The sequence below is a fragment of the Rhea pennata genome, chromosome 7 (assembly GCF_028389875.1).
Source record: "Rhea pennata isolate bPtePen1 chromosome 7, bPtePen1.pri, whole genome shotgun sequence".
NCBI classification, from domain to species: Eukaryota; Metazoa; Chordata; class Aves; order Rheiformes; family Rheidae; genus Rhea; species Rhea pennata.
This window is the reverse complement of record NC_084669.1, coordinates 18,249,790-18,393,968: the sequence shown is the minus strand read 5'-3', so window position 1 is coordinate 18,393,968 and position 144,179 is coordinate 18,249,790. Positions and strand designations below refer to the sequence as shown.

General features: G+C 37.3%; 4 protein-coding genes across 10 annotated transcripts; 1 reads left to right on the top strand and 3 right to left on the bottom strand.

The window, feature by feature from the left end:
* Nucleotides 1–15,289: 15,289 nt before the first annotated feature.
* On the bottom strand, nucleotides 15,290–20,893 carry SLC35G1 (solute carrier family 35 member G1; the record flags this gene model as incomplete). The annotated part of the gene is made up of 3 exons (XM_062580434.1): nucleotides 15,290–16,049; nucleotides 16,586–16,766; nucleotides 20,656–20,893. Coding segments are annotated over 3 exons (1,179 nt in total), but the record flags the coding sequence as incomplete, so codon positions are not given.
* An 18,648-nt stretch (nucleotides 20,894–39,541) lies between these two features.
* Nucleotides 39,542–73,886, bottom strand: LGI1 (leucine rich glioma inactivated 1). Of its 4 annotated transcripts, XM_062579863.1 has the most exons (10): nucleotides 73,627–73,643; nucleotides 54,138–54,290; nucleotides 51,909–52,358; nucleotides 51,458–51,529; nucleotides 47,319–47,390; nucleotides 47,144–47,215; nucleotides 42,873–42,944; nucleotides 41,346–41,515; nucleotides 40,758–40,922; nucleotides 39,542–40,673 (listed from the first exon to the last, which is right to left on the bottom strand). In XM_062579863.1, exons 3-10 carry the CDS (start codon nucleotides 52,097–52,099, stop codon nucleotides 39,856–39,858), a joined length of 1,632 nt encoding a protein of 543 aa, XP_062435847.1. In that variant the 5' UTR covers nucleotides 52,100–52,358; nucleotides 54,138–54,290; nucleotides 73,627–73,643; the 3' UTR covers nucleotides 39,542–39,855. The 4 variants fall into 4 exon arrangements, with proteins under 4 accessions (XP_062435847.1, XP_062435848.1, XP_062435850.1 ...); XM_062579864.1 differs by lacking the exons at nucleotides 54,138–54,290; nucleotides 73,627–73,643 and adding an exon at nucleotides 73,870–73,886 and having other exon boundaries at nucleotides 51,909–52,332; XM_062579866.1 differs by lacking the exons at nucleotides 51,909–52,358; nucleotides 54,138–54,290 and having other exon boundaries at nucleotides 73,627–73,691.
* A 208-nt stretch (nucleotides 73,887–74,094) lies between these two features.
* LOC134142912 (protein FRA10AC1) lies at nucleotides 74,095–100,758 on the top strand. Its single transcript, XM_062580479.1, has 14 exons — nucleotides 74,095–74,181; nucleotides 77,823–77,899; nucleotides 79,893–79,985; nucleotides 80,067–80,112; nucleotides 82,139–82,215; nucleotides 82,906–82,989; nucleotides 83,468–83,552; nucleotides 89,261–89,306; nucleotides 93,894–94,007; nucleotides 95,022–95,064; nucleotides 96,488–96,612; nucleotides 97,204–97,242; nucleotides 98,584–98,668; nucleotides 99,148–100,758. Exons 1-14 carry the CDS (start codon nucleotides 74,149–74,151, stop codon nucleotides 99,188–99,190), a joined length of 990 nt encoding a protein of 329 aa, XP_062436463.1. The 5' UTR covers nucleotides 74,095–74,148; the 3' UTR covers nucleotides 99,191–100,758.
* A 1,439-nt stretch (nucleotides 100,759–102,197) lies between these two features.
* Nucleotides 102,198–132,876, bottom strand: PDE6C (phosphodiesterase 6C). Of its 4 annotated transcripts, none has more exons than XM_062580139.1 (22): nucleotides 132,397–132,876; nucleotides 121,124–121,276; nucleotides 120,921–121,010; nucleotides 120,537–120,677; nucleotides 119,927–120,001; nucleotides 119,766–119,830; nucleotides 119,595–119,661; nucleotides 118,645–118,692; nucleotides 118,297–118,446; nucleotides 117,498–117,641; nucleotides 117,336–117,404; nucleotides 114,145–114,291; nucleotides 113,665–113,772; nucleotides 113,452–113,561; nucleotides 110,615–110,702; nucleotides 109,042–109,142; nucleotides 107,879–107,986; nucleotides 107,540–107,603; nucleotides 106,417–106,491; nucleotides 106,192–106,275; nucleotides 105,081–105,234; nucleotides 102,198–102,268 (listed from the first exon to the last, which is right to left on the bottom strand). In XM_062580139.1, exons 1-22 carry the CDS (start codon nucleotides 132,874–132,876, stop codon nucleotides 102,198–102,200), a joined length of 2,592 nt encoding a protein of 863 aa, XP_062436123.1. The 4 variants fall into 4 exon arrangements, with proteins under 4 accessions (XP_062436123.1, XP_062436124.1, XP_062436125.1 ...); XM_062580140.1 differs by having other exon boundaries at nucleotides 102,198–102,256; XM_062580141.1 differs by lacking the exon at nucleotides 102,198–102,268 and adding an exon at nucleotides 102,951–102,970.
* Nucleotides 132,877–144,179: the final 11,303 nt, after the last annotated feature.

Here is a 144,179-nt window from a genome sequence, read left to right as displayed (position 1 = left end):
GGTAAACTAAAGCAATATGAGTTTACTTAGGCGATTTTCCCAAAATTACAGAGAAAAAGTAACTAGAGTGTTGGGATCAGAACTGTACAATACCTGAATTTTTCCTATGCTCAGTGTGAACACTGATGGCTTGCCTAAAATCTGCATTGTAATATATAAACATTTTTTCTTTAATCATTGTACTTTATAATAATATTTTAAAACAATTTAACAGATTACATAAAACACTTAAAATGTGTTTTTAATTTTAAAAAAAATGTATAGCCAAAAGGTTTTTCCTCAGGCTTTCCTCCAAAATTCACCCTTCAGCTAGGACTAAAGAAAAGCACACACACGCACGCGAAGAAAAATCCTAAAAGAAAATTAGAAACACATGAAAATAAGGGCAGATAATATTTTCTCAACCGCATTCTGGTTCCAGTATAGCAAAAATTTCAGTGATTTTTCTAATGAATACAGACTTTTGAGGGGGAAGGAACACATAGGCCTTATCTATAACTAATTCCTTTCTTCCTTTAGACCAATTACCATTCTGCTCAGGTATAGCTACAAGATACATGACCTGCTGTGTCAGAGCCAACTCAGCTCTTTCTCAGCAGAATTATTTCAATCACAAGAGGATTCTACCCTATGAGAAGTTTTTATGGACAGACAAGTCTCAGCTATGACAACAACAGTCATAGTGAAGGCATGATTTTGAAACTATTTTATTGTAAATTGCTAAACCAGTAATATCAGTACCATTTCCATATCGATTCAAAATAATAAACACAAAGAAAACAAAATACTTGAGTTGCAGACTTGTCTTTTTTTTTACTATTATTAACACTGTACTGGAAGTTTCTAATCAAGCCTGTTATTTTACAAGTGTTCTAGTGGCCTTGTAGCTATATTAAAGATTTCATGCCACTTTACATGATGTGAAGTTTTATTTACCCATCTGATTATTATGGATCACAGCAGCAGTCCTGGGAGTGATTCTAAAAATCTAATGAACATGCTCAAAGACTTTTTGATATTTAAATTAGGAAGAAATAAGTAACTGCTGAAAAAGACTAATAAGCTTTTTTTTTTTTTTTTTAAAAAAAAAAAAAAAAAAAAAAAAGACCTTAGCTGCTTGGCTTTCAAATCATTAGTGCAGTTGCCAGTCTTTGGAAGGAATACCAATGTTTTTGAGGTAAGTTTTAAAGAATAATGTTGCTTTCAGATATCAATAGAAAATTTCTGATAAGAGTATTTATAAGTATGAAATCATTGCATTATGGCTTTAATTCTTTTCTTGTTCAGACAGGTTTTAATCTGATAAATTTCCTATTTCAGTGAAGTAACTCTTGATAAGAACCAAGTTAAAGAAAGCCTTTTATGCCTCAGTTGTATTATCATTTAACTTAGATGCATTTTTAGTATTAATTTTTACTACACCATTATTCCTTGAAAGTTTTGAAAGTTAGAAAACATATTTGAATACAAGTTCTTAAAACTTTGGAAGAATAATTTTTATTTACTTCACTCTACAGTTCAGGGTGTATTGCAAACTATGAAGGTCAAACAAAAATAATAAAGGTATTACACTATAATTTTCTGTTAAATCTCCCTGACAACAGAAGACAGAATATATTTGTCTATTAATGAATGATGATTTGGGGTCGAGAATAGTACATAAAAATTAATGATAGTAAAGTGGCAAGTGACACCACACATAAAGAAATGGTGACATTCCAGATCAAATTATAGAGCCATCTATGAAAATCTTGAGTATTGAGAAAACACCTTAATTACTTGATCAAGTTCCCAAACAGTTTCAGATTTAAAGTTCCTCAAATGGACATTAAAATCTTTTATAAATTAAAAATTATAGCATTTGTTGTTTCTTGAATAAAATTACATGATGCAACCTGGAAGGAATGCTATCCTGAGTTGCTGAACAATATAGCCTGATTTAGCTGAGCTAATTAGACGTATCTATCTTTATATAATCTCACTAAGTGTGAAGGATCACATTTTGAACAGCATTTTATTTTTAGTCTGTTTCTCCTAATCTACATTTTCAAAAAAGCTTTATCAAAGGTTGTGCTGCTATCATCTCTATAGCCTTTACTTTGAAGGCAAAACTATTATTTTACTCAGGGCTTCACTTCATCAGCAAACCAAGAAATGAGCTGACTGTTAGCCCTCTGTCATCTCTGCAAACAGGCAGCCAGGACAATGCGTTCATATAATAAATTATAAATCTTGTGTTGTCTTCAGTGCCTATGTCTGAACGATGGCCAGTCGGCAGGGCCAGTTCACAGTATACAGTTCCTTTTACTGGCAACCTGTGGCCAAATTCAAGAACCAACAGAAGACTTGGTTTAGGTAACCAACCAGAACGATTAATGCCGTGAGAAAATTAAAGAAAAATTTTGTATATTTTTCTTGTCATATATCTGAAAAGTCTAGGTGCCAGCATGATGGGCATATTATAAAGCACGTAGTTACAAACTACGTTAGTATTTTTGTTCTTAACATTAAGATGCTTCATTCTAGATGAGTCACAATATATTCTACATAAAAGAAAAAGTTTATCTCAAAATCTTGCAATATTTTCCTGTGAAATTTGGCAAAAGATGTTCCCTTACATAGATATATGTATGTACTTTTATTTATTAAAAACGTGAAGAGGGGAAGGGAATCCCCTAAAGTTCTCTCTTTTTTTTTTTTTTTTTTTTTTGCCTTTCCAATGGACTGCTGTTCTTTCATATCTTAATTCTGATATTTGCTATTAATATAATTTGTTACTTGTGCTACAGAAACACTTCTAACTACATTCAAATAAGACCATTTAACTTATACATACACAAAGTTTAATATTCACAGATTTTTGTCCTCAAAATGTTCTTAAAGGTTATGACTATAGGTGAAACATCATCAGCTCAAGGCTAATCTTTAATAAGTTTCTAGTGATTGAAATAGTTAATAATGAACCCACTTGCTAATATTACACAATCTTAGCATCAAAACCATGAGATTTTAGATGTCTACAATACCCATCCTTTTTTAAAACAATACCAAAATGAAAGTACCTTTTTCAGAAACTTACATGTTTTGAAGTGCTAACATGGTTATTACTTGGTTCTTCCCAGACTGCTTAAGAGTCTAATCTTATTAAAAAAAAAACAACAAAAAACCCACAAGCATCTCTAAGTTACTTCCAGTTTTCTAATAAAAACTGAAGTTGCTGGAATTACTAACATATAAAGACTGTAGAATGGAGCAAAGTCTTGTATAAAATGAAGATATATACAACTCAACTAAAAGTTTGTCTCATTCTGAAATTAAATATTTAGCTAGTCCTTTTTAGAGTCTGTTCTAATAGCAAAACAGGAATGTAAAATTTTATGTATAAAGTCTAAAGGTAAATGAGCTATCTTTTATATAAGCTTTTATTATATCATTTATATGAATTTATAAATAGAGTTTAAATAACTGGCAGCTTTTACTGCTCAGTCTAGTAAAAACACATCTTAAAAACACACTGAATCCAGAGTCTCTGAACATCTTCATCATGTGTTTGTTCATGTTCGCTATATTCTCCTACCCTGCGTAAGTAGTTGCAAGACAACAACTGCATTTACTTTTGGAAAACGAATGTCTCCAGGACCCCAAAATCAGTCTGCACACAAAACTTTAATAAGTGCTTAAGTGCTTTTAGGAATCACTACTCTAGAAAAGAGATACTTACTACCACAGAGATTTATATAACTGAACAAAAGAGGGTTAGAACAGGAAAAAGGAAGCAGGTTAACAAAGTGAGTAGTTAGTGATTAAATTTAAAGAAGAATTCAAAGTCTAAGAGCCATCAAGCAGGCAAATTAATCTTAAGTCTCCATTGGGCAATTTGTGATCTACATCTTACAAGAAGTTAGGCCAGGAGAAGGCAAGGTCTCATGTCACATCATACAGAGGCAAATTCATCCTTATCATCCTTGCATTTTTGAATCCCTCAGTTCTATTGCATATAGATAGCTTCCAAATGGAAAGCATAATTTAGACATTGTTCACAAAACCAAGGTGGGTTTTATTATACAACAGAGTGTTTATTTAAAAAAGAAAGCATGCCCTCCCGTGTGTCTTTTTCAAATCTAGTTCTCAAATGAGAACTTAACACTACTCTCTGTTTTTCTCATTAAAAGCTATTGAACTGAGGTAGATTCCAGTATACATTTAAACTGGTAGCTTCTTGCAATCCAGCAAAAATAAATTTGAATCAATTTCATTAAGAAAACATATGATTGGACTACACCCGATATTCCAATTAGTAATCAATTATTTTCACCATCTTTGGTAAGCATTTGCTAGTGCATATGAATTCTGGAGACATAACCAAAGTTTTTTTTTTACACTACTTCAACATTTAATACTTTCAAAAAGACCGCAAGAAGAAAATTCTGCTAAGTGATATGTTGAAAGACCTACCTTGTCCAATGTTGAAAGACTGCATTCTGTAATTTTAAATTTAAAAGCAATCCACCGTTCAGATTAAGCTTCTTTATAGTTCTGTTAATAACATGACATCAGCTGTTGCTATCACTGTGCTCTTGTGTCTGGTGTTTCTCATACTAGCAGCAGCCTTTGACTGATACATTAACTCAACATTATTTCTTTGATAGCTAGGAACATAAAAGATGTATGTGAAAACCTATTCGTTGTCCATGTAGTTTTGCTATTCAGTGCTTGATGATTCCTCCTTCTTTTTAGAAGTGATGACAATAGAGAATGAAAATACAGAATGTATTGCTCTAAGCAGTAGATTTATGAAAGAGAGAAACAGGTCCGTTACCTCCCCAGATTATTCAGAAAGAAGGTCATGAATAGTAATTCACACCTTTTCTGCAATTCTAATGTAGCATTCCGCTAATGAATTAATTGGTAGAAAAATAAAGTGAAAAACATCTTTTAGTACTGTAATAGCATCCACAATTTCCTGGTAAGCACTTCAATGCTTTATTTACTTATTTTTATAGATTTCAATTTTTATACTTAATTTTTATAATTTGTTCTTTGCTTATAAAATTAAAAAAGACATGAACTTTGCACTATCTAGGATATCTTTCTCCCTCCAAAAGGAACATTATTAAATTTACTGTAATTTCTAAATATGTATTTCACAATCGTGAACTTTTACTACTAAATATTTAAAAAGCCCTTCTACTTGCATTGTCACATCAATGCATAAAATTTTGTATCTAGTCCTGAACAGTTTTGCATAATCTTAAATAGAACAGATCTTTAGTAAAGCATTCTTTCTTTTATAATAAAAACAAAACAAAGTATACTTCAGCTTCTGTTTTAACATGCCAGTTGAGATTCCTTGCAGTAATTCCTTCCACATCTGCTCTGCAGCTTTCAGCTTTATAAAAGCAACATCTCCCAATTTCCTTTCATCAAAATATCCATATGCTGTATTTTAGGGACATGTTGTTATATTTTAACACAGAGGCACCGATTATAACTTGGATCATATGCTAAGGTTAAGAAAACAAATACATGTGGTTATTAGGCATCTAATACCGAAAATGCCAAACCAATCAGAGAAAAATTCCTCCAAGTGTGATATCAAAATAAGCACACCTGAAATTTTCACCAAAATTGTAAAAATAAAATGAAGATGTAAACAAACCCCTGAAAACCAACAGATTCTAGTGACCTAAGATCATATGTAGTCCAGATTATTGCATTAAGAATGTTGTTATAGAATCAAATTGTTTCAGAAAGATATGGGAAGGGCTAAATAATTTGTTCACAATACAAAACATTAGCCTTTAGAAGATTTTATAGTGTTGGTTAGCCCCTTTAATTTAGCATGTGTAAGTTGCTAGTGTGTTGTAAAGCTGAGTTTCAAGTGAATAGTTCATAAAACAGGAGTGTTTGCAGGGACAGGGAGTACAAGATGCATGATTTCAATCATATTAGTCTTCATTATGTGAAGCTCATTCAGGATTAGAAGAGTTTTGCAGTGTCCTGACCAATCTGCCATGCTGTTTTCCTTTTTTGTGCCATCACTGACTCTTCTACAGACATAATACACCTTCCCTTTGAGGTGCAAGTAAAGTGACTATCCTCACTTGCACATCTAACAGAAGGCAGTAAGTACAACTGAGAAACTGTATGTGGCCAGCATTCTTTATACAAGATTGTACATAAGCATTGTATGATTAATACAAAAGTTAGGGGGCCTAAAAATATCAATTAGTCTCAAGAGAACTAGACACTGCTTAAAAAAAGATCCAGCTTATTCTTTCTTGCTTCTGCCTAGAAGTTCCTAGTGCACTGAGAACATTTACACAGGAGAAAGTAAATGTGAAGAATGTTTTTTTAAAAATTAATTATCTGCCTGTAGAGAGGAAATCTGTCCTCTCACAAAAATGGAATCAGTAAAGACTACAAATAAATGCTTTAAATCCTGAAATGAAGCTCTAAATATCCCATAAAAGGAGATGAAAGGTAAATTAGAAAAACATGTTACAAAATGTCTGTGGACACTACAAAACTTGGAAAGAAAACAGTGTCTTTAAAAAAATACAGAAGAGCTGAATCAAATTGCCAAGTATACTCCTCTTGAGGAAAACAGTACATAACAGTTTGTTGATCTAAACTTTGTCATCTAGAATGTTACCGTTTAATATAAAATAGCATCCATTACCTAGAAACTAGCGTTTCCTGGTTTCAAGACAAACATAAAAAAATTTGTAGGTTTAACACTGGTTCTCCTATTTTCTTCATTCTAATCCTGGGATAAGAGTTGTAAGCTGAAGTGAGCAACACTGTCAAGGGTATTCTCATATAATCAGAGAACAGAATGTTCTTTCTCTTCCTTAAATCTGTATGCACCCTGTCTGTGTGAATGCATCAGGAGACAGTGTCTTGCTAGAGAGAATTTGCCAATGAAAGACCAATCATTTTCCCCACACATGCTTTTCCTTTCCCTTTTCTTCCCTCCTTTCAAGTGAGCATGAGACACACAAGGCTATTCAATAGAACTGGGAAAAGCAAAATGATTTATGATAGAAGTTTTCATTAAAATTTGCCAGTTCCACTCATGAAGGAAATACAGTTTCTATGATATAAAATACAGTATCTATAAATTCTAAAGTCTGCACAGTAGAGAATCTATTTCACACCTTCCCTCCTTAAAAATACAAGGAGGCTGTATGAGGACTGATCACATCATAAACTGGAAATGGCTACCTTTTTTTTTTTTTTTTTTTTTTAGTACAGAATGGGAACTAATAAATTGCAGGGGAAATACAACTTTGATTCTGGCAAGCAAGGCAGAATAGCGAGATGAGTAACACAAGGAGAGAATTCTTCTGGGCTAGAAAGACTACCTTGCTATTTGTAGTCCTCCCAGAGGAGATTTCAGATTATGATGTTTTTCTTTAGCATTCTTCATCTTTAATAATGGAGAAGAACATTTTGCCATATGGCAAGAGCGAAAAGCATTGGCTATCAGTGCTCTCATATGGCTATTCTATGTCACTACTGCAAATAAGAGAAGGTAAAGCCTTATTCATATTATATAAAGATGTTTAATGAATAATTTAACTCATCTAAGGGATTGGCTGCCACAAAATACTTCTGGTAAAGTGAAAAAATAAAATCAGGATTAATTTTTTAAAATATCCTGATCACAGCCTGATAGACGCTGAACAGTTTTTATGATAAAACAAACATATTTGTCTAAAAAAAAGAAAAAGAGAACATATAAAATGCATATTAATGTATCTCATTCACAGTGCACTTTATATGAAAGGGAATTGCAACATAGCCTTTCCAAGCAATATTAAACAGATTTTTACTCTACTTCAATGTTTCTTAGCTTCTCAAAACTTTCCAGTATTTCTTATAAAACAGAGTCACACTTACTTAGTGCCAGCTAACACCAGCAAAAACCTTCCAGCTAACTTTCCAGTGAAAAACAGGCTGACAAAGTATCTAGCTCTCAGTATTTAAACATATCACCTCCCTCTCCCTACTATTTCCCACCCTTTAATTAAATTGAAGTTGAAACAGTTGTTCCCAAACTCTACTCTCCTTCAAGCCTGTGACTTCTGTGCTCAAAATCTTACTAAGTTTTCCATTTTTAGCTGGTTGGACTGAACAGACTCTCTTCCTGCACACCTGGCCCTGTCTGTACCCTTAAGCTATGGTGACCAGATCAACACTGCTACTGAAAAACCCTGGCATTAGAAACATTTGGCAATACTACCCTAGGGATTAGAGGCTAGAAGATCTACAGACACTGCCTGAGCACCAGCACCTAAGTAACACGCTCAAGAACTATTTAGACCTCCCCCCAAAAATTATAGCAGAACAGTCACTACACCTGTAACCCCCTTGACTTGAACAGGAGAAAAACAGGAGGCAGTAGTTACACGCTCATCAACTGCTCAGCCAGCACATGTACCCTATTTCTGTACAAAATTACAAGTGACTATTATCCTAAATTCATCCTAACTTGTCACAAACTACTCCAAAGAATTTCAAAAGATACTGCCTTTTTTTTAGAATACTTAGGACATATACTAGATATACAGACAGGATAGTGTTCAGCAAAATCATTACTAATGATGATACGCTGATTATATTACAACCTCCCTTCCAAACCCACTGAAGTTCATATGCAGATGGCAGGTCCCCTTCCCACTTCAACTGCATGTTTTGGGGCAAAACACAGCTTACAGAATTTCAGAGAACAGTGTCAAAATCCTCCTGTACTCATGTGAAATACAAGTGTTTTATTTTGAATGAAACAGAGTGCTGGTTGTAGATTAAAACATGAGAGAATGGAAAGCTTTGATTAGGATTTTAGTAAGTAGCTGAAAAGGACAAGCCCCGTATAGCCATGTAAGTGCTTTGATAGCATTTGGACTCTATTTAAACTTAGATATTTATATAATGCTGTATACACATTTGTATTGAAACTTGTCTAAAACTGCATTTTGAATTTTAACTTTACACAATGAGAAAACAGCCCCACCTACTGACAGAACAGCCACACTACAAAGTAGGAATTACAGTTTAAAGTCAGTTTGTTGTACTCACCGACATGAAAACATGAGAATGTCTTCTTTCTGCTGATCTGTTATACATCCCCAGAATCACTTTACACCAGCAGGCCTAAATCCAGTTTCTAGTCTTCCCTTTACTCAATAGGTAAGCTCAGATGACAAAGTAATTTCTCATTTTCAGACTCCTTTTCAGAATTTACTGCCACTTGACAGGATAAAATAGTGAGAAAATTTATTCCTTATTGTCAGAATATAAAATTCAATACAAAGTTAACTGATGACTCAAAAGAATCAATAGAAACCTATTAGAATGTTTAATCTGCAGATTATAGCTCTTGTATTGCCTCCAATTTGGAGGAGGCTAAGAATATTTTATTAAGGCAGTAATGATCAGTGTGAAGTACCCTCTAAATATTTTGTAACTTTGTTGAAGTTTGTTTTCCCAGTAGAAGCTGCGATATTGTTTTTCCTTTGAAAGGTTTTATATTTGCTTTATTTCGAGTGAGTAAGCATAGATCTACAATCTTGTTCTAAGAATCTTAATATTTATAATATCCACAGCCACCTATTCAGTATGTCACTAGCAGTCTGTAAGTAAGGAAGATTGTTGCCTATCCAAGTATCTATTTTCCCTTTCCTTTAACAGTTATTAAATCTCTATTATCCATAGCCACCTATTCAGTATGTCACTAGCAGTCTGTAAGTAAGGTTGTTGCCTATCCAAGTATATATTTTCCCTTTCCTTTAACAGTTACTAAATTTCTATCCTTATTATAAAGGGACTTTTTTTTAATAAAAATTCCAAAGAAACTATGGAAGAACTTTCCCAAGGGAAAGTTGTGAAGATTCTCCACAGAAATCCTTCACAATTAATTAGTTTTCTCCTGCCTGTCACAGCCCGAAAAACAGATGGCATCAAGTCAGCCTATGGTAAGTTAATTTGGGGGCATGTAAGGTAAAGAGGAGAGTAGTATGTAGACAGACTAACACTTCTAGTAACTCCCTATTATGTAACTAGTCTTCCCTCATTTTGTTTTCCTCTATAGTACCAAGTAAAGTTGCACATAAGTAAAGATTCATTATAAGCACGAATCTCTCAAGCAGGCTAACTCCCTTGCCTGTTTCGCTACCTCCTGGGTCTTACAAAGCCAGACAAAACAGCGGTCTGGGGAGAGGAGCACTTTTATAATGCTAATATAAACTACAGTCTTTCTGTGACATGTATCAAAGTGATGGTGGTTTTGCAAACAAGATAATCAATCTTTCTTCTGCTCTTTCTCTTTGATGAGAAGTTAATTGAATTGTTGAAGCAACTAGGTAATGAGAAGCACTGGGACAAGCCAAGAATCACCGTGTTGCATAAGCAAGACTACTCAAACCAAGACCATTCTCCTTGAGATGAAACATGGAAAGAAAAGACAAAACAAACAAACAAACAAAAAATCAAACTGCCACTTGGAAACAGGAAAGTTTAACTTTACTGACCTGTCAATGTGATACAGGTTTTCCAGTTAAGGCACTGCTGCATTGAGAAGGCTAATTGAGCTTCTTGCTGTCTTAAGCTTGTTGCAACGTATAAGAAGTGATATGATATATTAAAGAGTACCATAATTGGAGGCATATGCTCATATTTAACAGGGACTATGCTTGGTTAACAGTTCTTTCATAAAGCTTTTACAATCATTACATTCAAGTATGTTCTACTAATCAATGAAAAAAAGAAAACACAAAGATTAATTCTTCAGGTTCTTTTTATTATCAATTGTGAATATAAGCCTCTTATGAAAATATTCTTAACATTTCAAGATATAAGAATTGTCTATAAAAATATAATACTACGTAACAAAGCCAGTAATGCTACAAAACATATCATTCAACATATGTTCAACAATATAAAGGACATAATAAAAATCCTTTATTTAATGCTGAGGGTATCTTTACCCCATTTTTGTCATATAATAGCTCACATAACATATGAGATTACTCATTCTGATGCACAGAAGTGTTATCACCAACAATTTACAGAACTCTACGTTCTGTCGCAAGGTTACCTGCATCTGCAGGAATATGACGTTACAACATTCTTTTGAATAGGCAGTTACAATCAGAAAAACATTCCCTTGGTAACTGCAATGTCCTGCTGAAGTCAGTGTTACACATCTGCTGTTGGCATTACCGATCCTGAACACGTCTATGATCAGAGATCATACTTCTGTTACTCTCATGGGATCGATGCCAAGGGGCAGTCAGATTCTTCCCGACTACTGCCAGTTTGCAAAGGAACTTCTAAGGATGCTGCCCCTTTACAAGTTAGCTTTCCTCCAAGAGACACCTCCGGAACAAAGCTCATTAAGGAAAAAAAATGACGGGGAAGAGGTCTATATGATAAATAAAGGTATTAAAACCCATCTTGTCGTTAACAATTACACAAATACCCATCTTAAAAACACCTCTGGAACTGGGAAAGATCCCAGTTTAAGGTTTCAGGAAAAAAAATACAGCTTGAATTTGATATTTCACCAATGCTCTTATGCCGAGGTCACTCCCTTTCTGGTGTTAAGAGAAATGTAAGAAATCCATTTTAATTACATTGACTGCCTTGATCTACACAATGAGCTTCTTGAATTCCTAGTACAGGTGTATTTAGAGAGCTTTTAGAGCAGATTTTGACAATAAACTTAACCTAAAAGTAATTGGCTGCTGCACAGTGACAGTATATAGCTTTTTCAGCTTTACATAAAGGATTCAAGTACATAAGGCTTTAAGGCTACAAAGTCCTAATGAAGACGCAACAGCTAATCAGTGTTTTGCATAGTTTAAAAAAAAAAAAAAAAAAAGCTTAAATTGACACATCAACAACAATTAAATCTTTTTACCCTAGATTTATGGACAAAACAAACAATAATTATTTATTACTCTTTCTATTCAAGGCATATTGATATCAATATGTTGAAATTCAAGAGGAACATAAATAACTTCATAGCAATTGCAATGCAACAATATTCTGTAATACCACATGGAAAAATTTAGAAAATGAAAGTACATTAATCAAACTTTAAAATACTATAATCATCACTAGAGGACAATAGAGATGATGAACACTAATAATATGTTTGTGACTCAAAACTTAGAAAAAATAACATTTGAGACCCTGAGAATTTGTTATAAAACAAAAAAAGCTTTCAAAAGTAAGAATCAGAGGGAAAAATAAAAGGTATAAAGTTTTAGAATCATCACCTAGAAAAAAAAAATTCAAGGTTCAGCCAGTTTCACTTCGTAAACCCTGGGGGAAAAAGTGCAATTATCCTACTGGGAACTGCAGCAAAATATTTTCAATTACTATAAAATAGTATTTTTGGTAATTATGTTTTTGTGTAATGCAGAGTAAAATCTTAAAGGCTTTCAAGAAAAACTTAGTTTTCAATTTTTAAAGTTAAAATTAATTGATTGTCTTCTCAAATGTAGATTGAGGCCGTTAAAAAAAAGAAAAACTTAGGATTTAAATCTACACTTGCAAAATAACCTGGAAAAGCAAGTTCCAGAGGTCATGCTTTATGAAGAGAACATATGACTACAGAACCACTAATTAAAGCCCATCATTCTCACACTTAAGCAACTCTCTGAAAGATATTTTAAAGTCAGAAAAATGCTCCAAAAATACCATTCTACAACACAGGAACTTGTTTAGATAGTTACTTTAAGAACATATTAAATGTTCATATCTCATCTGAGATGCACTTGCTCAGCTCTTTATAGAGCTGAATATGAGAATACCTATGGAAACAGTTTCCTTTTCAAACAGATGCAAAAAACCTCCAGATTTATTCTGCTTTTCTCTCCATAAAGACAAAATTTTGAGACGGTTTAGGAACAGCAAAAGAGAATAACTAGATGGAGCCTCAGACAGCCATCTACATTAGGATGAAGCAAAAAAAATTTTTAAGTTTCCAATTTCAGCACCAAGTTATTGGTTTCAGGTCTGCTTACTTTTTGCACTTGCATACATATCTAGTGCCAAAAAAAGTCCTTTTTTCCATAGTCTGTATTTTTGTAAGTGTAAGCAAGACTTATAACCATTGCAATCATATGTGACTTAGATTTTTTCAACAAAAACTTGCACATTATTTTTATTTCGTACTGATGGAACAGCATCCATAAATTATAATTTTAATTATTATCTAATTCCCCTTCTTAATACTTTGACACTGTCATCAAGCTCAGGTTACTCTGTTTTTGCTACCTCCAAGAGTCATAGAAAAAGGTTTTTTAGCTAGATCAGCTCCTAGGACCAGCTCACCACATAATCAGACAAGCACTAGCACAAGGGGATGGACCAAGACCAGCTAACAAGCCAAATAAACATCAATATGACCTGCTGTGGGACTGTACCTTTATATGAGTGTCAGTTCAAACACAGTCATATTAAACTTGGGCAGAAGCAGTAAATAATGTGTCCTTCCCTCTCCTGGGAGCTGTTGCTCAATGCAAGAATGACTGAGCAATAGAAGAAACAGTCCCAGTTTACAACACCAAGAATTAATAGAAACAGGTGCCAAGCTGGAATTTCAGTATTACACTGCGCTGCAAAGAGATGTGGAAGCAGTTTCAAATCATTCTGGACCATGCTGGGAATAGCTGAACATCAGCTTTGAGGAGAAGCAGAGAATGGACAGCTATAGACAGGAACTGCTTCTGTCACAGAAACATAACCTGTTTGTGTCCCTAAACCAACATTGTGAATCTACATACATTTAAAAACAGAATCTTGCACAAAAACAGCTCCTACCATCTAGATGCATCTCAAAGCACTATACAGGTTCCAATCCTTCAGGAATCAACTACACTAGATCTACCCTGTTGGTGGGTTGCAGTGCTTACTGGCAAAAGAAGTTATGTGACTAGACATCTGTAAATCAAAATAATAGGTATTTTCTTTTCCAAAATCATCAGAAGTAGCGTATGAAGTATGGAGAATATGACATTACGCTCCTTTAAGAAAGTACTGGAGCAAGTGTAAATGACTAAAGAGAACCTCATGATACAAAGTAAAGGGCCAAATTAAGATACAAGTTAAATCATTCTTTAAACACTACTGAGATAAGACCCAAAAGTATGGAAGAATCCACTCGGGAAAATTACCCCACACGACACTGAAAATACATTCCTCCTCAAACATGAGGGGAACATCAACAGCAGGACTCAGTTTTTCCTTAGTGTTTGTTGTTATTAAGATACAGTCTATCAAAATAAGAAACCATGCAAGAGGCTAGCTGCAGATTTAGCAGCAGCAGCAGAAGTGGGGCTGAAGCTGCAAACTAGCCCCACCTGATATAGTGTGCATGCCTCCATATCATGAGTCAGGTATGCCTAACTCCGCTCTCCCATTCTTTAGTCTCTCTACTATAACCTTGGCTAACTCAGAATTTCCATGAAAATGCAATTAGTCTGGGCTCTCCAGTACATTCTCAGGAAACAGGATGGTTTACAATAAAGCATTTACCTAAGTAAGGTCAAGAGAACTTAAACTTGGTCTCATAAAGAAATTTTTGTACGAAAACTTTGAACAAAGCAGTCATAAGCAGCATTTAAATTAATTTATATTAAATAATTTAAAAAATCTTTTGCATAGACTAAAGAAGAGTGCAGCTACAGTGTAACATACCATAAGGAACAGCTAATTTACAAGTGGTATACAAATAACTACTGTCCCTCATCACCAAGACTGTAGCAACCAAAGAAACATTTACTGGGAACATTACATTACAGCAATGATAAGCTTTATCTGTCCTACAAAAGTTGAATGTTTATTGGGCTGTAATTCTTTACTGTAGTCTAATTTTTTTGGTACTGCAATCCCCCTGGAAATCAAGCACAGAATACCAGAATAGCCTGTTAGACCTTGATTCCCACTTCTCAGGAGACGGGGTTTAAGTGGAAAAATCAGAACGATTAAAAATTAAAGGAAAATAAAACTGTCTGCCCAATAACTATCATCCACTTTAGATGGGAGGCAAGCAACTTTTAAAGAAATTCCTGTTTCTCATACTTGCATGTCTAAATAAGAGACAAAAAGGTATATACCCAATCAGCTGTCTAGACAACTTTGATTTTGCTTTAAAAAGAAAAAAAAAATCAACTTTTATTGGGATAAACTGGATACTGTAATTTGATAAATGAAGTATTTTAAATACTGTGTTTCTCAAGATTTATGTTTCTGTAATGAAATAGTGTCTGAATTATTAGATTTCATTTTCTTTAGCTTTTTTCGAGCTTTGTTGCCACTTACGAATGGCAGTTCCAGAACTGCTAGCTATTACACAAAGGGCACCACCCACAGTCCACCAAGTTGGTAAGTGATTAAGAAAAAGAATCTGTAAAATGAAAGCAAACACCACATCCATCGTTTTCATTATGGCAACAGGTCCAGCCTTCTCTATCTGTAATGCTTTTGTGAGAAATATCTGACCCCCTAACCCTAGAACAGCTATTAATATTAGAAGAACTCTATCTTTACCACAATGTGGTAAACTCCATTCGTTCGTAAGAGACAATGTTATAACACATCCAGTTAAACCAATTACTGCATAATACCAAATGGATAAAAAATAATGCACAGATTTTCCCACCTTTCGTAGTATAACAAAAGTCAAAGCTGCAGATACTGCACTTGCAATTGCTGCTATAGTTCCTTTAAGATGATCTGTGTAATCTCCTTCAATCCCTGTAACGCTCGACCCAAAAAGAAATGGTGGTCTGGCAATAAGGACCACTCCAGCGATTGCAAAGAGGGTAAACAGAAGATCCCAAATACTGTATTTCTCTTTGAGAAAGATCCAAGCCAGCAATGATGTGAAAACAGGACTGCTAAAAGTTAGAACAGTGACATCAGCTAGAGGCATTACTTGGAAAGCATAGTAGAGAAGAACCATTGCACTAGAGCCAAAGAATCCTCGGAAGAAAAGAAAGATTCTTTTACCTTTTGGTCCCAAAAACCCTGTTCTGAAAATTGAGAGAAGAAGGGGGGGAAAAAAAAGACACATTAATGTCACCATCTTGCTTATTTTGTGATCAACATTCAATTACATTTAACTGCATAGACTTTCAAAATAAGAAACTTTCCATTTCACATGTCAAAATATTTCAAACTGTCTGATCACACAGACCTTTCATTCCCATAATCCTCAATCACGTTCAAAGTCATTCTTCTAGGCATTAGATTTGTGCTTGCAAAATAACCGAAGAATATATACAAATTACATTTTTTAAAAGAACAACACTCCATGAAAGATCAATACATCTGATATAATCCCTGTTGACTCTGAACTGTGGAAGTTCTAAAGATTTTCAGTTTGCTGAATTGTACTGAGAAACTATCAACTAGTCTAGTCAGATAGTAGATGCTGCTCCAAAACAATGCAATTTATTCAATTAAAGTCTGAATTAATATTGCAATGTGATTTGAATTCCAATCTGAGTGATAATTCTGGATATATTTTTATGAAATAACTCATAATTCAAACATTTGCTATACTTACTTGTAGTATATTAAACCAGGAAGAACAAATGCCATTTGGAAAACACATCGAAATGCACTCACTTCCACAGCATGCACATCTTCTATTTTTTTTAGAAGTAAAGCGGTCACCGAGAAAAAGAAGGCAGACAGTACAGTATAAAACAGACCAAGTCCTGGACAGGTGGCTTTCTTCTTTGTTCCTGCAACAGAAGAAAAAAAGCCCTCCAGTTAATAATGACCTATCTACCTACCTACCAGATTTCTCAGATGGCTTCATCTACCGTAGTGCTTTAAGAATTTATAGCTATTTTCAGGGTAGAGGAAGAGGAAAGTAAAAAACTAAACGCAAATACTATATTTATCAGATATACCTTAAGAATACGTTTCATTGACTGTCACTGGTCTCCTTTTTTTCCCCCTTAAACAGGAGATAAAACTAAAATCAAACACTTCTGATGCAAAATTATCCCCCACACTTCTCAGTTCTACAACAGTTAGTAGGCTTTACTTCTTGGAGTCATCACACACTCGTCTGAGAGATTCACTAATAAGATGTGTTATATCAATTTGCTTACCACCCAAGGACCAGTACATATAACTGACTGCAAAAAAGGGTCCATGAAATAATTATGAAACACTGAAACTTATTGTCTGGAAATCATTTGATTATTTAGCAAGACAAAGTTCCTAAGCAACAATTTAGTTCCCTTTCTCCTGTGGGTGCACATATACACAAATTTGTAAAAACAGTGAAAGCACCTCACATTAGCTTTAAGATAAACATCAGGTATAACAAAACACCCTAAATTTCACCTGGGCTAAACAAGTTTTATGAAACATTTTTATCTTGCTCTAAGAATATAAATACCTTCTTCTAATGAGCATCAAAAAATCTTCTGATTGAAAATCTAGTAAGTGCTTAGTTTTTAAAACATCATTTACTTGCTCTAAAGCACTGATACTCCTAAAAGTTCCATGAAGACCTACATTTCCCCTTAGTTTACACTCATCTATCAGACTCTCTTCCTGAGGTCAGTTCCTAAGCTTCCTCATGCCCTCAGGCACTCTTCAGTGACATACCCTTCCTAGTTCCACCCATCTTTTCCACCCTCAACTATGAAAAAATGAAAGCACAGAGGGTGAACTGTTGCTGACCTCACCACTGTCTCCAAAGAAAGCAGTCTTTTTAAGAACTTCCCTGCTGAAGATTAATAGTATTTTCACTCAAACTAGAGGGGAACACCATAGAAAACAGAACCCACCTGAGGAGCAGAGCAGGCTACTACCTCACCATCTTTTTTTTTTCCTGCATGCATAAAATACTGGGGGTTACTCTTTCTTCTACTACACCCTCTAAAGACAGGAGCAAGAACTCCATGTTCCTGAAGCAGTGTTTTGATAAAAGATGCCTCATGTTACACTGTGTGGGAGCCAGTGAGCTTTACAGATCCTCTACAGCATAATCAGCGGGGCACTGCTCAGAGTTGCTTAGCAACTCAATACGGTTTTGAGGCAGGGTGTTTTTTTTTTGTTGTTTTTTTTTTTTTTTTTTTTTTTTAATTAACAAACCTTGTCACAGCCTTTTTGATCCTCCCAGAGATCAGCATTTAAGGCTGAGAAATTGCTTCTTGCTATCTTAGAGCTGAGACAGTGGGTTGGTCCTTGTGTCACACTGGTTCCAGCTTTATTTGTTCTGAACACAGTAGGCTTAACTGCAACCTGAATTTAAAGTTTCTAGAAGGCAAAATAGTTTCAGAACTCCTACTGCTGAAAATGAATGGAAATTTCTACTAGATAGAAATATTTCTATTTAGCAACAGCCACTTACCTACAAGCAACTATTAAAATTGCCCCTAACCAGCACTGGTCTGGGACATCTACCAAGTGTGAAACATAGTGGACTTAAAAAGAAAGAAATACAACATCAATAATGTCTCTAATATTAAATCAAGAGGAATCAGAGTGGCCTATAAGTGAAAGGGGAAATTCAAACACAGGCTGGCTTATGGAAGAACACTGAACAAACAGAACTATTAAGTTTTATTTCAGCCATGATAGCATGTCTGATTGGCTTCCTTCTGCAGTAATCTAAATAACACAAGTGTTGAAATGGAAAAAATTAATCAAATTAAATCAAACTAAGCTAAAAGGATGTTACACCCAGAGGCTTCGTATTTGAAGGAACAAAAAAAAAATGCACTCATACTTTTGTAAACTACCTAATATATCAAGCATATCAGAAAAACTATCTTGTAACACTAGAATTTAAGCCATCAACATCTCATATTGCCAAAGCACATACTCCTTTTAAAAGCACGTATTTCCTTTTAAAAATAAAATGGTACAAGTTCTTCCACCAAAAACAAGAATTACAGTTCAAGAATACTTATTTCAAAGTATATATTAAGAAAAAGTTAGGTTAAGATAACATTCTCACCCAGCTAAGCATTAAGCCTCCAAACTAACCCATTACCATCAAGATGCTTAAAAACTTATGTTTTTGGTATTTAAAAAACAAAGCAGAACTACAGTCTAAAAATAAAAAAAGTCGAAGTACACAGTCTTTCATGACTGGCTACTAGATTTGAGGAAAAAGAAGTATTTCCACAGATCTTTGATTTTCCGAATTTATTATCTGGCCACCTCTATATATAAGGTTTTCAATCTTACATCTCTTAAGTCCTAGTCAAATACATCCTACTGCCCCGCCATGTGTAAATCCTTTTTATCTGCATTTTAATATCATGTTCTCCTATGAAGAGTTTTTATACTTAAAATATAAATACATTGGGAAAAAAGAAAACTAACACTTCTCATGTGCATGAAACTTGAGAAGAGTAGCAGAGGCAGAAGGGTACTGCATATGGGGAAAGAGGTCAGTGAGGTAATTCTCCCAAACCTTCAAGAAAGCCAGGAAAAAGTCATTTGTTCTTAACACCTTAAGAAGCACACCAGGGTGTGGATGAAGTAACTATGGTCATGTGGTCAAGACGTGGGCATGATTTATACAGCGTAGCCACTGACTCAACTAACATTTAGCCAAGCAGACTGCTAAAAATAAATAAATAAAAATAATAGAGGTGAATACCCGCAAATTCCACAGGGTTTCAAATACTGCTGGGTTTTTTTTTTTCCAAGCTTTGACTCAAAAGTGATACTAGTGCTCTTTACCAGTGAAATTAACACTCTCTTTTGGGCTCTCTACAGGTCACTTATTTACCAAAAACTGCTATGTTTTTTTCCATTCTCTGCTGAAGTATCAATTATATTCCATATTTACATGAGAAACACATTTTCAATAAGTTCAGTTAAAATTTTAAAATTTTGCATTTTACAGTACTTCAGAGCACAACTTCGAAAGTCAAGTATTTTCAGAGCACATCAATTAAAGTCACATTAAGCTTATGCAAACACATGGCAGCATACTTCTCTGTAAGTTAATAGCCTCACCAATTCAAAATAATCAAGTGTCAGGGTGAAACACGCAGATTAAGACTGCAGAGTATGCTCACACAGAGGTAAGAAAAAATTACCACGGAAGTCACACGTGGGGTATACGGCGTCCCACCACCCCCTACTGTCAGCACGCTGCTGCCACCCCTCTCAGAAAGCACCGAGCGCCGCGGGAGCGGCTCGCAGCGCTCGGCCCTTCCCCGGGGCGCCGGCGTTTTTCCCCAGCGACGGAAGCGAGCAGGAAGCCGCAAAAGCCCCGGGAAAACCCCCAGCCGCAGGCCGGCGGAGGTCCTGCCTGCAGCTCGCCGGCGCGCTGGGCGAGGCGGCGGCAGGAGGCGATCCGCACGGGCGAGGCCCAGCGCCCTGGCACGGACGCCGCGGGTCTCCCCCCCGCGGCAGGTGCGGCGAGCCGCCACCCCGGGACGGCCGCAGCCTGCCGCGGGCAGCCCAGGTGCCTGGCGCCCCCTGCGGCAGCGCGGCTGCGCTCCGTGCCCGTCACCGCGTGCGAGGAGCGCGGGTGCCTTCGGGGCCGCTTCCTCTTCCTCCGCCCCGCCGGCAATGTCACCCCGGGGGCGGGGAGCCCCAGCCGGGAGGGCACTGCCTCCCTGCCCCCCTTGCCAAACTCCCCCTCCTCACCGGGTGCGTTGCAGCAGCGCGGCCAGGACAAACCCGAGCAGCAGCCACAAACGCGGGTTTCCTCAGCGCCCGCCGCCTCCACGCCGGGCGCCGAGCACAGCTGCAGCTGCCCCGGCTCCGCATCGTCCTCTTGGCTCAGCGGCACCTCCGGCTTCTTCCCGCCGGCAGCCGAGACGGCGGCGGCAGCAGCCTCGCCGCGCTGACACAGCACCATGAGGACGCGCGGCTGCGTGCGATGTTACCGGCTCCTCGCAGCCGGCGGGCACCTGGCTTCCTGCGCATGCGGCGCCGCCGCCCCGCGCCGCCCGGCTCCCTCCCCTCGCCCGAGGCGGGCACAGCAGCGCGCCACGCCGCGGCGTGAAAGCCCCCGAGCCGGGGCAGCGATTGTAAATAGCTGCGGGGTTTCCGCTTTTCGCCCCCTTGCAGATACCTGCCCGAAAGCCGGGCAGGAGCCAAAGGCCCCCGCTGGGGGCAGGGCAGAGCGCCCTGACAGCTCCACCGCGGCGCCCTCTCGGGGCGCGCTGCCTCCCGCGCTCCCTGTGAGGGGCGCAGCGTGGCCGGCCGCTGCCGCCTCCCCAGGGAGCCCTGCTGGAGACCGGGGTCTGCGGAGCACCAGGTGCCGGCGAGACTTAGCGCGCCTCGGGAGGGGGAGCTCCCATCTCACGGGCGAGGCGAGAAGCGGCAGCGGGAGGAGCGGAGCCGCAGGGCCCCGCCCCGCGACGTGACCGTTGGGGCCGGCCGTTGCCGCCGGGGGGGGGGGGGGGCGCGCGGCTCGGCGGCCCTGCGAGGTGTCGGGTGGCGCCGCCCACGGGCTGCCGCTGATAGAGGAGCGGGCCGAGGCCGTGCGCTGGCGAAGAAATGAAACTGTGGAAAAGGATGACGGAAAGTTGTTTTAGGGGCGTTTTTGCGTCTTCTGAGCAACTGAATAAAAGCACGTAGTAACTTCTGTGCGTTAGTGAAATCTCAAGGTAGTGGGTCATCCTGCTTGTCATGGGGCGCTTGTGCACTGATGTCTAACCGAGCTAATCGAGCTTTTATTACAGTTTTTCTATGCTCTGTATGTCACAGTGTGAAATCCTCCTAATCCAATCTCTACACTGATTTAAATAGCTCGGCTTTCTTTTCAGTGGGCTCATTAAAATGTAATTGTCATGTCACTGAACAATAACATCTTCTGTACCTGCATCAGCCGCGTTTGTGGAGGTCAAAATGGGGATGCAGCGGAGATCTGCTGGGCAATTTATTGCTCCTACAGACATATGAAAATACCTTAAAGAATTGTCAGTAGGGTAGGAAAATCATTTAACTGCTTTCTTGTGGTAATCTGTTTTAAAAAACAATGCGGCCTATATGTTTAGGCAGGAGAATCAGGAAGTGGAGCTGGCCAGAAGAAATACGAAGCAGAGCAGCTCCAATTCTTTATCTACCAAAAAGTAAAGAGAGAAAGAACCAGAATAAATTGTTATCCGTAATTAAAGTAGGGAGGGATTTCATCCAAATAAAAGATTTAGTTTTTATCTGCAAAAATAATTTTTTTATTATTTCTTTATTGTAGTACAATACAAAAACAGTACCAAATAGTAAGTATAAGTTACTTCACACAAATTATTTCAAGCTTCTCCTCAAGCTGCTTCTTACTGGCTATTTCAAATTTTTTTTGTCTCTCATTTAGCACATTTTATAATCTGCGTTAACCCACCAGAGGCTTTAAGTATTCCGTTATCTAGGAGCTAGCAGCTGGTTGGTATGACCAGAGTTCTTTCACAGATAACTCTTAACTATAAAAGTTACATGTTATATTATTAAAAAAGAGAAAAATAAGAAATCCAATTAAAAATGCGTTAAAATCAGACTTTTAAAATGTTTATATTATCTAAGCTCCTCTTGCTGTAAACAAGAAAATAAGTGATCAGCTGCTGCATTAGATGCAATCTACTTTATTACAGTTCCTCAGTACAGTTCAGTACAAAGCCAGCTATACCAAATCAGCCTGCTGAGGAGCTGTGACAGCAGTTGCATATCCCACAAAGGTGAAAATCAGGCCAGCAAAGTTTCCCAAACAAACATCCTTGATTAAGAAGAGGCAGTTACTTTTGTGTAATGTACTTACCTGTTAGTCAGAGTTTGGTTTAGTACAGAGAAGGAAGTGCAAACACACATGAAAACACACTGCTTTCCCAAGAAGCTTATACTTCTTTGTAGCTCCCCCAGGCAGCCTTTATAGGTCACTGTCTTATGAATCACCAGCAGCAATTTAAAACTATCCTTCCCCAGATGTTCTAACAAAAGACAGCAGTGGAAATGCTGCTTCTCATCAGTCTTCCTGTGGACAGCAATCTCTCTGTCCTCTGGGAGGAAGATTTGGCACAAAATCCCTGGCCGGGGAGTGTGAACCAGACCTACATAAGGCAAGTGCCTGCAAAAGGGCCTGCCTCTGTAGTCATTAAGTAGGTTACCTCTATAGCCAGGGACAGCAGAAGCAGCCAGTTTACTGCTTCTGAGGCAGATGAGTAAATAAGAACAGAGCAAATATTTTTTATTCATAGTACAGACAATCACAGTACAAAATATAACGAGTTCTTATGGTTTCTGACCCCAAATATATATATATATATTTTTGAAATGCCACAATACCAAATTGTGCCCTATGGAAAGAGGTTGAAAGAGACACTGTAGCCTTTCCCCCTACATCTGTCTTTAAACAGGAACATCTAAGGGCAGTGTTTGTTTATGCCAAGATATATAAAGTGTTCTGTTTGCTCTTGGTCAAACTGCCAGTAGAACTGCCAGACTTGTCTCAGCTTGAAAGCTTCCAAGTTCTATTTGCAAAGTACAACTCTCTTTTTCTGAATAAGGAGAGCACTTCCAAAATGACAGAACAGCTGAGGCTGCCCAAACTAATGGTAGACAAATGTAATTTGTAGTCAGGCTGTACTGGATAGGAAAATTAAGTAGCTGTATAAATGTGACAAGTTAATTTTTTATGCAGCCCTTTCAAGTGCAGATTGAGCCTTGTATATGTAATACAGTTCTGAGAACTAGTTGTCCCTTTTTCTCAGCACATTGCTAGCTTTGTCACAAAAATCTTAAAGTATTGTGTTTAGTTCTTTAAAGTAGATGTTGATGGATGTGCAGAACTGAGTTACCATCCTCAGCTACTCAACTCCAACTACAAGAGTAAGCTTCTCCTGTAGCATCTTTCCTTGTGCAAAATCCACAAGAAAAAGATTTAGTAAACTTGGACAATTTGACCAAATACTCTGACCAATAGTGCTCCCATATACAAAATACAATTGCAACAGCAGCTAGCATGGGCTTGTTGATCTAAATTGTTTTTCATAATATCATAAACACAGAGGGAGCCACTTTCTCCTCCACAATCTCCTTTCCACACAGAGAGTTTTCTCAGGTTGCTCTTTTCAAAGGAGGAAGATTCTCATTCTCAGCTAGAATTTAGGCAGACATTTCTTGTCATCATAAATCCCAAGAACAAGTCAGTGTTACATCTCAGGTTGATATATAGCCCTGACAGGTACTTAGTCTGTAGAGAATCTTCTCAGAAGTACGATAATGAATCATCTGGGCTGGGTCTGGGTGCCTCGTGGGTGATCTTCTGGTGTTCAATTCCTACCTCTCTGCCTGCACATGCTGTTTCAAACTCCTCAGAGCAGCTTTTCAGAGACTGTAACAGAAAAAGACACAAATGACAAAGCAATTACATGAGTTTCATGGAGAACCGTGGGAGTTTTTTATGAGATTATAAGAACTTTATCCTCTATTACATTATTTCTTTTATCTAATGCTGAAGTATCTTAATAAGCTTTTTGAAACACCAATGTCTCTCAAAGGTTTAGTGAGAACTATAAAATGTGAACCCAGGGAGCACTGGAACTGAACTAGCTCTTCTTTACCTCAGGTAGGGGCAGCACTGTCTCTGCATAGCACCGGATAAAAAGATGGCAGGCTGCATTTCTGGTATTGCACACAGAGCACTGCTAGTTATGTGTATCCCGGTTTGATCTTAGCAAAGCTGCATCAGCACAGTTATGTTCTGTTAGGGCTCTAAAAATAGGGAGAGATTTGAATCAAAGCAGAAACTTGTATTGATGGTTTTTATGCTATGAAAATGCTACTACTGTAAAACCACTTTTAAGATCTTAATTTGGAATTTAAGTTGTCTGACAATAAATTCATTAAAACTAATATTGACCAGCACAAATAAAGTAACACAATAAATAGTAACCTTACATTTGTTTCTTTCCTTCTGAAAAGGTTTAACAACAAAAATAGATAAGAATTACTGTATCAGCTCCTGAAATGCATCCAACTCTTAAGTGCTTTGTAATAACCATTACCTCTGCACAGGAATGCTATAAAACAGATTATTATTGCAGAACCAAGGAAGTCCATTGCCCAGGTCATTCATTCAAACTTACAGTCAACCCAAAGTTGTTCGGCAATCACAGAATAGCTGATGTTGAAAGGCACCTCTGGAGATTGTATAGCCCACCCCTCACCCGTGCTTAAAGCAGGGCCAGCTAGAGCAGGTTGTTCAGGCCTAGGTACAGTCAGGTTTTGAGTATCACTATGAATGCAGACTCCATAACCTTTCTGGTAACCTGTTCCACTGTTCAATCACCCTCACAGCAAAGAGAAGTTTTATCTTATGCTTAAATGGAATTTCTTGTATTTAAATTTATGCCCATAGGCCTTTCTTTCTGTCACTGGATACAACTAAGAGTCTCACTCCATCTTCTTTACATCAGATATTTATACACACTGATTAGATTCTGCCCCCCCCAAACCAGCCTTCTCTTCTCCAGGCTGAATAGTCCCGGCTCTCTCAGCCTCTCCTTGTGTGACAGATGCTCTAACCCCTTCATGATCTTAGTGGCACTTGCTGGACTCGCTCCAGAATATCCATGCCTTTCTTGAACTGGGGAGCCCAGAACTGGACTCAGCACTCCAGATGTGTCTCACTAGTGCTGAATAGAGGGGAAGGGTCACTTCTCTAATCCTGCTACTAACGATCTTCCTAATGCAGCCCAGCGTTATCGCTGGCCTTCTTTGCCACAAGGGCACATTGCTGGCTCGTGTTCAACTTGTTGTCCACCAGGACCCCACGGCCTTTTCAGCAAAGCTGCTTTCCATCCAATTGTCCTCCAGCCTGTACTGGTGCATGATATTATTCCTCTGGAGGTGCAGGACTTTGCCCTTCCCTTTGCTGAATTTCATGAGACTTCTGTCAGCCCATTTCTCCAGAGAGACTCCAAGGTTCCTCTGAATGGTAGCACAAGTATCTGGCATATCAATTCCTCTTCCCATTTTTTTTATCATCTTCAAACTTTCTGAGGGAGCACATCTAAGTCATTAATGAAGATGCTAAAACAGTATGGGACCCATATGGACTCCTGGGTTACACCCCTGGTGGCTGCCCTCTGGCTGGACTTTGTGAAGCTGATCCTAACCCACATAACCCACATACTACATACAGTACTCAAATGCTGTAGATAAGCTTGCTTTCACATACTTCATTGGACAATCCTTTAGGCTTGCCTTGATCAACAGCTACTAACCAACCATATGTAGTGTTAGTATTTATATATTTACAGAAAATATGTGAATAAGAATATATGCTTATTTAAACATATATACTTTATTATAGATATTTTTTTCTAGGAAAGACGGACCCCAGCTTGCCAGGCAGTGATTACAAAAAAATAATTTCATTTACAATGGATTAACAGTTTGTTTGTAGTTAAGTACACAGGTGATCTTTAAAAAAATCGGTTTACTGTTTTATCGGGAAAGGGCTCTACCTTGCCACACCTAAGTAATGTCTAGGTTTCTAAAGTTAGGTATGGAGGTTAAGGCTTGCTCAGAGTATTGCTCAAATTGACCTCAGATTGAGTTATGAATCATAAGAAAATCTTGGGGGGGGGCTGTCCTGAATCTGCACAGAAGCCCAGGGAGCATTTGAGGATAGGAGTTTAAATATATGCCCAAACCAACATCCTCTCAAAGCGAAGCCAACAAGAAGCTGGCTTTGATGTCGCCTGATTTTACAACATATTTGTTCCAGGACTCTGTCAGTCTTCTCCATCTAGGGTTTTGTGTGGCCTTTGGAGGCTTGATAATCCTCAAAACCATGGGACTGTTGTGTTTTGGAAACTATTTGCAAGGCTCTTTTTTACACTTTTTTTTTGGGGGGGGGAGGGAGGGAGGCAGGCTCTTTCCAGGGATAAGCATGTATTTTTCTTTATATAGTCCTTAGGGAGAGGCCTTAATTCGCAATCCTGTCTTCCTTGGCCACCTTTCCATTGCCTACATGACTCCTAAACCATAAAAGGCTTTCTTTTTGCTTCTATTCAGTCCTCAATCCCTTGTCACACTGTACTATGTTCCTGTATGCTGTTGAACTCCCTTAGTATCCTTCTGGCCTCCTGAAGGATATCCCAGTGGCTCCCCCAGAGTCCATGCTTTTGATCAAATGCCTCCGAGATGAGAGATACCCACAGAGCGAGCCCTGGTTATGCTTTGGCCCCTGTGCTTTAGCAGAAACAGTTGGGATTTGCTTGTTCTCTGCAGCCGTTTGGACAGGCCAAGACATTTGGGTTATGTCTTGCCATATATACATCCAAGTATAGGCTCAGATAGGCATAGGAGAAAAAAAGGGAAACTACAAGACCGAAGGCCTGGTCTAGTGTTTCACTGTAGATGCATAAAGGTATAATTTGGGCAAGGTCCCTTGGGTGGGCAAAGACAAAGATTACAGTGTAGGTCTGGGTACACTGCTGTTGAGTTCAGGCTGAGCTGATGAGTTTGGGATAGTCCTGCTGGGAATGCCATGCGGGCACGTGGCGTAGGCACTGCCTGGAAAGCGTGCAGTGGGCAGTGTGGCTGAATTCAGGACATAGTGAAGGTGCTCTTAGAGCTGCCAAGTGGATGTAGACAAGGTGATTCATCTTAGTGGTCTCTCACTGGACTGTCGCCAGACAGTCACTTCCCTTGCAAGTAGCCTTGCTCCAGGGAAGATGTGGTCCATACAAGCTGTTGTTGCTCTGTGACACTTCCAGTGCACTTTTCAGCATCTATTATGTCCCCCTGAAGTGTGAGAAGAGACCCATCACACTGGTTTTGAGCTTAGCTATTGCGGGAAAGGTGAATGATACTCAGCTTTGCCATCTTCACAGAATTGCGGCCGCATGTATGCAAACATGACTGCTGTATACACACTGAATCTTGTGCCAAAGAGTATTGCCGTTTCATTTCTCCTGAGGTGGTGGTAGTACTGAATAGTATTATAATAATTGGAGATAGGGTAGAACATTACAGTAAGAGGGAGTCCCATGATTACAGTAAATATAATGGAGAGATCCTGGGGTTCTGTTTTAACTGCCTTTTGCAGAATGCACTATTAGCTGTTACTGTTCAGGAGACTGAATACATTGAGACAGGTACATTTAAGTCAGAAGTAAGGAGTCTGTTTAGCCAAAAACTTCTTTTATGATTTTCAAAATGAAAGATTTTTCTTTTTTTTACTCCTGAAGAACTGAAGAAATAATTAATAAACAGGAAAATACACAATTTTTACTCCTATAGCAGTTAGCCTGCTTTCGAGGCAGTGTTGAAGCTGTGCTGCTTGTCTGACTTTGATCATGTAAAGGTCATACGGCATTGCCTGTATCCTCTGATGAATTAAATACAGTGCTTACTAAGTAGTCAAGTTTCTCTAGCTAGTATTCATGGGAAGATAATATAAAAATACAAGAAAGAAAACGCTAAGCATACAGTGTTTAGTGCACATGAAAAGTTATTTGCAGAATGCACTATTAGCAGTTGCTGTTCAGGAGACTGAATGCAATGAGACAAGAAGTACACTTAAATCAGAAGGAGACTATTTAGCCAAAAACTTCTTTTATGGTTTTCAAAATGAAACATTTTTCTTTTTTTACCCCTGAAGAACTGAAGAAATAATTAATAAACAGGAAAATACTCAAATTTTACTCATTAATTTCTGGGGAATCTATGCAAATCTAGGTGGTGGTATTTAAATTTAAAATATTGTGTCATTTTCTTTTTTCTTTAAACACATGTAAAAGGCATGACTGAAAAAAGTTGCTATTCCAGTATTTCATGGTCAGCAAAAATCTCTTCCTTCAATCTCAAAATAAAAAAGATATTTGATTCTTCCTCATTCTTTCTTTAATTATCTTTTTTTGTACCCTGAAGAATACACCCAGCCAAGCAAACCAACAGAGTGAACTTTAGTAGCTCACTGTGAAACAAGAAAATGAACTGCAGTGCTGTTTTTATTGACCATAATTTTTTATACTAAATGCATGTAATTTTTTATACTTGAGGAACATAGATTTAGTATTACCCAGAAATACTCATCACTCCTTTTCCAGTTATTTATTAGTCATTCAAGGGGCCAAGAACTTGCAACCTTGGAACGTTCCCTTTCCCTCCCTGTCCTCTCTGATCTGGCCTCTCAGGGCTATTGCTAGGAAGGCAAACATGAGATTAGCTATAAAACCATAAACTTCTTTTCCCTTTCAATTACTCTTTACTCACACAGGGTAAAACCATCCAGGGCATACAGAAATGTATAGTGGGCTAAAAGAGAGGGGGGGGGGGGGGAAAGGAGAGGGAAAAAGAACAAGGAATCAAGAAAAAAAAAACATTGATGGTATGTAATCTGTGTAAGAGATTACACAGGCAGCATGTCTGTGTGCGTTCCCTGGTAGGTACTTCTGGAGTGTTTGAAAAGGACCACTGCTAATCTGAGAAAACAGTCTAATAAGCAAATAGTCAGTGATTAGGGAAAAACGAGCAGGAACAACACTTCCCATTAGCACAACTGCATTTAACTGGAAGAACTAACTGCAGACAAACATGGTATTTGGATTTAGTGCTGGGTAAGCAATAACTCCCCCCCCCAACCCGTAAAATACCCTGATCAAGAGCCAACTGAATCATTTCAAATGTTATAAATCTCATGAAGAGGGAAAAAAGTAGCTTCTTTTTTGGTTAATTTAAAGCATTTTGTTAGGCTCAAAATTAAATATTTCCTTTAATTTAGGAGGTACAAAAATATTTCTATATCTGATTTCACCTTTAACCCCTTTTTATTCATTTTTTTTGCCAAACATAGAGTTGAAAACTTTTTTTTAACTGAAAACAGTAAAAGTAAACAGTTTGACATTTCTGAAGTGAAATGCTCTGTTTTGGAAATATCTAAATTTAACATTTTGACATTTTCAGCCTCCAGCATCTTGTAAATTTAAAACTGTTTCCCAAATCCATCCCAACTTCTGGAACTTTCAAAAAAGCCATTTTTGGCAATTTTGATAACTTTAAATATTTGGGTTTTTTTCCGAGTGCTCTTTTGGAGGAGCTCTTGGAAATTGCCTAGGAATTCTGCCTATTACTTTGTGTAAATTGCCACTTAGGTGCAGCAGTGGTTATTATATCAGTTTGTTCAGTGTGACTGCTGCAACCAAAGTCCTTGGAAGAGGGAAGGGCAGATGTTCTCTGAACTCTGGGTATCGGAAGCAGCAGTAGGTAGCAGGTATCTGTTACCACGCTGCAAAATGCTTGAGCAGAAATAATGTAATTAAATACATCCTCTTTCTAAATTATTGTTTCTGAGAATTATTAGTAAACAAAGGATATTCTTTCTTCTTCACAGCAGTCGGTATTGTGTTGGAAATAATAAGGGTAACTAAAAAATGAATTGCATGATTTTAAAGTTGATGGTGATTTTCCAGATTTATTTTCTGACAGGCAGTACGGTACCTAAGTGTTAGCAGAATTTCAGGTGTTTTGGGTCACTGAGTGTTAGGAGCTCACAAGGAGGAGTAGAGGGGAATGGAAATTGCTCAGAATTGCTTCTGATCCTTTTGGCTTGTTTTTGTTATCTTCTACATTGGCATTTGTCTGTTAAAAGAAGACATTTTATTCAATTATGTTTTTTTCACTGTCACCTTAGCTGCTCTTGTTCAGCAACAGGAAGGACTAAAAGTATATTTTACCTTTGAGGAAGGAGAGGGAACGGTTTCAATCAGCTGCATTTCTTGCGCTGTCAAAGTGTATTTCCTATTCTGTAAGTGTCTGCCTGGGGCTGCTCTGCAGGGCAGAAACAAGGAAACTTTCTCAATTGCATCTGTTATGAATTATTAAGCATTAATTTATATGCTTCACTCAAAGGAAATTATTCTTTTTTGGCTTTTATTTTTCTCCAGAAAAATATAATTGCGTGCAGTGTTCAATGTTACCCTGTCACAGGTGATGGATCAGTATTAGCATGTTGGGATTTTATCACACATATCTAATTGCATTAAAAAATACTAACCCAGTTCAGCCAGTGCACCTCTCGTCTTGTTCTGACGTGCTAGTGCAATATCTGCTCCTCTCGATTTACTTGCACTAGTGTGTTCAAAGTGGGATGATCTGAAATGTGACTCTTAACAAGTGTTGTGGAAGCAAACCATTGCAACATTGGTTTTAAATTCTCTTCCATTTATTAATATTGGAGTCACAGATATTGGAGGGGTCTTTTTGTTTTCATTTCTTTAAAATAAAGTCACTACTCTTTTATTGCCTCCAGGAGCTGCATTCAGAACAGCAGTCTCTCTGTTACTCATATGAAAAAAAATGCAGGTTTCATGCATGCAGAAGGTACCTGGTTCCAGGGAGTTTTGCTCTCCAAGAGAGGAAGCATTCCTGAAGGCAGGAAGCATCATTTCTTTTCCTTCCTTGCTGGAAGCTCAGAGGGTATCCTGGGAAAATGCTGTGCTCTATTGCCCATACTCTTTTTTTACAAGTGTCACTTCTGGCCAAGAGAGTAGGATGCTGGATCAGATGGACCTTGGTCTAACCTAAATGACACGTTTATGTCCTTGTAACCCCGGCTAGCTCCAGTGCTGCTAACCATGCTGGTAGGGCAGCCCCTCAGGACTGGGCTGAGCAAGGTTTTGCAGGGCGTGCTGAGCTCTGCAATCTGTTTTTGGCTCCCCAGCACATGACCATGAAGTGAGCTTGGGGATGATGACACATCCCCACGCATGAGTTTCACAAGAAACTCCTGACTTCCTCTGAAGTATTAACAAAACAGGGAATGTTCTGAAATGAAGGAGCCGGTTTCCCCGTGGCCATGCCGTTTCCTTGGCTTCGAGAGGAGTGCCGGAGGACAGTAGGTGGCTGTGCATCCCGGCAACGGGCATGTGGAGCCGTGCAGGGAGCTTGTCCCCTCGCTGCAGGGGCAGCCGTGGGCTCCCGTCCCTGGGGCCACCACAGGGCAGGGTCCGGAGCTGCTCTCAGACACTGAAACAAAACTCTACGACTTACTGGCTGAAGACAGTTCCAGTTATACACAGTGATATCACCATAATATAGTTGATGCCAAATGCACTTTACAATTCAGGTAATTGAATTAACTCATTTTCATTTTTTTTCCCAAAGATTTTCAACTTTACTTACTTACAGTTATGCATACTGTTAGACAACAATAACCACCCCAATAGTAGGATTTTCTGAGAAGCAATTCAAATTAGCTTTCTTTTTTCTTCTTCTTAGATCCTTTGGTAGTGTCTCTCAAAATAACTTTACGGAAATTCAGAAATAACAAGTTGTAATTCTGGAACAAACATTCATTTCCTATTTGGTTCAAACTAATACAATGTGATTATCTTTCTCCTGTTAGAGTTTGATGTATTCCAGAGCTCTCTATAGAAAGGCAGAGCTTTCCTACTGGCTGCTGTACCACATCCTTTCCTTAATTTCAGCCTTGAAGTGAGTCTACGTTGAAGATGTTACAGTTATCTTAAACAATGCTTAAGAAAAAATTGAGATAAGGATTAAGGCTGGATTAATGCCAGCTCATATGGGTTATTTAAAAGCAGTGAGATTTTTTTTTATTGGTGTTTGCAGTTTATAATCCAAGTAACTGGTACCTTCAAACAGGTAACATTAAAATGATTTTATCCATTCATTAATTTCTATATATCAGAAAACTTAGACATTTTCAGGTGCAATTAAACTTTCTGAAAACAGATTTTCCTGACCCCAAACAATTGTTTCTGTTTCAGCTTTGTCCTTTTTCTTCATTTATGTTTGCCCACCAGATCAACGTATCTGCCAGTGTTTTCCCTTAATGGAGAATATCACTGTATTATTGTATACGGAAGAGAAAAGGGAGCAGGATGAGGCTTTCAGACTTCACTGCTGCTTGGAAAGTTACTGGGTTTCCGTTTACTTATTTTTTTAGTTTTCCCAAAATTGGTGAACCGCTCGTGTGTTCTAGAAATTATTCACACAGAAGACAATGTTGTTACCTGGTCAGTTATCAAGTATTCAGTTGATGATAAGTTATTTCTACCGTTCTACAATACAACTCTTAACAGTAGAATCAGAAGGGCTGGAAGGGGCCTCTGGAGATCATCTAGTCCAACGCCCTTGCTCAGCAGGGTCACCTCGAGCATGGTAGACAGGGTTGCATCCAGGCGGGCCTTGAAGATCTCCTGAGAAGGAGACTCCACAACCTCTCTGGGCAGCCTGTGCCAGGGCTCCGTCACTCTCACAGGGAAGAAATTCCCCCTCACGGTCAGGTGGAACTGCCTGTGCTTCAATTTCTGCCCGTTGCCTCTTGTCCTGTCACACGGGACAACTGAAAAGCGTTTGTCCCCGTAACTGTATAAAAAGTGTATAAAAAGAGTTCAGTTCTTCCCAAGGGACACTATGTCTGTCAAGACTTACATAGCTAAAACCAGACAAAGTTGTGCAATTACATTTTCAAGCATTTGCAAATAGTTTGCCAAAATTTTCTAACTGTTGGCATCCTTCAAACATATGTTTCTGATATCTCCCAGATTTTCCAGTGTTTCTGTTTTTAATAGTATAAATACTCTTGAAAGCTTGTGTGCTCAGTTCCTGATCTGGTAAATATAATTCCTATGTACATACTATATATTTTATTTTGAGAATCTCAGCAGCAAAGATAAGCTGATTTCTGAGCAATGTATCTCAAGGATTGTATATAGGAAATGTTGCGCTGAAGCAAACTCATTACGCAGCTGCTTGGCTACCCTTTTTTCAAATGGCTACAGCCAGATACTTCTGACAAAAGTGCAAAGAACCTCCTCCTCCCTATTAACTAGAAATTATTTTAAGAGCTAAAAAATGAGAATCAAAAATGTTATGTAATTTGTCCACTTAACTGTTTTTTCTGAATGTCATGTACTTGTTCTCAACAACTGCCTATTGCAATGAATGTCACAGTTTAATTTTGCGTGGGAAAGTATTTTCTTTTAAGGCTTGGTGTTTGCCAGAGTCAGATGCCATCTTGTTCTTGTACTGAGCCAGAGAGAACAAGATCTCCAATAACCTTTTCTTATGCTACAGGTTATTTTATATTTGTCCTCAGATCCCCTCTCTATCTCCCTTTTAAGCTAAATACAGTTCCAGTATTTTCACTCTTTCATTTTCTGATTATTTTTCCACTTCTTTGGTGAGTTTTACATTTCTCTGAGTCCCTAATAATTCTGCAGAGTGTTTTTGAGATGGAGAGGACAGTGCTATATACAGTGTCTTAGATAAGGCAACAGCACTGGTTTGCCGTAACATATAGTGTTGCATTCTCCGTACTGTTCTGTATGTGGTATCATGCTGTTTGCTTTTTGCTATAGCTGTTACTTGAGTTGTTCACAGCTATGTCAAGTTCTCTTTACTTAGGGCTAATTTAAAACCTTATGAGCATTTCTTTCCTGTATATTTTGCATTTATGAACCCTAAATTCCACTTGTCGGCCTGTCCCACTTGCTTAGTTATCTACTCTCTTCTGAAATTTTATACTTCTGTTTTCAATTATCATTTCAGATATTTGACCATGTATAAATGCAGTCTTACTGGTCTGAAACTCCCTTCATAGTCCCAGGAACTTTTTTTAAAAACAGAACCAATCTTTGTTATTTGCAGCTCTTTTGCACATAAATGATTTTTACTGCAGGATATTCTGTATAGCTCTGTTAGTAGATCAGCTGTTTATCCTTGAGCTCCATCAGCGTTCTTGGATATTCACCATCTGGGCAGGTTGACAACTTGTTAACATGCTGCTGTCGCTATCCAGGTTTTCAAACAGGAAGTGAGAATGGGTCAGAAAGTCCTTTTTCAATTGATATAATTCAATATGGGACATAAACTAAGGTTGAATTAAAATTAAAAATTGATTGGATGAATGGGAGATTGCGGTAGTAACATACAGAAAACCATCATCCACTTCAGTTTATTTGGAGAACAAATAAAAGATTGTGTTAGTACAAATATGCATACTTGGGATCAAATTACTCTCTGTCATAACAAATTTGAGGACAGAAGTGTTACATTAGCATAACTAATTGGAGAAATTCAGAGTCTCCAAGTACCAATATAGCAACGCTTGTCCATAGCACACTGGGAGTTCTTTGGAGTCCCACTTCATTTTGGGAAAACTCCCGCGCAGCGGGTTGGTGCCTGAGCACTTTGATACAGCGAACCCTAAACAGCAACGTGCCAGTAACACCAGCCCTTAGAAGCCAGAGTGACATGCGACGAAGAAAGCAATGTTAGCACAAAGTCAGGCCCTGTGCAGTAGCTCGGTTCTGTCATACTGAACTTTCCAAGACCCTCACACGTATGGGTTAGTTCCTGACCACAGAAACACGTTTAGTTAGCCATTGTAATCAATAAAAGCTTAAATCACAGCTTTACTATCATGTTCAGGTCTACAGATGTGTACAATGTATGTGCCAAAACCAGACGGAGAGCGTGCTAGACACCTGGGGACACAAGAGCCGAGTGAATTACAGCTGTGTTTGGTTTGGGACTTCCCTTCTGCTGACATGGTGCATGGAGGCCAGCAGCAGCTCACAGCCCCCCGGGCCTCCGGCGAGGAGCACAGCGCCTGCTACCGAGGCCCAGCCAGGTAGGAGGAAAAGGGTCTGTCACAAGTTGAGATCGTGGATGGAGCAGGATAAGTTCATGCATCTCTTGCTGTATTTTGCAAGAACTGGGTGATTGTGTGGACTTTGAGGGATCTTCAAGGAGGAGGAACGTTATGTGTCCAATGATCAGGAAAATATTTCCTTGAAATGGAAGAATCCAGGACTCTCTTGACACTCAGTGTGGATTTAGATTCTGCCCCTAGTTTTAACATTTTGAGCATGCTGGTTTCTCCAATTTTTCTTGATGCTGTTATCAGTAATGTTCATCAACAGTCTAAGGACTGTTTGTTATTTATATAGTTTATATATTCTTTATTTTCCATTGCATAGTAATACAATATATCGTAATGATCACATACATAAATAACAGTGTTAAACTGATGCTTAGCTTCCCACTAGAACATACCAAAACATACCACACATATTGTTAACTCTGCTAATAATTATTTCCCATCCTGAATTGTACTTTGAAGGCTGATACCAACCAAATATTTAAAAAAATGAATATAAAAGAATTCAGAAAAGTTGTAATAAAAATGCAACACGAAACAGAGTTCACCATATAATGCAATTTATCCCTATTTTTGTTTATTTTTTACTTTACAGAAACAAGATTTTTCTTTAGTGAATATATGTGGAAAGAGTGCATTTTGGATTATTTTTAGATGAAAATAAGTAGAAAGAGAGAGACCTGCAAATCCTAGACATTACATCAAACAACGAAGAAAGCTACACACAGTGTTCTGAATGTATTCTCTATATTACTTCCAGAGCAGAGAAGTGTATATTCTTTTATATTCATAGTCTGTTAAAAATTAAGTAGCTGTAGGAATACAACACAATTCCATTAACAATTGTTTCTGTCTTAAACATTAAAATGACTAAGCAGTATCAAGGATCAGCAGTATCCATTAATAACATTCAATATCCATAGTACTTTTAGTACTTCACATACTGTGTCAGTCATAAACAAAATTATTAGGGAGCTTAGAAAATCCATTACAACCAGAGATTACAACTAGTCAGCCTCAAGTAACAGTGTGCTGAAAGAAGTGGATTTTAAATTTTTCTTTTAAATGTGTAAATATATATATGATAAAAACTCCTATTCTAGTTTTTGCCTGGGACTTCCATTGATACCAGAAGGAATTCCGAGCAAAGAATGATATTGCATATGGCCTTATACCCAAAGGGGTTGTTAAAATGCCCAGTCTCTAAAATTAGGAAGAAACAACACAGGGAGTTACCTGAAGAGCCTTTACTCTCGTCTACATTAAGGATTGTTTGACTATCATGAGTTCTGTTCTAAAAATATCCTAGTTTCTTATGTAGTGCAATGAAATGCTACATTCGTACAATAATAAACTGATGTCCCTGTGAAACTCAGGCTGACATAAATTGACTATAGAAAGTGATTTTCCAAGGAGAAAAGATTTAGATTCAGCATTTTATACTGACTAGTTGGCCTTTCCAAAAACTACATAGAAATAAAGAATTTCCCAAAGTATTAGTGCCTGACTAGTGCCTGAAGGAACAGCCAAACTGATAACGCAGTTGCATACTTCAGTAGATTAACTCAAAAGACTAATCCCATACCACCCAAACTGTATCACAGCTAGTTTTACAGATACTGTGAATTGCAAATTCTAGTGAATTACACCCTTGCAGGCTTTTTTAGCTCTCCTTTTAAACCTAAGAGTAACAGTGAATTCCTGTAACTCAGAAAAAAGTTTAACGCAGGATAACAATTACAACGCTATAGCAGAGGAGATGGAGCTGCTGGCTCTGAAGTACAATGCCATGAAACATAACCTTCTGGAGGTAAGATTGTGAAGCAATATATTGGGGTGTAGTGTTTGAAAGATGCTGCATTTTAATAAATGTGGGTAATATATTAGCAAAAGTTACCCAACTCCACTTAAACTCAGGCCTGTGTCCCTAGTATATCCATAATGAGAAGGATACATATCCTTTATTTATATATTTTGATAGAAAATGCAGGCAGGCAAGTATAATGGGAGAAATCAGATCAAAATCAGTGTACATAATTTGATAGGATCTTGAATAAATGACTAAAACAAAACACAAGATGAAGTAGAAGACACTGCATGATGTACTGGTAGATCAGTTCATGATCTTCTATTTCATGTTTTTGCCATGTAAACTGGATTGAAGAAGAGATGGACAAATTGAGTTGGCAATCACAGTGGCGCAGCCAACATTCAGAAATGCCAGAAGAGATTAGTTGGAGTCATTTGGGGGTTGAAATCACACTGATATAAAAGCTAAAATTTACAAAGGAAACCTGTCAAGCTAATGATCATTTACCAAGATGATCTTTGGACAAATTGTTTGTTAAGAAAAATATCTGGAGGCCATTTTATCTCTAGTCACACTATAAGTTCTATATGGAATAGCTAGCTAAGTCAAATACTGAACAGAGCATAGGCAGCTGTGGAGAAAAAGGCACTAAAAATTAACATTTCCAGTGCATCCTAACTTATTAGAATAGCATTGTTCACATGGGGTGTTTTTTCTTATTTTTAAAATCAAATATAATGTAAAAAACTATATTCTTTACTATAGAGGCATACTATTTAGGATTAGCTTCTTAAAATATATATTACCTGTCACCTTTCTTAATGATGCTTTTGTGCTGCAATCAGAGATGCTCTCAGCAACACTAATAGACAAAAGAAAAATAAGTAAGACTGAAACTGCTCTGCTGTTTGGGGACTTCTGTGAATACAGGGGGCCCCAGCCACCTAGCTTGCAGGATCAGCTTGTGTGATTAGCTAAGACACTCACAGAATGAAAAGACTTTTTTGCCAATCAAAATCTTCCTACTGTGGATGTTAGAAATGCATATAAACATATACGGTATTCATGTGTGTAATTTAAAGATAGCATTGAAGGACAAGGTTTGATAACCTCCTGACAGAGGAAGTGCATAGGTGTCTAAAATCCATCTATGCTCTCTTCCTGAGCTGCACCAAATGATCTTCAGCAGCAAGTGTTGGTGTCTCAAGAGTGATACACTATATATATGTAAAAAGAGACTATTTTAACTTTGAGTTTTATGACAGATTTTCATGCCAAACTCAGAACTGCTGTAACTTAACAGATATAGGTAGCTTCCGTGGAGTTGCATATGCTACACCAGCTGAATTTGTCCTGCCACATTTAAAATTCCTTGAATTTCGAGAGTATCTATTACTGAACATCACTGCAGGATAATGGAAAAAATGACTTAACATTCAATAGCCACATTCAGAAGAATGGAGAAATTCAATGAAGATTAAATAATTGCACTTACAGTGGAAAGGCTTGACAGAGATACAAAGAATTCATGCAGGTGGTGTGTAACAGTTCAGCTATAGAAATGATGCTAGCTGAAACAAGCTATGCTTCTAGCTTTTAGCACAGTAATGGCCCAAGTGTCATACCAGACATTTGTTTTATGCAGCTTCAGCATGAGGTGGAGAAAGGCCTTTCTATCAGCTTTTATTCTGTTAATTCCTCCACAAATTTTTTAAAAAATACCAAGCACTTCCAACATCATACAAAAAAAGCCCCATCCTACAAGCAGATCTATATAACTGAACCCTTTTACTGGCTGGTGTCCTGTTTAAACCAGTGAAGCACCACCTAAATGCAACAATCTGTCCAGGTGATTGTTTATAGGACTGGCATTAAATGCTGTATTTTTTTTGAGAACTTCTGATTACATGTAAAAAACACCTGATCTTCAATATTGTGCATCTTCCATGCAGTACAACATTGCAATATGCCTGTTTGGGTTTATTTTATATGTGTATAATATATACACAAATAAAAAATATCATCTGCAAATAATATTTGGAATGTGAAAGACACAAAATGTAAACATTTTATTTGGCAGTTGTTTCAAACAGGTGAATAAATAAATGGAAAAGTACATCTTAATATTCTTTATAGCAACAGATGCAGTTGCACACATATTTACATATTGTGGATGCAAAGAACAGTTAATTTAATTTCTTTTTGTTAAAAAATGCAACTTCCAACACCACTAGACTTGACAATTAAAGATGAAGATACTAGTAATACTTTGTTCTAGCAATCTCAACTTTTTAAAGGCATTCATTTGGAAGTAAGATAAGAGAGTCATCATGCACTTAGTTCATTTTGTCCACTTATGGTAGAAAGTCTGATGTAATCAATCTCAGAATTATGAGTGTCATGCGCTTAAGTCAACTATAACATGTTTATAAATCAATGTAGTTCCCTTAAAACTTGAAGCAAAGAGAAAATCTCGTTTATCGATGGAGACATGTATGAAAGATCTTGGTGCCTGTATGTTTAATTCTTGAAACTTCACAAATTTTGCTTTTTCAGCATCCCAATAATAGACTTGAGTGAAAGAATAATCACTTCCAAGAATGGCATATTGATAATTACTTATCTGAAGCGGTTGGAATACCATTGACCCTCGAGATGGCATCCTTTGTAAATCCAGGAATGCTGAACCACCCCATTTCATTACTTTAGAGTCCCCAATAAATCTTGTTAAACAAATGTATACATCCTCTTTCACTTTGAAATGTTTCACTGCATATGCATCTTCCATATCTTGGATATCAAAACGCTTAACAAATTCATTTGTTCCTTTGTTCCATTGATATATTACAGGTCTTTGGGAACTACTTGACAGAATTAAATGTGGTTTGCCGGATATTTCAAGATACTCCACATCAGTATCTCTGTACCAGGCATGCAGAGACTGATGGGAATAAAATCCATTCCCATTCCATTTGTAAACAGTGGTGAAACCAGCTTTTGAACTGTCTGCAACAACAAAATACCAGTCTTCAGCAATCCTGAAAGTTTCAATGTCATTGGGTTTTCGGATTTTAAGAATTTCAATATCTTGAATTTTTATAAACTTATTAGCAAAAATATCTCTTTTATATATGTGGGAGCCTCCAAACAGCTGCGCGACAATGACATACAGCTGACTCTCAATAACTATAGGTTTACACACAACAGTTGAAGTACCTATAAAAAGAAAAATAAAAGACATGGTTAGCACCACTTGCTGGATCTTGTATCATAATGTTATTTGGCAAGCACTGTTCATACCTGTAATGTTGTCATAATTCCTGAACATCACTTCTACATGGTCCCATTCAAGAAAAATGCATTTTCCAGTAAAAGGCTGGGCAATAACCACATGCTCATCATTCATGTATGAAAAAGTGTCTACTGACAGAGATTGATATGGCAGGGACTGATAAACTTCAAATTCTGCAAAAGCGCACACACACACAACATATGATAATTGCAGAGATACTTTCCCTACTGTACTGAAAGAGCATCTACTTAACAGATACCAATCTACTACAAATTACATTATGTAATCACTAGTCAAATTTTCATATTGGTAAAGGAGCACTACAACCTGTTTTTCATTCTTGCTCACTTAAAGAGGTACCATTTAATGTCCCAGTTCTTGAAATCCACGTATAATATATTAAAGTTTGAGTACAAGCTGTAAGAACCCACTCCCAAATCATTGCTGTGTCAGACTTGCACCTACACAGAATTCATACTGATTTTAGCGAAAGGTCCATCTGATAGGCAGCCTTATTGCAAAAATGGACCCTACATTAAAAAAATAGATAGCTTTGATTTTAATTTAACAAGATTAAATAATTTGAAGCACATTACCTGTAATAATGCAATCAAATTCTTTTGGAGAGAGGGTATTGATTTTGCGCTTCTTATATTCTGGTGGGCTTTCACAGTAAATGTCTTCAACAGTTGCATTGGTGCTACCAAGCCATTCCACTAACCACTTCAGTTTGCAGTCACAATTAAATGCATTGCCTCTAAGATCCCTACAAAAAATAAATCATGTATTCAAAATATGGGGTTAGCTGTTGTATTTCTCCTTGCAGGACAACAACAAACTGGGCTCTTGTTAAATATGTGCCCTCTTGCTTTTTCATAATTGATACTTTCCTGGCTTAATTTGTCTTGACCATCAGAGATCCTACCATTAGTTAAGTCTACATACCAGAACCTAAACTGATTTAATTCCCTTAAGGGAATCAAAGAGAATGTAATTTGATAATCAGTAGGAAATTTCTGTTTACAGGTATACAAAGTCACAGAAATTGATTGCTGCATATTTGGGGAGGTGGTTTCTTTTAGCTAAGCTTTTCTCATTAGAATTAGATAACAAAACAGCAATTAATGTAAACTGTCAGCCAGTCAGTCAGTATTTGCTGTCTCCTTTAGGAGACAGCCTTTAAGGTTTTAGGGGACACAAGCAAAGGAGTTCTGTTAAGACTTTTACAGTTGCCTTCCGTCACATTTCAGAAAGCATGTACAGGAATAGGGAAGTGCCAGGACCCGACTGTGTGCCCAGCTGCCCGGGATCAGTCATGCCAAGCAATGCTAGTGGATACACTGGCCATCTCCCCAACCTCCTCCCGCAGCTCTGCGCTGTGAATTCAGCCCATCATGCTCATACAGGGAGCAGAGGGAGGATGTTCTGCACCTACCACACCATGGCAGGTGAACCAGAAACTGGTATCTTGTAAACAGGCCATATTTCAGTGAAACAACTGTAGGATTTATCTGTTAATCTATTTTTTTTTACTCTTATTTAAGTCATATATTTAAACAAGTTCATGCTTTGGGATGGTTGCAATTAGATTTAGTATCAGATGTGGTACTTATTAGGACACTTAAACTTTTGTGATAAAAAATAGCCTTCCCAGAAATATTTGGACATCAGAAATGTTACTTCCATGAAATATCTCCCCCCATCCCTCATATCATGCTCTCTCATGCATTTCCAAGGATGTTTCTTTCTTTTTTATTAAGTCTTAACAAACATGCAGATCTCTTACATAATTATTAACAATATTACTTATCTTTGTAACTAGTGAAATATTGCAAAACTAAAACAAATATGATTGACATTAGACAAGAATCAAGACTATATTTGCTTCTATAACCTCTACTCAGCACTAAGGAGGTCATATTACTGGCTGTTGGCTTGAATTGGCTATTGGTTCTCTAAAGATGTCTCTTTTGTATTTTTTGGTATAATTAATAATTTAAGAACTGAAGGTTAACAAAAATACAAAGCCAAAATATTTTGCAGTCTGTTCCAGTCATGAAAAGGGAATAGCCTGTTTTCTTTTCTAATTAGTGTTTGATAATAAGAAATCAATGATTTCTTACACATTTGTTAAAGAATCCAAGCCTTTGAAGATGTCTTTTGGAAGCGTTTGGAGATTATTATTTGCGAGACTCCTGTAAAAAAAGATACTTCAGTATCAGTGCTAGGTTATCAAATTACACATTTATGCGAGGTGTAATACTGAGTTTAGCTGGTTCTTTTGTTCATAAAATAAAGAACCCTAGTTTCCTCCAGTACTCAGTTCTAGAAGACTGCTTCAAGAATAGCTCATTTACTTTGTGACTCTTTCTTCCACTAAAATATCATGCCTCCTCCTGCTTTCTCGACTCTTCAGCAGCCTTATAGCATTTACAATATTTCACTTAGCGAGGTAAAAAGTGCAGTCACCTCTGGTGTTTTGCCAACACCATTATTTTAAAACAATTAGTGATGATTGGATCTACTAATGTTTTCTGTATGAGACACCAATGTGTAGCATTCGTATTACCGCAATCTTCTGTTTTCTTTTCTCTCTGCTGGAAGCAAAATCTTAGTACTGGGTTTCATTCTATTGATCTTAGGCTTCTTTAGCTCCTAGTTTTTGCAAATATGCAGGAATAGACAAGAAATTGCTGACCAGCATGAACTTCTTTGCTAGAATGTGCATGAGCATGTGTATGTGTAACCAGCAAAAACAGTTCTTAGTTCTCCATTTTTAAATATTAAGAAAACAATCTTAAACTCAACAAGTATTCCAGCTAGTAAGAATGAGGAGGAGATGTCAGCAGGCTTTAAACAAAATTAAAAAAATTATTAAATTTCATTCAGGAATGTCTTTGTAAGTCCACCAAAGATCCTGGGCTCTCCTAGATGTCACAGAGGACATTACGGGAAAAGAATAATGCTACAGGGTATAGTTTAGGCCTCCTTTGATTAACAAAATTATTTATTATTGATAAGAAGAAATGAAAATGGGACTAAATCCTCCTCATGTAAGATCCCAGTTAGCTAGTAAGACTTAAAAACTTCCATTTTTACTTGTAAACACAAAGTGTACTTAACTACAATTTCTCTACCCAAGTTAAACCACTTAGGCATATACTTAAATTCAAAAACAATTACAGACGTACTGAAGCCAGTGAGTCTACTGCATCATTTAAAATTAAGTACTCTTTGCCTTATCAGGAATAATATATTTGGGATTCCTTTATTCTATTCTTATTTCACTGCTTTCTATGTACATCTGAGTACAACATTGCTTGGTATATGTATCATGCGCTTCACTTACGCTCCATTTTACACACAAGAGCAATTCTCTAAAAGTCAGCTAAACTCAGGTGAACAAAGCTAAGCAGATTTGCAAGCATGGATAGCTTCCTCCACCTATACATTCTTTATGATCTGGTTTATATCAAACTGAAAGGGATGACAGACTTGGAAGTGCCAGTGGTTCACCACTTCCATGGGAATCTAGTTGAAAGATACATTTATGCAAGGTCTATATATTTGCCAATTTTTGAATTAAAATCTTGCATTTTGTGTTCCATGTAAAAAGCATACATATATGTTAGAAAACATACTGCCAGGTCTCAGTGGTGCTCTGCCTGTTATCTGCTTGATAATTATTAAGAGTAAAGGCTGTGTCAAACATGCAGTTATACTTATGGACATATATTTTGCAACCCTAAAAGAAATGCATAGAAATTATTTCCTAACCTAAATGTAACATTTTTACATTAAATTAGTAAATTAGCAGAAAAATGCAATTGTTATTTTTTTTCTTTAATCTAATCTAAATAGCAAATTAATTGTGTCACATAACAATAAATACTAAATGGCTCTACTTTATAATGACCAACGTAATTATCAAAATTAATTGCATAATAAAACTACAAATGTTTGACTAGTTCACTGCATTGCAAAAGTTATGTTGCAAGAAGGAAGTGAACAGACTAAATAGAACAAAGTTCATATTCTCCTCTAACTTTACGGAACACATTATTATGCTTATTTACTATGATTCTTTTTAATCTATTTTAATGGATCAATAGTACTCTCCTGTTTCTCAAATGAGAAACGCCTCAGGAGGCTAAATGATTATTCTTAATTTGTATGTACAATCTGTCCCAAAGGGTGGGGAGCAGTTCTGCAAAGAGATTATCTAGTCACAGTCTGTTGTTTATGGACGTGCTTTTGCAGTTATTTTGTCTGAAAAATTCTCATTGTCCTCATGAATAGCCCTCCATGTGCAATAGCACCACAGTGCAAAAATCTATCTCCCCAAAATGTGTGTGCAACTGCATGCAAACCATAATGGCTTCTCCAATGTGATTCTATCTTTTGCATACTTTTTCTCTTACGAAACTGTTGAAGCATCCGCAGAAACCAACATAGCAGTCAAGACAAGATGTTACTCTTGGACTGCATGCTCGGTGGAGAATCAACTGTATCTTCCTCTGTGTTACAAAAGCAATTTGCTCACTGGCAGTAACAGCTACTAAATAAATAAATGGATATAATAAATAATGTACTGGAACCTTCTGTGAATATAAAGCTATTCATGTACACAAATATTTTGAAGATAAGGTCTCAGTACCCAACCTTATCCTATTATCTCCCTTTTCTAACAATACTATAATTATGCCAATAACATAATTATACCTATAATATGGATTTTTATAGGATGTGCACAACCAGTTTATATATCTTTTTCTCTCTCTTCCCTCTTTCCTCTTTGTCAGTCCTAGAGGCTTCCTATGAGTAACCTTATATATGTGAATAGTCACGGTAAACTCAGTTTCAGCCAGCTGAGAGGAAACAAAGAAAAGGAACAGTAAAACATTTTATGGAACAGTTATTAAGTGGTGCAAGATTTGGTGAACTGCAGTTCAACTGTTATACTTACGCATTAACTATTTAAAATTGAATCTGTGCTGTCTCCTGTGTCTAGATTTATTAAAGAAACAGCTAAATGATCCTGTTTCAAAACCCTCATGGAGGTTATTATGTTAAAGCAAAAAGGTCAGGATCCACTCCCCTGCCCATGACAAATACCCCAAGATATATGCCTGCAAATGCAAATGCTCAGAGCTGGGTATAAATCCATGTCAGGCACACCCCAAACGATTTAGCCTATGTATAGGAAGTGCATTATATAACCTAGCCTCCTTCTCTTACAGTATTTTTGTGTTTTTAGTGTTGTTTTAGAGTGTATATTGTATTTTTAATAAATTTACCAGTTGTTAGGATAAAATTGTTGAAACACAGACTTAACACAGAGACTGAAGCCTGTTTAAAAACTCCCTGGCTAGACCAGATCTTGAAGATGCTACTCTTGTGTTTGCAGTTAAATGTTACAGATCTTCATTGCCTGTGTGCATTTCACCTACTGAGCTCAGCGGGCGAGATGCCTCTGCTAAGCCGTGCATGGGAAGCGTTGTTTCTAACAGCCACGTTAGCACAGAGAGCTCCTGTGGTTAATTTAGCCTCCCCGCTACTGCAGCGAGGGGCCCGCGGCGTGTCCGAGGGTCTGGCCGTGTTTCTGCGGAGCCGAAAGGCTGCGCAGCGGCACGGGCAGTGCTAAGCGGGCCCTGGTGTTGGTGCTCGGGGGAAGTCACAGACGCCGGTCGTGGAGGTCTGTGCTCGCTGGTGCACGGGAGAGGACAGAGGCGGTGCAGGGCTCTGATGCTGATTCTCCTGAAGTCTGATGGCTGATTCTGCCATAAAGCTAGGCAGAAGAATTGGATCGGTAAGTTATAATAAACAGAGCGTTGGTGAAAAATTCTCGTATTTAAAATCACTAAGTGCAGGAATTTTCAAACTTGAGAGGGTTAGATTCTGCTGGATATGGGCAGTGGTTGAGGAGGACACAGCTACAGACGGTGGTAGCTGGTCCCAGCAATGGCAGTGATACACTCCTGGATCCACGCTAGACTATGATGTACTGGGGAGGAGACACACTTCCATCCTCAGCTCTCACCTTTTTCCTTGCCCAGTCCCAATCGGGGTCTCAAACCCATTCCCTCGCTCTCCTGTCTCACCTCATCAGTGCTGGCTTCCTGACCCATCCTGCTTTCTCCCCACTCCTCCATGCTCTGAGCAGGGAGCTATTGCCACACACTGCTTGCAAGCTGTTTAGGAACCATCCTTCTATACCTACCACTCTTTGGAAGACTTTGGTGGAGATACAGAGATTAACATTCAGATTAAATGAATATTAATATTTCTCAAACAAATGTGAATAGTGATATAGCAAAATGCTAAGTTAAACACTACAGTGGTTCAGTTACTATATTACATATACCAAGTAATATATTCAATCACTTTTACTTACAGGTGAATTAAAGATTTCAGTCCTCTGAAAGTATTTCTTGAAATTGACTTAATGCTGTTGTTCTCTATGAACCTGTAATGGGTCGTAAAGTCATTCTGGTCAAAGCAATGCCTGGAACTTGGAAGCCCACCCACTCTATTCAATAATGCCAGGAAATATCATTTTGTCCACTCACAAATATTCTAGATGAGGAAGGCCCATGAAAGCATCATCACTAATAACATCAAAAGTGTTTGATGTAAACAACCTGGGTAAAGAGATGCAAAACAAAACACCATTAAGTTATCAGCATGCTCAGTAAATGGTCCAGCAAGCTAGCATAGGCCAAACTTCTATTGACTGGTTTTATAGTTTTGTTTGTGTAAGCACTATAGGATCATAAGGATGCAAAACACTGCTGATACATTGCACCTTCAGTGTGTTGCAAATGGAAGATTTCCTAAGGACCCAACAACTCATTGCTTTGCAGACTGGGGACACCTGATAAAATTCCACTGACTTCTGTGGGATATAACTGTAGGTTTATCATGCCTTTAAAACAGCAGGATTGCACAAGAGTCAGTGAAGACAGACTCGACTGACAGTGAAATGTTCAAGCACCACAGAAGCCTAGACTGTGCTGAAGACCACTTACATTTGACAACAGCATAGGGCAACTATCCAGCTTGTTAAGCAGACATCAGGTTGAATTTGTACAGCTGGCAGGTAGGATAAACTATTAACCTACGAGTTATACTTGTGAGCTTATATGACCTGAGGGTACTGAAAAGATACTGAGAAAAAATGGAAAATCTCTTAACATCATTTAGTCAGTGTTCAAACCAGAACTATTTTTAAGACCATACTTTACCTACTGGAGATAGCTCTTAGTGTGCACATACATTTTTCATCTGTCTAGCTGTAAAAATACCAGCGACATGTTTAATTTTACGTAATCTTGTAACCATTAAAAATGGACTAGCGCTGATTTTCCCAGCCTTACTTATGATTCAGCCATGCTTGCATTTGTCCACTTGAATTCAGCTCCGGCTCACCACACCCTTAATATGGCGAGGCATTGCCAAGCTAGGCAAACTTGACTTTCCCCAGTGGAACAATAGATGCACAGATATATTTTATTCAGTTGGGCCTGATGGATACATAGACTTACACTACAATGTCCTTAGGCATTCAGGAATTCAAGATTTCAAAATATGAATGAATACACTTACTGAGTTAATCTCTTCTTTTGAAGTTTGCATTAAAAATAAATTCCACTTGATTTATTTTCTTGCTCGGTTATTGCGAACCACACTTTTTGTGTTTAAAATGTGTTCCTGTATCTTTTCAAAGATATAAGCAGGAAAGTCTTCCTCTTTGTCAGAAACAACAAATACTTCTCTTTCTCAGAGAAAATAAGTATTTCTGTAAAAACTCTGGACCACAAGACACTGCTGTCTTCAATTAATTTTACTTTTTTGATGAAGTTTTGCTGGGCAATTTTTATTTTTCTGCACTCTACCCTCATTGTAATTTAAAGAATAGGGTAGTATCTCTTTAACCAACACAGCAGTTTAAATAGTATAGTAGTTCCAGAGATCACCAGGCGTATAGCATAGGTCTTGCACTTAGTGAGCTTGTTTGCCTCCCATTTCGCACCCTCTCCCCCTTGCTCTGACGGCTGTATCACATTTATTTGATGCGCAGAGTAGGTTTTCTCCCACTCGGTGACCTCAATGGCCAGGTTTGCTCCATCTGTGATCCGCCAACTGGCTAATTCTGGGTCGGGAATAGAGGCTTGAGGTGCTGCCCTGCTGCTAGGGACTGCATGGCTTAGCAGGAACCGTGTGCTGTTAGGCAGTACAAATCCCAGTGCCACAATTACCTCCCCTCTTAAGTGTTTTCAGGTCACCGGTTTACAAGGCCCCCCTCAGCACATTGGATGATACACAGAGTTACATGTATTGGAGATGAAGGCAGGGAGATTTTGTCTACATTTTGTGAACACTGCTGCTTGGCACTTCACTGTATTTTTGTAGGTCGTTCATATTTTTGTTGTCACTTGAAGAGCACAAAACATACCATCCCTCAAAGAAGAAGGGCTCTCCTGTCCTGAATACTCTGTGCTAGTCTCTTGCACGGAGTGAAATGGGACTTCTGAATAGTGTTTAGCACAGTGAGATCGCGATTTTTCTACAGATCATTGCCAGTACTACAGTAAAAATCATATTAAATAATAATAGAGGCAGATACAGTCCACACTCAGAAATACACTGGAAATAGCAAGTTAACATTTGGACCTTAAAAATGTAATGCTGGAGACTATTACAGAAAAAATATGGATAGGCTGCTAAATCTTGCTATTGGCTAAAGTAAACCTACCAATAGAGTTATAACCGTGCCAAGTTAAAACTTAGTTTAATTTTTAATTACCCTGAGTTTTGCATACATATTCTTATTTTGCTTACTCTGTCTTCTTCCAAATGTGGGTCCGTCCGTGTCCCCCCCCCCCCCCCCCCCCGCTTACAAACTGGAGCGCTGGCCCCAGAGATACAATCCTATTTCTATGTGCTGTATTTGAAGAGAGCTCATTTGTCTTAGATCAGCAGCCTGACACTTTCCAAAGATGGCAAGCAGCTCAGCTACCATGTTAGAAATATATCTGGAAAAGTATTCAGCAATATTTTTAGAAATGCTAGGTAGCAGAAGCAAGTAATCTGTGGATTGTTTGGACCATTTCAACATATCACTTGTGAAAGCTCATCATGGAACAAGACCTGCTTTTCTGGGGTTGGAGCTTTTGTTGCAGCATTTTATTAACAGCAGCTTAGATCGTGCACTTCAGTGAAGTGAAAGGCAGACCATGCAAATAATTAGTTACCAAAATGCCAAAAGCCATTGTCAGAGACTAAGACCCCACTGTGCTGGGCACTAGATAAACTCAAAATAAAAAGAATGTGTCTGTTCTACTCCACCCTACCCCATCCAGCCTGCCCTAGCAGTGGGCTTGCTAAGCGTAGGTGGCATATCGTAGCCAAGAGCGATGGTTATGATGTCCTACTCGCTCTCTTCAGATACAAGCACAGTACATATGCTGCCATGTCTTTTCTCTTTCCTTTGAAAGGCACACAGCAGGAATTAAGTGCGCTTTGTCCCTTCCATGGTTTGTGACTACCTGGGAAAATCTTCTCAGGAATAAAGCACAACAGAAAAGCATTTAGGTTTCCATAGTAACTACATTTACCTATTTATCCTGTATCCAAAATTGTACAGTATGTCTGCACCTCCTTATCAGCTCCACTTGAGGTAGCAGAGTACAGCTAGGGTCAGGGCTTCAGCTATTGGTGCACCTACGGTTTAATGTGACAGCCGTAGGGCTCCGCTATAGCAACATTACGCTTCTGAGCAAATCGAGGGTGCATGTGAAGTCAGTCTGGGACAGATGTCTAATTTTGATTTTGATCATATCAGGGAGTCTTTCTTGCCAGATTTCTGAGACAAATCTGGATGTGTTTCAGCCTGGTAGCACATCCACTATAAACAGTTCAAGTTACACCCCCTCTACCTTTGTATAGCTAGCAATTATATAATCATATGCCCACATTTCTAGAAAGCCTGTGAACTGGTAAAAATCTGATATAAAAATGAATCTAAATTTAAACATGCAAAAATATTCTCATCTTGGGTATACCTCATCACAATATTTGATTCTGAAATAACTGCTTAAAATTATTATTGAATTAAAATTTTCTTTACTTTTGTGTATTTTCATAGAACACAATAAAACAAATAGGGTCAAACCCAGACCCTGTCCAGACAAAACTTCCGCTGAAGTGACTAAACTTCCATAGAAGTCAATGGTAATTTTACACGAAAAAGGACTGCAGGACCTGTCCCACTGAAATTAAGGGCCTGACCTGAGAGGTTCTGAGGTTGTATTCAGTGAGAGTGCAAACAGGCAGCATTTGATTGGGATCAGGCCTAGGACTGCAGAAAAGAAACTGGAATAGTTGTTGCAATGCTCAGATCCATACTGTAATATTAATTAAAGTATAATAAAGATAGCACATGTTCTGTCACAGAAAGCTTCAGGAGGTCATCATTCAAAGTAGCATTGACAACAAATATCCTTGCAAAATACTAAGTAAGTACATAGAGGCTGAAAAAATTAAGCATGCACTATCATTCAAATTACTTAAAACTCTTGTATGTTGTCATCTAATGAATATTCTCTTGCTATTTCTTATAAAATGAATACTGAGACCCTTTCTATAGTATTTATGGACACATTTACATTTCACAACAAAAATATATATATATATAAATATTTCTCACAGAAGCTGCAGAGATGGTGTGAGCAAAAAACTCCCTTCTGGGATTTTAGTAAAAGCAGATCTCACAAAGGATCTGGAAAGAAGAAAAAAACAACCTTATGTTAATGTAGTCTCATACACTCATGGTTATAATACTGATCTGGGCATCACAGAGAAATTTATTTACATAAGTACTGCAAATGAAAAAGAAAAAAGAAAAATGTTACAGGTTTCATGTAGTATAGAAAAAGGTTTAAAATGGTATGTGTGCACACACAGAGACAGACAGACAGATGAAAGAGATGTAAAAATCAGGATTCAAGGATGCAGCACAATTTTAACACATTAGCTGATGATTCTGAATGCTGGAGGTACTCCCTGCAGCAAGCATCTTTCAGTATGCACTGAAAACACCACACATCCGAGTTCATTTTAAATCATAAATTAAATAACCAAATGCTTACAGCCCTTACAGTGAGATAACATCAGGCGGAACGCTGCGAGGAATAGATCTGGCATTTTCACATAAAGCATTATCTTTGGTACAAGTACACCAGGCAGGACATTTTGGCTTCACTGGCTTCTTCCCTTCAGTCAGCAAAAGCACAAATAAAAGGCATAAGAAATAAGCAATTCTTCTAAAGGGTCTGCTGGCATTTCCCATTCTTTTGATCTGCTCTCGTTCCAGCCAGTTGAAAGAATATCCCAAAACATGAACAGGGGTTCTTTATTCAGCCATTGGATGTCTTTCCATAAGTCCAGGTCAGTATTTGTCTCTGCTTTCCCAACCCTTTTCTTTCTCTTTCACTCTGTTTTTGTAGACAGAAACCTGCAGCTGATCTGTATGTTTCCACTCACTCAGGCAACGTACTGCTCAGAGAAGAGACCTGCGAGGTGCTGTAAGATGGGGAAAATCCAACCAGCTGAAGGGAGGGAAAAAAAGAAAAAAAAAAAAGAAAAGAAAAAAAAAGAAAAAAGACTTGCATCACCACAAAAACACTGAGCACAACACAGCATTAGATTGCAAAGTGATGTAACTGAGAAATACACTGCTTTCTGTTTTCACAGGGAGGCCCTTTCCCTGTTACCAAAAATAGTACAGCATTATGTTTTGCTGGTGGGTGGGTGAGTGGGTGTGGGGTGGAGTATACGTGCGCGTGTGGGGAGAAATCAGTCATCTTTTACTGGATCCCTACAACCTCCTGAACCTCTGAGAATTGTGCTTTCCATACTGCAAGCAGCAGCAGAACTAAAGCCAGTATCTCCTGGAAAATGAATCGGGGGAAACCATCAAAAGCATTGCTGCAAAAGCTGTTAGATTAATTTTTATCCTTAGCCCTTATTGCACATATTTGTACCACTGAAAAATAAGCTGCCACACACGGAAAATATTACAATGTATGAGAGAATGCCTACAACTGTCATTCCTAAACAAAATATTTTGTCATGCAAAATAGCCTTCAAACTGCAATTTTAAGGAAAAAAACCCACTTATTTGGTGCATGTTTTCTGAGCTTGTTAAATAAAGTGGATCAAGCACTGTTCAGAACGGATGATACTAATTAAAAAATTCAAGTTCAAAAATTTATTTGCTTGGAGACTGGTTAGATCATTTTACATGAAAGAAAATGTTATTTAAACACTAGCTATATTACAGCTACAGTTAAGAATGGACCTTATTTGAAAAATGACAGGACAGGGACAAATCTTGATGGCAATAATGAGTCCTTACAACACTGCTGGAGGCTGCAACTGGGAGTAGCACTGGGTGCAAATGCTCTAAGTCGCAGTCCTCACCCTGAAGTCTTTACAGTAAACTGTATCAAATATTTTATAGGCACTTATAAAAGATAAGCAGCACCAAAGTGTTACAACATAAAGAATGGTAAGACAAAACTAATGAATGCCACCTAGCTGGAAATCCGTACAGGATATATATACATATATTTGATATAAGGTTCCCATTAGAAGAGTTTTGCAAACTTTAATAGGTCTTAACGCCTCCTCAGTGAGAGCGACAGCATTATACAAGCATCAACCTGATGGTACAGAAAGTTTAACGCTGTTTGTGTCTTTCTTCCTCAAAAGCGGTCCCAACAAAGCCCTAGCACATACCCAGACATGTGTGCCCAGCAGGAATTTCAGATACTACATGTGGAAGATGACGAAGAGGGACAGCAGCCTGCAAAACTGCAAGAAATTTGGTGTATGGATGCTGGGGAGGCCCCCACTGACAGTGCATCCTCGCGCGGCCTGCGGCTGAACTCCGTCTCGCCGGGGCGGAGAGGCGGCTCGGCACCCACCGAGCTCACGCCAAGCGGTGGGAACCGCGTCGTCCGAGGCGCTCGCGGTGCCTGGGAAGGTGCCCAAAGCTTTCGGAGGCTCTGCTGGGAGACGAGCCCAGCGCTCGGCATCAGCCCTGCGCCCTCCACGCACCCGGCCGGGGGCGAAAAGGCAGCTCTCGCCTCCGCAGAGCTCTCTCGCTCTCTCCAGGCTTTCGTTTTTTTAGAAAAAGCTCTTTATTAACTCGAGCGCGGGGCCCACGTTTTTGCTCCTGAGAAAATCTTCCGTGTCAGCTGCCTCTCCTGAAGCAGGGCTGACTTCGGCCAGGAGCGACGCGGAGCCGCTGTAACGCGGAGCCCCTCCACCCGCTAGAAGCAAACGGCACAGGATTACGGTAACCGAAGCACTGAAATCATTACCAGGCAAACGGTGCTGCCTTCCCATGGGCACGAAGGTTGCTCCTTGCTCTGGGAACGAGGTAAGGGCGGTACTGAGACGGCGGCGGGCCCGGCGGCGCTCGCCCTTCCCGCCTCGGGAGCTGGCCCCTCCGGGACGTCGCGCGGCGCAGACCTCTGCTGAGGTGAGGACAGCAAATTCGCTAAGGTTTTCGCTGCGAGAGAAAAGGCCTGCTGCTGCTTGTTTGTTTTCTTCTGGCAAAGCTACCCATTGCCATGGCAATACTTTGCCATTGATGGTGAAACCCCGTGTCTCAGTTTTTAAGCTCATTCACTGAAATCCACCATCAATTACCTAGGCATTTCTTTTTAGTTTATACTCCAGCAACACTGTGTACCTCCTGGAAACTTTGCGCCCTAGCAGTTTTTCAGTAACAAAAGCACATTCTGCAGCAGAACAGTAACCTGATTCTAATTTTATCCATGCAGAAAACTGCCTGAAAGTTAGTTTTCTATTCCAAACTACAATCCAAAACAACTATTTTTTCCCCCAAATTGCAGGTATTATGAATATTTACAACAGTTCTTGAAGACAGAGGCATAAATTACATTCTCCAGGCTCCTTTTATGCCCAGCTCAATACCTTAGTTCTTGCCATGACATAGATTAAAATCAAATTGGTTGATGGGTTTTCAGCGGCATCCGCGCTCGCGAGCCATTGCAGCGTTTGGCTTCCCCTTTTCCTGTGCCATCGCCGCTTGTTTTCTGGCTCAACAGAACAGGCAATTGCCTGCTGTGCCCACATCGGAGGGCCTGCTTCCAGGGCCTTGCTGGCTCGTTTTCTTTTTTGCTCGTGTTTCAGGTCCTGATAAGGCACAACATGAGTCAAAATTCAATTCCCTGTTTTCGGCGAGGCTTGAAGGATAGATGGAGGCGCTGTGGTTTGCTGTATTAGACAGACTTCTCGTTATTTGACGATTCAATTGAAATATCTTCACCTTGCAGTGCAATGGAGGTGCTTGCTGGCAGACGTGTCTCAGTATGGGCAGTGATAAGCTTGTACTGTGCTTCTGGCTCCCGGTATTAGCTCTAATTTGGCTTTGGCAAGGTATTAGTTAGCTAAAGCCAGCAGATCCTTTTTGGTAGAATTAGATATAGCGATACAGACATTACATGCATTTATTTTCAAGCAAATCATCCTTAAAACTAACTCAGTTTTCTCAGCTGTGACTGCTAATTCTGAATTACACTGTGTTCATTTCGTGTTGTGCTCTACTACCACTACTGCTCGGTGGCTACTGTAGCCTGGCAACACGGAGGACTGCAGTAATCTCTGTTCTCTACAACCTCTCAAGGCTTAACTACTAACTCCTACCAGTAGGTTTTCTTTTAGCATTTGCTCTACACTTTCCTTTACTTACCAGCTTGGCAGAGATGTCTACCAGTTACTTGTTTTCTTTTTCTCTTTTATTTTAGCTGCTTTCTTTTAGCTAAATCAGGTCTGAGAGGAAGCCCTCAAAAACAAAAAAACATGGAACGAGGCCAGTCTACTCCTTGGAGACATGACCCTGCTTGTCACAGTTTTTTTTCTTTTTAAAGCTCTTCTGGTGTGGGGAATCTTTGTAATTTTTACCCTCTTCTTTAATAGCTGAGAATTATTCAGCATTGCACTAAGCACAGCAGATTTTATTATTTCTTATACTTTCTTAATCAGCTATGATATTTACCCTTTTTAATTTTGACTAGAGACAAGCAAGCAATTCTTAGTAAATAATTATTTCCCACCTATTCTCTCTTTATGGCAGGAATCAAACAGCTGATTTCATCAAAGGTATCCAAATTGTTTGCTGAAAACTTCTGAAAATAATAAAACACCTAATAACAAGTTTGATGCAGGTATATGACATCCAAAGCTGCTTTAGCTAGTTGTCATAAGTAGTACTATTCACCACCTAGTACTACTCCTGTTTTCAGACCAGACTTAGCACAACTTTTGCAGCTTGGTTTCTAGTGCAAACAAATGCATTTACTATTATTATTTACTAAAAATATATTTTTAGCAAATATTCCTGAATATATGGTTAAAATATGAATACTTCTATGAGTAAACCTGTTTGCTAAATTCTTTGAGGAAAGTAAACACAAAAGGTCAGTACATAGATCCAAAAATTATTTTAAAATATATTTAATACATTTTTGAGGGATAAATTCTACTCCACTAACTATTCACATTAGTCCAATATGTTTTCATTACCAACATATGGCAAAGTTTTAATAAGCTTCCTGTGGTTTCATGCTGACTACATTTCCCTTTGCATATATGTATGCTACTACAGTTGTCATTTATTTCATCCTGCTCTTGTAAAACTCTGTTGTCTTTTCTGTGTTCAGTATGAGGTGCCGGCACATATGTGGCCTAATCCAAAATCGACTGAAGCTGATGGCTGGACTTCAGTAAAATTTACCATGCTTTGTGTTAGGCCTGTATTTTACCACACAGAGGTACAACAGTCAAAATCACACCCCAAAAATTCAGGAGTCTTCTAACAAACAGAATATTTTCACTGATACATTTGGATACTGTATTTGGAGCACAAGGATTTAGAGATCACAGACTCCTACAAATGTTTCATGACTCTTTTTACTCTGAGTGCCACCCTTTTCACAAATTCTGCAGCAAATGACAAATTTAAAGCAGCTGAGACTAATACTGCGCTTTCAGTAAACAAAACTAAGTCTTGAATTCTAAATAGTTGTGAAAAGACTATGCTTCCTGGTGGATCTGGCACCATGATCCTTTGCCAGGAAGAGGCCTTCTGCAGGTTAAATATAATAAAACTTGAAATGCCTTTACAACAGCTCATAGAACAGAACAGCTTGAGAATTATTAGAGAGATGCCTAGAACTTTTTATTTGGACAGGTCTTCTAACCTACTTTGTCATGTCCCATCCACAAGAGCGATTACAGATATCCTTCTTTATTATGCCATGAGAGTTTCATTAAATGTAGAACAATGAGGCCAATCTCTGTGTCAAAAGGCTGAGAAAACTGCTACTGTAATTGCTGCCAACTTTAAAGGAAAGAAAACCTCTGAGGGTGGCCTCCTCTCCCTTGCATAAAGTAGCCAGTTCACAGTTCACCATGGAGTTACATCAACATACAACTAATGCACCTCTAAAGAGAATCAGCTCTTAACAAAATTATATAATGATGCAGAATACGGGTAAGTGTACAGGTAGCTCCGTTTACTGGCTTAGGCATACAATAGTTTGACAGATGACAAAAAAAAAACACATCAGGAGAGAAGCACTGTAATCTGAATTATCATTCTTTAAGAAAAACAGATGTGCAATGTGTTTCATCCAAACAGAAGCTAGGCAAAATTCATCCATGCGTAGGTTTTGCTTTTTACAACTAAGGACATATTGACACTCTATTTTCAATTGCAGGTTTTTAAATAGTAGAGAATATTACAAACTACCTCAGATGAGACTCAAAAGCAATAGGATTTCTACTCCCTGTAGTTTCTGAAAGGCTTACAGCATCATTCAGGTTGGAAGGGACCAGGGAAGCAATCTAGGCCATCTAGAGGTAAATGACAGTGACAAAGGCTAAGAAGCTAGATATGAAGTATCTAAAATGTAGTCTTTTGATATTATATGATTTTTAAACCAAAAACACTTATTTTGAAGGATATAATCTATAATCTGTGTACAGCTGATACTGATAGTACTGCTAACGTTACATATATTTTTAAACATTCTGCTGGATGATTGTTCATGCTGGTCTGACCATCTTCCAGGCCAGGCCATAACATGCTATATGCTGCCATAGCAATAGCTTTATTTTATGTAAGTAAAGGAAAAGAACAGAGCTTACTATCAGACAGAAAAATCCAGTAACCATCCTTCAGGTCAGACATGATCATGACCTCAATTACTCCTGGATTAGCTCTTCAGTATGAGAAAGACCACACAAATCCTCTTGATCCTCTTATGTTTTCCACCTTCCACTTCCAGTTTCCGTACAGGCTGTCATTCTTGTGCCTCAGTATGGAACTGGATTCCAGTATAAATCCTAGAGCTGGGATTCCTCAGCTCTTCCCTAGCTCGCAGCTTCCATTTTCCAGCACACTGGGACCAGTTGTTTTCTCAGGTTTTTAAGAGGCTCATAAGCTCAGTTACAAAAACTAACTGCCTTTCTCCAGACCCATACAATGATTCCTACTCCATTTCTGTTGTCTGTGCTTTGCCTCAAAAATGCTGACAATGGATATCTAGAGATAGGGGAAAAATGAAAACAGCAAACAACAAACACACAAGCTCAAAAGCAAAAAAAAAAAAAAAAAAAAAAAAAAAAAAGCACAATTCAAGGATATGTGAAGCTGTGTTACTTCATCGTAATGGGAAACGGTCTTGTGACTTTCAAAGAAAATGTTTTGCAAGTCTTTTCAGGAAAAGCAAATAAAAGTGACATGATGATAACTAGAATGCAGCCCTGTGTTACACTTTTGTTAATGTGAACATTCCTCCCTTGCTCCCTCTTCCATGGCCTCCTGGTTCTGCCTTCACTACACAGTTCAATATTGCTGTTTCTATCTCTAATGCTGATCTCTAAACTGGATCAATGAAATTGTAAAAGAACAAAACCTAAATAAAACTCCAAACAAATCAAAATCTTGACAAACTAAACCAGGAATTGATAGGGCTAGAATGTGCAGTTGGGGATGGGAAAGGACAAGGATTTTGGCTTTGCTGTCAAAGAAAATGTATAGGGAGACACATATTTGAGGGGCACTTTCCTGTGACACCTAATCAGCTCCAAGTACAAGCTATCACCAAAACGGGCAGTTCTATTTCCCACATCTTGCTTAACTCTAATCAAGTAGTTTCTTAGTGCTTCTGTGAGCTGGCTGTTTTCCTAAGGTGATGCAATACTAGTATTTTTGTAAGCAGGTTAGTTTTCTATTAGATCAGCAAGCTGAATTGGGTCACCTTGCAGTAACATGATCACCAGACCTGATGCACAAGGAAGAGGGATTTTGGACCATCCCTTCTGGCAACACCTTGAAAAAGATTCGGCGCCATGAGGAACTGCACCTTCAAAGCTCATCTCACAGCCACCTCATGCGGAAAGCATCAGCCAAGAGGCTGCAGGCTCTTGCTGCTTCCTCTGCATCGCTACTGCAGCTCACTTTCCTGTCCTGGGAATAAGCTCCGGGAGGTAAACTGGCAGAAAACTCCTTGAACCACAATGAGTGCAAAAAGTTTTCTGAAGGGTGAACTGGCTCCCAGTGGAGTCCAGTGGTGATGTTCAGCAGGGAGAGATGGAAACCCCAGCTGGGCCAAAGGGGAAGAAAGGGCCATACCCTTTGGAAAGCTGTTAGCTATGTGAGTGAGATAGCTCCAACCTGGTAAACCAGACTGAGTTGCTAGTTGCAACCTCAGGACAAAGGTGTACTCCCACCTCAGCTGTCCTACCATAAGAGGCACCTTTAAACCTAGGGTGAAATAGCTAGCTGGTAATCAGATACACAGTTTGATAACTGAAAAAAGGCCAGATCTGCTAGAAAGTTTGTTAAGCTCCTGGAAACCACATCCAATCTGGCATGACCCTGGACAATGTATTGGTTTTCCAATGAAACAAGAAGCACTATTAATTTACTCAGGCTGGGGTTCCACAGAGTCTTCTCTATATATTATTTTTCATCTACAACTGTTTCTAGTGTTAGGATGGAAACAAGTGATGGGGGACAGGAACTACTAGACTGGTGTTGACTGCTGAGAGGTGTCTGTGGAACTGTGCCTCATTTTTGCAAACATAAAACTCACTGTAAAATAGCATCATGCCGGGATAATGTTCACAAATATTTAAATTGTGACATTTCAGTCAAGACCAAGCAGGACAAAATATGAACTTCATAAAATGCCTTAGTATTTAGATAGTCTTGTTTAAGTTACCCTCTAGCTAGAGGACAGACCCTCAGGAGGCTTATACTAACAGACACTTGGTAATTTTGATTGTCAGTCTGCCAGCCCTTCTGCTAACTATTCATGAATTTAGCAGTTGTTTATAGGAGGTATCTTTCATGCCTCCAGCAAAAATACAGAGCAATTGAAAATTCAGTCCAGTAAGAACCTCATATCGCAAACAGTAAGTCCAAAATTCCCTAGCACGATCAAGTGCTTTCCACAGACCTAGAACACCTAGCACTGTCATTGTAGCTAACCGCCATTTAATTGGCAGCAAGAAAAGTCTATAATACATTTCTTCATGGAAAAAAAAATTGAGCTCCTCCAGTTTGCCAAGATGCTAATTAAAAACAGACGGCATGTTATAAAATCCTTTCCTTGACATGTGCTATTTTACATTGACCTTCTATATTTTTTTCACGTCATTGAGTCCCTGCAACATTATTTCAACCTTTATACATTTGTATTGAATTTTATCATTTTGCAGACAAACTAACTTAAATATTATTTATTTAAATGTAAATATGAAATGTATTTGTTACATGGCAGAGGTAATTGGCTTCTAAGGAGAGAATCTTTAGTCATTAAAAACAAAAGGTTTCTGACTAAGCCCTGAATAATTCACAATGAAAGAAATCTTAGCCCCACTGAAGTCACTCAAATAGTTCAAGTAAAAGCCTTGTTGGAGTGCCACTGGTATAATAAATTACATTCGGAGAAGGATATGGCTCATCAAACACATATTCCTGTTTCATGATTGCTAATCAAAATGCTGGGATTTGGACTAGGACTGATGGACTTTAAGGGATCATTGCTGACAGCTCCACAAGTGTATTTTATTGCATTTATTGTTCTTAACACTTTAAGAAATTTGGAGAAATGCCTTATTTCCTTAAAAATTAATCCCTTTTACCCTTAGCAAAGATTAGATCTGCCAGAAACCCCACCCCACCAGATGAGTGGACGTATTCTTACTGTACAAAGCCCAACACAAATTCTACATAAAACATGATACAGCACCGACACGAATTCCGCTGTCCCTCTTCCTTACAAAACCATCCCCTCTAGAGGAGAATTCAGAGAGCTGATGACGTCTATCACATCTCTCTCAGTTTATGTGCCAACACGCTATTACTCAGTACAGCTTTAGGAAAGGATTTGCTCCTTTGGCTGTTTGGCTCTCTCCCTCTGCAGTGGCGGACCAAAACCAACACAATATCCTATCTAAGAACTGGCAATAATATTTAATGCAATTTTCATTCTCTAGCAGCAGGGAGATGCATGTTTTAGTTATGATTGCTCAGAAGCTAGGGGATTTTCCTATCTTGAGTATGATAATAGTTAAGACTTTCAGATTTTGGACTTGCAATGCTTCTTATGTATCACTTTTCTAAAATAATAATTCAAATTCCATACAGACAACTTTTTTTTGCTATTAGGCATCCATAAGTTTCCACTGTTGCTGCCCTTGTGATTTAGGCAAAGACTCATTAAACTGGAGAGCCTAACTCCCAGTCTCAACATAATATATCAGTGAGAATAACCTCTTTTATGAAGCAATACAGCTCCCCAGTTAAACCAATGACACATACTCCTGATTAAACAAAGGCATACATGGCTTTTTCCTAAGCATTTTTTGAAGCAAATGGATGAATATATGAAAGAAAGAGAGAAGAATGAAAAAAACAGAATTCACAGAGAGAGCAGTAGAAACATCAGAGAGCGCCTGGATGGGCATTGGAAGTAAGGTCCTGAGAAAAGCCTCTAGAGGGAACTTCTTAGAGCTGCAAATGGTCTCCTGCTATTTGACTTGCTCTTCAGTCAGAGAAATGAACGCTATACATTCCTTGTAAATAAAAACTGAATCAAAGATACCTGATTACATGAACAATTTACCTTCCTAAACAAAACGATCTGAAAGACAGATAACCACTCAGATTATCTGCAATAGTAGAAGTAGCAATAATGCTCTATTACATGTTTCTGATACTTCTGCCTCCCCTTCTGGGAGGCAGACTTCCCTTTATACCTTTATAAATAAATATATATGTATATATATGTATTTTTTTAGAGAGAGAGCGAGAGAGTGAAAGAGAGAGAGAGAGAGAAAGAGGGAGAGAGAGGGAGAGAGATATATATAGTTTCCATTCATAGGCTAGCACCACAACCGCTTATTCATTCCTCTCATGCTTTACCTGCTGCATTTCAAGGCTGCCCTGATGCTAAAAATAGCTTCACATATCGCAGGAGGGTTGCTATAGATTCAGAATGCGTGATGTTAGGAAGACAGCTAAACCCCTGCTTGTGGAGGACAGAGATCCACGCGGATGCGGCCCCGGGGCAGCTGTAGTACTATGTGACACCTGGGCTGTGATGCCCTTTCTGAAGGATTCTCAGGCTCCAACACGGGGGTATTTATGTTGCTCTAAGACTGCACTGAACTGCAAACCTGAAACAAAAATTGTGGATGTGGCCACAAGTTTGAGCCTTTGTTTTTTAAACTTTAATGTTAGATCACTGTACCACAATACCTTCCCGTATTAGTAGCCCACTAGCTTATCTTTGGCTGTGAAAGCAGTTTAACATTTTGTTGTAAGGACATATTTTTCTGGAGACATTGATGTCTCAAAGCAGGAAAATATAAAAATCCTTCCAATGGTTGTTCTTACTGTAGAGCTGAAAGGATAACTCATTGAGTGTTCAATTACCAGCAATGTTCATTGACAGCAGTGAAACTACATCTAAAAATTGCATTACGATCAGTTGGTCTGGACTTCTGGCAGTGTGTCCTCTGACACTGCTGACAAAGCTAATGGCAATTTTGGAAGTTACCTGCCTGTCACAAAGTAATGGATAATGTGAATGAATATATGCTTACATATAACTTTCCAACTAATATACTGCCTAAAACAGCAAAATGTGCTAGAGATAAGTATCATTTGATTTTTAAGGTTATCAAATCTGTTTTCATAATCTGTCTGCCAAAAACGTTTTGGAATTACAGGAAAGATTTTATTTTGCCAACATTGACAATATGGAAATTTCGAGGACTGTCTTTAAAACATAGTTATCTCTGTCCTCTATGGTTAGAAGCATCTTAAAATATTTTCCAACTTTTAGAAATTACTTTCATAAATTAGAATATCACAGGTTGCATCCTTTCAGGATAATGAAGATTAGATTAATGGAGATAAGAGCATCTGAGTAAGACTTGCTTCCAAGTAAGGACAGTCTGAGCTTGAATTTCATGGGAAAATACGTTGGTTGAAGGGTAAATTGCAAAAATGAATGGATGGCAAAATATAGCTCATTAAAGTAACTGCTACCAGAAACATGGCAAAACAAAAAACTGAAATGAGTTTCATTCCACAGTATACATAAGCTCCCAAATATCAGGTTAATTTCTGTATACTGAATACCTTAAGCTTACTCAGTTACTTTCATCTTCTCCAAAATTAGCTGATTTTTAGAAAATTACAATGAAAAGTAGAGACTTAATAGAAAACTGTTTGTATGAAAAAGATGATGTAATGAGAAATTCATTACTGTGCATGCATGCTTCCGGAGTCCTGTATAAGGAACTGATTTAATGTTTTCTCTCTAGATACAAATTCTCCTGATTTTTAAAATTTATGGATTTATGGATGTATTATGCCTAAGTTAAATGAGGTAATCAGAAGAATATTTTCCTTTTGTGAACAGACTCCGATTATCAAAATGTGCTGAATACTGAGTCTGTTAAGGCTGGGGTTCAAAAAAGTGAAAACGGTGGCACGGATTGACTAAAACAAGATTGCATTAAATATATTAAAACTGATGGTAATACAACTTTAAATAACACACTGCAACTTTTAAGGACTGTATGTCTGAGGACAGCGTAATGTAGATTTGAGAGACAATTCCATTATACGCTAAAGGAAATGGTGTTTCACTTAAATCCCACTTAAAGTCTTGACCCTTATCTTTCATGTGGTTATCTTTTATTTCTATTCAAGAGAGGCAGTCATCTAGATATGTAACTTAACATTTTAATATACTGCTTGCAAATTGAATGTGGTTTCAGCAAGTAGCAGATTCTCCCCGAAGCCTGAATATTTCTTTTTTCCTACTATAGACACTTTCCTCAGCAATTTTGTGAGTCTGTAATTTTTACTCTTAAAGTTGTGGATCTTGTGCAACTCTCTGTTGCTGGCTATAAAGAATGCAATTTGATATTTTTAATTAAGTTAGACTAATTGTTCTCATTTAGGGTAGTTATCTTTCCCTTTCCACTTAGGTGCCATAGAATGAATAGTGTCCTAGAAATACTTTCTATTATCCTAGATAATATTCCAGTATTTTATGTCTGAGTGACTTTTGTCATTAAATAACCCCAAATTGTATTTAATTTGAAATATAACCCCTATTATTTCCAAAATCTGGCAATACTCCTACTAACATAAGATCAGTTCTAGCCTAATGGATAGTATTAAATGAGGGCCCACAGTATAAGTGTGTTTGTAAAAAAGTGAAAAAAGAAATGTTTACTGATTCACTCCACTCCACTGCACTGAGCAGCCTCTTTATATCCCTGTGTCCTTCAGTTTCCAGGGGACGGTCAGCTACTGATAACTTCAACATGATACTCCGAGCCTCTAAACACTGTTACTGTACTACTTTACCATTTAAATTTTTACTGTTTTTTTTTTACTGCTACTCTTAGAATTACTCTTGGAATAACTGACTGAAATCCTAAGTGGAATAATGACTGATTCTGTCATCATTATGCCTTATTATGCTCTTACACATGTATGATTCCAAAGACTTGACCATCCCATGGTATATTGCCCATGGTTTCTGCTATGAAATATTTTAATATTTTCTTAAGACAATCGGCAGAAAACATTGTGATGAACATGCCTGACCAGCTGCATAGTACAGGCTGCAGAACTGACCTTTTCGATTCCTGGATTAAGACCTCAACTTTTGCTTAAGCTAAGGCACAACACATCTCGGAAAACAGAGGTGTTATCTGGAACAAATGCACATACAGGAATGAGACCTTATTTCTCTATTACATTCTATCTTAGACTGCAGAATCTGAGGCACCGTATCTTTTCAAGGTTTTTTATAGCACTAGGTGCACTATCAGTGTACCAGCTTAAGAAACAAATGGCATACATATTGACTTGCTACTACTGAGAAGACACTGATCTGTCACTCATCTGTTTATATATCATAGAATCATAGAATCAGTAAGGTTGGAAGGGACCTCTGGAGATCATCTAGTCCAAACCCCCTGCTCAGTAGGGTCACCTAGGCATGGTAGACAGGGTTGCATCCAGGCAGGCCTTGAAGATCTCCTGAGAAGGAGACTCCACAACCTCTCTGGGCAGCCTGTGCCAGGGCTCCATCACTCTCACAGGGAAGAAATTCCCCCTCACGTTCAGGCGGAACTGCCTGTGCTTCAATTTCTGCCCGTTGCCTCTTGTCCTGTCACACGGGACAACTGAAAAGAGTTTGTCCCCGTCCCCTTGACACCCTTCCTTCAGGTACTTGTACACATTGATAAGATCCCCCCCTCAGGCTTCTCTTCCCCAGGCTAAACAGGCCCAGCTCTCGCAGCCATTCCTTGTAGGGCAGGTGCTCCAGCCCTCTGATCATCTTTGTAGCCCTATGTTGGACTCTCTCCAGTAGCTCCATGTGTCTCTTGTCCTGGGGAGCCCAGAACTGGACATAGCACTCAAGATGAGGCCTCAGCAGGGCTGAGCAGAGGGGCAGGATCACCTCCCTCGACCTGCTGGCAACACTCTTCACAAGGCACCCCAGGAGACCATTGGCCTTCTTGGCCACAAAGGCACATTGCTGGTCATGGTCAATCTGCCATCCACCAGCACTCCCAGGTCTTTCTCTGCAGAGCTGCTCTCCAGCAGGTCAGCCCCTAGCTTGTACTGGTGCCTAGGGTTATTTTTCCCTAGGTGTAGGACTCTGCACTTGCCCTTGTTGAACCTCATGAAGTTTCTCCCCGCCCAGCTCTCCAGCCTGTCCAGGTCTCTCTGTATGGCAGCACAGCCCTCTGATGTGTCAGCCACTCCTTCCAGCTTGGTATCATCAGCAAACTTGCTGAGGAGGCACTCCGTCCCCTCATCCAGGTCATTGATGAAAAAGTTGAACAGGATGGGACCCAGTACTGAGCCCTGGGAGATGCCACTAGCCACAGGCCTCCAACTAGACTCCACGCCACTGATGACAACCCTCTGAGCTCTGCCTTTCAGCCAGTTCTCAATCCACTTCACTGTCCACTCATCTAACCCACACTTCCAGAGCTTCTCTAGGAGGATGTTATGGGAGACAGTGTCAAAAGCCTTGCTGAAGTCAAGGTACACAACGTACAATGCTCTCCCCTCATTTACCCAGCCAGTCATTCCATCATAGAAGGCTATCAGGTTGGTTAAGCAGGATTTCCCCATGCTGGCTACTCCTGATCACCTTCTTCTCTTCCGTGTCTGGAGATAACATCCAGAATGAGCTGTTCCATCACCTTTCCAGGGATGGAGATGAGGCTGACTGGCCTGCAGTTGCCTGGGTCCTCCTTCTCACCCTTCTTGAAGACTGGAGTGACACTGGCTTTCTTCCAGTCCTCAGGCACCTCTCCAGTTCTCCAGGACCTTTCAAAGATGATGGAGAGCGGCCTTGCAACAACATCCGCCAGCTCCCTCAGTACCCGTGGGTGCATCCCATCCGGGCCCATAGATTTGTGGATGTCTAGCCTGCCCAGAAGGTCTCTAATCCTGTCCTCCTCAATCAAAGGAAAGTCTTCCCTTCTCTGGACTTTCTCCCTCATGTCCAGGCTTCAGGATTCCTGTGGGCTGCCCTTAGCAGTGAAGACTGAAGCAAAGAAGGAATTCAGTAATTCTGCCTTCGCTGTATCCCGTCACCAGGCCCCCGTCCCATTCAGTAGCAGGCCCACATTTTCCCTAGCCCTCCTCTTGCTGCTGATGTATTTGAAGAAGCCCTTCCTATTGTCCTTGACATCCTGTGCCAGACTCAATTCCAAGTCCATATATATATTAAAGTCTTTAGATTCCATACATTCAACAGTAAATGATTTCTACCTTCCCTCAATTTTCATTTTAAGTAAATTATTAATAAATAAATACATAGTAGACAATGCACAAAATTGCGTATGTATCAAGAGACAAGGGAATAGATATATTTTTCACTATGATTTAAACATGCAATGGGCTGTAACCTTGCTCACATACTCATTTTACTTTCACAAAAGAAGTCTAGCAGGATACAATACAATTTAAAGAGAATAAATACTACAGTTACAGTGCTTGAGTTTTTTATATATTCCACCTCACCTTATTTTCCTTGTCTCTGTGCTAATTATGTTCTTTCATTTTTCCCTATTATATAACAACTCTGATATCAAACTGGAAAAGTAGATTTACTCTTCTCTTGGATTTATGTATGCAAATACCATCAGCCATTTCCACCTAACAGATTTAGACATAAAACTAGGATTAAGCATTCTTTGCTTTCTTAGGAAAATGTTCATACCTTGTGGATTTTAAGCATAATGCACTTCTAAAATCTTCTCAAATGAAAACTGGAACACTCTGGAGGGGCTACTTTCTGTATTCCACTGATTTCAATGCAGACTGATAAAACAAAGAAAAACTATTTTGTGCACATTGATAATTATATTTTAATTAAATTCTTGACAGCTTAAAACCATGACACTTGTTTATGCATGCCTTCATGTGTGCGTAATCTTTTAGTGGATTTTGTTCCAAGCATAGCTGCCAGACTGCAAGCTCTAGAGACCAAAATCACTTGCCACACAACAAATATGGCACAGACCATGGGAATTAAAGGACAACAGACAATATTCTACATCTTTAAATCTTTAGAATCTGTTGAATCTTTAGAATCTACCTCTTTAAATCTTTAGAAGACTTACTAGCTAAAATTCTTTACTTTTTTGCTGAAAAATATTGTAGCAATAATAGGGTAGGTTACTTCCAATAATTATTTTTGATGAAAGTCTGCTTTATTATTTCCATAGCTGAATCAGTTAGTCCTTATAGGGGTATACTGGCACTATTTATGGTATAAATATTAACAAGGACTGGCAGCCTAGTTTATTTTAACAATTTTTCTTGGTTCTGGAAAGTTCCCAAAACTTTTAGGATCCAGGTTATTGCTAGGAATGTTCCTTAAGTGCCACTGAATGAATGAATGAATGAGACAATCTGGTTTTCAAGATATTATGTTTAAAATTCTTACACAACTCTATATTCATAGTCAAGAAATCTCAAATAAATATTCGAAATTAAGACAGTCATAATTCTTAACATTTATGTGATTCATTAGCATATTAACAGGATAAGTAACACTACCATCAAAAAATATGCTGAGCATGATTTCAACTATCATCCAAAAGAATGAAGATTAAGGTTGTTACTCTGCCAACAACAACAAAAAATATATTTTGTGAATTGTGCTTGAAGTTGAGGTGTCTTAGCTCCATCAAAGTAAGTGGAGCTAATAGATTAATTCAGTTTAGGCCATATTTTTTAGAATGTGGTCTAAACTGGGATTCTATCTACCAAATCGACCAGCTAAGAATGACAGTGCAGATTGCTCATATTTTGCTTCTTAAAGATTTTCAGAGCAACTGAAAGTTCAGCTCCATTTTTAAAAAAAGTCTTTTATTTTTTGTCCTAATAGCTTAACATGGAACTTGAAATGTGGACAATTCTCTTCTTGAGTTTCGCATTACTGGTCACAAAACTAGTTCCCAAACTGTGGTCTGTAAGACCAAAGTTAAGTGCTCTGTAGCTGGCCACTGGAACCATTGCCTTCAGACAAAAGTCTGAAAGTGCATTAGCCCATAAGTAACTGTGATGTTTTGCAGTGATTTTTTACTCTAAATGCACAGGAGCCTGGAATAATGAAAGTATATGGGTCTGATTCTACTTTACATAACCTAAAATACCATCATTTTGCAGCCCTGCCTTTAGTTACACAAAACTGGGGCCAGATTTTCACAGGAACCAAGTTTGCCAAATTGTTTATCATTTTTGAACGGGTAGTGTTCTAAAAATCTGTCCCTATTTGGTGTTTTTGACATTGGTCTCCAATGGTGTTACCCAGGAATAACTGAGAGGAAAATTGGAATTTAGGAAATTTAATACTCTTGTAATAGGATTAGATATCATGTTATTATCACTGGTCTATCCTACTGATAAATAGAAGGCAATATAAATTATTTTGGTCACTTATGCAAGGATGTGGGATTCTCAAAGACAGAGAAAAACTTACAAACTGATGCCATTTTTTCAAAGACACTTTCCTAACAATAATTAGAAATGGTAACTGCAATTCCAAAATAGCATAAAATAGTACAGATATTATTGAAATAATGGATACAGTAGGAGGTTGTCTATGATTTTTTTGGTAACATCCTACATAGGAAAATTACTTTAATTGAGTAAATTACTTTATCAGCCAAACAAATAAGACTGCATTTGCCTTTCATCACAGCAACATTGACATCTAGTGGCTAGTTAAACTCCAGGTTTGATATCCTTTCCATGGCAAAGCACGGAACGTCACATTTCCTGAATTTGAAAGACAAAATAAATACGCTTTTCAACAGCCTGTTCTCTTTGCATAGTCCCTAGACAATCACTGAATTACAGTAGTCTTCAATAACTAGCTTGTGTGGGTTTATTCATGGGAAGGGGTGAGCATGAGCCATCACTCCTGAGCACAGCCCCTGATTTCCCTGACTCTCAGGAAGTCTGAGGGCTTCTTGTTATAGATGTCATAGAACTGGTAAGGTTGGAAGGAGAGATCATCTAGTCCAACCCTCAAACAAGTGGCCCATATGGGGATTGACCCACAACCTTGGTATTATTAACAGCATGCTCTAACCAACTGAGCTAAACCTCAGGAACAATTCTGCATCACCCCTGAGGATTTACTTTGCTCAGGGCTTGCTGGCAGGTGCAATTCATCTCTAAAACTGTGCACAGGTACATCTAAAAGAAGAACTACTACACTTACTGAGCATCATTTTACCAGCTTATATGAACTTACATTTTTAATTCTATTTGCTTTTATACTAATTATTAGTGAACTTGAAGGGGGGGGATGACAAATCAGGAAAATGACAGACCACAGGAGACTGTTATTCCTATGAGGATTTGAAAATAGATTCGGCAACCTACGTAATAGACATGTTGGATACAGGAAGGTGCCAAAATCAATTTATGTTAGGAAGTCTAGTTTCTTCATTTTTCAACAAAATACTGGCTTAATGGAGAAAGAGGAAAGAATAGACATAATAAATCTCAATTTTAGTAAGACTTTTGATGGTTCCATATTACTTTCTCATAATCAAATTTGAATGTAGTCTTAGATGCACTCCACAAACAAGTGTGATAATGGCTATAGTTGGCATTGGCCACCTTGCTCTCATTCTCCATACTGGTAGTAACTATCTTTCCTGGCCTGCTGGTAGGATCTGCTTCATTAAAGATCAGTGGGAATAACAAAGATCTAATTTTTTAACTGGCTAACCAGTTAGTCAGAGGCTACTGAATTAAACAATTTTACCAGCAGATCTGAGGAGAAAATAATGTCCTCCAGGAAAGCTGAGGTAATCATCCTTTCCATCTAAATACTGATGAGAGCTAAACAGCTGTGTTTAGTGTATCTTAAAAAAATTTAAAGAGAAACCTAGAAGTCTGAAGGCAATCAAGAAAAATAAAAAGAGAGTTATCAAAAATATAACCTATACCAAAATATACCAAAAGGTTGAAGTACTTAGATTCCTTTAGCCTCAAAAAGAGAAAACTTTGGGCATATGTCTTTCAGTATTGAAAGATTTGGTATGAAAAGGATGATTGATTCTTGTCTTCTGCATCAGTTTAGGGCATTAAGACAATGTCTCAAGTAGCAACACAGATTTATCTTACATATTGGGGGAAAAAAACCTTTATTATCTAAAAGGGTAATAGATTAAGCTATTCATGCTGCAAAATCTCCTATATTGGAGGCTTCTAGGAACAACTCAGTAAGTCAGGTACAGTCTTTTAAACTCTGCAGCTCTATGATTTAATACCTTCTTTAGGTGCATATGCATTGATAAAAGTGCCCTTCATAAAAATAAGGAGCATAAATTGAATAGTTTGCTTAAGTAATATATACCATTTCTCCTAAATGGTAAGAAAGGTCAGAGGTCTGTCCTCAGCACCGTAACGCCCATCACAGATGTTAAAATCGTCTCTCCAGCTCAAACAACACGAGTCAGTAAGTATACATAAATCTCTTGACGTCAGCAGACTTGTCATTGATTTAATGAATTTGAATGACTAAGAAGTGGCAAATTCAATCAAATAAATATGGCAATTTTTGTCTAGTTCTTTGCTTATTGAGTCTAACTCAGTGGTCTGCATAATATGGTTCGCGATTACATGGAAGACTGGAAGAAAAGAGAGTAGTAAATCTAGAAGCTGACAAACTCTTAGGAGTATTTCAGAATCATGGGCTTTACCTTGTATTATTAAGAATATTCCTTCTTTCCAAAACTTTCTCTGAAATTGTTATACATAGTCATCAGAAAATGGGATGATTGAAGTTACATAAAGAATGTGTCAATGACTTGAAAACAAAAAGAAAACATTTACTTCTTGAAGGCTTTAAAATTATGCCTGACTCAGGCTTTCTGGATACACTGGCTCTCAAAGTTGGCCCATTTTTAGATTTAGGGCAGCAGTAAAGGGAAAACTACAATGACTGTTAGTGTCCTTTGTGGGCCATGAAGTTCAGGGCTACTGTCATCTAAGAGTATAGTTTCACATTACTGCTAAGCCGATCTAATGGAGCGCTGCTGCTGAATGAAGAGCCCTTGTTTCCCACCTTCCCTTCCCTCTCCTGCTGTCTTAGCCCTTCCTTCTTTTTTTTGGCACTAGCACTGGTACTCATCGGATTGAAGAAGCTAGAACAGCAGACAAATAAATTCTGCAGCTGATCAGCAATGGTCAGATGAGCATTCATGCCAAATCAGAAGGAGGAATGCCCTTTTCAGCTGCAGTGAACCCATAGACTGGCTCACCTGTAGTAAAAAATGGGACTCATAAAGTTTGGTTACACAGTCATTGCAATCCAACTGCATAGATCCCCGCTCCCCCAAAGGGGCGATGCCAACCTCACCTCCTTTTTTCCCCAGAGCCACGTGAGACCCAGATGAGATAACCGCCCTTCTTCATATCAGAGCATACTGATCATGGATTAAACTATGGACATCTTCCCACAGGATAAAGTTATAATCCATATACTAAGGGCTAAGCACAGGTCTAGTTTCAACTTCCAGTTTACTTAGGCGGCCATTTCTAATCCATTTAGATAGCTATAGCATACTGTAACCTTTTTACACAAAGTAGTCAAGCTTGGGATATTTTCAAGCAGTACGGGCAGACACCAGAAAAAGCATAACATAGTAAGATGAAGTTATCTAGCTGTTATTCTTAGAAAACACTTTTTATAAAATAACTCAAGCATCTAAAACAGTTGCTAAATTTGGACTCGCTGACGAATTTTCTTCTCTCCTGGAAAGCTTTTTTCCTAAATGTGTTCTGTAGCCACAGCACACTGATGAGAGATTCCAGAACTGTAAATCTTCTACCTTTTCCCACTTTTCTTCAAAGTGCATAATCAATGATATGTTGGCCCAGTTTCCAGAATCATGTCAGGATTCATTCACACTAAAACAGTCTGCTATTTCCGTAAGAGAGGAACAACAGAAAGATGCTTGCTATTACGGTTTCTTGGGTATACATTATTTATTTTGAGATATTTAAATTATTAATTAGGATAATTCCATTTTTTGCAACACAGAGCCTGTGCCCTTTAGAAGAAATGGGCCACTTGCAATGGGACTTCCAACAGAATACTGTACACGCTCAAGGAAGCGTGCTGGAACACAACTCCTTTCCTCGGAAAGGAATCCGGCGTCACCGTTACATCCCCTCAGAGCTGTAGTAACAGGGCGACGGACACACCTCATGCCGCAACCTCCCACCAGGGGAGGTCGAGAGAAAGAACACTTTTGTTCTTAAAAATAACATTCGGTAGCCAGGATAAGGAGGTAGGCTGTCTGCTAAGGTGTGTGACAGTCTCCCTACGTAACAGCAACTAGCTATACGACTTATATCTTTAATAACAAAGCAGTAGTACTCTAATTTTGAACATTTCCTGTACTACGTGTGTCTTCGGTTTAAAGCTCCACAAAACTTTAGAAACTCTGATGTGTTCCAGAAGAAAATACGTATGACGGATTAGGCATTTTTGCCCTCAGGAGTCAAAGCGGCGGCGGGGGCATGGCGCGCCCCAAAGCCCGAGGCGCAGCAGCATCGCCTCCGCGGCACCTGAGGCGCGACCGCGGGCGGCTGCCGCCTCGCCCGCCACCGCGGCGGGCAGCGGCTCCTGAAACTCCTTTCCCACCCCCGCCCCCTCTCCGCGGGGCTCCCCCGCAATCCCCCACCTGCGGCCGGTCCTTCCTTCTCCTGCGAGAGGCGGGATCGCGGGCGGCGGCACCGCTCAGGCACCTCCGCGCCGGTGCGACACGCGGCACCGCGCGCTAACGCGACCGCCGCCGCGCTCGGCCTGCGGCGGAGGGACGAGAGCGGCCGCGTCCCGCTCCGCGCCGCCACCGCCGCCGCCAGGGGCGAGCAGGCACCGTCTCCGGCCGCCGCCGCCCCCCGCGGGCCTCCCTGCTGCGTCCTACCTTCCCCGAGGCGGAGACCGGCCGCAAGCGGCGTCTCGCGCCGGGCCGGGAGCCTCCCCGCGCCCCCTGAGCGCCTTTCCCCTCCCCTCGGCTCCCGGCTCGCCCTCCCCCGCCCGCCGCCGGGCTCCCCGCCGCTCTGCCCGGCTCCCCGCGGCCGCGCAGGCAGCGCCCGCCGCGTTCGCGCTCCGCCTCCGCGCCGCGTTTCCGGCAGCGCCTGCCGGGAGCAGGCCGCGGAGCCGCGCCCGCCGCCGCCGCCGGGCCCCGTCCGCCGCCGCCGCCATGGTGCCGAACCAGCTGCTGCTCTCCGCGGCGGTGAGTCGCGCCGGGGAGCAGGGCAGGGAAGGCGGGAGCGGGGCGGCAGGGCCCGCGCCGGCCTCCCCCCGCGGCCGGGCCCGGGCAGCGAGCAGCGGGCGGCGCCCCGGCGCCGAGCGGCGCCCGGGCCGCCGCCATCTCCGGCCGCGGCCGGAGTCGCTCTGCAAGGGGTGACTGAGCAGCGCAGGCCATTTTCAGTGGGAGCTTTCTCCTCGTTTTAGACCTTTAATAAAACAGAAGGGGTTATTTTTTCTTTTTCCCCCCTCTTCTTTGTTGGGGATGTTAACAACTGTAATTCGTAATTCCTTTTCACAAGGAGCAGCAAGTTTAAGACTAATTGAACTTAACTGTGAAGTTTTGTTCCCCAGGTGGTGCTTACAAACTCCTTGTGAGGCCTCGGGTGTGACTTTGGGGTGGGAAGAGTATTTCGCACTGAAGTGTGCTAACCTGACTGCATCGCGCCCTTCCTTTTGGCTCCCGAAGCCCCAGGCTTTGTACCTGCCTGTGCTCTACTACAGTTAAATATTATGTATATTTTACGTGTCTTGGATATTTTTTCTTTTTTGGTAGGAAAGGGGAGAAATCAGTCTGGAGTAAGCTTCACAACACTAAGCATGTGTCTAGTTACACTGTCAAAAAAAAAAAAGCTACATTCACACATGGATGCGATCCTCTGATGGATAAGGAGTTCATTTTTTCTGTCTTACCTACAGTCAGCTCCTCTTGGTACCATCATGAGGCATTAGTTGAGCAGTTGTTTAGTCACAGTCCGTGAGTGCCTTCCAACAGTACTGGAACTGCTCATGTAAAAGCCCAGTTCAAGTGCAGTGTTTGCTTGCTCTGCTATTGCTTCTGCAGGAGGAGTGGTCTGCAAGGATCAGGACCTCTGTGGAGGGCTTCTTCTTTCTTCCTTCCTTCCCTTTTTTTTTTTTTTTTTTTTCCCTTCTCCAATCCTGAATGTGTTTTTGGGCTGTAGATCTGGAGGAATGCCTGAAGCTGTGGGGATTCTCCTGTCAAAAGAGCAGCCTCTCAGGACTGCTCAGTGTTTAGCCATACCTGCCCTTACATTTATAGTTACAGCTTTCCAAAAGGCAGTCATCAGCTCCTGAGAGCCTCTCACAGTATGCATCTGTTGGAGTGGCTTTCTTTTCACCGTTTTTTTTTAATTTGTTCCTAGAGAACTTAAACTATACCATTTGGGAGCTCATTACTGAACATATCTACTTCTTCCCTGGGGCTGATCATCCATGAGCAATCACTTCAGAAAAACCTCCCTCTTTTTATTCAAGATTTCCTCTGCTGATTCTTTCATCTGTCTCATGTTGACTTTTGTACATGTTATGTCAGTGAGGACTTTCCCCCTTTTTTTCAGTGTAAAGGAAGCACTCAGTGTTCAGCTGAGAAGCATTATTTTTGCTATTTAAAATGTTTCTTGGATTACTATGATATTCTTAAGATTCAGAAGCCAAGCATAAAAATACTTGCTGCATGTATATTTCATCAACCTCATAATGTATTCAGCTTGTTATAGAGATCACATAAGATTCATTAACAAAAATAGTGACAGATTTGCCGTTAGAAATACCTTAACTATGAAACCTGCTTCTGAAGTGTGGATAAACATGAGACTGTGCTGGAAAAACATAAGCACCATTGCTGCTCTTTTGGCAGTGCATGAGACCCACTTACGCCAGATCACTGCAGACATCTGCAGCACTTTTCTTTTTTTGACTGTTCTGATTGCTTTTATGAGTCTCTTGAAAAACAGAAAACATAAAGGCAAATTAGAAATATTTGCTTTGCTTTTGTTCAAATATATATTTCTATGAGAGCTGTGTCAACTTCGTGTCTGTCTTCAGGAGAGTTCAAGTAAAGAGCAGGATATTATTAAAGCAAGAAAAAAAGATAAAATGTCCTACAAATAAAAAGAATTAAAAATCATTCTTTGAGCATCAGAGAGGAAAAAAGTGTTTTACATAGTCTCTATGATGCACAAAAATTGTTGATGTCACTAGAGGACCTTTGCATCCAGAAGAGAAACCTCATCAAAATTGTCCATAAGAGATGCATCTTTTTTGTTTTTCAGCTACTATAGTTAGACTGTTGTAGCATTGTTTTTTTTCTGCTCTTATACAACCCTAAACTCCGAAATTAATTTTAGATGTACTCTGTCCAAAGCTTAATCTTGGAAGTAGCTTAGAAGTTAGTGGAAATGATGCCTTTTTGCTTTCTTTCAGATGCTGCTGTTTTTGTTGCTGTATTGTAGTAGCATGTAAATGCCTGTGCAAACAAAGTCGCAACAAAGAAGTTGCAGATTGGTAGAAGAGCTTTGATTTCATTATTTGATTGTCCTATATGTCTATTAGAAACCTCTTTTTCACTTTCAGGAGAAAGTTGGCAGATTTTTTCTCTTTTTTTGTCCAAGGAGGAATATGATTATAAGAAATGTACAAATAAACAACACTGAATAAAATACATTGGCTTCTAATCCATTTTATTTTCTTGCCCACAGCAGGAATTACCAAGATAATTACAGAGTATGTGCCAAATCATTCCACATGCAGATATGTAATAACCAACCCTCTCTTGTTAGCTCTAATTATGTTCGAGTTATGTAAATGCTTTTTTGGTGTCAGTGCCAGTTTAAGCATTCCTAGCTCTAATTGTTCTCCCCCTGTGCTATCCCTCCAGTTGGCTGACATAGCTGGGTTTGGGACTGTGGGTGAACTGTATCAGGGAACTTATCTGGTTAAAATAATTATCTTTGGGTAGGATCGTTTGTAACCTGGGTCAGTTGTTTGATCTGATTCACCTATAGTTTCTCAAATCTTTGCAGCTGAGCAAGGACGGTGTAGAGGTAGGAGGAAGGGTGAGGAAATCAGTTTACTTTAGTCACTACTACTGAAAGAACTGGACATAAAGCAGTGCTCTGAGAAACAGAGATAATAGATCGGGACTTCAACCAGTGCTTGATAATTTGATAACATTAAGATAGGCAATATTTTGTGTTTCTATGTATTCATTAGCTTGACATTGTAGTCCAAAAGCATGTGGAATAAAAGATTTATTTCTTGGTGTGAATGTTCTTTGCAAAAATAGTGCTGGTTAAACTTTATGTTTTTCCAGGAATCTTTTTGTTTTGTATTTTAATTATCATGTCAACCAACTTTCCAACTACCAATGTAATGATCTACAACGTTGTGCCACGGCCCACAAAACCTTTTTCTCTGTTTTGTTTGTTTTTAATGTGGGTACATCATTTGCTGTCTTCCAGCCCTCTGAAAGAACAGCTCTTAGGGGAAAATACTCACCTTTTTCCTGTACGAGGGGGATTGTTTGAAAAGAAGGGGTAAAGATGTTTATCCATCTATCAGTTATCTGTATTTACATGAAGATTAAATATGGGACTATCTGCATATAAATTATAAAGTGGGTTTTTTTGACTTATGAAGTCTATAAGAAACCATGGTTCTTTTTCCCTATGTTGGAAAATACTCTGCATGGTCCATTGTGTTTGGTTTGGACATGAGAGAATATTTGTGCTCACTAGCTCTCTTGCTAGTGAGAGATGCACAGTACTGATTTCTAGTTAAGTTTTGTCTAGCAAGTGTATTGATTGCATTATCTGTTACTGTCTTCAGGTACATGGCCATGGTGACTATGATTCTGATTTTAGTGATGAGGAAAATGGAGAAAAGTCTGTGCAAAAGACTAGAAGGTAATGTAACACAGAATCAACGCTTTGCATTATGTATTCCATGCCAAGGGCCTATAGTGTAGAAGATTATACCAAATGTGTTAAGTCTAGTGTTGTGAAAAGATTTATGAAAAATGAACCTATTTGCTTCCTGCATCTCCTTATGTCAGATTTACCAGGGCACATCTCCAAGGGGTAACTGAGAAGGATCAGTTCTGCCGTGTCCATCTGATGTCCCTTATGCTTTTCAGTTCACATGGCCGACTACTACATTTTTCCAAGCATTAGCATCAGCTGCTGGGGTTTGTCTGCTCTGTTCACTTTGCTCTAATCTGTCAGGAGATATGGAACTGCTAAGAGAGAGAAAAGAAAAAAAGGCCGCATGGCAACAGGCTTTTATGCAGAAATAAAACACCTGCTTGAAAGAAATGAAGAACTGTTTGTTTATTATTTGATTTATGAAGAGACCTGGGAATTGTATTGGTGAAGTTGTACTCAATCCTTAAAATGTAACTGCACATCTTTTATTTGAGACTGTCTTTACCAATTATTTTGGCGATTCGCACAATTAGTGGCCTTTTTTGGTCATCTGATCACATTCTTCTTATTAAGATTTTTTTAATGCATGTATTTTTTTGGCACTACTGCCTTTGCCATTCTGTACACAATACCAAACACTTCATGTAACACATCTATTTTTCCTTAACTTTTTTTTTTTCATTCTTGCTTTATTATTGGATTTTATTCAGGAAGGCTCTCTGGAAAGTTCCTAGGATACTTACATAATTTCCTCTGTAGTGGGATTGAAAGAATAGAGTTTGCAGTGTCTGAATGCATTATGGGGCAAAATCTTCCGTGTTACAGTTGCTGGGATGATGGAAAGCATTGTGCTATTCAATTTATCTTATAAATATAGTTGTTCTGCATTAAAACAGTGAAGATTTTTGTTCAGCTTTAGTTTGCAAATGCCATTACACATTTTAGTATTTCACTTCCTAGGAGGAAAAGGAACCTATTTCTAGATTGCTATTAACCATCAGGAGCCTTTCAAAATAGCATCTTTACTCTTGTTTTGGCACACTACTACTAATTCCCTATAGGACTCTGAGTTGGTTCACTGCATAGGTATATATCCTTTTTTTTGGCAATATGGGGATACTTATTTTCATTTTAAGGAAAGCGATAGTCTTCAGTCTTCTGCATATTGCTCTTTTTCAGAGTTTCCTTATGGGAATTTTGTTCCTACTGATCCTTTTGAGCATACTTCGTGCTAGTATCCCATATTCCATAAATTAAAATACAAATTCCCTGGCTTGCTTTATATAAGTTTCTGACTTCCTTTCTTTGTGTCAGCTAGTAATTATGGAAAGCTCTTCTTCACCTCTGATGATGACTGAAGCTGACTAAATATACCTCTGGCTAGTTAAGGTGCATTACTTTGTATTTAACTTTTCATTAATATGTCAATTTCTGGAAGTATTTTTAGCTGCCAAGTGACAAATACAGTTCACAAGACAGTATTTAAATGAGTTTTAAATTACAGTTCTTGTGACTACCCTAAGAGAAGCAACTTTGGTTAATGAGGTGTCAAGACATTATCATGAAAAGATGGGATATGATTACTAATATTCACTCCTCTTTTTAAGAACGTACTGTCCTTCCTTTTTCGACTTGGCTATGCAGCCTAGATTTGCAGGTGGCTTTAAAGGTAGAGTGAAATGAAGAAAATTTCAGTGTGGTTATAGAGTAATAATGTTCATAGAAATCAAGAAGTGCTACTATAGGCATTTTTCTCTAAATGCTAACTGTAAGCAGGTGCCTTTCTGGATTTGTCATGCAAATGAAGTAAATTCTAACCTGATGTTGATTTTGAGGCTTAGTTTTATTCACATAAAAACTAGTGATGTAACAGTTACTGCTATTCAAGTTAGTGCAAAGTTTGGTGTACAGAACTTGTATTACTTATGAAGAATTCTTGACTAACTTAATTCTCCCTTTTTCCCCCTACCTTCAGTATAAAAGAAGATGACCTTCTGATAAAGCCATTCCAAAAAGCAAAACAAAACAATGTGGCTCACAGACAAGTTGCAGCTGAAGAATGGGATAGGTATCTTTTATTATTGCTCTGTGAGATTTTCTTTCCATAATGTGAAGACAGCTTTTGTTCTAACATATTTGTCATTAACAGGGAAGAAGCAAGAAAAAGACGATTTCATTTGATAGCTATGGATGCTGTATCCTTTTATTTCATTTTTCTTCAAGTTTGAAATTGGAGAGACAGGTTTTCCACAGCGGAATATTTCTATGGAATCTTTACTATTTATGGAAGCTTTACTTCATATTTCTGAATATCATGAATTGAATTTCATTATCACAGAAATTTACAGTGTAGCATCAAAGACTGAGTAGTTATTCAGACTAGCTTGTTTGCTACTGATATCTACCTAGTAGAGGCATTTCCAAACTCCTCCTGTATACTCAGTTGTCTTGTTCTGGACTAAGTTACTATACAGTGCACTTTGCTTAGATTGGCACGAAGAGGCCTTTGCCTTTTCATTTGAGTGTACATAGAATATGATTTTATATAAGGCTGTTGCTATCTTCAGAAAAATAAATTTATACTTGAAATACGGAAATGCATTAGTTCAAAAGACTATTTGAAACAGCATTATCTCCAATAATACCTTCTACAGGTGCTCTACTGTAAGCCTGTATTGTATCATATATAGTTTTATTTTTCTTTTTGAATTTCTTAATTGTATTTCATCTGTCATTTGTAGTTATTTTTTAACCACTGCTTCACTTAGTTCACAGAATTTCTCCTTTTATTTAGTTTTCACCTATTTTCACTTTGTAAACTAAGTGTATCCAAATTATTGACCGTTTCTTGTTTGTTTAAACAGCTGTTCTTCAGCAGTAAAAGTTACTAAACATAGTAAAGAATAAATTAAATATGGAAAGAGTCACTTTAACTGGAAATTCAAGTAAGCAGGAAGTAGCTTCTTATAATCAGCATTTGAATTTGGTCAGCAGCTAGATATACCTTATCGTGCCTGTAAAGGGGACATGTCTTAAGCAATCTGACTGTGGTTGTAGACGATCGTTAGCCACACAGAAAAGCCCATATATTCTGGAGTTACTGTAGAACTTACTGTATAGAGTCTTTTTTGTGAGTTTCTGCTAATGTTTTTGAGTGGTTCCTCTTTAAGACTTTTACGGTTATGGTATTTAATAACTCCAATGGCAGTACAAAATAGTATGCTGCATTAAATGTGTTTAATTGAGCTAGTTATACCTTCTGGGCTTGTTTCATGATTGTCTGTTATGTTCCTTCTGTTTGTGGTGGGAAAAAAAAAGAAAGTACATACTGAGGTTAAATTAACTTTTTTTTTAGTTTTCTTTGGAAAATAATTTCTCAATAAAATTATTCTAATTCATGTCAAAATAGTAGGCTGATAAAAATTACTTCGTATTCACACTGATGTAGTAGTTGCCTGGATATGTCTCAGGAGATAATGTATTTCCTGTTTTGTTGTTTCATAGACAACATACAAGTTAATTGAAAATGTTGTTAAATCATCACATGTATCTGATATTTTGATATATGAAGTTGCTTATTTTCCAAACAGAGTTATATATCTTTCCTCCTATTATGGTACCAAATGTATTTCAAATCATGTCTCTGAGGCCAAAGTGTTCTTAGAAAAGCATTATTTGTTTTCCTATGATTTTCAGGTCCAAACTAAAGCAGATAACTTCTATTTTTATATTAATACTAAAAATTAATAAATTATTTGATTTTGGTAGCCTGTTTTATAATACAACTGCTTTATAATACAGAAATACAAAATTGTTTTAAACCTGAACTTGAAATAGTACTAAGAAGCACTATTCCAAATTACAGCAGAAGAATTGAGCTCAGCTTCTATGTGTATGCTTATGGAGCATCTTTAAAGAAAGAAGATTATAAATGTCTGACAAGTGAATGAGATTTTAAAGATTAAGTTGCCTTGAATTCTTATATTTGGAATGCAATCTTTATAAAAGGTTATAAAGTGAAAATTGTTAATTAATACCTTTCTTTCTGGAAATTACTAAACCGTTTTTGAGAAAGCTTCTTTCTGTAATTTATTTATTTAATTATTTTTTATTTATTTTTATAGCTATAAACATGATTTTTTATTATTCTCTTAGTTTTAAATTATTGGTAAAATAAAAGAAAATAAGCACTGAAACTGAATCCTTAATTACTTTATTCAGTATGAAAGACATAAAAAGTTTGTGAATGACTACATTTTGTACTATGGTGGCAAAAGAGAAGATTTCCAGCGTTCCAGGTAAGAACCATTAACAAGCTTCCCTTCACTGCTCCCAAACCTCCCTTTTATGGTATAGCTGTTAAATATATGCTGTAATTTAAGGGTTTTTTGTTTAAAAAATTAATGCTTTTCATCACTAGGAGTAACTGTAGTAATTGTAAGTAAATATCAAAAATACAAAATTGTTAACAGTCTTGTTTCATTTTTCACCATTATTTTTATATAAGAACTTGTTGAGAGATGAATTTTTCTCCTTTTGTTACATAAAAGGAAAGATGACAGGTGAACATTAGTTTTTAGGAAGGTACATTGAGAAATTTCTGGCAGTACCTTGAAAATATCAGTCTGGAATAATTGTGAAATGTGCAGAATTACTATTCATTGTCCAGAATAACAATCTCCTTCAGAACACTACATAACTGCCTCCTAACGTAACTGTTTTCTTAAAAAGTATTTTCAGACAGGATCAAGTCAGCCATGGTTTCAGGGCTATTTGCCACTGTTTTTTTTTTTTTTTTTTTTTGTCATTTGGGGAAAAAGTATGCCAAGCTGTAATATATTCTTGAATAGTTTTTATTCAATAGCAATATATTCTGTTATGCAGTGAGCTGGAGATAACAGCTATGAAATAGGGTTTTGCCAAATTATTATGTGACTGACTTTTCATTTTAATATTATATAGTACTAAAAAAAAGTGTTCTTTTATAGAGCAAATGACAAGACAGATCTTGATGTTATAAGAGAAAACCATAGATTCCTGTGGAAAGAAGATGATGAAGTAGACATGAATTGGTAACTAGAACTTTTATAAGATGTATTATTTTTAGGTTACTTTGTACTAAATTTGTGGTATCCCTGTTAAGAATTACTATGCATTCTTAGTGTTCATTCTTTGATCTTTAGCATTTTAAAGTGAAAGACCTTTAGGATGTACAGTAATACCACTCAGTGGTAAAATTGATTGGTGACAGGAAGAGCTAACAAATATTTGTGCAGTCCCTGAGAGTCAAATGACTGTTCTGAAAACTGTGAAGGAAAAATAGTTTGAAAAAATATAGTTTATTTTGTGGTGTAGATATACCTCAGAAATATTTTCTGATTTTATGGTAATTGCTCCTTAGCTCACTGAGTGTATTTCTGTTGCATTTCTAGCTCTGCGACCTGTGTTCTTCAGATGGAACAATACGTCCTTGTCTTGCTAGTGCTATTGAAGTGTAAAATGAATTGTATTGTGTTCTGTATTTAATAAAAATAATGCCTTTTGTTACAGGGAGAAGAGGCTTGCAAAGAAGTATTATGATAAATTATTCAAAGAATACTGTATAGCAGATCTTAGTAGATACAAAGAGAATAAGGTACAATTCAATATTGTAAATCACTTGTCCTGTTTAAGCAGACATTTACTTTAAAATTGCCTTCCTATGATAGAGTATTGTGAAACCAGACTGTTAGTAACTCCTCCCCTAGTAAGAGAGTTGTGAGAAACTGTAAAGTTATTTAATAAGCAGTAGTAAGTTTGAATCCAGGCATTGTCACTGTCCCAAAAATGTGCTTGCGTGGGAATATAAATGTTTCTCTCTGATGGTGTTTTATGAAAAGGTATATTGTGTACAAGAAAGGCATAAAATGTTGAGAGATTAGGGAGGGGGGGGCTAGAGAGATTTGGCTACAGATGAATCCTAAGAAAAACCTGAGAATGTTGCCTTTTTAAAAAGAAAAAGTCTAAAAAGAATTTGTACTTGAATGCTCACTGAAAATACTTTGGAAATGCATGCTCAGAAGCAGTGTCTCATGCTGGTTGTTCTTTTCTGTTTGTGGAAATATGATTTTTATGTTCTTTGTAAGTAAGTAGAATTTATTAAGAGAAACAGCAAGATTTTACAACCAATTTTTCTTCCTGACTGGAACAACCTTTATTTTTTCCAAGGTTTTGACTGGCTAACCTCTTAGTCAAAATGAGTGGGTCAATTTTGTACTGTGATTTTTTGCAAAGAATATTGCTGAATGCAAGCATGGATTAGTATTTTGTTACCACATAGTAACAAAGGAGCCCTACAAACAATGTCTATATAAAGCACTTTGAGACTATTTATAGTACTGAAAATGATATTGATTGGTAAATATTTGCAGGGACTGAGCTTAAACTCTGATATTAGGTGGAAAAGATGTCAACCTTCTAAAGAAAATTAAAAAGTAAAATGCTTAAGATGTATTCCTCCCCTTTTTTTGGAGTGATTTTATTTTCCTAGAATTATTTCATATCCCTCAATCCTTTCCCCCCTTCAAAAAATAACTGAATTTCCCTTGAGTTTACTTACAGATTTTGTTTCTTTCATTACTGTGCCAAGTTTCCATATGTTTGCTATCTTTGGTGGGAAACTGTTCTGTCCCAGTTTCCTATTTTTTCCTTTCTTGTGTGAACAGTATTCCCGTTCAGACTTAAATGCGGCTGTCCTAGCTTTGTGAGGTCACTCTGAATTTCTGTTAATGCTAGTAAGAGTGAGTTTTGTTATCTCTATTTTTTTAATTTCTATTTCAGCAGAACTCTGATGTGTCTTGTAATTTGTTTTCTTACATCAGGTGATGCTTTCTGTCCTCATATATGATATGACCATGTAAGAGTCCTTTCTCCAAGTCTTTGTTATTGATTTATCCGTGCCCACTTTTGGCAGAGAAAGATGGAAGTCAGAAATGGGTTGTTAATCAGTTCCCATTCACACCAATAAGATGCAGTCTGTGCTTTCAGGTTTATTCTCCTTTGATTCTTTTTTCTGTATTTCCAGAAACTGGAAATGGGATATCTTTAGCCCCACATGCCTTCTGTTTTGCAGTGCTGGTGTTAAAAGAGGTGTAGGGTGGGTAACAAGATTCTCAGCCTTTCATGTGGTAGTTTATCATACCCCATATTCTCTTAGGTGATGTCAAATTAAAGTTGGAAGTATTTTTTTGTATGTTGTCTACATTAAGACTTGCACATACATATTCAGCTGTCTTTTCATAACTTTCAGTTGTTTTTGTATTGGCAAAAATCCTTTAGGCAGCTAATTCTTCTACAAACCTCTGCACAGAAATTGCAACTGAAATTTAGAACATTTCTTCTGAGAAAACAGAATTTTCCTAATCATTGGCTAATAAGTATCAGTTTCATGGCAAGGGCCCTCTCAAGGTCTGAAGAATCAGCAGAGTATCATGTCAAAGATCAAAGCTCAAAAGAAAACAGTAAGAAAACATACACCTGCTGTGTGTGGCTTCATAAAGTTGTTAATATTTTTAAGTTATTCCTCATGCAATCTTAACAGAAATTCATAGTCAACTTTTAGTAGCCTAAATATGGGGAGGGGAGAAGAGAAGCAAAAGCTTATGTTTTATGAAGTCGTGAAGATTTTGTCATTCTTCCCAAACTGGGTCTTACCTCAAGACCATGAAGATGCACTGATAAAAGAAATGTCTCTGGCAGAGCGATGACTGAACACCAGGATCTTTTAGTTTGAATTTTCTTAAATGGTTCATTCCACTCTCACAGTTAGGTTTCGTAGACAAGGATCCTTGCACATAGAAGGTTACAAGTTTTCTTCTTTACATAAGTAAAACATATAATCTTTCTTTCTCTTTCCATTTTAATGAGCAATGCCAAGGAGGCCCTCTGATATGAGGCTAATTATCCCTGTGGACACTGGAAGTGTATGCTCTTCCAGCTTTTTCCTGCTGTTGGTCTGTTATTCCTTGCATTTTCCCTTGACAAGAGTTCTTTTAGGTCAAGGCTATATTTGAACCACTGTGTATCTGTCCACAAGCTCTGAGGCTGATAAATGACCATCTGTATCATCAGATAGCTTAGTTTTAGTGTCAGTTTTGTTGTACAGTAAAGGAGAGTGTTTTCCACTTAAGTTTTACTTGCCTCAGTATTGGACTGGAAATGTACTTTTCTCTCTGTCTTCCCACTTTTCTCAGGGGGGTTATTTGCTGTCTCTGGTTTGTTTTATAGCTTGACGGATTGGAAACATCTCCCAGTTGCTCAAAAATTAAAACTATCTGATGCCTGGTCATTAAACAAAATCTATTTTATTGTTCTGATTCTTCCCAGATGATTTTCAGATTTCTAGGCCAAACGGTCTTCTGCTTTGTCAGAATATTCAGTTTTGTCTCTGTTTGTCAGCATAGGAGAGAAGTCAGCATTTCTTTGAGAAGAAAAAATTAAAACATCTATGACATTTTTCTTCAGTGTTTTGTCTAAATTAATACTTTCTTTTTTTTCCTGAAAGAAGTGACTGTAGACATCTTAGTTGTTGCTACAGCCAGTATTACTCAAGCAGCCCACATTTTAATTTGAGAATTTTACTGTTTATGAATATTAAAATGTCTTGCACTTTTTTAACTGTCATTTTTTTATTAAGTTAGGCATTTAATACTCCTGTAAAGGATCTGTTTTGGATTTGTACTACTTGGTCTTGGTCCACCTTGTAGATAGAGAAATAGCTCATTTAGGATCTTACTGAACTCATTTATCGAAGGTGATGAGGCAAAACAGTTGCCATGTGCTGATGTTGCTTCTAGTTTCTGTTATTTTGCAGGCTAATTTCAAGAATCTACACTAATTTTTAATTATGCTGTGTAGTTTCAGCTACAGTTCCTAGTATTGTAGCTTAGTTAGAGGATTTCAGTCGTTCTTTATGTTTTTATTTGTTTCTTCTCAGCTTTTGGCACTCTGTCATTTTCCACTAGTTGTTGGAAAAATGATTGTCAAAAATGAATCGCAGACAAGGACAGCTTTTGTCTAACTTATAAACTGGGCTTGTTGTAAAGAATATCACAGGCGGTTCTGGCTCCCTCCTTTCTGTTACTTTTGCTCTTGTTTTCCAGACTTGCTGTACTTAGGAAATGTTCTGTAAGAATATCGTCTGATCTGTATCTTAATTGGTCAAGTGTGGACTGTAGGGGGAAATGTAGAAAAGGCTACTTAAGTAGCAAAAGTGAGCATGGATAACTCAGTGATTGGTGAAATGGCAGAGGGACTTTGAGAAAGCAAATGTGCAGGTAAGGTAGAATTGTATTTTACAATTTATAGCACATGCATGTAGAAATAAGGACAAAATACTGTTTGTACTTCCTCCTGAACTTAGAGTATTTGAAAATTTGAATGACAAGCTTTTCAGAATTAGAATACCCTGTAAAACAACAATTCTCCTTTAAAACAGAAAAAAAAGCATCACTCTTAAGATCAACCAGTAGTCATAGAATTATTTTTACATTACTGTTACATAACTATCCAATAAGAGAGTAATTTACAGCTCAGTAGAGAGACCAGTTGAGACTAGGACTTTGTTTCCATGCTGCAGCTAGGAAGGATGTGCTAGGAAGATGTGACATCTTTGTTTAGATGCCGCACAAATCATTTCGAACATGATGGTATGAAGTAATAACATACATTCAGAAACTGTTAGCAGAAATTTATCAGGCAGCTTTGCAAGACCATACCATTGTAAATAATAAAAGATAGAAAGTAGAGTCCAAATGAAAGCATTTTTTTGAAGGAAACTTAGTGAAAGGAAACTTAGTAAAGGAAACAGTGAAATCTGTTTGCATGTACCCAGTGACATAATTTTTATTCAACTGCTAATCATGATATATCTTTTTATTGCAGTTTTATGATGCAAATAGACCATCAGCAGGATAGTAATTGGACTGCTTTGCTACTATTGTATTATTGAGAAATGTACTGCAAAGCTGTGTTAAATAATAGTAAATTTGTGGAAGTTATTTAAAAAACAGATTTAAAAACTGGGATCTGGATTTCTTTTTGAATCTTACCTTTACAAGTATATTTTACGTTCTGTTTCCAGTGAGCTGTCCAGTCCAGTTCTTGGTTTTTTTACAATTGTTTCAATTTTTAGTTGACACAAGCATGAATGGTTAAAATAGTCCTTTTTTAGACTACACTGCAGATTGTACTCTAAGCACTAGCTATTCCTCCTTTAGCAAATTATCACAAATTGTCATCATACATAATATGGTATAGAATGTGTTCTTCTCTTGTGTGTTTTTGTTTTTTTAATCCAGTGAAACCAATAAGTATGAAAACATAGTATACATTGTATCTCCAATTCCAAAGTGAGTCGAATGGTATCAAGAAGCGAGTATTTTATTGGTGTTCAGATTTTTAGTTTTCTTGGGCATCTTTTGTGTGATATATTGACCTGGGGAAATTTGGAGCAGAGAAAACATTTGCCTACTGATCTCTTTCTGCTCAGTTTTCCAGCTGTAGTTAGTAAGATGCAAAGAATGTACATGAGTTTACGGCACATTCTTAAGAGGCAGAACTTTTGGCTCCTGTTTTTCCCATTGTTCTTTGAACTGCATTGTTCTTTTCACATGAGAATTCCATGCTGCTGCCCTTCAGATAATGAATTATTATGGTTTATTAAAAAAAAAAAAATCAACAACAGTGAAGACCACACAGAACAACAGATACCTGTGCTTCTGTAGAGTATTCAAAATAGACTAAGAACAATTCAGGTAGATCCAAAATACTATGGAATTTATGCCACTGAGCCTACAAAACAGACATTTGTGCAAATTCAATCTTTGGGTGCCCAGATAGAAACTTCATGATCCAAGGGATGAGGGCTTGTGTGACCTTAGAACTATTCCCTCATGTCTTTTGACATGAAATTTTGGATTTAAGGTGCTTTGTTCACAGAGCAAAATTTCATTTTATTTTGTTGTCATGCAGTGTTCATGAATTTTAAATGAAATTACAAGATATCCCTATGCTTCCTAACATCAGCTTCCTAACTTCCAGTTTGTTCTTCTGCCTGCTGTGAAAGCTTTCAGAATGTTTTTAATTCACTGCTGATTAGTATCTCCTGGAATTTGAATTTCATGAGTAAATTAGAATCCCTCTGACAACCAGAATCAGAGGTATTTCTAATTAATGGTGAAAGGAATTAAATGTTACTAATCAGAACTGAATGGATGAACACATACAGGATAGCAGTTGACTAAAATTAATCTTTACATTCACATTTGACTATTGACAACTTAATTTTGCTTTTTACCATAACAGTTTGGATTTAGATGGCGACATGAGAAAGAAGTAATTTCAGGAAAAGGTAATGCTGCCTTTCATTTTATATATCTCCTTGACTGTTGTGTTTCTTGCTGCTTTTTGATATTATAATTGTTTGACAGTATTGGGGCAATTTTTGATATTGATAAGTGTATCACACATTGATGGGCAGTTAAGTGACCTACGTCTTAGCTGTTTCATGCCATGTATCTTTAGTGTGTATGATGATTTATATAAATAAAAATTAAGGGAACATAATGATTTGTTTTCACAAGCTCTAATTTGTAATGAACACCATCATACTGCATTTGATAATACAGAATTTCATAGTTCTCCATTACCTTATTAGTCTTTGCTACCTTTAGTGTCGCAATACTTTTTCCTCAAAAGATCGTTTTGATAGTTTCACCAGTGTTGTTTTGCAGATTTCTAACTTCTGAATTTAAGTTCCATGTGGGGTATCTGTTTCAGGCTATGTTTTTGAAAGCTTCCATGAAAATGGTGGCCATGTCTCCTAAATCTATTTCTAACATAGTAGCTCTGTTTCTGCACACAAATTTTTATAGATGTTTTATTGAGATCCCATTCTGTGGCCTAGGGGCATGGACTTTTTCAAGTTACTGAACAGGCAAGAAAGTTATGTGAAAATACTGCTATTGCTGTAAGTGAAATATTCATAGCTATGTCCTGTTTTCAGAAGTCATACATACACATGCAGGGCAATTGAATAGAGTGATATGGTTCATCACTATAGTTCTGTAAATAGCTCTCTTTATTATAACATATTGCAAGAACTTAGAAATACAACACTTGTTTTCTTAATTTTTGCTAATATATTTCACAGGAAGAAGTGTGAACATTAATGATTTTTTAAAAAATCTATAAATACTACTTAAAACTCCTAAAGGTGCAGTTGTTGTAGTCATATGTTGCTTTCAGCACTAAGAATTATTTTAACAGATAGCTAACTTTGGTATACTTATGTGCTTTAGCCAACACTTCAAAAAGATAACTACAATTAAATGAGAAATGAATAACTTATGAATAATTATATCTTCATGAGGAGGAATTTCAAGCTGTATTATACATTTACTATGTGCCTGTCTGTATTTAAAAACCTGGGAGAAAATGCAGAATTACGTGTTTCAAGCTTTTCAAGTTTTTTTTTATAAAATTCTGATGAAAACTGTAAAGCTTGTGTTAGAACTAGAACACAAGAATTGAATAGTACCACTCACCACTAAGGGGCGCAATAATTCAGTGTTATCTAGTGTATTAGATGTTTTAAACATGCTTTGAAGTGGTCATTTAAGAAAAATGGAATCTTCAACCTTTTTTTTTTTAAGGTATAATTCAGTAATATAAATTGTTAATAATAATACTAACCTTGCTCAGCTCTCACTGTTTGATAATTCGCATTTAAAAAAAGAGAGCACTGACTTAGCATGTGCCTTATTTAAGCTGTGAAAACGGGGAGTGGGAACCAGTTGTATTATCATTTGGGGTATGTCAAGAAGGAAGGAGAAGAATGGCTAACTTACATTTGGTTGCTTTGTTTTCCATGTCTTTGCCAGCTGATGGGAGAGGAGGAGGGTTGGAATAAGTAAAAGGAAATGTATCATTTAAATTACTAATGGTAAATGCCAGATTATTTTTTTTCTTTTCTTCTTTCCCATTGCAATCTTTATTCATAAATACTGTGAAAGAAGGTCATACTGGAGATCTCTGCTGTATCTCATTAAATTTAAAAGGTAGTCTTAATGACAATTAGTTGTGTAGTATCTGTGTCCAGCTTCAGGAAAGGATTACACAAAATTGGTATTTCCTTAACTGTAACCTTAAGTTAACATAGAATTCCAACATTAAAGTTTGTAAATGAGTGAATAGTAGGCACATGAGTTAGTTGGTCTGAAAATAAATCCTTAAAATGAAAAACTTTAAGCTGTTTAAAATATATATTTTAAGTGCCTTCCTGCTTTTGAAACACCAATAGAGGGGAATAGCATGAAAATATAAAATAAAATATACTCGAGGCAAGATGAGATAGTGGACAAACTTTTTGTAAGAAAATATGTAACATGTTCATTTGACAGGTGAAATAAGACTTTCAGCAATATGCAGAAAGAGGAAAGCTGAATATATGGATATATTTGCTGGGGTTTACTTTTTTAGTGTTTTGATAGTAGATTCAATAATAAAAATAGGCAAATTAGGTATGTATTACTTGACAAAGTAGGGTTTAATACCTGCAAATTGATCTGCCTTGTGTGTTTTCACTATTTCATTGAAATAACATTTCACTTTTTTGATAATAGTGTCTTTCTTAGCCTATTTTATATATACATAAATATACATATAATATGCTTTACCTCATCTGAGCAAATATTCCTCCAAATTTGTGTCTGTTTATTATTTCTGTGTAATTTTCTCCTTGGAAAATATACAAACTATCAATACCTAGGCTAGTGCAAAATGTATCTCTATACCAATTCAGTATGCCTGAGTTTTGATCAAAATCTGAAATCTTTAAATTCAGTCTTTTGGCTTTCTAATTTCCTTAGAGTGTTTAATCTTCAGGATTTCATTTAGCTTGCATGTACAGTACTTGTATTTTCCACCTCTTCTGCTTTTCTCTGAGAAGCAGAAGGAACTGACAGTTTTTGAAATAAAATATTACAGGATTTGTAATTCTGGAAATGAAGGCAGTAATTTTCTGGCAGCTCATAGCAAGGTGGCAAAACTCCAGACACATACATGATTTAGGATATACATTTTTCTTGCTGATTAAATTAGGTAACTGTCCACTTGGCACGCTGGTTTTCATGTCTTCCTTTCCTGGACATACAACTCTGCATTTTATAGGCAACTCAGGTATTAGCTGGGAACTAGAACTTCAACTCTGGGAAAAGTCACATTTCAAGTACTGAACTGTCTGGTGCATAGTCCCCTCTGACTCAGATTCACCATCTATAAAATGGGGATTATAATAATCTCACTTCTTTGCAAAAATACACATTTGAAATGCTTTTATGATACTCAGCTATACTACAGTGTTAAATACTACTGAAAAAGTATTCAGGAAAAGTAGAATTCTGTATTCAACACAAGGTTTGAATATGTGTTGTAGGAATTGGAAAATGAAAGATGAGGACAGGAAAAGTCTGGCTAATTATGTGTGTGTATATATATATATGTATAGAGTATGGAGTGGGGGGGGGTCTGTTGAAAAAAAAAATCAGTTTCAAATACTTAGACCATTATAAATATGAGTAAGTGTGTAAGGGGATAGAATTGTGGTGATACAGTCTAAGTCCTGGCTTACTCAACAGGTCATTGTATGACTTAGCAGTCTGAAGATACTCTTCCAACTTCATTCTTGTCAATGTATCCAGGCTCATAGGCAGAATGTAAACTATCCCATGCAAAAAGCAAAGTATCCACAAGTGGTTTCTATATACTGTGAAGAGCAGCTGATCATAAATAAAGCTGCTGTTTTTTTTTTTTTCTCTGTGCCTGTTTTTCTGGATTTATTTGAGGAGGTTTTTTTAGAAGACGTGAAATGAACAGAGTAAAGTTTCCAAAAGTTTTATATGGGGATAAATTTCTCTTTACAGTTTTTCCTCTGATTTAAATGATTCCTGATAACATTCTATCTTACATAGGGTTAAACATATTTAATGCATATTCATTTGAAAATATTTTTTATTGGAGCCCTGTTTTCTTTGGTTCAGGTGTTAGCATTGCAAGTGGTTTTATATTGCAGAACTGAAGTATTTGAGGACACTGCCAATCCACTGGTTAGCAGCTTAAACATAATGTTCTGAGGTTAATCTTTCACAAACAGTCCTGCTTGTGAGTCTATTAATACAGAGCCTTAGCACCAGCTCTGCATACATACTAGTCCTCTGCAGAGGAAATATGTGTGTCTGTTAACTGTAATATTGGGAACACAGTTGTATAAACAACATGTGTAAATTGTTTTAAAACTAATATTGTATTTATTATAATGAACCTCCAAGAACTTTTTGAAGCTGCTGCATATTTTCTCATAGAATTGTACTTTTTTCTTTTTTAGTATTGTTTTTCCTTTCTTAAAAGAAAAAAGTGTTTCTAGAAAATCATTAGAATACAAATTATTTTTTTGCAGTAGATGAGGTAAACTTGTAATCAGAACATGGACATCTTAATTTTGTATATATATTGTACTTTGAGTAGTTTGATGTCATTTAAGATGTATGTCAGAATTGCACGTTCTGATTCATCACACTCTGCTAAGTAATTATTTAGGATATAGAAAATACCCTAGTAACATTCATTTCCTTTGATTATTGATGAGAAGATTTTCCAAAGTTCAGTGTTATTCTTTTATTCTGAGCATCTTCCATCTTCTAGAATAATGTAAAGTTCAAGTTGTTCTTTCTTTGCAGATACGTAATATGAGACAAGTACAATTGATTCCTTGTCTAAAGCTCTTGTTCCTTAATTTAGATTTTCTTTTAGCTCTGTGATATTTTTCTTTGAAAGAAATGGAAAACAAACAAAAAAAATGAGCAAAACTGGAAATAACAACTCCAAACCTATGTATGTTAATCATTGAACCTTGGTTTGCTTTTTTTTGACCTCTTTAAAGGTCAGTTTTCCTGTGGAAATAAGCACTGTGATGAGATGGAAGGCCTGAAGAGCTGGGAGGTGAATTTTGGTTACGTTGAGCATGGTGAAAAGAGGAATGCCCTTGTGAAATTGAGTAAGTCGGCCTTTCTTATGCTGGCCTTCAAGAATATGTAAACTTAAACAAAGACATATCTCACATTTTAAAAGGGATCGCATGAGACTTGGTGATAATGATATTAATATATGCACATGGAAAGTAAGCTGCTGCGTAAGAGATCGTTCTGTTAGATTAATTACAGGTAGTATGATGGTTTGGTGAGAATGGCTGCTATCATTACATATGACAAAGGTGTTACAGGATGAGCATTTCATGTTGTGTGATTCGTATATCATACAATCAGGATACCTGATTATAAGCTCGTTTGTTTTTAATGGACAATACTGAATTGCAAGATGAGTTTCATCATTGCCATTGCTTAACAAGCTATGTGGCTTAGGAGTACTTAGAGCTTTCAAACAGACAACATTTTTTACACTTTCAGCTCAGTTAATTTTGTTTTTAATATTTACATTTTCTTCCAAAAAAATCTAACTTAAATTAAATTATTTCCTTTTCCATTCTCATTTCTTAAGTGGGTTCTTCTTATTCAAGTACTTGTTGATACATTCAGTCACCCATATCATAGTGTACATATATTTTGTGTAAAAGAAACTGATGGCATTTTTCTTTTGTCCACAAAAAGGCACTGTGTTTGACAGCATTTGTTTTTTGTAGAAGCTCTAAGAGAGAGAGTCACATATCTTCAGTATAGTTGTACAACAATCTGATCTGTCCGCAAAGGTCCATAAATTTGCTATCTGTATGTGATAAACACTGACAGTTTTTTATGAAGAGTTGCCAGAGCTAAACCTGTGATCTTCTTCCAAATTTATTAAACTTTAGATTTGTACTGAAGATTTTGATCATGCTATTTTTCTTATCCCTGGCTGCAATCATAATGTTACTTGTATAACATTATGTAACTTGGAAGAAAAGTTAGTAAAATTTGAAGAAAGTGTTGTATCTATTTTTATAAATTTATTAAAAGTTCTGTTAGTTATGCTTCTCAGATACACAGCTGTAATGTTATTTTTCTGTCTTTTTCAGGACTGTGTCCAGAATGTTCACACAAACTTAACTTTCATCACCGGTAATGCAGTATTTTGAAAATATGGGGACTGAATTATTAATAGGTTCCAGTTACACTTAACTGAAAAATAGGGAAAAAAACTTCAGATAAATGGTTAGAAAACTTCTGTTCCAGAGTTTTTAAGAAGTCACTGATTTGATATACTTGCATGTTAAATATTTTTGCACTAATGAAAGTACAAAAAAACTAAGAACTATAAAAATCCCTCCCTCAAGATTTCCTTATCTTGATTTTAGCCGAATGACTATTTTGTTTTCTGGAAGCTTCTGCCAAACATTGTCTTTTCTCTGTTGCTATGTTTAAGAGCTGATTTTTTTTTTCTTTTCCTTCTCTAAAAAATAGTATTTTTATGTATGAGTCCTGTGCTTTGAAATTTTGAATTTGAGTATTTGTTCTGGAGAATCACTCATTAAGAGGGAAAACTAAAATAATGAATTTTGAACCCATAAAATGTGTGCATTAAGTTTGATTCTTTTTTTATTATTGTCTGTAATCTTACTATCAAACTATTGATATGCAGTTTGTATGATTTTCTGGATCTTGATGCTGTTTTAGCTCCTTGTAGTTTTATGCCTCCATTGCTACAGTATCTGAGAAGTCCAGGACAGGGAAATACTAGTTTTGAATTAGAAAACTAATATTTCTATTTCTATATGGGTATATTCAATGAAGTTAATTAGTCCATTTTAAAAATTAGTTCTTACTAAATTTCATTAAAACCCCGTGTAGATGCATATTCAGAATTAAGACGGAGAAAACAGTAACTGAGTTTATTTTGATTCGGCTTCTTTTAGGAACTAACATTTTAAAACAACTTTAATTCTGAATAAGAATGGTCAGACTTTCTGTTTGTCAGCTTCAGAATAATACTTCCTATGAATCAATTTTCCTGACTGTTTCTGGCCAAACAAGTTACCAAAAAAAAAAAAAAAAAGCTGTTGTCACACAGTAAGCCCACATAAATAATACTGAAAAAAAATGCATAGATTGATGATTTACAGTAGATTCTTAGGCTTAAGATTCTTGTACCTCAGGTTTTATAACTATCAGATAAGAAAAATATAAAAGAAACTGTATTCACTGCATTTTTGTTATTACTTGTGCACAAAACTAAGTTTGGTACGTAAAAAAAAATTGATTTCTACCTGTATCAATATAAAGTGGGCATGTGGTATAACACTATTTTCTGTATTTAATCTTTGATTGCCAATTCAGTGTCATTTCAGCAGCTTTAGCATTTCCTAACCTTTGTCTTCAACTACATGGCTACAATGTTTCTATAACAGTTTCATTTTTTAACTGCTTTTGAAAAATAGTAATAATTTTCAGAAGGAATGACAACTGTTTGACTGTATTAGATATCTAAGGTTTACTGTTGTCTGAAGAGTACATGTAACAGAAGATAAACGTTCATTTTTTGAAGGAGGAAAGAAATCAAATCAAAGAAGAAAAGAGGTACAGCTGTATTGAGGTCAAAAGAACCAAAAGTTAAGAAGAGAAAGTTACCTTGTTCAACAAAAAGCAAGTCTAAAAAAAAGACCCATAAAGGTAAATATAACTTAAAATTTCCATTTTGAAAATATTCAAAGAAATATGTTGGGTGTTAGGTCTGCCACCCTGCCATAGCTATAGATAGGTAAATGTATCTGGACTGTGTAACTTTGGTAATCAAAAAAGTAAGTTTTGTAGTAAGTTTCTTAGGTGCACAAAAAAAAAGGTAAATTTGAATAAGAATTTTTTTATAGTTTACAGAAATGGGAGAGCCTTTTGAAAAATATACATTGGAAGGAGAAATAGTCTAGGAATTGGGACATTGCATGCCAGAAGGGGTTCTAAAGTATCTGATTCTTTGAGGCTTTGGGGTTGAAAGGTTTCTGGTAATATAAGATAACCATTTTACCCCACAGATCTTGGGATAACATATTTGAGCTCAAACTGATGACCTTTGAACTGATGCATAAAAAAACAAAATTGTTTTTCCTTCAGTGTTTGCTTTCTTTATGTAAATTAATGGGGTGTGTGTGCATATGCACATACTTATGTGTAATATATTGCGATAAATCTATTCTTGTAAACATCTTAAGAAAATGGGTAAAACCAAGATAAGCTTATTATTTTATAAATGTTGTTTCTTTCTAGATCAGGTTTCTTCAGAAGATTCAGATAATTCTGATAAAGGTAACGTATTTGAATATGTCTGGCATTTTTATATTTTTGTAATAAGTTGTACTATATTCAATTGTCATTGGTCCTAATTTTATTCACTGGCAGTTTTAATATTTGATATGATGCTATGAAAGCTGCGTGAAGACAAGCTGAGGTATAAAGGTTCAAAAACAATTATTTCTAAATTCTTGGAGAGAAACTTAGGAATTTTCAGAAGGAGATCTTTCAAGCTCAAGGAAGGAATTAAAACAGGATATAGTAAAATAAGGGGTCAGTTTGTTCAGGGAAGAGCAGCTGGCTGCAAAAATAGATACATTGTTAATAGCTGCATGCGTCAAAGTGTGCATGTATGTGCTATGTAATACTATAGCAAATACTTTTCTACTATATTAATAACTACTGTAATTCCTTTTGTGGAAAAATACTGATATGTACGCTATCCGCATTATTAAGAGGAGAGCACTGGGAGAAGACTCCATGCCAAATATATCCTATGCTTTAACCAAAGTCTGTTCCAGTTACCACTTGTAGTACCTCAGAGACCTGCCTGTTGCAGGTGGAAGAGATCAGTGACTCCGCAGTGGTTATCCTCATATTGCAGTAATTCCAGCCCCAGTGTCTTTTCTGATGAAACAGGCCCCATCTCTTGATCCTCCTAATTCTTGCTGCGAACTGTCTAGAAGGGCCTGAGTGTTTCTACTGATTGCTTTTCTGTGCTATAGGTTTTTGGAAAGTCCTCAAAACCTATTATTTCCCAGCCAGATGCAGGAAATCCTGAAGTCTTATGACTCAAACCATATCTAAAGACTCTGTCTTGTCGGGAAAGTTCTATTGGAAGTTTTTTCTCAAGTCAGGGCATATTTCTAAAACAGGGACATTTTTGCTCTTTCACTCCCTCAGTATACCTACAATGAACAGTTATACAGGAAAAACATATTTTTGACAATTTCACTGATAAACTACAATTGATAAAAATTGTCATTCAATTGGGAATAATTGATTCATTTAATACCAAGATGAAATTGTATTGTGATTCTGGGTATGCAACCGCATATGAATCTTTAATTTTAGGTACAAAGTGCTATGTTACTGTTGATACAAGGATCAGAGTTTTGTCATGATTGCTATCATGTTTGGCCTAGATATCAGTTAATGATATCTAAAAGTCATTTTGATGCTATATTGAATAACATTTGGCAAATATTTTTATTTTCACTTTATACAAAGTAAAGGGGAGGGTGTTGAGTCTTGTGGTTACGATTAAATGTTGCTGTTAGCAAACAAGCATCTTGATTAAATATTTGATAAATTCTTTAAAAATTATTTTCTTAGGCACTTTATTTTTTTTAACAGATTCAGATGGCAGTGATGTGCAAGATGGTCCTTCAGATGCAGACTTTTGGAAAGGTCCTCTACAAGAGCCTGATGAAAAATCACGGTTAGTTTGGCCAGCTAATAAATTTGTATGTAGTAAAAGTTTGAATAATTATGACCATTCAGAACTGCAAAGGTAGAGATTTTTCCTGAATGTTTTGATGAATGTGCTGACATATAAAATTATGTCAGATAATCTTCCCTGTTGTGGTCCTAAGAACATTCTTTAAAAAAGAGGAGACATACAATGCACTGGGGAAGAAGCTGTGTCAAGCCACTAACGTACTGCTGCCAAAATAGGTCAGCTATCCTAATCCTAACAGTCAACTCCCTGCTTTTACACAGAAATGGGGTACATGAAGGGTGTAGGAACATACTGAACAAGACAAAATGGTATAAACTGGGTATATTGTAACTGGAAATCTGTTAAATCTTTTTTATACAAAGATTAGCTCCTAATAGATCCAAAGCAGAACATTCTTAGAACATTCTTTGACATACATGTTCTTCAGGTTTTTTTTGTTTGTTTGTTTGTTTTTACAGGGAGGAGGAATTTGATGAATATTTTCAAGACTTGTTTCTCTGAAACTTGAAATGGATGTAGGCTGATTTTCTTTTTGGAGCATCAAGATTGAGTGCCTGGAAATCCAGTCATATTTAGGGAAAAAAGTCTAGTCTAGTCTCTAGACTTTTCTTTCTGGTAGTGTACCATTTCTGCAGTCCTTCCATATGGACCATCTGGGTGAAGTATCTTTGTAGAAGGATTCAGGCCTAAAAACCTTCTTTTTCTTACAATAGCCTGTGTACTCACAAAATACAAGAAATAATCTGTTGAATGCAAAAGATATACTACACTCTAACAAAGAATAATATAGTTTATTGACAGTGCATCACAGAATTTGGCTGCTTTTTATTTTATGCAAAACTTTACATTTTGCCTGATTTGTTTAAGGAAAGTTTTGGGAGAGTGTGTATCAGTTTATAACAATAGACATTAATATATTAATATTTTTAATTTATTAAACATGAGTTAGACTTAAATTTACTGGTCATGTGGTCTTTAATATTCAGATATTAGTCTTTTTAAGTATTTTTAAATGCTACTAGGTAAGTTCAGTTTTTATCAAGTACATCTTTCACTTGAATTAAATATGTGAAATGTCTTCCCTACTCCTTACTAATGTTTAGTTCATTATGAATTTGTTTTAAATTTTAGTTATCATATGATATGACTAATAATTCCATTAATAAAAATCCAGATGGTTGTTTAAATTTTTGATAAATTTTTGATAGATAAAATATGTTGCTTGCCACTTGAGATTTACACATGGTTGGTTATCTGTGCTTTCTGATCTTCTTAACATTAAATGAATGTTAATCCTTCCTTAAAGTGTAATCCTAAATATACAAGTAAAGAATATTTATTGCTTGAGAATCGTAGTGGGTTCATTTTCCTATTCAAATTGCAACACAACTTTAAACATTCTTTATTGTATGTTTCCAGAGAAACAGTCTGCACATGAATAGTTACAGGGACCATTTTCTTTGTCAGATGAAGATGACTTTGGATATAACGGACAAACTTGTTTTGAATCAAATGTTCATGTTAGATAATCTGAAAAAAGTGAATATATTTTTGATAAATATTTCCCACTGCAGATGTCATAATAAGTATCTGATGTGGAAAATGTAACAGTAGAGGTGGTTGCAGTGTATATATGAACATATTACATGCACTAACATGAATATCAATAGAGAACTCTATTTACAAGTAATATTAATTACATTTTTAACGGTTTGTACTTACATAATAGATGACAGTACAAGGACACATTTACGGTGTCCTTGAGTAACAAATAAATGTAGGCTTGTATCAAGGCTTCTTTAGGTAATAAGATGGATTTAAAGGTTAATTCTCTGTCATCTTGCAAGCATGGTTGAGAGCCAAATCCAATCTGCAGCAATCTGCTTACATGTATGCAACTTGCCCAAAGGGGCTTTTGTAGAATGTGTTGCTATATTTGTTGCTGCAAGTATTGTACATTAGGCATATGTTCTGAATAGCTAACTCGTCTTTGGGTCTTCAAAACAGTTATAAAATGGTACAGTATACATATTAAATACATCATTTAATACAGTTTGAATAAAATTACATAATGGAACAACCTTGGAATAGATTTCTTTTGTATCTACATGTAGTACAGAAAATAATACATGATACCCAGTTTTATGGCATTATTAAGTTTGCATAAAGGGTTTGGCCCATTTGTAGGTATGGATATAAGAAGTGGGAATTTTTCTGTGTATTTTTCATTTATTTCTGATGATAGGTGTACAATATGTGTGTAGAGCATTCTTAAAAGGACATATAGTAGGGCAAATCTTTCTCCCTTCTCCATGGATGCTGAGAAAGATTCCTTCTGAAAAAAAACTCCATGTAGTTCTACTCTTCTGCATTGGACATCCCTCTCCTCTTAGGAGGAGATGGGACAGGATCCACTGAATGCTTAGGTACATGCATAATACACTGGCTGTTTTCCTTCCTTCATCTGTAGGAGGAGCCAGCTTCATGGAACCTGAGGAGTAGGTAGAGTGCTCTCTGTCATTCTTCAAGGACAGAAGGTTTTTGAGAACAGAAGAAACATCAGAAGACTGATGTTTCTCACAAAGAGCTAATCTGCAGACGGTGGAAAAGGAGATAAGTGAGTTCTGACACGGGCTACTTCTGTCCTCTCCTTCCCAAAATTAAACTGATGCCTACTCATTGGTTTTCAAATACTGGAAAATTCTGTCCATTTACTGCATTTTAGAAGGGTGTATCATGAGTACCTGAGTCTTCTAAAATGACACTGAATGTAGAGTCTGCTGTAGATATATTGCTACAGGTATCAGTGCCTTTTTAGATTTTCAAAAAGAAAAGGTACTCAGTTTAGGAACCGTGAGCAGAGCCACTTGCACATGAACAAAGGAATGTTTTTTTCCAAGCTATAGGTCCAATTTACAGATCTATCCCTGGTAGTTTTGGAAAAATACCGTGTACCATGGACATGCTTTTTACAGATATGAGCCAGGGAATAATTTTTAGCTCTCCTAAAATGAAATAAATGTTTACCTCTAGAATTGTATCTAGTATTGAGTATGAAGGAAAAGGACACAATTCCAGATTATGGAATACACATAATATAAAAATCTAAATACACAAGTTATGAAATCTGCAATTTTTTGATTGAAGTATGCGTGTTAAGTTTCATTCAGTCATTTCACGTAAGATCTATCAGGACAGTGTGCAGAAGTTAAATATTTTAATAAAAATATTGTGTACAAATTGTGACGTGAAATAATATCAAGACCTCACAGTTAACTCATTTTGCACCATTAATCATTTTTTCTTCTGTCTTTTGATTTTTCATTTTTTAATTATAACTGTTTCTTTTACTCCATTAAAAATAATTTCCAACAAATGGCAGCTGTTTAAGAGGACTGTTAAGAGATGGATCTGTACTATTCTATGCCAAGCAGATGTCCACGGGGCTCATTGAAGTACTTTCTAGAAGTCTTTTCTGTAGCAGAAACAGTGTTTTTGAGACTATGTATTACAAAATTATACATGTTTTGGATTTTCCCTCATCTCCACCTCCGCCACCACCTCCAGCTGCATTTTCAGCTAAAAAACAGAGAAGGAAAGGAATGTGAATATTTTCTGTTCATTTCAGTTGCTCTCCATATTTTTTAAACAAGTATTGCTGTTGTGATATGGATGTTATGTGTGTTTGATCTTCTGAAAATTGAATGTTTTCCCTACTTATCTGGGAAATCAGAATATGAAACAAAGCATAGTATAAATACATATATATATTATACACACACACACACACACACATATATGTTGGAGCAGTTGATATCAGCATTTCTGAAAGGATCAAACACACACTGAACCACTCTTACTGGAAAGTTTCAGTAGTTATGTATATTTAACTCTGTCCCACACATACAAAACAGAGGAATGCAAGCCATGCAAAGGAAATAAACTGTTGTATCTATATAATATTTGAAACTATTTTTGAAGGAGAAGATAAAAACTTGAATTTGACCTAGTTGTATAAACTTTTAACAAACCATGCATGAATCCCTTTGTAATTAGCAATTGAGAGAGATTTTTTTTGTTTTTTTTTATCTGTAGCTAATGATTTTGTTAATGTCTCTCTCAAATGATTCCACAGATTTTTATTGGTCGTAGTTCAGATCTTTCAATGTAATAAATTGTGTTTCCAGGTTCATTTAAGATAAGATACCAATATTAGAATTAAAACTTACATTTGAATGCTGTGGATCACCATGTTACTAGGTCATTTTCGACCCTTTCCACCTGCATTGAAACATGTCACATGATCAGTGTCCTACCCTCTGTAATTTGTGGATATAATCAACACTGTTATTAAATATATGTATTATTTTCTTAGACTAATGCTGTACTCCATTTTAATTTCTGTTCTGAACTTTCCACTGTAGTGGTTCAGCAAATATGTTTATTTTGTTTACTCTCTCCTGAATGGCTAAGAATAGCCAGGTCAGTGTGATCCAGAGACGTGAGCATGGTTCAGCATGTATTATACTAGTTTTTTATATTAAGTCACTTAACAAGCCCATATATTTACATGGCCTTGATTTGACAGTTTCAGATGTTATTCACAAATGTGCATGGCCTCATTGCAGTGCACATTTATGATATGCAAAGAAGGCCAAATCTTTAGCTCCTGTAAGTCAGTCTGTCCATGCTTGTCTGTGTAATGTTTCTTGTGGGAAGATAACTTCTTTCCCTAAGTCACAGTGACTTACGTGATTCCAAAATACCAGTGATTTAAGATGGTCCTAATTTCAAGTGGGAGTGCAAGTACATGACTCTTCCTGAATATCTTATTTTTACTTAGGAAAAACCTTACACATAACAGCATAGGACCAGACTGTAAGTAACTATACTCTTTGCTAAGAAAGCAGATACATAAGAAGGTTTGTGAGTAGGTCCTGTTCCTCCCTGACCCTACCCCTGGTATTTCTGTGAAGTTCAGATGTTTACATTCCAGATCAAGGAAAGAGTATTTTGTTTATATTCCCAACCACTTGTTCTGAGCAGTAAATTAATACGATGGTATGATTAATTAAAGTCTCTAAAAATAAATTTGAGAGAAAATGGGGTGGACATAATTCCTGTGAAAGTGGTATAAGAGTGCAAGCAGGCCAAACTTTTTCTTGTAATTTTATTGCATCTCTGTAGCCTTGTAAGAATATATAGAGTGTTGAATGGAGGATAATGCTGAATTTGGCATAGTAAATGACTATGTTTTAAACTGTTAAAGATATAGTTGTACAATAATATTTGATTCACTTTATTACACTTCTCTTTCAAAAATCTGCTTTGAATAAATCATTTAAATTTGCAACACTTTTAACAAACTTTGCAACAATATTTTATTTTAGGAGTCAAGAACACATCTGCTCCAAAATCTGACAGTAACTTGATGCGTGGCCTTGAGTTACCTCTCTTCTGTGTGAAATGTGACGAATACTCACCTATTTCCCACAGACACTGATTAACAAATAAATTATTCACTACTGTTTTATATTTTGAAGATGTGAAACAAACTATTAAACTAACTCCTCCAAACTATAGCTGACAATAATTACTCTGTAGAAATCAGACATATTTTTGTTTTAATCTCTGAACCTTTTCAGGCATTTCAGCTGATTGGCAGACCTGTTGATCTAATATTCCAAATGTGCTACAGATTCTAAATAGTGGACTTGTTTCCCTCTTACACTTGAGTGATAGGTTCTCAGTTTCTACCAAATCATGTTTTCTCACATCACATGCAATGCCATACTTATAATTTTAGAACTTAGGCTCTCTTAGATTGATGTGTTAAATTTACACTTTGTGAGAGAATTTTTTTTAGACAAGAAATTGATGATAGGAAACTACAGCCAAAAGCTTTATCTTGAACTTGGAAGAGGAGTGGGGATATACACTGCTCCATTCCAGCAAATCCAGCAAATTATCCATTCTCATCCATTTTCTTTATGATACTCATTTTCAGCCTAAGCAAAGCATCTTAATATATTTGATGCTGATGATACATGGAATTGCTGCATTTTTTGTGTTTCAAGTGACTGCAGCACTAATGGATAAATAGGTGTTTTATTAAGTTTAGTCTTTAAGCCTTAAGACAAAAGAAATTTTACATTCCCTTCACCTTTGTTACAATCATATTTTCTATAGTAGTGCAGTTTAGAAAATGAAGTCAGTGTACAGGATTTATATAATCTTCTAATTCCTCTTGCAACTAAGATAGTCTGGCTAATTCAGAAGTTGCATGCCACTAGTGTAAAGTTTCATAGAATACTGCACAATGTGTGAATTTCAGAGAGAAAAGAGTATGTTGACTACCTTATATCTATGAAAACTGTAAAAGTTACTTAACCTTTTTTAGCAGCTGCTTCTTCTTCCTTTTTCTTTTGTTCCTCAATAACTTTAATTTTCTCTTCATATTCATCAGCCCGTGTTTTCCATTCAACCCTGTTGTTTTGAAGACCATCGAACATAGGTGTAATTTCCTTGTGAAACCTTGAGAATTCCTATACAAATGATTTAAATTAGTAAATTAGAATTTTGTAAAGACATATGATTTATAAATTCTGAATTTTTTCTGTCTCTGGTAACAGATTTTCTTTGGAAGAGAAAAAGTTAGCAAAAACAAAAAAAAAAAGTACTTGTACATGCTGTACGTTCCAGAGTATGTTCTTTTTGCCAGTGGTGGCATATTACTGAAAATTCTGTGCTGAGATAATAATGGAGATAATAATGCCATATTGTGCATACAGTTTGTTAGTTAGAAGAGATCTGCATTACATAGTATACATTTTAATATCTTCCCTAATCCACCGTATTTGATAGCCAGGTTCATACAATACAATCATCATTGTGATACATTACATTTTATCATATGATTGTTGGTATCAACTGTGTAACATACAATGTTAATAAAATAGTATCTTATGGCAACATCATATTTCAAGCAATTGAGGATGCTCCTGAAGATGTTAAAATATTACATGTCATTTTGCTACATGATATTTTGGGATAATAGTAAAAGTTAGACAGGGATTAATAATGTTGGCATTTCCATGCTTTCCAGAAAGTATGGAATATCTATACATCCAGAATAATTGCAAATTTCATATTTTGTTTGCTGTGCCATTGTTTTCATTGATTGCTGTAAGCATCCACATGTTGCATCCTTCATATTTAATGGAATTGTGAAGAATTGTATTGGGCTTTTGAACTCAGTCTTTCAAGATAGTAAAAAAAGCTGTGTACCCTCAAGTTCCACTGTGATCTTCACTTTATAGCATCTCTTGAACTTGCTTTTTGGAGCAAATAACAAAAGATTAAAAATTATGCCTCCTGTGATAGTTATTTACCTCATGACCAAGAGTCTTGTTGATGTCTAGAATTTTTTTAATTGCAGCTGTTTGTCACTGATAGTACCATCAGACTTACTGCAAAGGGAAAACCAAAACATTTATTCTTACCTTGTACACAAATGTACACACAAAATCTATGAAACCAACTTGGAGCTTAGGTAGTTCATCTCCTTTGTTTCTGTCCATCATAGGCTAGAACAGAATAGTGGTAATTTAATGTAGATATCATGCTTTTTGGTATAACAATATAGAAATCATAATGGACCGATATTTATACTGTATTTTTAATAACAGGTAATACTGCTTAACACAGACAAGCTGTTTAGTACTTACAATTGGTTGTTGCTGTAGAACAGTTCGTTCCAGGTCACCTTGTTCCCAGAATTCATTTGCAACCATAAGGGCAACCTGAAAAATTACAGTTTCTGAGTATAATTCAGTGGAAATTTACACAGAAAGTAGTCAATTAAAACAAAAATAAAGCAAAGAAAGAAAAAAGTTTTCCAGAAAATGTTAACTGAGAGTTGACATGTTACTGTTTATATCAATGTACTTTCAATTTACAATTTAACTACTGTTACTAACCTCCCTCAGACAGAAACAGAACTTACTTATTGCTAGCTTTTCTCTGAGTAGCTTAAACAGTTCTCCAGAAATAGGGAGTACTAGTCAAAAACAACAAAATTTCACTCTTTAATTCCTGCAGAGAGAGTCATGCAGTTCTTTCCACGCTTGCAGATACTGTCTAGTGTATTGTAAGGCCTTTTCCAGCAAATTAACTAATCTCTACTACTTTTCAAATGTGATGCATGCTGACTATATGACAGATTATTGACAACAATAAGAAGACGTTATCAGTAACAACAGAATCTTCTAATACCTGTAATGTACTGCCTAGAAGGCTCCACAGGCATCTTACAGTTGTTTAAATTATGCATTATTAAAACTTATACCTGTAAGGCTAATTGATGGGCTTAAGTGTGATGGTGAGTATTTATGTGCAAAGCAGTGCCACACTGCATTATAGAATTTATTCTAGCATGATTAAGCTACCTTGAAATGGAACTAGACTGTACAGAACGGATGCTATTCAAATCCTGCTGTTGTTAAAGCTGTACCCTAAAAAATACCCCAAAATAGCAAAAATCAAACCACACAAAATGAAAGTGAGTGGCTTTTAAGGGAAGCTGGAATGGATGACACAAGCTGGGAGACCAGTTTGGGCTGATTGACAAGTAGAGAAGGGTGGAACAAATGTGAGTTTGGCTGGGGAAAGGCACTGTGGAGCACTTAAACTGGCAGAAAAAGAGACTGTTTTCTGGAAACAATCGAGTTTAAATAGTTAAATATCTAGTAAATGATAATGTGTATATATATATATATATTATTGATCATGCATCAAATAGGCAATAAAACGGATAACATATGCGGTATTATCTGTTTGAAAAGTACCTACCTTACTTTGCACTTCCCAAGGTTTGGTTATAGCAGACAAGTCACATCCAGTCATCATCATAGCCCTATGTAAAAACAAAACAGAACAGGCATAGAGTTAGGATGATGAAAGAAAAAAGCTAGGATCCAGATTTTTTAAGGAATTTAAATACCTAAGATGCATTTGGGTGCAGATTTTGAAAAGCCTGTTACCATCTAGTTCCAATTCAAAATTCAGTTAAGCTCATCATTTTTTTAACAGTAACACCAATTCTTAATTTACGTGTCTAGGTACCAAAATGCTTTTAAAATCCAGTCCCTGATAACTGACTAAATAAAACGTAAGATATTAACCACCTACATAATAACTTCTTTTTTGGTTGGATCAATAGATATATATTTAATTGCCTCCTCTTCTGTTTCCATTTTTTCAATTGCATCCACAATCTTTTGAAACATAGTTCTTTTCCTGTTAAAACATACCAATAAATCAGATATTAGTGAACAAAAGATCCTGCAATATAAATAAAATACAAATACATATTTCCCACATTTATGCTTTTCCATAGTAGTATCCTAGTCATAGGATTATCAGAGTGACACCTTCTTCGCATTGAACTCAAAGATAAGTTTTTCAGTTAACCTAACACATTTAGATTTTGCTATGGATTGCTGACATATTATGTCAAGGTTCCTTATGAAGAAAGAGATAACAGATTTCCTAACTCTTTGGATTAAACTGTTTAGTGTGACATTCTTCTTTCTTTAGGATCACACATTTTCCTTCATAATAATTCCTGTAAGATAATGAATTGGAAAAAGTGAAACAAATACTAATTATGTTCTTTCCCTAACCTACTTTGATATCCTAAGATGCACTATGACCTGACTAAGAGGAACTATGAAAAGCATAAATGTGTCTTGCTATTGCTTAACAGATCTCTTATTTTGCATTAAATATTCTAATAGAGTTACTGTTACAAAAAAAAAAGAAAAAGGCTCCATTTATCTTTAAAGAAAATACCTATTATAAAAGTCTGTTAAGTCAGTAATTTAGGAACAGGACAGATGATTTGATCTTTAGAGTCCTTAGCATATTTAGCACTGAGATCAGTAAATGTTTGTAATCTCATTTTTAAACCAACAGCTTAATTTCCATGGCCTAAGCATTTTCATGTTTCATATGAGTAATTGTAGCATGGTACAAAAAATATCACACATGCACACACAACCTTACAATTACATTACAGAATCTGCACTTCTAAAATGCAGTTTTTGCTGTAAGAAAAAGCATATTTGACTGACCTACTAAATGTATGCTAAGAATTAGAGACATTTGTATGTTCTGAAGTTTGAAAGCTTATAATGAATCTAAGAATGTCTTGTTTTTTACAAGAATGAGGCTTATTTAATAACAATTTTAAATGTAGCTCTATATTCTGTGTATCACAAGTCAAAACTACAGTTGTAAATTGTATGGGTATGACTTTTTTGTTAGGGAATTATACAGAATTTAGTACTTACTTGAAATACAATGCCAAGTCAGTTGCTATTATTGCAACTTCAAATAAATGTAGAACGGTTTCAAACTGTCGCTTATTTAGGTTCTGGAAGATGTTTAAACTCTGAAAGATGGAAAGTTTACGAATTCAGTTCCTCGTATAAAACTCTCTTTGTTTTGTACTACACAGGCTGTCCCATAAAATAGTACAACAAAACTGCACGCATGGCCAACTACTGTCCCTGAATATAAATTACTGCGAATTAAAAATTCTTCAATTGACAAAGGTGGCCCTTATTCACAAGAGCAGTTCACATGCTTAAATACCAATATTTCTGTGAATTAGGGTTCCAATATGAGCCCCAAATATGAACTTGTAAATCACCACATTGTATGATTTTCCACAGCAATGTCACGTGCACTAACCGAATCTTAGTGGCTGAAGTGATCTATGGTATTTATAGGTATATTTTTTTTATATATATATGTGTGTGTATATATATGTATAAAGTCTATCTATTACAGCAACTGATCCTGGAAGAATTACTTAAGGCCTGTGTAATTTTATTTTAGTCTTGCAGATTAAGGGGGAAGAGGAAGCTCTAGTTCAGTCTCTGCTGTTGAGATCAGGAGGAAGGGGAAAGCGGGGCAGTGCACAGCGCTGCCCTGCACCTCGAAGAAACCTGCGGCTGCGTTCAGCCCTTGAGCGCCGAGGAAGGCCGAAAACGCTCGTTTCCAGCGGCCGCCTCGCTAAAAGGAGAGCGAGGGCCTACATGCCGGAAACGGTGGCGAGGCCAGGAAGGAGCCCTGCGCGGCCAGCAGGACGGGACCAGAGCAAAAGAGCGGAGACGCCGCCTCCGGAGACCGCCCGGATAACGGCATCCACACTGCCTCCGAGGGGCACGAGCTGCCTATTGCTATACGCTAATTAAACACGAACTAAGACCAAACAGAATCACCTGCGCTCCATGTAATTAGTAAAGCAGTGGCAGTTCCTCCCCATTTGTTTACATCCATAAACCTGACGGTATCGACTTTAAGTCCTCCAGAACAGCGATCTTTGCTGGCTGTAGGCTGGGGTCAGCACAACCGGCTGCCCTGCGAGCGGGGCCTGCTGCTTACTGAGGCGCTGGGAAGCCCTTCAGGCGCCATCGCCTCCTTAATTTAAACTACAGTGTCCGTCCCTAGCACAGGGAATGGCGGTATCGCGCTCCGCGTTTTTCTAAGTCTCCTGGTTTTCCTTCCTCCATTAACCGAGGAGACAACGAGGTGCGAGAGCACAGCACCTCGTGACACCACTGTTCGGGGCCTTTGACGATCCCGGGCCGTGCCGCCGCGGTTAGGCGTTTCGCGGCTTTTTTTTTTTTTTTTTAAAAAAAAAAAAATAAAACAGCACCATGAATAGACAGGTAAACAAACATTTTGCGTGCTTAAAAAAAAAAAAAACTTGACTCTTCCGTTTTGCCTGTCATCGTTATTTACCACGATTCCATGGTAAATAACCTCCTCCCCCCAGCAGCAGTGGCAGTGGGGTGGGGGTGGGGAGGAGGGTTTTTTGTACTGATCAGTGTTAACAGGAGATTGATGTATACAAACCTCGTCTTGCAGTAGGGTTTTGCTGTATTCTAGATGATGTCTTTCTAAAATGGATGAGCCATGAAGTTTTGCCAGTGGAGCTGCTGACCTGTTGAAAAAGAAGCCATTGCTTATCGTATTTCAGAGGTAATATCTACTTGTTATAATTAAAATGCTTCTGATCTGTATGTTCAGTAGTTTACTATATCATTATTATCCATTGGGATGATGCAGAGCAGGAAAATACTTGTTTGCCTTCACCACTGCAGCTGAGACATGACAGAAATTGGCACTGTGTTCAGCGCCCACTGTCTCAAAACTCAAACCGTTTTTGAAAACATGCCTGTGTTTTAGCTTTCACATTCACTTTGCTGTTTGTTTAATCTACACATAGATTCTGCATATTTGAAAAGCAGCCCTTTTCTAGCTCTCCGTATTTGTTGTGTGGCTTGGCTTTCAAACTCCTCTCTAATGAATGTGGACTGTGCCCCTCATGTTTCAAACTATGGTTGCTTAAATCTAGAGTAATGATATAATGCAGTTTAATTCCTCTAATGCTCTTGGGTTCTCTCTCTCTCAAAAAAGTCAAAACAAAAATCACAGCTTTATGGACTGTGTACGTTTTGATAGTTCAGATGTACTGAGTCTATCACAGTGCTTGTAAACCCTTCCTCAGACCTTGGGCTGAGCTTCGGGCAGAAGTAATTGCATTTGAGGTTACAGCACTGGGAAGAAGGGAGAAGTGTCCTGCCTACACGTTAGCTGGTTCTGAACCTTCAGAAGTGTATTTTCCTCCTTTCCTCCCTTAGCTAGTAAGTCAGTTTCTGAAGTAACCCAGGAGGATTGGTGTATGCCACCATTAGTTCCTACCTTGTGATTAAGACTGTGGTGGTAAAGCCTGATAACTTTTTATAAATAGCTTTACTGTGTCTGACCTCACACAGAGGGCTTTCAGCTAGGAAAGACCACAGTAGGAAGATTTAAAGCTCCCTTAAAGTTACTTGGACGAGTGGGTCAGCCGAATAAGAATCGGCATCTCTTTCTCTGTCTCTTACGTCACCTGGAGAATCCCTGACAATAATCAGAAAATCCCCGAGCGTCACTGCTCCAGCACACAATCTGAACTCCTCTCCTGGGCTAGGGGCAGGGGAGGAGAATGAATCATCCTGGAGATGCACTTGGTGGGAAACAGTGCTAAGAAAATTATGGTTATAATCCTTTGACACACATAACATCGTGAGAAACTTCTGTTGTCTGGCTAGCCCTTAGAAGCCCTTACTTATATCATGAAAGACTAAATGAGTGGGTCTCAGTTCAGTGTATAACTATGCAGGTAAGTCTAAAATCAAAGGAATTCATGTTGGGTTATGACAAACATCTACTAACAACAAAACCACAAATACTTCAGGGTATTTTGCATATTCAGAATAAAAAGGAACAGGAGTTGTAAAACTTAACCTCATGATGTTTGTAGCTTACTGGCGTTTAGACCCTGTAGCAGAATGCAAGCTCTTTAGTTTATATAACATATGAGGAGACTTATATTTCAGGAAAGGATCTACATAAATCGGTAAACTGAATGGAGGAACAACAGAGCTAGCAGATTCGGCCAGTGGGACGCTGAGAGAAAAAATGCATTTTAAATCCCCTCTCCTGCTGAATTCTTTTGTTTATTTAAGTTCCACATCTTTAATCCCTCACCAGAAAAGTGCTTATGCAATCTTGAAAAAAATATATCAATTTAGGGACTTTCTATTCTTTTTATTTAAGCTCCTTTTGAGTTACCACTAGACCAGTAAGAAAGCAAACAAGTTTTGTTTTGCATCTTGCTGCTTAAGGCAGTCAACTAATCCATATGGAACTGTCCTCCAGACATTTAGATTGTGTATAAATCTTGATGTTGTTTTCTTTTTGAACATTCTTAAATTATTTTTTTTTATCTCCTGGCACTTGCTGCAGGAGACAGATGTTTTTAAAATTTCCAGAGTAACTGCTGCCACCGTATCCTCTTTAGTCTCCTTACTTTTCATTTAAATATTCCTTCTCTTGAAAACATTAGAGGCAACATTATTGCTTGTCCTTTGGATCATGTCACGTCAGTCTTCTCGTATTTGCTTCATTGCATTCCTCTTACAGCACGTGAAACAGTTTCCAGACTGGGATGAGACCTTTTTGATATTATTATTATGGTACTCTCTGAACCCTTTGTGGAATGCTCTGGAGCTGGGAAAGTGACAATCCTGCACCAGATACAGGCTTTTAGGCATGCTGGAAGCCATGAAAGAGCAGAATGAGAATGAGAACTGCAGCTGAGGCTTTAATCTACTGCATTAGAGCCAATGTGACTTTGTTACTGGCTGCTGGAGGCAGATCTGGGGCAGGAGTCCTTGCAGGAATGACACCATGCCACTTGCCCCTCAGATGCTGTTACTTTTCGTGCTCCCACTCACTGCCACAGTGTTGGCTTCATTGTCCATCAAATTCACCACTCTGTAGCCTCATGTGCATGAGGCACCACTATAATCCAAGGACTGCCGGAGCTTAATCTCTCTTAAAAATGAATTACAAATTTAGGAGCTCCTTCTAAGATGGCCTGCTTTTGCATTTTGTCTTTGTGTTCCCACAGTAATGACAATTGCCCTGAGGCAGAACTCTCAATTTCTTTCTTTTCTGTAGGATGAAAATCTATTCATGCTAGTCAGATATGGTGTGTGTGTGTGTATATATATATATATATATGTATATGTATATGTATATATGTATATATATATTATTTTTCGCAGATACTGACATTTGGTTTTTTTTCCATTTACTATTATAAATACCATATGGCCATGTATTTTGGTATTTTCACTTACTTCATTTGATACAAATTATTGGTCCCTCTGTGATCGATGTCATGGCAGAAAGCAGCAGCCACCATGGCAAAGGCTTCTAGATCAGTATAGTATTTCTTTATTTTGCCTGTCTATAAAAGAAAATAGACAATTCTGAGTATATGCCTGCCTGAATTTTGCAATTGGGGTTGAAAGGAAAGCTAAATGCTGAATGTGTAATACTAGCAAATTTACCATTAGCAAAGTAAACATTGTCTGTCCCACATTGAATCCATGTCGCCAGTTGTGGTAAGTGATATCCCGGTAACCCTTTCTGACTGTGTACATCCATCTTGTAAGTACCTGTTGTGAATAGAAGTGATTGAGATGGTGCTGTTAACTGAAAGAAAATGCTGGAATTTCTTTAAAAAAAAAACAAAATTACTGGGAAAATGTGCAAGTTCTGTGAAAATAATTGCTTTCCATTAAATTAAAAATGGAACCAGCAAACTGTTCTTACATAAATGCATGTTGATTTTAATTCCTTACATAGGTCACACAATTTCAGGATAAGTTTTAAGTCTTTTTAACAAATATGCAAATGCTTAATTAAGATAGGATAATTGTTATCCATATTACTCATTTTTTTTAATGTAGCACACTTCTATATTAAAGTACCTACAGTCAGCTATTTCTCTGCTATCTTGAAAGAAAATGAATAAGAATGAATCAGACCTCTGCTGGAACTTTGAACTTTTCAACAACATTTATCTCAAAGAACAGTCGTATTCCGCAAGTTATCAAACCGTGTTCTGTAACAGGGAAGTCACTGAAGCGGAATTCATAAAGTTCTAAATCTTTTGGATCAGGTAATTCTTCTTTCTGTTAGGAAAAATTAAAACCACAAGAATTTTTCTGGCAAAAGCAAAGTTGGAACGATTTTTTTTTTCCTCCTAATTTCAGTGGGGACGTTGCCTAAGGGCAGTATGCTTATTGTATCTTCAAGGGTCTCAGGCTTCACTAATGATGACTACTAGCTTTCTTCTCAAAGAGGATAGGTAAAAGTCTTTGCTAGTTAGTATTTCTCTCTGCCACAAATTTCAGCATGTTTCTATGTTGAACATCTGAACGTTTCCCTGGTTAGGAAGTCCAAGGCCTTGGAGTTTCTCCTACCAGAGATAAAATTTCTTGATTCTCTCACCTCTAGCCCAATTTCAAGACTGCAGTTAATCTTTTTCATGGTAAAATTATTCAGTAAGCCCTGTTGTTCTTGGTAAGTGGTTGTTCTCCTTTGGGATCTTAGGAACAGTTATAGGTAGAGCGACCAAAAATCACTTTCTTAGAATAAAATATTGTTTACTTTTAAAAGTAGAAGGAAGTATAACAATGAACACATTTTTAAAACAACATAAGGCATGTTTATGTGCTCATGTACCTATAGTCTTGCCTTCTTTGGGAGAGACTATATAGGCAAGCAAAGATTCCTGTAGAATCATATATATGTTTTAACCTCTGCAGGGCTGGTGTCTCTTTTTGCTCCCAGCCACCTCTCAAAATTAGTCAAAATTTCCCTGCCTGCCATGAGAGTCTCTCTTTATATCTGTAATAGCCTTTTTACACTTGGTGGAGAATGCTCAAGAATTGATTTGGCACATGGAGAGTGAACTGGAAGATCCTGCAAGATCAGACGTAACAATTCAGTTCATAGTCTGAGTAGTTGCGGATATCTGCATTCTGTTTGCCTGCTTGCTGTAGATTCTTCACTGCTTGGCTCTTGAATGAACTCAGTATATGCATAAAGGAAATACTGTTATGATGCTTAAATGTACAGACCATATAGTAGTCACGGTTATAGCTTACTTCAAATCTGTTACAGAATCATTTATTTTTTACTTCTGTAGTTGGTGGGTGATTCTCTATTAGCTATGTCCTTTCCGTAGTTTAAAACAGCCTGTTCTAAACAGTCCTGACTGCTGATGAAAATGTGGGACCACTTCAGAAGCAGTGGACAGCATAAATGCATATTCTTTTCCCCATGCACTAGACTTTATTAGGTACTGGCTGGATGCCATTCAGGGATTTTTCTCACTCTGAAGGGCAGATAGAGAGCCCAGGCTCTTCCTTGCACTGACGAATCTCCAAAAAGCACATACTAAATCCTAAAATTCACTGGATATGAAAGTTAAGAATCTTATTTTGAATTTAATTTGCCTCTTCTGTATATGCTGTGCAGATACTCATTGAATAGCCTAACTGGTAATAGTGATACTTGTAAGCTGTTCCATAATACTTTTCATCTGTACATCTCAAAGCCTGAGAGCAGTATTGTATTTTAAAGGATGTGTCCCAATCAAAACAAGAGTTAAATCAGGGAAGTCTGATACAATACAAAACTTAGATTATATGGTTGCAATGATTCCGTTATGCATATATTTCAACAAATAAGGCTGAATAACAGTGTTTCCTTCTTACCTAGCAGAATTTTCCTTTAAATTTGCTCTGATCTGAGGTTGAGGTCAAAGTCAAGGAAATCTGGAGCAGTGGTGTTTTAAGACCCATTACTTTGTGAATCATCAGATCTAGAAACACCTGCTTTATCCAATTAGCTAGCTGGGATTCTAGGCCTTCTAATAGGATAAAGCATTCGCATGCAGCCTTGGCACTGCAGGAGATAATAGATCTTTAAATTTGTGACACCACAATGTATAAAGAATTCAGTTTAATTGCTTTCTGGAGACAAAAAAAATCCATGCAAAAAAAAATTTTTTTTGAGGCTTGTGCTATCACTATGATTTGTTGCTCTGCAAAAGGAGAGATTTTAAAATATTTATCTATTGTTGAAATTTTTCATAGAGCTAAAATAGACTTACTTTAAAAGGTATATGTAGCTCAAAAGGGACTGTTTTTTGAGTTTACAACTTGTAAGCTGTGTGAGCATCTATTTTGTGGGATCCAGTAAAACTTTAACATAGTTGCACTCTGACATGTACATATACACAGTCAGAAGTAGTTTAATGAGATCTTCACATTATGGCTATGTGTACATTAACATTAGGAGCAAATATGTGGAATTTTTGATCCTGGGACTCAACATGCGTGCTGTGTATGTTTTGGAGGTTTTTCTTTGGCCTATATCTGTTTTGGTCCTGTGCACTAAATTGTCCATTAACAGTGGAAATACATTCAGTGCTTCCCTGGAGCCTGTCTTTCAGTTTTGTATCTGCCAAAGTAAGCCAGTGCATGTGCTCCGGAGCTGCTCCACAAGAAAAAACAAAGTGCAGTAAGTGGCCCAAACAGGACCTTTGCTTCAAAAGCGCACTCTATTTCCAGACTAAAATACTAACGCAGCCAAAGGACTGTATACTCCAGAAAAGGAAGTGTCTCATTTTTGTTTGAATAGTAGCAGAATTCTAAATGATCAGGTCAAGTCTTTATCACTGTGAAGTCTCAGACAATGGCCTTTGGACTTCCCTGCTCATGGAAACTCAGGAAAATTAATCTGACACTCTTGTGTGTGTTCTGTTACTTAGAATGAAAGTGGACTTACATTAATGAGTCTTTTTTTATTTTCAAAATGAAATAAAATTAATTATAGCTATTTTCATTTTGAATAGCACTGTCCAGATGGCTGTTCAATTAATTTAACACTTTAAATATTAATTCATATCAACTTTTATGTATGTTTCTGGCTAACAAAGTGTGCTAACAGATACTTAGGAAAGAACGTTTCCCTGTAAGTAACAGTGACTGCACATGAGAGGACCTAAAATATTGAAGACATATTATTAAGCCAACTCAATCTGGCTTGTATTTGTCATTGTATTAAACAGGACTTGGCTACATACAACTTCTACATCAATGAAGATCCAGTATTATATTGTATAATCATGCCACTGGGAGTTCAAATTTTCAGTCTAATGACTTACCAAAATCCTGATAAGATCCTTTTCATCACAATCTTCTATACTCTTTGCATTTAATTTCTCTTTATACTTCTAAAAATGAAAATGAATGTTAAATTCATTTAACATTTGTTTCTGTGCAGAAAATTTCCTACTTCATTTCTATGGCTCTGGACAGAAACTCACCAGTATAGATTCAACTTCAGAAGGAGTGGCCTTTGTCTGGTACATGAGCATCTCCTGAGCAATGTCTTTTCTGTTTTCGAGCTTATTCATTTTGTCGTAAGTGTCAGTATTTAAAACAGACCACCCCAGAAACTGCGTGAGAGTCTGGAACAAAGCCAGGAAAAATGGAGATGATGCCATGACAGTTAAGTTAAACTGACAGTTTGAACTTACTTTAAACTCCAATTTCTGGTAGTGCCCTTTAAAAGCATTGTATAACTCTACCTGTTGAGGCATATAACTTTCATCGGCAGGGTGTCTTAATGCCTTGCAGCTTTTAATGCCACTGTACCTCTCAACGTATATAGTTAAGGGCCCGTATTCTTATTTTGTGTACAAGAATTTGAGACTAATGGAGATTAAGTTAGCTGGGTGGACTTGGATGTACTGTGTATCTTGCCCAAGTGCACATGATTGCTCTCTGAGCAATCATCACAGGCATCATGTCCATTGGTAAGCAGTGTGCCATCCTTGCATACCCAGTTGTGTTTATTAGGAGATATTGTCTGTTATTAAGATATGATAAAAATTATATCTGACTTATGTTCATCATTGGAACTTAATGATCTCTCATAAATCTTCAGGTTTATAAAGCAAAATTAAATTCTCTGACTCTTAAGAAACTATAAGAAGGTAGTCTTCTGCTTAGATGATAATACAGCCTATTAGAAAATGTTCAGACATTTTAAACTGTACTTTTTCACAATAACATTTTGATTAACATACAATTACTTAAAGCCTCTTATCTTATTAAGCTTACTTCAATGATCTGTTCATCATACTCATCAAAAGGTTTTCCATCTTTCCTATTGTAAAATGTAGCAACTCCCACAATTTCTTCTTTTTTGTTAACAATAGGCAATGACAGGACATTTTTGATTATCCATCCAGTCTCATCCACAGGTCCTTTCTGTAGGAAAGACAAAGAACAGGGCATGTTGTATACTTCTTTAAAAGTAGTAATACAGCTATTAAGATAACTAACTTAACACTAGGTCATGTGAATCACAAATTAATGGAAAATTATATGTGCAACTGTATAACTAATTGATGGAAAGCATTAGCATATTTTTCTACAATATACATCTGTTAACATTACTGGTATTACCTGAAATGTGAAATATTCATCTGCTGGTGCATTCATCATGTTACAAATCTGCAGTATAAAGAAAAGAAAAAGTCATTGTTTAAATGGAATACAATACCCCTCAGGACATGGCCAGGTATTTTAAAAAGGCAAATATATTTTCTAACGAAAATATAGCAAGCAGGCTAATTAGCTACAGAAATCAAAATTATTGGTATAAAATTAAATTGAATATTCTACAAATTCTGGAGTGCTTATAGCAAGGTGCCTCATGTATAATGTCTCACAATGCATGCTAATAAGCACCACGGTTAAGAGAACTCCTCCTATGCCAATTTAGAATTGCATGGGGATTTATTTAAAAAAAAAAAAAAAAAAAAAAAAAAAAAAGATTAAGAACCAACTCACAGGACTCCGTCCTTACTGTTATAAAAAATGCCGCAGGATTATTAATAACTGTTATTCACCAAGACTTTGAATTATCTTGGCTTGCAGACTATGTTGTATACCATGTTGAAGCTTTGGTGCACTACCCGTTTGGAACTAGACAGGTCTTGGCATCGTGGGCCCAAGCCATGCTTTCCAACTTAGAGCCAGGAAGCAGAAATGAGGAAAAAAGAATTAAAAAACTCCTATATGTGGTGATTTACTAACTTTTTTTTTTTTTTTTTTTTTTTTTTTTTGGTGAGACTGAGTTTGTACCTCTAGAACACAACATCAGACATACACACTTTATTCCTCTGATATCACCATGATTGGAAAGAAATTTTCCTGATATTCTGGCCATTTGCACTGAAGGTTTGTCCATCCAGGCTACTGATTCACATGGTTTCTCTGGGAAGCAGTAACACTGGAGGTGGCACAATGTTTTTTGTAGAGTTTTTGGATGTGGGGAGTTTATTTGTTCTTTTTCTTTTGATCAGAAGAACCACACAAAATAACACTTGTAATTATTTTTATTATAAACTTACAAATCCATTTTCAGCCACGTACGTTGGCAATCCACTGGCAAGACACCAGTGATCTGCTGGAGGTGACCTTTAGAGAGAGAATAAAATTAAATGATTTCTACACATACAGACATGTTTCTATTCTATCCCAGCAATAAATCTAATTACCACTCATTTTCAGTGAATACTCACGGAATTACTTTGATTTCTTCTTTTCCATGTAAAATATAGTCAATAATCTTATAGAAGTTAACTTCCTAAATGAAAAGAGGAAAAACATGTATGTGACTTGTAAAACCTCAGTGTCAAAGTTAAGATTCATAAAAAGAGAGAGAAAAAAAGAAGATCCTCACTCTTCCATCAGGTGTCTTGGGGCCTTTGTAAGGCTCTGCCTCCCCCAGCCGGATGGGCCATTCATCGTAGAACTCCTGAGAAAGGGATACGCGGAGGTCAGCAAAAGAAAGCAAAGCAGTTCTGTACTCATAGGTAACCTGAAATCTGTGGGTAGCGGGTTTTTTTTGTTTTTTTTTTCCCCTTCTCCATAGCAATTTAATATTGTTAAATATATTCCGGGCAAGAAATACTAATCAATAAATTGAAGGCTGCTGTGAACCTTATCCCTGGAATGTTGTTCACCTTAGTCATTGTTTAAAAGGTAGATAATCAGAATGTAGTTTTCTCATGTTCTCTTCCTCACATATATTTTTTAATGTGAAAAAAATAATTTCAGAATCAACTTTTTGGACATAGACTTTACCATGCTTATATTTCACATGTAATTTTTGTGACTTAGTTGGGTTTTATATAGATTGTCCCAAAGGGTTAGAAAGTATAGTATCTGTATGTCTTGGAGAGGTACACTAGAAATACCTCCATACAGATGAATTAAGTAATTAGAAGGATGGATTTTATAACTTAAAGTTAGGACTTAATATATTTCAAGGAAACACTTAAAATTGTTACCTTCTCTTTAGTCATGTCCAGCAGACCAACAGAGTACCTTTCACAATTCAGATATATTCGAATGGTATACAGTGCTTTGTGAAACTGCCGTTCTATATCTGTCAGCTCTTCAAATACTTTGTTGGCAGACCACAAAAGCATCTATTTACAACAAAAGAGAAAGATGGCAAATGTTCACAAAGGTAAAATGCATTTTGAATGAAAACATAACCATAGAAATCCTAGACATTCCAAGAAACAAGAATAAAGTCCATTACTGGAAAAAAAAAAAAAAGTAAATAGATGGTATTCTTATTTCAATAAGCTTGTGAGAATGTGAGATGGTGGAAGTAATGATGATTTCAGACAAAAAAAAAGTTTGATTGTTAACAAATTCTTCTTTACCTGACTTCGTCGGGATTCAATATTGTAGAGATACGATGTATGATGATTTTTTAGGACCAAAGATATAAAATTGAGGTATTTGTTAAAGACCTAAAAATGACAAAGAACAAAAACAAGACAAAGTATGAAACCAGGATGGAGATTCACTCAAAATACTTGTTAAAGTAACAATTGTGCTGTTATGTAGTGTTTGAAGTTATTACCTCTTCATCCTCTTTTGAGAATGCAGTGTCATTTAGTTTGTTTAGTGCCATCACAACAGCAAGCACCTCTTTGCCCTGCATAATTGGGGTTGCCAGCATGTTGATCGTTGTATAACCAGTTTGTTTGTCCAGAAAATCAGAAAAATGGTTATTCTGGAAAAAAACAGAAGCACAAATGAAACCGATCACAGTCCATGCTAAACGCAAATGATCACCGTATTTGCTACTTAGGTTCACAATGCTACGAGCATAGTGCAGTAAGTTCATACTCCCAAAAGGCACTACGACTATTTAACCCGAGCTTGCAAACATATACATACACAGCTAGTTTAAGCATTGATGATGAACACAGCTCTTGGAGCCAGAATGTGTGCAGAATTTTATTAGAATGAGGACAAATTTAAGGAAATAAAAATTTGAGAAGAGCTAGAATAAAGGAGAGAATACAACAACTTTGTGGCTACCTAATAGCCTAATACATAGGCTTGCACATAAGAGAATTATTTTGCAGCTATGTTAATATTTACTATTTAAAATTTACTATCATTGCTTAATTATTTTTGTAGCTCATATGAATGATATTATCCCAATGTGCAATGTTTAAAACTATACATAAGATCATTTGCAAACACTTTTGAAGGTGTGCAGTTGAAAATGCTCCTGTCAGAGAGGTATCCACTGGAGCTATGGATCCGGCTGAGCCTTGTCTTATTCCTCCTTGACAGTCTCCCATTCCTGCAGCTCCCAGCCCTCCTGGTGAATAGGAGGGTGTAGAACAGGGAGGGATCCAGGGTTGCTTCTGGTGTAGTGTGTGAACTTGTGGAACTGAGACCACGCGACGAATGAGCCACAACTAACCCTCCAGTTGCTTTTCCTCGAAACTGAGTGCTGAGGAGGAATTTAGTAAAAGCTATTCTATTTCTTCATTCTTTTATACGAAAATTATTGGGAAGCTAGTTCATCTGTTCCATCAAACAACATTTCATTTTCTTGTATTGAATAAATCCTTGAGGTGTTTTCTTTGAAATGCTAGTGTTCCCTTTATTTTCAAAAATGGACCTGAAATTTGTCAGGGAAATCTATTTGTCAAGGTTATGCTGCTTGTTGTTCTGTGAAAATGCATCTAAATTTATCTGAGGTATGTTAGCTGGAGTTTGGAAATCTATCAATATATGCATACTCAGAAGTGACACGGTTTTACTAAGCTGCCAAAATAGCCGGACTCTCTCTTCACTGGGCTTTTCCCATGCCCTTGCAGCTGCTGCTTTCTACCAGTCAGTACACAAACCTCTTCTTCAGAGGGATGAACACGCTAGTCAGGGGCTGCAGTCAGTGGTGGACTCTCTCTGAATTTCCTTGGGAAGGTCAGCTTCCGGATTCTCGAGGTGATTAGCTAATGGTATTAAATGAGCACCAAGACGTGATGGCTGGGACCTGGTAACCAGGGAGGGTCAGACCGGATTGTAACACCACAGACAGGCATGGCAGCTGGCCAGAGGAAGGCAAAAGGAGTCATATTTTAAGAATATCCACCCAGAACCAAGATTCCCAAATCATACTATTCCTCTGCTGCTGGCAAATATTTGGACTTGTAAAGTCTCTGACCCCAGTTACTGCATTTCCGTCCCCAGAGCTGATACGTAATACTGCATCAGCACTGACAAGCAAGATCTGTGTGGTGGTTCCCCTAAGGTTTCCTACTTGCTGATGGACTGTATGGTGTTGTGGGATGCCACATAATGGAATTTCTGCTTTTTAAAATACAGAAAGTTATACACAGTGCTTCTTCAGGGAAAAACTCCCAACTTTTTTAGGTTGTAAAATTAATCATGAAAAGGCTAGTAAATGCCAGAACTAAGATTGTTTGTCTAATTTGTGGATCTTTCCTTTATTTTCTTTTCCCCTTCTTTCCTCTCTAACAATTTTTTCTGGGATGTGTTGAATTTATAGGATATTTAATCCTGAGTAGATTGGACTTTATTATTCTGAGTTCAAAATGTTACTTGTTTTTCCCTTCAGCTCTTGATAGGCTTTTGGCAGTCCATCTCTTGTATTTGTGGTTTTGAATCCTAGAAGGAACTCTGAAAAATCTGCATTTCTTTGAAAGGAATGAAAAATATGGCCGTGACTCTGGAATGTCTTTTTCTGTATTTACCAATTGAGGTCTATTACAGAGTATTGATTCTTTTAAGGAGGCCTGTGTCATCCCCATAAGTCAGGTTGAAAAGAATAAAAATAAGCAATACGTTTTCTCTGTGGCTCAAAGTATCAGGCTGTATTTGGGTCCCTGGAAAGTGTAGCCAATTCCAAATATTGTCTGGATAGGATGATTTCTTTTTTTCTGTCAAACTTTCACTGAGTTACAGTTTTTTCTTTCTCTAGGACAAAGGTATCAGGATATCTCAGTGAACAGATATGTAGGGAAAATGCCTGTCAAGTTTTCTTTTCTACATGAGAATCAAATACTGCCCTATAGTCTTCTAAACAAACGTGAGATATTACATAGAAATATTTGAGTTTCTCTGAGATAAATTATCTACAGACACATCCATTCTGGCTTTGGGGTGAGTTTGAAGGGGCTTCAGTGACAATTTCTGAATCTGAGTGTTTCATCTGTTCCAAATAAAGGAAATAGAGAATTTGACCCTGTTTTGTAGCCCCTGTGCCCCACCTACAGCATCTAACATATGGTGAGGACTAAGTCTTGATTTTAGAGCTCTAAATGCTTGTATGAGGGAACAAATAAAAAATTTCAGACAGTCCTGGCTTTCTGAATGCCTAAAAAGGACTTACATCACCTGAAGTGAACTGACTCAGCAGGACTCAATAGCTGAGTTTTAATTTGTTTTAATAACTGCAGGCTGAAAGTAGAAGTAGGTTTGGGAAAGAGCACTTTGGTCAAATGAGTTGTGCAGAGGATAGGAAAAAAATTAAAAGAATGCAGTCTGTGTTCATAAACAAAGTTAGTGACCTGAGCCAACCTCAGTTGCACCTAGATAATGCAATGCAGATATAAATACTTTTTTACACACTGGCATCATCTTCATAACATATGCCAAGACTCCTATTGCACATGATTTGCATGTGTAATCAAAAACTCGTGCTTAGATTAAGGCTTTTCATTACTGAAATTTCATTACTGAACTTGGCACAGAATTGCTTAATTTTCGATCAAAGTTTTAAAACATTTTTTCTCAGAAACATAAGCTCCTTTTGATTTCAGTGCAAATCGCTTTTGCGTAATATGTGGAAAATCATGGACCAATAAGCTAGTAACTTGCTCTGCAGTTATCAAAGCCAGAGGAGAATCTTGGTACTCCTGTGAAGACGGACCCTTAGTCTGTTTGAGGCTGATCTCAAGAATCCAACCATCTTTTAAAGTGATGTTGTGAACTTTCAGTTCCCAATTAAATCATACAAGTGACTTTTAATGGGAAAGGGGATTTCTGAACAATTATCTAACTCCAGACAACAAATCTCTATCTATTAAATAAGACAGTCAGTCTCTACGGTGAAGTGTTAATAATTAGGAGAAAAGATGAATAAGTCAGTCAGTCTCTACAGTGAAGTGTTAATAATTAGGAGAAAAGATGAAGAAAAGACTCTGCATACATTCTCTCACTTTAAGTGGGCCCACTGCACTACTAGTGCTTTTTTTTCCCCAGAAGTATGAAGTTCATCTCATTAATTAGTACAATCTTTTGTAATCATACTGTGCTGTACCGAGTGTGTACTAGTTGTGCTAGAATGCATATGCTCAGTGGGATGTCTAGGATGGTAGAAACAGCAGCAGTATGTTATAGAATTGTCACGTACAGGAAATCTCCCCCAGAATTGTCTTCGTTGCGTAGGTGTAACTCACTGCTGCATCTTTGGTAGCTTTTGGGTAAAGTAAATTTAGGCTCCAGATTGTTATGCCAGACTAGCTCCTGTATATTTATGATCATTTTCTACTAGCTCCATTTAAAGCTAAGGTATACAGCCTTTTTTACTGTGCCACAATCAATTTTGTAGATATGTTATAAGATGTGTAACATGTCCTAAAATTGCACTAAGCCAGCACCAGCATACTGGAATGGAAAGTCAAAGTTCCCCTCCATGTTCATCTTCCTGTTTCTGGTGAGAGACGATAACTTGAGAGGAGTTTGGGGGGTTACTACACATCTAGCCAGTATACTTGAAATGCGTAGCTGCTGCAGTTTTTTGATTTTCTACCCCATGACACAAGTTTTATCTCACTGTAACTTTCCAACATGACTGTAGATGCATAAAATTATAAACCTTTTATGAATGCAATTTCAATATAATGCTCTGCGTTCAGATCTTTTGGGCTCAACTTATCAACTGTTTTAGGTTCCATAAGCCTAATTTACATCCCATAACTAACAGTGGAATTTAAAAAATCAGTCACCGTTGTGAAAACAAAGTGATTACGCCTCTCTGAAAGAGGAAAATCAGGACATCTTTTCTAAAAATAACTTATTTTATTTTCCTTATTATGGCAGTTAGAAATATGAAGTGAGCATATATAATTAAACTCCAGCTTGCTTACTAAAACATCTGTTTTAACTAAAACAATTACACAGATTGATTTTTGCAAAAAAAAATCAGTGTTTTGTTCTTATGTGTTTCCCTGTAACTGTCCTGAAAGATCTTATTTCTTTCAGAATGAATTCTGCTTCTTTTCCTGGCTTTAGATATCCCACAATATTTTAAGTGAACTGTGAAAAAGAGCTCTGCAGAACTTTCTAACCTTTCACTGGATTTCTCATTAAATATGCTAAATAAATAAATAATAATAAAACAATGAAGACCATCATTCTAATTTTCATTCAACCATTCTATACAGTAGTTAATGATGGAAGTGCATTTCCCAGTTCATAATGTTATCTTAGGATTTGCTACACTATCCTCCGGAACAGTGAGCTAAGTCTTTAGCATTTCTGATTGGATTAATAGCAAAATGCAGCTTGAGGCAAGTGAGTTTGACAGTTTTGGAAACCTTCAGCTCCAACTCAATGGTGTAAATTACTCTGTGAATGTAAATTTGATCAGAGAATGTGAAAACTACTGTAAGTAATGAGATAGTGTAAACCCTGTTAATTTGGTTTTCACGGCACATGCAAGAAGTTTGTAATTTATACCAATGCAGGGAAGAAAGAAAATGGGAGTAGTGTGAAAAGCAGCTCAGAAAGGTAATAGGGAATGTGGATCTGTCCTCCTTGTTCAGCTGATCAGGTGAAGGCTCACTACACTAGTTCATTTGAAGCAATAGGAGCAGATCAGCAGCTCAGACTTGTTAGCATGGAGGCTTCTTACATCTCCAATATATTTGCTTGCTTCCCATTGCTTGTAAACTGGCCCAGCAGTAACATCTCTGTTATATGTGTGATTTGATGTTAGGAAGTAAAACATTCCTACAGGCCTTTGCATCCTTGACTGAGGGCCCTAGCTAGGAAACAGCAGTGTCATTTGTTTGTGTCTCGCAGGTGACATTAACACCTTGGTTTTCACATGGCTGTCACAATTACTCACATTTGCAAACCTCTTACCATTGCCAAGTGACACTTCAGTACCTGCTGGGCAGCCCATCTCCCCCATTTTGAGTTTGGCAAACTGTATTGCCTCTCACCATTGAGCAGAAGTGATAGACTAACTTCCAGCTGTGGTAGAAGTGCCAAGAGAGCTGGTGGCTATTCTTCACCCTTTTTCCCCTTAAGAAAGACAGAGGCTTTCTGAGAGCCCTTAAAATGCTGACTACTTTGCCCGTAGTGTAGCCTGGTAGGAACGCATCATCCTTTGATGGTGGGTTGACCAGGGGTGGCTGCAAAAATTAAGGAACACTACTGGAGCAGGAACCACAGGACCCGCTTCAGTGCGGAGCTGCTGCCATGCTTTCATCATTATTGCGCATTTATTGGCACCATCTTTACAGATTTCCTCTTTTTGCTTATGGCAGCCCTACAGTCTTGTCTTCTCTTGCTGATATTTTGATCTTCCATTGGTTGTCTTGCATTAACTCAAATGTCTCAAACAAAATTTTAACCACTGAATTGCAGGAAACTGGTGTGCTATATCGCTTTCTCTCTTATTTCCACTCAACCTGATTTCAACTCACAAGTGTTTTTGTTTCACAATGATGTGATTGAATATGAATGGAATATGAAATGCACCTATCCTTAGCTATGAAAATGTCATCTGTCTGATCGAAAAACAAAACCAATTAACTAAATGAGTAGGCCATTCATAAGGCCACATTCAAAAGTCATGAATTGTCAGGAGTGTAAGACAACTATTTTGACATGTCACTTAAAAGCAGTGCGGAACACATTGATTTTGATATTTCTGGGATCACTAGAATTTTGAAATTGAAAGCAAGTAGAAATTACTATATGTTTAATAGCATTCAGGGGTTGAACTCTTCAGTCTTGTCACTGAAATACCTGCTTTTTTGCAATAGGTAATGTCTATTTCGAACCTTCTTGAAATTGAATCAGTATTATGTTGATCTAAATAAATGTTTTTATGTAAATCAAAAAAATGAGGCTAAAAGGCAGCTTTTTGCTTTAATTTTTAATGTTCTTTTTTTTCTTCCATTTCAAGAGTTTTTTTTTTTTTTTTTTTTTTTTTTTTTTTTTTAACACAAGTTAAATCAAGGAAATAATGAAAGGTTATATTTCTGGAAGGCACAATTATTAGAAATTGGTTCCTGTGTTAAAGTGTTTTCTTGTAAATTGATTTTTATAACAGATTGGAACAGATTTTCATTTTTTTCAGATAAATATTTGCTATATTGAGTATGAATTTATGAGGGTCTGCTTTTTATCATAAAGATGACAAAATGGAGGAAAGGATATTAACATTTACAAAGCAAATTCTTCTTCCTGGGTAAAGACTACTTCATATTTTTTTCCGTATTTTTAGTTAATCTTGATATTGTTTCTTTTAATTCTCTTTGCTTTCCAGGTATTCAGGAAGGCAGTACCTCTGTAGCATTCTGTATATTTGCCCTCATTTGTTCTAGTCTTAAGAAATACAAATCTTTTTTTCTCAAAAACCTCTTTTACAATGTTACTCTAATGATCTTTCTCTGGCCTTCAAAGTTTCTTTTAACATACTCTGCCTCATCACATACATTTCCCTGTTACATTAATTAAAGGTATGACAGTAATTTCCTTTTGTATATCTATTCAGCTTTCACAGTTCTCAATAACCACTAAGGGACTAAGGGTCCTGAAGTAACTTAAGCAGAATTTATATAGCAGTCCTAAAACCTGTCCTCAGACCATCTGCCTGAAGCCTTAAGTTTTGCCAGCAAAGTTTCAGTTTCACCTTAAGTTCTGCAAATATCCATGGCCAAACTGAAAACTTCTTAGCAGAGTTATGGTACTTTCCCCTGCACTCAGGTCAGGTCTTCAATATGGGTTTTTAGCGTTTAGTGTCATTCATCATCTTTCTCTCTTGTGCTTTCTCACTGCTTCATATTTTTGACATGGATTCATCTGAATCTGTCAACCTCTTCCTGCCCTAGGAGGAGTCTCAGATCAATACCTCCCAGGTACTGATCTCAGGACCACGTCTAGGTGTTACCAGAATGGCTGTTCACACACCGCACATGGACAGTGTTTCTGTGTCCAGCTCTCCTCATTGCCACATGGAAATCCAAAGCACTGAGCTGCAAAGATGTGCTTCCCTTGGCTCTCTTCCCTTTTGTCTTCAAATAAGCTTTGTTTTTCCATTTTGGTAGAGATTCAAGACAAGGGATTGAGTGTCTCTTCTTCCTGGTCCAGGCTCAGATAGCCTTGAGTCAAAGGACCAGCATTTTCTCATGAATCTGAAACCCCTGCCATTTGAGACAGGCCTGGACTGAGAAGTCCTTCACACCCCATAATTAAAGAGAAGTAGAGCTCCCCAAAAAAAGACTCCTGCAAACTGAGACTGGCTCGGTTTCCAAATGAATAATATAGGTTCTTAAAACTTGAAAGGTTTAAGACATCTTGTGTCATAGTTTTCCAGCGCTCAGATTATATGCAACACTAAGTGCTCCGGCTGCTTTGAATCTGAGATTGAAGCAACAGAATCTGTCCATGATCTGTTCTTTAGGCGCTTCACTGAGGGCTGCAGATTCTAGTCCAGGAACTCTAAAAATGAGGGCTTGTTAAGTTTAGCATCTCAACATTTAAGTCTCCTTTTGGATCTAATCTTTAGACTTCTACTTCTTTTGAAGTAATTTTTCACCATTTATATGAATTTTTACTCTACTTTAACCAGAAATACTATTTCTTGAGTTTCCAATGCTCAGTAAAATCTTTTGTCTCCAAATAGCTCTGAATTAAAAACAACAATGCATTAATTTAAATATATTTTCTATTAAAGCAAATATGTATAGTCTCTACTATTGGCTCTTACATGCTGAGAATGTGAAATTTTAATTCACCAGAAGTCATGCTCCTTGCTTAACTATTTCTTATTTCTCAGTTCTGTTTGGAAATAATGCCTTAGCAGAAGATGTAAGCTAATTGTAGTCTTTATCATTCTCTTGCCAGTGTTATCAGTTAACATTTAAAGGATTTTTGTTGAATTAATAGACAGATGAGATTTTATGCAATCAGTTATTTTACTTTGGTATATTTGAGTAACATACCCTGCAAGTCACTGGGAGTAATGAGAAGCCAATTATCAAGGTAGTGGTCCTGCCTGGCCTCCTGTTTCTCACTACCATTAAAGATTGGATTAAACACTATTAGCTCTTATAGTCAACATGTCTCTAATCCTGTGGGGGGAGGAAACTGTTCTTGCTACTAAGTTAATTATGGAAGGTCTGTATCTTTTCCTCTGCTTTTCTTTTCTGAAGCATTAGTCAGGATGAGGAGCTTCCTCACATTTATTGGTATGTTTCCAAGTTAAAAAAAAAAAAAAAAAAAAAAAAAGATAATCCCTAGAGAACTGGCTATCAGGCACTGAAGGTGGAGTCTCATGTTTTCAGAGATTGATTGCTGTTGTGATCTTTCATTACATTCCCTCTTGTTATAAAGGGGTGGGAACTGAAGCATGAAAATGTCTCACTGTGGGTTTGTCAGTGCTGTCATGTATTTAAGACCTTAAAAATATCATGCTGCTTGAATATGGTCTGCATCAACAATAGAAAGTGGTTAGGTGACATCTTTAAAGCAATGTAGCTGTCTAGAATTATTCATCATGCATTTCGTATTCTGACAAGGCAGTAGAGGCCAAATCCCTCTCTGATCTAACTTTGCTTGTCACTTTTTGCTCAGGGTTTGGGTAGCAGACAATCTAGTTTGACTAAATTGCATACCATGTGATTTGGAAAAATAATTATCCTTTCAAGAATGCTTGATAAGGGCTTCCATTGCTACCTATTTCTTATACCATAGACTGATAATGTTACCAAAGTGCTACTGCCTAAAGCTGCAGGTGTAGGTTCCTTATGTATGTAAAGATTGTGGTGACATCAGTTGGAACAAGGAGAGTGAGTTTGGGCACTTGAATTCTTTGACTATGATGGAAATACTGACAATTTTGAGACATTCATGGTTATTTTTGAAGAACAAATCTTGGTCCCAGAAAAGTCTCTGAGTTTTGCAATTAACTAATAAAATGTCAATGTTTTGGAGACATTTCGTTACCAAATGTGAATTAATGGCACCAGGGTTTAACTCTGCATTTTTAAATGCGGACCTAATGGCATAGATCTCAGAGAGTAAATGAATGCCCAAGTAAAAATGCAGTGATTAATTAATTTGAATTACCTTAAAATGATTGAATAATAACTAGACAGTTAGTCAGCAGACATGGATTAAGTTGTATGTGCAAAAGGTGTACCTGGCAGTATTAGAGGGACAGAAAGGTTATAATTCCCTTATTTAAACATACTCAAATTACATTTCTCACAAAACTTTGAACCAAAATCCTATTGCAAGAGCAGAATTTTTTAAGCAGCCCTGCTCTGGGCAGGTTTCACATATTAATATTAAGCAACAGTGCAGGGTCTGATCAAAAGCACATCTTTCTTGATCCTCCTGATCTTTTCTCATGTAATCAGCCTTATGAATTTAGAAGGATTATCCTCCAATCTCCCCATTTGGTGGTAAGAGACAGTAAGTCAGATGTTTCTTGTCAGAAGAGCAGCCACTGAAGAAAGCATCTTAGTGGTCAGTTAAAAATCAAATCCAATCTTTCTTCTATTTGTTCCTATGATTCCTGCTTACATCCAAGATAGTTTACTCTGTATTAAAATGCTCTTTTCATATATGCATGCATTTGTGTTTGAGCTTTAACACTAGCCTGAACCAGGCACAGATGCCCTTGTAATTAATTTATCCTTATTTCTACCAACTTTTAACATGATAAAATGCATGACTTTTCAGTTACCTCCTGGAAGACGTAGATAATTGCAGTGCATAAAGATCTTTATTATTTAAATTGAGCTTAGGATCGCTGAGGTGGTTTCCATCTCTAAAATGCCCCGGAATTATAAATTGGCTGTACTAGACTGAGTTTTTCCCATAAGACTAAAAAGAGATGAAGATGATAATTTTATAAATTAAGGTTAACACTTTAAAGACATCAGTAACTATCAGAACACATTTATGTGCATTTCAGAGTACAACTTCTAAAGCAGTTCTTATTCATGCGTGTTTAATTTCAGTTAGGTTGTTCACATAATTTTAATGCAGAATTTTGTAGTAACCCTTATCTGACTTATAATTAAGGAAGATAATTCTGTGAAAATCCAACAGCAGCTTTTGGAGCTATTTTAAATCCCAAAACAGACTTGACATTGAACATATACATTGAGACCATCTTCATATGGATTCATTCACCTTCTTATAAGGAACGCTTTCATCACCAGGGCTGCAAATTAGTTGTATTGAGAGGTGCTTGTATGGCAGCATGGAATAAGGGAGAACACTTGGAACCTCAAACTGGACAACAGAATAGGAGCTGGTCTTGTTCCATAGAAACACAAGTACTTTTTGGTCTCTATTAATCTAATATTCTCCTCCATTATTACAGTAAAGTACATTATAGATACTGTGGCAGGATACTGGAAATACCTAACCAGGCTACATAATATGGTTCTACTGGATTTTAAGTATCTTACCCTGTTGCTTTTCTTATGTTTTTGATCTGAATTTCTGTCTGCTGTTTGGGTTGTTTTTGAAGAATGACTCTGTGCTACAAACCCTGTTCAGGAAGCTGAGTAGTTAAATGCACAGAATCCCATTCACCAAGAGAAATCACTCACTTACCTTTTTCACATCTGGTATATTAAAAAACTTCTTGGTATGAGCCACCCATCCCACTATTCCGATGTCCAGAGGAAAAACAGTCTCATTGTCTGGATTCACCAAATTCTCCTCAAAGGTGGAAGTTGGAGTGACATTGAGAAGCCTCGTGGCTACCTCTGGAATACCATTTCGGGCACGGCAAATAAACATGCTACACCGATCAGCTGCCAGCAGCTGTGCCAGCCTCTGCAGGGCCTTATGCACTGTCTTTTCCATAGTGCCTCCCTCATCCTGGATTTCTGTTAGCAGCTCAAAAAGTATGTTAGACTCCTCCAGACGGGACATGTCCTTGAAGCTGACTCCTTCCTTCACATCTCCAGGGTTCACTTTAAAGACACTTCCCAGAACTTCTGCCCTCATTTTTCGGTCGAAATATTCCTTGGCAAACTGGGGGTTGTTCTCCAAATATTTTTCAACGGCATCTTTATTTACTTCACCCATTTTTGTTGGATTGTTCTCTGGATTTTTTTTAGAACTGCATCACCATCAAAGCAGGAGTGGTAGCAAAGAGTCCTAACTTGATACTAGTATGAAAATGGTACTTTGTACATACTGTACATCTCGCAGACATAGTACCTTCACCTTCTCCTGTGGCTTCCCAGCCTTCTGAAACTCTTGAGATATGACAGAAGGCACTGGCTTAGTATCTTCTTAGTGTGAGGTCTTGGAGACTGCTAATTAAAGAGATGTCAGGACACTAAACCCCTGAGCATTCTTAGCTCATAAATCCTAAGGGAATCATTTTAGCATTTTAAACTAACCAATTGTAACCTTGTAAAATAGTCTAATGTGCAGATATGTATACATGCAAGTTTTCTTCTTCATACACAGTATAAATTGTAGTATGCATATGAAAGTTTCCATTGAAACTTAATATGAGAATTTCTTCTTAGCTACTCAGCCCACATAAAACACGTGTACAAACACAGTCACGTGTACTTGTGAGAGGTGCTTAAGGGGAGGAAAATGGAATGTTAAAGGAAAAAAAGATTTCAAAATTTACTTTTCTTTGCAGTAGTTGAAAGATTATTGAAACTGAATTATTAAAGTAAGTAACTACCAAGCTATACATGCATCAAATGAGTGAAATCCCAAAGTCCATACAAAAGTCTGAGCTTGTCAAGACATTTACCCACGTGAAGGTGAAGTAAAAACCAAGCCTGAGAATTTGAATCAGCACAGCCAAATAAGATTTGTATGAACCATTTTTTTTAAAAAAAGATATGACTAAAGAAAAAAGGAAAACATGATTTGAGTTCAAATTGCAATTTAAAATTTTTACTCATTCAGAAATTTCATATCACGTTCTCCAGTTTCAGTGAATTTATAATTCTCTTATTCTGTATTAACATGCTTCTGCTAAAGCATAAACTTGCAGGTTATGTCTAGTGTTATTTTATCTATCTTCTGTCTTTAAAACTGCCATATATGAATGGAGTTCATGATCTTCATTGTGTATTGTGATTAAAACAAATCTTCATCAAAGATGTTCTCAAGACACATTGAACTGCATATATTTGGCTTATCAGCAGGAAGATCTATTTTTGTATGGAAATACAGATGCATGTCAAGAGCTAGTCTACCAAAGGCCACAAGTGTGTTAACATCCATTTTTACAAGTCCATCTAAAAGAATCAACATGAGCAACTGGAAGTGATTTTCTCGTGCACAGAGAACCAGTCAGCGATTGGTCTGCAGTGGAAGCGACCTCCACACGATAGCCTTCCCTCTGACTAAGACGTGTAACTCTTGTCCTCATGTAAGACATTAATTTTTGCTAGACTGCAGTTGCAAGACAGATTTAGAAATACATATGAAATCAAGACTGTGTGGACACGTTCTGGCGTGATCCCTCTACTGTGGCTGGGCTGCTTCCCCCTTGCAGCCTAGTGGACAGCCGAGGACCCTTGCTGTTGGGTGTATGACCCTGAAGCATCTTTGTTACAGGTGTGAGCTGCTCATATGAAATTAATGGCAGGAACATGCAACTGCAGCGCAGCAAGCTGTGTTCACCATTACATGCATGCTCCAGTTACTGTCCCTGGCCCTGTAGGTTCACAAGGGAATAGTCGGATGAAGAAGCAGTCACACTCCTTAGTCTTTAAATACCTTTTTTTCTGAATTTGATCAATAAGTATGAAAAAATAGAGATTTGAAGTTTATTTTATACATATGTATATATACATTATTTATCTATGATCTTCTTATTTTGTAGCTCAATAATTTTCTCTATATTATGCTGTTCTTACAAAAAGAGAATGTTGAAGAGCTGCTTCAATGAACTTGTGCAAAGAAATAATAACATATTTTCACATTTCTCATTCAGTCATTTTTTTCTCACTTTGGGACTTTGGTGAGTGGTGAATGAGTATTGTTCAATTTTGTGAAGTTCTTAGCATTAAATATAAAATTTTACAGACTTTCACCTCAAAATAATTATAAACTTAAGAGTTCCCAAAGCTCCTTGTGTCTAGAATTGTTACTATCTTTGTATATACCATGGCAGGTGTTACTCAAGAGCTGTAGTCTTTATTAGAAAAGCCCTGTATCATGATTCATGTTTAAGTTAACTATGTTAGTTACTGTCATTGGTTTTGTTGATGATATGAACCAAAGACAGCTATAATAATAATAAGCAATTTGACAATTTTATTATCCTGTGTGCCTGTTTTTTTAATATGCAAGAACAAGTAAACTACTCATCATAATTCCACCAAATCTCCATCATTCCCTTCTGTTTTTACAGAAAATGAACTGTGCCATGTATACTTTGAGATCACAAGTAACGGTGATGCTTTAATTAGGTGTTATTGGAAGGTGATAAACCTTCATTCATAAGAAGGTATTTCAGATGTAGTTGGGTTGCCCTATAATCCTCCATCAACTAAATCATTATTTCTCTTAACTAAGATTCATTCTTACAATTGTACTCTTGGATCTGTAGAGTTTGTGAAATGTTATGGAAAGAAGTATCAGAAACCAATAAAAGTTCTTTATGAAGTTTATTTTTAATAATTGCTATATTAATCATGTTATCTTTAATCGTGAACTCTATTTACATATTGATTAACCATGGATAATTAAAACAAAATAATAAAAATAAATGATTGAATGGAATTTAAAATGCAGTTTGGTTTACAAAAGCCTTAAATTAATGGAAATCCTCATTTTAGAGTTAGAAATATACCAATGTATTTGTATTAGTGCTTTTGTTTTTTCTCTTATTAGTATTTTATTAATTTTGTAAATTAGGCCATTTAAACATTTTGGAGCACTGGTGTACTAATATGTTAGAGTATGTTAGTGCAGTAATAAGGCATTCAGTTTCTGTTTTAATCTTCTTGATTTCCAAACTCTTGAACATGTTATCTTTAGCCATGCAAATTCACATTTGTATTAATTTATCATAAGAAATTATCCCCCCACCAAACTGTACATTTCTAGCATTCAGATCTTCTGAATTAAGATATTGCTGTTGTCTTCCCTAGCAATTGTCAATTATATGACAATTTGAGAAAATATAACATTTTAATGTATTAATTATTATATGCATAGAGGTTTAACATTGGAAACTAACCTTGCACAGCTATCTTCACTGCACTTTTAAAGGCAAAAATAATACACACACGGTTTTGAGAGTTTTCCATGCTGAGGTGGTTTGATTTAAAAACATGATGAACAAGGTGCTGTATTTTTCATATTGTTTTAATTTCAGAGGATTTCAGAAATGCATGTGCTTCACAGTTTTAATACATATGACGTCATTTACCTTTGATGTTCATAGTTACTACAGAAATTAAAACTATTTATGGAATAGTTCTTAGTAGTAAACTGTTGCTGAGCCCTTTTGATACATGGAAATTCCTAAGAAGGATAACTGACAGACGTAGTTATTTAAACAGATTCAGGCAGCATGTAAATGCCAAAGGTATTTATAAGGTTTCCCAGTTCAACTCAGTGTTTATGTCTGAGCATATCTGTCCATCTTGACAGCAGTTCATGTGGCTCCTTCAGTTAAGATTTCCAAAAGAAATACAGATCAAATGTGTCTTATTTCAGTTGCTTGACTTCTGATGTGGATGTTTTTATGGCTACTGTCTGGACATAAGAGACTAATATTTATACTGAAATAAATTAATTTCAGAAATATTAATAATTTTTCTAAGTGATTATTTTAGTTTGACAGGCTATAAATGCAACACAATGCACAAGGTTGATATGATGCGCTTTACTGTAAAATTTGTGTGACACTGGGGATACATTTGGGGAAGGTATCTACATAATAAGAAAACAAATGATGAAGACATAAATATTTTTCCAGTATATGTATTTTGTAATCCTTAGAAAAGATGTAATGAAAGAAAGGCACATGTCCAAACTAATGAGTGAAGGAAACAGGCAGAGTTAATGAAGTACCTGCATGCTAATGGACGGACTCGAGTACTAAGTGAGGGTAACCAAAGGGTAGTGATAACAGGCGATTTGCTGAGAGAGAAGGATGGATTCAGTATCACGGGGATCTATGCTGAGAGAGAAGGATGGATTCAGTATCACGGGGATCTGTGCTACTCCTGCTTTTCCTGAACGTTGTTAATGGTATGCAAGAAATTACACGTTGATTGTGCTTTCTAGTGATGTTGGATGTTGCGGAGAATATGAGCAACGTCAAAAAGAGCCCAGGGCCTAGAGAGGTTACGAATATGGACAAGAAATATGAAAATCAGATTTTACCTAAAATACTAAGTCAGAGGAAGAATTTTCAAAGTACAACTTGTCAGTGAAGGAAGTGATAACGCTGAAAAACAATCACGGACAAACACTGGCATATAGCTAGCTATGAAATAGTACTGTGATACGGTGACACAAACCAGTGCAAGATACACGATGTTGTGGACCTGTCACATACCCCTGGGATTCTTTGGCCTGTATGAAACTGTTGTATTCAAATTTAGCGTCAGCAAGGACATACAGGTAATTCTTCTGCCACTGCATGTACCTACCTCCAGCTGTAACCACCAAAAAAGTTTTATGCAGACTGGAATAAATTCAAAAGAAGAGAGAGGTGACAAAAACACAAGGTCTAAGTCCACCTGGATAGTTAAAAGGAAATAAAGGGGAGGGACAAGACAATTATTTATGTACATGCAAAAGGATAAAAGCAGAGAGTGCAGAACTTTTTAGTTACTTGAAGGCAGGGTAGCTGTGTTGCGGTACGGTATCACTGAAGGAGAGTTTTGGCTGGTAAACACGATGACTTCCCAAGTGTAAGGTGCAGCGAGCTGTGAGGTCGCCTCCCAGACACCTCCTGACACCGTTAGTACCGGGGTTGTCGGTGATGTGCCTCGGCAGAGGGAGGCAGGAACAGCCGTGCCCCAGCAGGGACCTGGCACAGTCCCGTGGTTCCCTTCTGGCTGAAACTGCCTTGCTTCTGTTGCATCAGATAATTTATCTGATAGACTTTAGTAATGTTTTAATAATCAAAAACCAAATCCAAATTAGGGTCTAATGAGGAATCCCATGGCTCTTACCAAGACACAGATTCCTTCATCCTCTCACAAAATGTAGTCAAAGCCCCAGGGGTGTCACTGAAGTCCCTTTTGGCAGCATGGGTTTGCGCAGCCCGCTTACAACAGATGCTCCGTGCCCCAAACACAGACAGCTTTTGCTACAAAGGTGTTTTCGAGTCACTGACTGCTATGTTTTGGGATGTATACAAACAACCTCAACTTTTATGTTACTTTTAAAATAATATTCTATTTAACATATATATATATATATATATATAGTTATAGAAATAATAAAAGTAATTGTATAGAAGTAACCTTTAAAAAGCTGGCACTGCAGGCTGCAATTTTTTATTAAACTTGCTAACAATTAGTTTGGGGTTTCATGAAACACATGGTCAACAGAGATTAGCTTCCAGGGGAGAAATCCGAAGTAAATTGCCAGTCCAGGATGAAGGAATTACCGGGGCTGCCAATACATCTTTGTTGAGCTGTGGTTTCTGGCGGCTGCCCACCCCCGAGATGGCTTTCAGGATAGATGCGCTGTAGCCTTTGACCTAGCACGAGTTTCTTGGTAGCTTGATACACTTTTTAATGTATGCACTGAGCATGTGACTGAGAGCAAAGGACAGCAGCCTTTTCATCTTGATCTCAGCTGTTCTCACATTTACTCCACAGTGAGTTTAGGATGTTAAACCGCTTTTTATTCCTTTTCTCCAACTGGAAAACTGGAATAATTTGAAATAATTGGAATAATCCTGTCTCATAGGATGGCTCTAACAAATAATCAGCAAATGTATGTAAAGCTTATGAAACTGGTATGCATATGGAAATGTACTTAAAGGTATTTATTTAATTTTAGTCCATACATTTTTTAAAAATCTGGGGAGTTTCTGAGAATTTTGCAGGAACAAACAAATTCTGACCTTACAAGGCTCAGCTGACAACTTGTCATGCATTTTTGCGTGACATCAAGAAGAAATTACAATATTTTGCAGAGAAAATGCATTTACTTTTACTATTGTTATCTAATGCTTTGCTTCTTTCTCTTTACCACGTAAATTATGTTCTTTAATCTAAAAAGTAATTAAAGTACATCATAAATTTCTTGATCCAGAATAGTTTTATAAGACAGCATATTATGACTTAGAGTTAATACACAAACAGAATCTCACTTCTGTTTCTTATTGCTGTCATAACAACCGTTGAAAGGCTGAAAATAAAGTCAAAAGTCTCCAGCTAATGGATTTTAAAAATGGCAAGCAATGGCAATGAATGAAACCTTTTAAGAAAACAGAGCTTTTGTAATTAATTAAAGAAGAGAGATACTTACTGATAATATATTTCTCTCTGCTGTCAAGAAAATGTTTTCCAAAGGCAGGAATTCTCTGAAAAATCTTTCGACACTGGGTTCCTGGGCAGTGCTCTGTGCTGACACCAGCTCACACGGCGCACTTTCATGCTTAGGGTAAGTGTTACCTTTTAGAAATTAATTGTGAGGCAGGAGTCAAAAGGGCTAATTGGGACGAAGCTGATCCTTGATTTACTATGGCACTTACTGTTGACTTGGTGAGTTGCTCTTGGTTACTATCTTGTGCCTGAACATAAATCTTTTTAATAGCAAATGCTACCCTAAGTTTCGGGTGGGCAGCCCCTGAAAGAGGTTCAGCGCATGGTAATTACATGATGTTGTGCCACAGTTGCAAAGACTGAGAGTGAGCTATGATCCATTATTGTTTTAAAGGTTCTGCCAAAAATCAAGCATAGGCTGTTCTTTAGCAATTTGAATGTTAGATAAAGGAATATAAGGAGACCAGTTCTCATCTCAAATATAACAGTGTGAATTCAGAGTAACTTTTCTTAACCATATTTATTTTTGCAATTATCATACACATGCAGGTAACCCCTCTGTAAATTCTTATGGCTTATATGAAAATGATTACCTGTAAAATGAAGGATTAAATATCATACCTTACTATGTTAACTGACTGAATTGTTATAGCTTGCACTAGGAGAAATTACAGTATGTTTGTGAGGTGTAATAATGTTTGTAAAGGGAAGGGAGATGGGCTAATGGAGATTAGCTTGCTGAAAAACGCGACAATGATTAATAGAGGAATGATTAAGAGAGGTGAAGGAGAGACGCCTTCGAGAGGCGCTTCCCACACTCGGCAGGCTGAGGGCTGCTGCCCCAGGCCTCGGCTGGCTGCCAGCCACCTCCTCCCTCCCCTGGGCAGCTGCTTTTCTGCCAGTCAGAGACATTGAATACAGGGTTTTCCTGCTCTTTGTCATCCTCTGGCCTGTGTCATAGATAAGCCACATGTAGCTTAACGACAGTAAACCTGCTCAAGAACAGATTTAACACGTTAAGAAGCCTTCAGTGGGTTACAGCACTCGTTCTATGGTCGCATATCGGACCCATATATTTTTGGTTTCTTTTCCCTCCAAACAAAACACGTTTTGCTGTCAGTCTGAGGGTGCCAGAATGTTTTCACAAATATAACTGGGCTGTAACTATATGCCAAAAAATACTAATCATTCCAGTTTGCCCCCATTGAAAAGCAGCTGCTTGTAGAAATAAATGTAGCTGCTGTCTGCACTGGGCATGCACTTATTCTATAGACTATCTGGAGCATGAAAGTTAAGAGTAATTGAATCGACAAGGAAAACACAGCTGCAGGCACATAGTTCCCCAAGTCTAGTCAGAGCACTGGGGATTAAACAACCCGCCGCCCCCCGCCGCCCTCCCGTCTTCAGATCTGTGTTCAGTCTGTAAGGACACACGATCAAGGCTCGGATTTCCACCATCCCTGCATCTCTGGGTCCCTTAGCACTTGGAGGGTTCATTAGCCTCTGACAAACAGTGCCAATAGCAATAGGGGCTTTTTGGAGAACTTCTATGATTTTGTAATTTTAATTTGAATGTAATCAGACCTGTTTTAAATTTTTCCATGTGGAGACTTACTTCAGAAAAAGGAAAGCTAATCATATGTCATAATTTATTATGAACATAGACCAAAAAAGCATTGAGGCTGAGAATAGTAAGTTGCTTTTGTGGACTAATTTTTGTGGGCTATCAGAAGCTTTCTAACAAAAAAAACATAAAAAGTGAGCCTTGAGCTTGCTCCCTCCGTAATTCGGGATGGTGTGAATTTGCAGCATGCTGCCTGTGCAGGAGAAAAGAGTGCCAGTTAGCCGGTTCATAAGCAGCGTTGTCTATCTGCACAGATGTGTGCATCGCTCTCTTTTTTTTTTTCTCCTCTTTCGATCTGTCTCTTTCACCACCAGCAAGAACAGTTTGCAGCAATGCTGAAACTTCTGAGCAAGCAGACTGTAAGTGGAAGCCGTTGATACTTTTGAAATGTCTCCCTAAGTTTTGTGGACTTGTGGAACTGAAATACTCAGTGAAAGAAAAGTGTTTGTGCATGGGAAAGCATCTGAAAATTTCTTAGTTTAAAGCCGTCTTCACCAGGTTAGCCAGCCTGTTGGCAAAGGTGCTTTTACATCTTTGTTTTAAGTTCATTTTCATTTTCATGTTAAAAATTAATTCCTTGAATATTCAGTCACTGCCAGACTAATAAACTAGAAATGTTTCATATCACAGTCACAACCTTTATGAAGGTTGCTGAAGACAATAAAGTTACCATTTTGAACTAGATTTTTTAAAATATTGTTTGTAGAGTTCAGTGTACGTTCACTCCTTAAGCAGAATGTCACGTCATTAAACTACAAAAACAGGTAGCACAGGCTGGCACGGTGCAAAGGGTAATATTTCCAGTTTCATTCTGTCCTTGACCTCCGTACTCAGACTGCCACCAAGGGGAACAGCTGTGATGGTGCCAGCATAACGGAGTTGTCCCTTACAAAGCACGTGGGGCTCCTTGCCTCGCTTCATGCCATTTATTGCCCCGACTGCGCGAGGCGCTGGCTACGCTTGGATCCGCTGAATTGTGCCCGGAGCATTCATTCCCCTGCAAAATCTGTCTCTGAGATTTTAACCATTGACAGTTGGGAATGGCACTCTCTAAATAAATAACCATAAGAAGACAACCAAAAGTCTTTCAATCTCTATGGAGTTTGACTGGAAATGGAGGCTCCATTTCCTATTACCAGTTCTTTGAGCCAACTTTCTCCTAGTCCCTAGTCTTATTCTTGTAACCACAAATCAAATTCTCGTTTCGAAATACTTAAAGCTTTAGTGTTGCAGTTTTAAAAATGTTTTAAATAGTAATTTTATTCTAGTTCCTTTTTTATTATAGAGTCATAAATGAAACCAAAATATCTCCTACAATGAAAGCTTTTTTCTGTTATTTTCTTTAAAAATCTGACCTTTTCTGTATATTTTCTGTCACTATTCCTAATGGAAAGTATTGCATACTTTTGCAGGCTATTCATGTAAAAAATACTTTAATCACAAGATCACTGCCAGAAGTTCGCCCTTTCTTGGCCTCTTGGAAAAATTCAAAGCTAGAAGCCTTTTCCCCATTCAGTTAAATACAGTTCCAAGAAATATATACTGACTTTTAAAAAATTCTCTATAGGATGCAAAGGGCACTGCCAGTTTCAAACATCAGAGTGGGGAGTCATGCATGAAATTTATCAAGCTTGGTGCTGAACCTAGCACATTTTTTTGGTAAATTTATGCATTACACAACAATTTATTTCCATGCTTATATGCCATCAATATTTCAAATATTCTTTTAAATTTAATTGTCTCAGCTTTTCCGGAACCCAGTAATCATTTGCTGCCATTAGCTGGGTCTATGCACATCACTCCGCATCAACTGACACCCCGGTCCAAATTCTGTTCCTTTCTGTTTGCATGAGGAGTACAAATCTGCAAGGGCTATATCCAGGTTCTGGACATCTGTATGATGATCGCTCTCTGTGGCATCATTTCTCAACCAAGGCCGTAGCCCAAGTCAATGCAAATGATTATTATCTGAGGCAAAGTTTAAGTTTTTATGAGTTTACATAGTTGTGCTGGTATAGCTACCTTTGTTAAGACCGAGAAAAAAATTCACCCTTGAATTGCTGTGTCTGTACTAGATATACCTGCAACCTTCCGTCCATCCTCCAGTACACTCCTTGTCTGGATGTAACTGATTTAGGCAGAGGAGTGTTTTTGCCTAAAAAGCTTATGCCATTGAACCAAAGAAGTGCTTAGTTATATCAGCAAAAGGACTTCATTAATGTAAATTGTTTCAGCTGGCAGTGCTGGAAGTATAACTGAAGCAGAAGAGATGTAGAGCCAAGCATTTGTAATGTAACCTTCAAACTGTACCAACTTACTTTTCTGCAGTTGTTGAAATCTGACTTGGAAATATTGGTGTGACTTCACTATAGCTGTACTGCCACAAATTCACAGTGGTAATAGATGTAGAGAAGAGTTTTCTCAGGCTTTGACTAGAGTTTGTAGAGACCCCAGACTTGAGGAGCTGAAAGAATTAAAAGTTAAAATTGCTAAATTGCTGCCAGACATCTCCACCAGATAAGAGTTGCCAAACAGCAATTACGTATTTCTGATTTATTTTTGCTGATAATCTCAGATTGGTTTAAAAGACTATAATGACTCTTGCAAATATTTAGGGCTGATCTTATTAAAAATTATTTACAGAAGTAATCTTCTTTTGTTTCAGTGAGACCTAGATTGTCACAATATGCAGTAAACATCATAGCACTTGTGACCTAAATTTCCAGAGGTGGCCAGATTTCATCACATCTGGATTCATTTGGGTGTATAACCTTAGACTCTTTTGAAAACTTTTATCATGCAGTTTTCATGGATACTTATTTTTTTGACAAAATATTATATGAATAGACATGATCCTGAAAGAACCTCTCTAGGAGTATAATGTAGCACACAGATTTCTGAAGAGGTTGAAATTAAGAGATATAGTATTTCACAAATTTGCAGAGAATAAAGAATTGTTTCCTTTGGTATTTTTAAAAAAAGTAAAAAATTCAAAATTTATAAATTAAGCTATAATCCCTCTTCTTGCCATCAGTCATGTGAGATACTGGACAAAGCAAATCTGTATTGATTTTTGACCTTGTAAATAAGGTGAATTCATGTATATGACTAGTGTGTGTCATCATGTTTTGTAGAAGTGTGTCTCATCACCATCGTCATCACCAAGGGTCATCACCATTGCCAGAGGTTGTAGGTGGGTTTTAAAAGCTGCCTGAGGGACACAGATTTCTGTTTGTTCTCAGTCTATGTGGGAATTGGCATCTTGA

Bases quoted from the DNA above. Each gene is read 5' to 3' on its own strand.
- PDE6C (XM_062580139.1), bottom strand. From the start codon at position 132,876: ATGGGTGAAGTAAATAAAGATGCCGTTGAAAAATATTTGGAGAACAAC. The intron at 121,011-121,123 runs GTAATAACTTCA...TGTCATTTTTAG, and splicing joins TCTCAAAAGAGGATGAAGAG to GTCTTTAACAAATACCTCAA. The intron at 119,662-119,765 runs GTGAGTATTCAC...CTCTCTCTAAAG, and splicing joins GAAGAAATCAAAGTAATTCC to GTCACCTCCAGCAGATCACT.
- LOC134142912 (XM_062580479.1), top strand. From the start codon at position 74,149: ATGGTGCCGAACCAGCTGCTGCTCTCCGCGGCG. The intron at 77,900-79,892 runs GTAATGTAACAC...CCCTACCTTCAG, and splicing joins TCTGTGCAAAAGACTAGAAG to TATAAAAGAAGATGACCTTC. The intron at 82,990-83,467 runs GTAACTAGAACT...CTTTTGTTACAG, and splicing joins GATGAAGTAGACATGAATTG to GGAGAAGAGGCTTGCAAAGA.
- LGI1 (XM_062579864.1), bottom strand. From the start codon at position 52,099: ATGGGAAATGCCAGCAGACCCTTTAGAAGAATTGCTTATTTCTTATGC. The intron at 40,923-41,345 runs GTAATGTGCTTC...GCGCTTTTGCAG, and splicing joins ATTTGATTGCATTATTACAG to AATTTGAAGTTTATCAGTCC. The intron at 40,674-40,757 runs GTATGAACAGTG...TTCTTTTTATAG, and splicing joins GAATTATGACAACATTACAG to GTACTTCAACTGTTGTGTGT.